The sequence below is a fragment of the Cryptomeria japonica genome, chromosome 4, assembly GCF_030272615.1.
Source record: "Cryptomeria japonica chromosome 4, Sugi_1.0, whole genome shotgun sequence".
Taxonomy (NCBI): Eukaryota; Viridiplantae; Streptophyta; class Pinopsida; order Cupressales; family Cupressaceae; genus Cryptomeria; species Cryptomeria japonica.
Window position 1 is genome coordinate 29094354 of NC_081408.1, and position 144179 is coordinate 29238532.

General features: G+C 36.8%; 1 protein-coding gene and 1 long non-coding RNA gene across 2 annotated transcripts; one reads left to right on the forward strand and one right to left on the reverse strand.

The window, feature by feature from the left end:
• The first annotated feature begins 36471 nt into the window (after window positions 1-36471).
• Window positions 36472-54903, forward strand: LOC131079260 (uncharacterized). Its single transcript, XR_009113949.2, has 2 exons — window positions 36472-36871; window positions 54716-54903. It is a non-coding gene; the product is annotated as an uncharacterized LOC131079260 (long non-coding RNA).
• LOC131079258 (protein ROS1A) lies at window positions 37187-104189 on the reverse strand. The gene is made up of 20 exons (XM_058017160.2): window positions 103841-104189; window positions 102496-102576; window positions 101396-102365; window positions 99297-101225; window positions 96589-96679; window positions 95268-96402; window positions 58327-58406; window positions 58064-58148; window positions 55062-55153; window positions 54740-54808; window positions 43042-43078; window positions 42277-42359; window positions 41334-41828; window positions 41115-41151; window positions 40966-41023; window positions 40666-40808; window positions 40469-40534; window positions 39333-39447; window positions 39200-39238; window positions 37187-37655 (listed from the first exon to the last, which is right to left on the reverse strand). The coding sequence occupies exons 2-20, from the start codon at window positions 102508-102510 to the stop codon at window positions 37525-37527; spliced, it is 5670 nt and encodes a 1889-aa protein (XP_057873143.2). The 5' UTR covers window positions 102511-102576; window positions 103841-104189; the 3' UTR covers window positions 37187-37524.
• Between the last annotated feature and the right edge of the window lie 39990 nt (window positions 104190-144179).

The window sequence follows — 144179 nt, forward strand, 5'->3', positions numbered from 1 at the left end:
GTGTATCTCTATCTATTGATTTTCCCAAGAGGTCTGTTGTTCACCAAAAGTGATAAACCCAAGTACACCTGCAATCCTTCTATGAAATGGCCAATTTCAGTCTACGAGACACATCAGGGCTTGGACAACATAAGATAGGACCCTAATTGATCCTCTTGCACTTCAGGTTCTGCTAGACCTAAGGGGGGACACCCTTTTGATGCATTAAATACAATGATTACAGATACATAATTGCATCAATAATAAGTAGATAGACTATTCCACAAGCTCACCAAATTAGGTAACACGTACAGATGGGTTGGATCTTATACAAATAATAAGTGAAATAGAGATTTGGAAGGATAGAACATTAACCCCTAAACATAAAGGGAAATAGATTTATCTTTTAATATGTTTGATCTGAAAACATCCCCAAACTTGCAAGACCAGTGCCTTATCCAAGGGCAACAAACTCATATATCAAACTGTAAATGAAAGCATATACTGCAAATCCACCTTCATCATTAAATATCCCTGCATTAATGCCTTAAAAAATGGCATTACTCAGCTCACTCACAAAATCATCAGATCTGAAAATATATATCCCATTATCTATGATCTATTACAAACTTTAAATTCTTCCTTGAAAAATGCCTGTAAACAACCACAACAATCTCCTTGAAATTGACAAACTTTAGCCTCCTTGAGGCTTCAATTTATAACAAAGAGATATACATTCAGAGACAAATTCTGTTTGAATTTGTGCATGCCTTATGTACACAAGAACCTGCAGCAAAACATCTACAACAAGAAAGTACTCTATTACTGAAAAGAAAAACCCTACCCTATACAATATTGAAGAGAACTCAGAAATGGAAACCATGAAAAAATGGAGCCACCCCCCAAATTTCTAGAACCCCTACAAAGTGAGAGCAAATGAGAATATGAAGGAAGGGGGAAAAAGATTAGGTCTACAATCGAAATTGCCAAGTGCATTCCTTCCCCAACTGAAAAATAACTATCTTCTTTCCCATTAAAACTGCTCTTGAAATATCCCATATTTGTCAAAATTAACAACATAACTACATTCCTCTTCTCAGAAGCTTTCCGGTGATATATAATACTTGCCATTTCAGGCAAAAATGGAGCTCTGGGCAAATTAATTTTGAATATGGCTCTGTCATTTAAATTTTTCGAAATTCTTGTATAGTTTCAACTATACATTTAATTTTGATTTTTTGTCCATTTTTTGCCTCTGATTTCGGCCTGATGCCCTACCACGTGGTAGCCTCTAATTCATCGATAGGATCCACTGGGTGCCACCTAGGATGACACTTCATCACTCTGCCACTGGGTTGCTTGTTCATCGCCACGTCATCGCCATGTGTTTGCCACCCGTGTGCCACCTCAGCGCCATGTCACCGGGATTGCCTTCTGTCTTTCACCATTTCGCAATGACTAACCAACGATCATCTTCGGCTTGCAAAATCACACGCATCGTCGATCTTTATCAAACTTGCATGTTATTTAACACTTCGTTTTCGCTGCGTTTTCGGCCTGACCTTTTCGCCATTTCACAGAGGGTAACCGGCGAGCATCTTTCCTTCCCGAAATCACGTGAGCCGTCCTATCTTCGGAACCTACAGGGTCTTTAACACTTGGTGGTCTGCAGATGCTTTTCGCTATTTCGCCTTTCACCAATTCGTGAAGCTTAACTCTCGATCATCTCCACCCAATGAAATCGCACGCACCATTGATTTTCTCTGAACTTGCTCACTGGTTAAGCTGCCCTTTGTTTGTAAAACTCGCCTGCCTCAAGATCCATGCCTGTGTGGGGTCCACTTGTCGCCACTTAGTCAGCCTCCTCGGTTGCCTTGGAATCCACGCCCATGCATGTGGGGTCTGCCTTGGGTGCCCTTAGCACCTTGCATCAAAAGCCTTGAGGCTTTGACATATTACTAGTGTGGGGACTTATATTTAAACATCAAAAAGTTCCCCTCCACAGTGAATGTGGGATAATGTCATTTTGCCTGGTAATGTATTTTCTTTCTAGTTTTAATGGCGCCTTGCCATTTTTCTTATAACTTTCGATACCTTTCCACCATGCAAGGAGAGACTGCTGCTAGGGGTCGTGGACTTGGCACTATGCATGCCATGTGAATTTGTCTGAAATTTTATACTGCCTTTCCTTCACAAACTTCATGTGGGAAGAGAAATACTCCTACTGATACACTTGCTTGAAGTTTAAAATCCCCACAACCACTTGCTGAAGATTTTACTGCAGCCCCTTTGCATATCACATCCACCTTGGAGGTCTTCTGCAGCTCCTTCTCCAAACACCACGTCCAGCACCTTCTAAAGCCTCTTCTACAGTCTACGTCGGGGAGGCACGTGGAGGAGTTTTGAATGGCATCTTTTGCACTTGGTTTGAAAACCACCTTCCAAATACCACTCCAATTGAATGATTTCCTCCTCCTGTTTGCATTTGTTGAAGGCCATTTTAATATGTTGATGCCCCTTTGCCACCACGTGAGGGATTATGTGTTGCATTTGCTTTGCATTTAACATGTTGTTGCCCCTTTGCATACCACGTCCAGCATTTGGAGGTCCTCTACAGCATTGCATTCTTTCTACAGCTCCTTCTCCATCACCACGTGAGCATGGGAGGATGTTGGCTATTGCATTTGCATGAGTTTATTGCCTTTTCAACATGCTCTGCACCACTTCAAAATTCATGCACAGCAAAGGGGGAAATTGGCATTCTGATTTTGTATAATCTGCCAGATTGCATTTGAAGTGGAAGTTTGTTGCTGCCAACACCACGTGAAGGGGAGAAAAGCTTGATAATTGCATTAATCTGAAAGTTTTTTGAATGCTGAATGTTATATGACTTATGATATCATCCCCTTCCATCATGTTACCTGACATCATTGCAATTGTATGAAAAAATTCATACTGTTGCTCCTCCACCATTCTCACAAAGGAGAGGATTAGCTCCACGCGTTACATACCATGCACAGGGAAGATGCCAGGAAAGGTCACGGCATTGGCAACACACCTGCCAAATGCATTGCTAAAGAATTGTATTTGCTAATTGCATTTGCAAACTGTTTCTAAATCCTTTTTATTTGCTACAACAGGGGAAGACATTGGCAAAGTTGTGGAATTTGGCTCTTGCCAGCCATTGCATAAGTTTTTTGTTTTTTTTAAAGTTTGGAACCTCTAATATGCCACTGTAGAACATTCAACCTTGAGTAAGCCAATAGCATTAATCACTTCCTCGATTATGTCTAGGGGTTGAAATGCCATGAAATGAAAACATTCCGTCACAAAATTAATGAGCAAGCATGAGCCAAGTCGGGCCCCAAAGTGGGTCCGACTAAAAAAAAAATCATTTTCATGCAACTGACCTCTGGAATATCTCAGGAACCTTAAACTTACCTCTGTAAATGATCGGCACCATTTTCGGATCATCAAACTGAGTTTTACAACTTTCAAGCACTTACGCCACATTTTCACATTTAATCGCGAAGACGTAATTTTCAAAGTGGCCAAAACACCTTTCTGGACCTCTCCATCTGATAGGCATGTACTCTGATATACAAGCATAAATTCTACCAAATGGTTTCTCAAGACGAGTCCTGAGCGAAGAGATATTAATTGTCGAAAATGACCAACTAGCTTTGTCGACACTGCAGACCTGATGAAGTCAATGTTCTGGCAACACATGATGCCTTTCTCAAAAATATCAAACAACCTTTGTATGCCCTCAAATTTGAAACATAGGTACCTTGAAGTGCATATTAAAACTTAGAATTCTTATTTCGATCAAAATACTGACTGGGTGCAAATGGCGCGCTCATGAAAATGGTTGCTTTAACTGATATAGCACTGAAAGTATGGATCACTGAAAATGATGACTCAAAGAACCCTTTTGAAAATCCAGTCAAATGGATTGGCAGAGGCTTGAAACTTGAAACATTGCTTGCCATTTATACCAACAATAGCTCGGAACAAACATTCTAGCATGACACTTACTGAGGCAACTTTTACACTTATGCGAAACAATCCTCCGACTAGGCGCTGAAACAGGGACTTGCCAAAACATACAAACTGCAAACAGTTCGAGCTTTGAAAACTGATCTAATGGATTCGTAAGGACTTGAAATTTTGCAAGATAACTCACATTTATGCTTACAATTTAATCCATTTTTAAATTCTTCATGAAAATCAATAGGGCAAAAGATATAAGCACTCAAAGTAGGTTATTCAATAAAAACTGTATTTGTGCCTAAACTGCACTTTCAGCTCACCCCTCGAAATGGGTACCTGATCAATTGATCCAAACTGAATTCTGAAAGTTGCAACTCACTTCATTAACCAAATGAAAGGTGTTGGATATGTTTCTCGAGCCTTACCCTTCGAAAATCAACTGGTTTCATTTTGCCCTCTCTCTATCTAGGCCACCTGAATGAGATTAGGTGCCTTTCTGAACATGCAGAGCAAAATTTTTGAAATGGGGCTCAAAACTTGACTCAAATTTAATGAGTCTCAATAGTGGCTTTGACTAGGGATGGTTGATTGCAAGATCAACACAAGAATCTAGATATCTTTGGTTAAGCAGACCACCCAAAAGGGATCATTCTCTTCTCTTCTCTTCACTTCTCTTTAAAAAATAGGGCATCTTATTCCACCCAAACAATAGGGCACTTTATTGAAAACCACACAACTAAAGAAAAGCAACTATACAAGATGTACAAACATACTTACAACTGATTATAGGCTGCCCCACTTTCCTCAGTATTTACCTCTGTCAAAAATCTGATTCTCATCACCTGACACCATGATCCAAACAAAGGCACTTTTCAATAACAACTGAGCATAATCCTTATAATCAACCTCTTTTGTCTCATTACTGCAACAACTAGTGTGCATACCTTTTTTTCTGATTGTGAACTTTGTAACCACACACTACTTCAATAAAAGTAAAACCATGAGACCAACCATTGCAAAGGCCTTCCCACAAGCTACCATACCTTTCACTGTCCCACTCAACTCTATCATTTACAAGGATATCATCATGTTGAATATCAAAAATAAAACATTCCATCTCAACATTGTAGTACTCATCAGCACATGCCTGATTGCCATTTAAATTTGTAGAATGAGGGGCATTACTATCCAATGGAACTAAACAAGGAACATAAATGTTACAATCCTGATGTGATACTTCACTATGCTGATCACACTCCATATTATCCTTGTTCATCAAACTCAAAAACTCTGTATTCTCAATATCCCATTCTTGGAAAAGAATGCATACCTCTGCCTGAAGCAAATCCTCAGCTAAATCTTCTTCATTCAGACCTACATCCATCTGAAAAACTTCCATTTGTGGTCTGAAGTAATCATCACATAACCCATGCCTCTTATCTTCATCATGAAGTAATTTTTTACAACACATGTTACTGCTCTACGAAATTACATCAACATTAAATACTTGTTTAACACAAGGGGAAACTTCAGCATTTTCATCAATGAAATCAACACCATGGAGATTTGTATCAAAGGTAAAGAACTCTATATTCAGTTCAAGCATACTATCAACATTTTCATTCTCTTCATGGTACTGCAAATTCTGAAAACATTCAAATATAGCTTCATTTAAATATGAGGATAGAACATTATCCTCACATACATTCTTATCTTCAAAAACACTGTCGTTTTTAGGCTCATGACTGAAGTATAAAACTTGGTTTTCTCCTATATCATCTTCACAAGATGAATAATAAGAATTCTCATAACCATCATCAGCTACATGACTGACATTCAATTGCTGATCATAAGAAAGTGAAAAACTTGTGCCAGGATCACTCTTATTCTGAAATTGATCTTCATTGTTCATTTGTATACCTTCAAGGTGTTGGGAATAGAACTCATTGTCCTCATAATCAGCAGCACCACTCCATTCCGAAACACATTCATCACTTGGTATACTTGCACTGAACACATCATCAACATCATTCACAATTTCATTTTCAGATTTATCAGACTTAACCAAAATCTGATTTTCATCATATTGCACATCTTCACTTACATAATCAACAACATTTGGTGATCCTTCAGTATTTGGTATTTGAACATCAAATACATCAGCAACATTTAAAGATCAATGGTCATCACCATCATTATTTTGATCATCATTAACCTTGGGAGATACATGATTCACTTGGTAATTGGTAGCCACATAATCAACATAATCGGCATACAAATCAAATGGTACATATCCCTTATATATATATATATATATATATATATATATATATATATATATATCAATCTATGTATCAGCATGATCACAACATTGCACACTAATCATTCCATCATTATTGTGAGAGACAACCGGCATTAACAGCAGAGATTCTTGACTCTCATTTAAATCTGAAACACATGCATCAACAAAACCATTTGGAAATGCAAAGCTTGATGCATCTAGACAAGGAATGATTTGTTCAGCTTCACATGGTATTTCACCATTGAAGGTACTTTGGCATGAAACAAGAGCAGACTCAAATCTCTTAGAGATCCCATATTTCAAATTGTTTTCAATATCCCTAGTTGTGTTAAAGGCTTCATGAAAAGTTTTGAGTTCTTTATTTCTCAATAAGAAGCCTATCTTCTTATCAAAAGAACTCATATAAATATCCAGATATACTTTATCATCAAACTTATACCTACTGGAAATTTTAGACAATGCTTGTGAAAATCTGATATAAAATGTTGGTACCAATTCATCTTCCCTAATTTGTATATACGTGAATTCTTTCAGTAAATCACAATCATTCACCTTTTCAGCAAATTGATCCATGAAATCTGAACAGGTAATAGAATTCACTGGCAAGAAAGAGAACCAATCCCTTGTATCCTCTTTCAATGACTAAACAAATAACTTCATGCATACATCTTCCTGACTAATTTCAAACTCTCCCATCAAATCTGAAAACCTTTTCAAATGTTGACATGTTGATTCTGATTTCTTCCCACTGAATATGGGCAAATACTTTCTGATTTTTGCGGGTATGAGATTTGGGTAACCCAAAATACCTTCAAAGTTTAGAGCAGCATAATACTTCATACTAAAACTCTTCCTATTACATGGTTGTGACATTTCAATAGGCATGGTCATATGTGGATAAGATTGGGGGTGAAAAAGTTAACTGCACATTTCTTCCTACTCCCCACAAATGATTATGCAACCTTGTGTAGAATAATGAAACTCTCAAGCATATATCATCATACTGATCTACTCATATCATTGCTTGACACAAAGCTTTCCCAAATTTGCATACTATAATAGAAGAACATATACTCTGGATATTTCAGCAGAATAGATATGAAAACTAATTTGAAATCCTCTCTTTCCCTCTTTACTAGTGTTGTTCACTAAATGGACTAAATGGGAAAACTACATTACACATTCAAAATTTTAGAACAAACATCTTGCATTGAAATTTCTGAAAATACCTGGGTGTTTGCAACTGTAAGACTTGTAGATCTGAAGATTAACTTCACATTTCAACACTGTCTTTTATCACAAAGTCGCCACCTCTTGCATAGAGGACATTTTGAACAGCAGGATACCATTCAACACTTATTTAATTCTCTGTTCACTCCTTCAATCTTGCTGCAATAAACACTCTTCCAGGCTATTTAACACTAGTATGAACCACAAAGTCGCCACCCAATAAGGAATTGGGGAAAAGTTTGCATACAGCTGCTAGGACTTCTTACAACTCCCAACAATGAATTTACTGTTACTCCTTTATAAAATATGACATGAAATGACATATCATTCTACAAATCCAAAATAAGGAACATTTATTTCGTCATAAAATCACTTTCAAACTCTGTGCATACACAATGGATAGACTGGCTGGATATGAAATTGACGGGACAAAGGATACATTCAACTTCTAACCTCATCAATCAAACATTCAGCTCCATTAGTTCCCCAGCAAAGTCGCCATTTTTGTTGTTCACCAAAAGTGATAAACCCAAGTACACCTGCAATCTTTCTATGAAATGGCCAATTTCAGTCTACGAGACACATCAGGGCTTGGACAACATAAGATAGGACCCTAATTGATCCTCCTGCACTTCAGGTTCTGCTAGACCTAAGGGGGGACACCCTTTTGATGCATTAAATACAATGATTACAGATACATAACTACATCAACAATAAGCAGATAGACTATTCCACAAGCTCACCAAATTAGGTAAAACGTACAGATGGGTTGGATCTTATACAAATAATAAGTAAAATAGAGCTTTGGAAGGATAGAACATTAACCCCTAAACAGAAAGGGAAATAGATTTATCTTTTAATATGTTTGATCTGAAAACATCCCCAAACTTGCAAGACCAGTGCCTTATCCAAGGGCAACAAAGTCATATATCAAACTGTAAATGAAAGCATGTACTACAAATCCACCTTCATCATTAAATATCCTTGCATTAATGCCTTACAAAAATGAATTACTCAGCTCACTCACAAAATCATCAGATCTGAAAATATATATCCCATTATCTATGATCTATTACAAACTTTAAATTCTTCCTTGAAAAATGCCTATAAACAACCACAACAATCTCCTCGAAATTGACAAACTTCAGCCTCCTTGAGGCTTCAATTTATAACAAAGAGATATACATTCAGAGACAAATTTTGTGTGAATTTGTGCATGCCTTACGTACACAAGAACCTGCAGCAAAACATCTACAGCAAGAAAGTACTCTATTACTGAAAAGAAAAACCCTGCCCTATACAATATTGAAGAGAACTCAGAAATGGAAACCATGAAAAAATGGAGCCACCCCCCAAATTTTTTGGACCCCTACAAAATGAGAGCAAATGAGAATATGAAGGAAGGGGGAAAACGATTAGGTTTGCAATCGAAATTGCCAAGTGCATTCCTTCCCCAACTGAAAAATAACTCTCTTCTTTCTCATTGAAACTACTCTTGAAATATCCCATATCTATCAAATTTAACTACATAACTGCATTCCTCATCTCGAGAGCTTTCCGGTGATATATAATACATGCCATTTCGGGCAAAAATGGAGCTCTGGGCAAATTAATTATGAATATGGCTCTGTCATTTAAATTTTTCGAAATTCTTGTATAGTTTCAACTATACATTTAATTTTGATTTTTCTTCCATTTTTTGCCTCTGATTTCGACCTGACGCCCTGCCATGTGGTAGCCTTTGATTCATCGATAGGATCCACTGGGCCCCACCTGGGATGACACTTCATCACTCCGCCACTGGGTTGCTTGTTCATCGCCACATCATTGCCATGTGTTTGCCACCCGTGCACCACCTCAGCGCCACGTCACTGGGATCCAGACTGCCTTCTATCTTTCACCATTTCGCGATGACTAACCAACGATCATCTTCGACTTGCAAAATCACACACACGGTCGATCTTTATCAAACTTGCATGCTATTTAACACTTCATTTTCGCTGCGTTTTCAGCCTGACCTTTTCGCCATTTCGCAGAGGGTAACCAGCGAGCATCTTTCCTTCCATAAATCATGTGAGCCGTCCTATCTTTGAAACCTATAGGGTCTTTAACACTTCACAGTCTGCGGATTCTTTTCGCTATTTCGCCTTTCGCCATTCGCCATTTCGCGAAGCTTAACTCTCGATCATCTCCACTCAGTGAAATCGCATGCACCGTCAATTTTCTTTGAACTTGCTCACCGGTTAAGCCGCCCTTTGTCTGCAAAACTCACCTACCTCAAGATTCATGCCTACGTGGGGTCCACTTGTCGCTGCTAGGTAAGCCTCCTCAGTCGCCTTGGAATCCATGCCCATGCACATGGGGTCCGCCTTGGGTGCCCTTAGCACCTTGTGTCAAAAGCCTTGAGGCTTTGACATATTACTAGTGTGGGGACTTATATTTAAACATCAAAACGTTCCCCTCCACAGTGAATGTGGGATAATGTCATTTGCCTAGTAATGTATTTTCATTCTAGTTTTAATGGCGCCTTGCCATTTTTCTTAAAACTTTCAATGCCTTTCTACCATGCAAGGAGAGATTGCTGCCAGGGGTCGTGGACTTGGCACTATGCGTGCCATGTGCATTTGTCTGAAATTTTATACTGCCTTTCCTTCACAAACTTCACGTGGGAAGAGAAATACTCCTACCGATACACTTGCTTGAAGTTTAAAATCCACACAACCACTTGCTGAAGATTTGACTGCAGCCCCTTTGCATATCACGTCCACCTTGGAGGTCTTCTGCAGCTCCTTCTCCAAACACCATGTCCAGCACCTTCTACAGCCTCTTCTACAGTCTACGTCCAGCAGGGAAGGGAGATGGGGAGGAAAGTGGAAGAGTTTTGAATGGCATCTTTTGAACTTGGTTTGAAAACCACCTTCCAAACACCACTCCAATTGAACGATTTCCTCCTCCTATTTGCATTTGTTGAAGGCCATTTTAATATGCTGCTACCCCTTTGCCACCAAGTGAGGGATTATGTGTTGCATTTGCTTTGCATTTAACATGCTGCTGCCCCTTTGCATACCACATCCAGCATTTGGAGGTCCTCTGCAGCCCCTTCTCCATCACCACGTGAGCATGGGAGGATGTTGGCTATTGCATTTGCATGAGTTTATTGCCTTTTCAACATGCTCTGCACCACTTCAAAATCCATGCACAGCAAAGGGGGAAATTGGCATTCTGATTTTGTATAATCTGCCAGATTGCATTTGAAGTGGAAGTTTGTTGCTGCCAACACCACGTGAAGGGGAGAAAAGCTTGATAATTGCATTAATCTGAAGGTTTTTTGAATGTTGAATGTTATATGACTTCTGATATCATCCCCTTCCATCATGTTACCTGCCATCATTGCAATTGTATGAAAAAATTCATATTGCTACTCCTCCACCATTCTCGCAAAGGAGAGGATTAACTCCACACATTACATACCATGCACAGGGAAGATGCCAGGAAAGGTCATGGCATTGGCAACACACCTGCCAAATGCATTGCTGAAGAATTGTATTTGCTAATTGCATTTGCAAACCGTTTCTAAATCCTTTTTATTTGCTACAACAGGGGAAGACATTGGCAAAGTTGTGGAATTTTGCTCTTGCCAGCCATTGCATAAGTTTTTTTTTAAAAAAGATTGGAACCTCTAATATGCCACTGTAGAACATTCAACCTTGAGTAAGCCAATAGAATTAATCACTTCCGTGATTATGTCTAGGGGTTGAAATGCCATGAAATGAAAACATTCCGTCACAAAATTAATGAGTAGGCATGAGCCAAGTCGGGCCCCAAAGTGGGTCCGACTAAAAAAATTTTTGTTTTCATGCAATTGACCTCTAGAATATCTCAGGAACCTTAAACTTACCTCTGGAAATGATCGGCACCATTTTCGAATCATCAAACTGAGTTTTACAACTTTCAAGCACTTACGCCACATTTTCGCATATAATCGCGAAGACTTAATTTTCAAAGTGGTCAAAACACCTTTCTGGACCTCGCCATCTGACAGGCGTGTACTCTGATATACAAGCATGAATTCTACAAAATGGTTTCTCAAGATGAGTCCTGAGTGAAGAGATATTAATTATTGAAAATGACCAACTGGCTTTGTCGACACTACGGACCTGATGAAGTCAATGTTCTGGCAATACATGATGCCTTTCTCAAAAATATCAAACGACCTCCGTAGGCCCTCAAATTTGAAACATAGGTACCTTGAAGTGCATATTAAAACTTATAATTCTCAGTTCGATCAAAAGACTGATTGGGTACAAATGGCGCGCTCATGAAAATGTCTACTTTAACTGATATAGCACTGAAAGTACGGATCACTGAAAACAATGACTCAAAGAACCCTTTTGAAAATCTGGTCAAATGGATTGGCAGAGGCTTGAAACTTGAAACATTGCTTGTCATTTATACTAACAATAGCCTGAAACAAACATTTCAGCATGACACTTACTGTGGCAACTTTTACACTTATGTGAAACAGTCCTCCGACTAGGCGCTGAAATAGGGACTTGCCAGAACATACAAACTGCAAACAGTTCAAGCTTTGAAAACTGAGCTAATGGATTCGTAAGGACTTGAAATTTTGCAAGCTAACTCACATTTATGCATACAATTGAATCCATTTTGAAATTCTTCATGAAAATCAACAAGGCAAAAGATATAAGCACTCAAAGTAGGCTATTCAATAAAATTTGCATTTGTGCCTAAACTGCACTTTCAACTCACCCCTCAAAATGGGTACCTGATCAACTGATCCAAACTGAATTTTGAATGTTGCAACTCGCTTCATTAACCAAATGAAAGGTGTTGGACATGTTTCCCAAGCCTTACCCTTCGAAAATCAACTGGCTCCATTTTGCCCTCTCTCTATCTAGGCCACCTGAATGAGATTAGGTGCCTTTCTAAACATGCAGAGCAAATTTTTTGAAATGGGGCTCAAAAATTGACTCGAATTTAATGAGTCCCAACAAGGTCATCAACATAATCTTCTACAATTACATGCATAAGATCATGAAAGATAGTAGTCATGGCTCGTTGGTATGTAGCGTCTGTATTCTTTACCCTGAAGGGCATGACATTCCAATAGAAAGTTCTCCAAGGACAAGTAAATGTTGTTTTGTGTTGATCCTCAGATGCGATTTTGATTTGATTGTAGCTAGACAATCCGTCCATCAAAGATAACATTGCATGACCTGCTGTGAGATCTACAATCAGGTCTATGTTTGGTAATGGGAAGTCATCCTTAGGACAAGCTTTGTTAATGTCTCTGAGATCTGTACATATTCTGATGCTATGATCTGACTTACTGATTGGTACTAGGTTGGAGATCCATTCAGGATAATCAATTGGTCGTATGAATCCAACATCCAATAATTTTTTAAGTTCTGCCTTGACTAATAATGCCACTTGTGGATGCATCTTTCTTAATTTCTATTTTACTGGTTTTGCCCCCGGTTTAACTATCAAATGATGCATTACTAAATCAGGATCCAGTCCCGACATATCAGCATATGACCATGCAAAATTGATTTGTTGTTCTGTGAAGAAACTTATGAACTTCAATCTTTCTGTCTCTGTCAGAGATTGCGCCAGGAATATGTTATGTGGAATTTCTTCTGTACCAATGTTTGTTTTGATAGTCTCCTCTACTAACATAGATGATTTTTCTTCATACGATGCCAAGAGAATGTCGAGCCTTCCATCTTCGGGCGCCTCAGAGAGGTTTTCACCCTTAGATACATCCTTTCTTTTACTTTTTTGGGGTCAGACAGTGCCACAATGTTGTTTTCACCATAAAACCCTTGATTTGTTTTTATTTTTATATTTTTACGACTGGAAGGCCCAACACCCTCACCAAAATATGCCACGCTATTGAGTTCTATAGTGTATCTTGCATTATGGTCCCCAAGCAAAAGATCATCTCGTATGCCTAGATAGTCAATAAAGGCTTCATCATTTTGGAATGTGTCAAACTATACAGGTCCTTCATGGTACCAGTCAATAAGCTGGTGGTGAACAAGGGGAAGGCCTTCAATGTTTTCAAAGTTAGCGGGTGTTAGGGTGCAGATACAGTTATATTTAGGTATGTCAAGGTAGTTGTCGAGATCATCATTGGCACTCTCCTCATCTATCTCGATCATGAATGAGTCCAAATTGTCGTTACTAAAAGCGCATTTCGAAACTGGTGTTCTCATTCTTCATGATTTCGACCTAGAACCTAGAGACAAAGACTGTGTGGGATCCTCAGGGGTTGTTTCTTGACCAACTTTGAATTTTCTATAAAATTCCTCTTCTTCTGTGGGTTCACTTGGTTCTCTGAATGTCTCAGTGAGTTCATAGTCACTGGAGGATTTTTCTAAACCCCACTCCCATTCATTAGATTTGGTGGAATAGCGGCTCTCTTGTTGATCTTTAGAAGCCTTGATTTGTAATTCTTCTTCTAATTTGTGAGTGTTTACCCTAGAAGAGATGAAACCAAGCCCTTTCAAGCGCTGATTTTTAAATGTTAATTCTAGTTGCAAAGGTTGAGTGATACCTTCTTTTCTTAAACCAAGAGGACTTTTACCATCATATCCAAACTTTTACAAGATCTTGAATCCTTTGCCATATTTTTCACATGGTATCTTGATGTGGTCTTGTGTACCATCTTCAGGGTCTTTGTAAAGCATTTTGTACAAATCTTCTTCTTCCATTTCACCCCACCTTTGGAATATAGTAGGATCCCATTTTAGTGTAATGATAGATACCCGTTTCGAAGGATGTGGTCATCCTAATTCTTTCGGTGAACTCATAACTTGCCGTAAGCACATGGTTTTATTCAAAGTGTATTTACCCATGCCTTTGTCCTAATATTTTCCTTTAACCTCACCTTTCTTTGATGTTGAAGGTTTTAATGATTCAGGGTCAATGTATGTAGAAGATGGGATAGCTTCTCTATTAATTGGAATTATTGTCTCGGCTTTTGGTCTCAAGTTATTGCAGTATATAAATGGATTAGGATCACCATTAACTGTTACTTCAACTCCATTGTGAGGAAACTTGATGCATTGGTGGTATGTAGATGGGACTGCTCTCATCTCAGGAATCCATGGACGTCCTAGTAATATGTTGTATGTGAAATCCAAGTCTAGGACTTGACAAACCACATCCTTCGTAACTGGCCCAACTCTGAGAGGCAAGGTGACTGTGACTTTGGATGATAGCTCTTCGTCATCATATGCCTTGATGGTAATTTTGTTTGTAGCATTCACAGCTTTATCTGAATATCCCAATTGTATTATTGTGTTCAAAGTACATATATTGAGACCAACTCCTTCGTCTATCAGAACTTGTTTTATTCGATGTTTGTGTAGGAAGGCTTCAATGTGTAAAGGTGCATTATGTGGTTGGCTAATGGAGGCATCATTAGCTTCTGTGAATGTAAGAAAATGTGGAATGGAAAGGTATCCCACCATGGCTTGAAATTGGTCCACATTTAGATTAGTGGGGACAAAAGTTTCTCTCAAAGTTTTCTCAAGTATGGCTTTATGTGTGGGGGATATGCGTAAGAGCTCAAGGATGGAGATGAGTGTGGGTGTCCTCCCTAATTGTTCTACCAAGTCATATTCAGGTTTGGTTGTTGAGGAAGCGGTGTTTTTAGCTAGAGCACCTTGAAAAGTGACCTTACCTCAACGAGTTGTGACATTACATTCAGAGGTAGGTTCGGAAGAAGATCCAATTCCTTTTAGGACAACTTTAGGTCTTTGGGTAGAATTTTTAGGCATTTTGTCCTTAATGATTATGGTAGAGACATGATTATCCATCGAAATGTGATTGACAGTTGAATCATAGTTATAGGATGCTCTGGTATAGTTGGATTTCTCATATGTGGCTTTGGCTTTTCCCTTGTCATGTTTTGGGAATGGTTCCTTAAACATTTCATGTTCTTGGTTGGATGAGTGTCCCTCGATCTCAATTTCACCTCTATCAATAAGATCTTGTATGATGTTCTTCAGTTGATGACAATTTCCTATTTTATGGCCCTTTCTCTTGTGATATTCACAATATTCATCATCATTCCAACAATTTGGTTTGACCTTTGGCTCATATGGAGGCATATCTGGAATTGTTATTATCTTATTTGCCAGTAGCTTCTTGAAAGCTGACTCAAGTGGTTCTCCCAACGGGGTGTACTTCCTTCATGGTTTCGAAGTTGTTTAAGTGTTCACTTGGTTGTTTGTAGAGCTTGATCTAGAAAAAATGATTTTGGGTCGTACTATATTGGCATCAACAACGCCATCATTTACTGTGTTTTTCTTTTTGTTCCAAAATCTTGGCTTGTCTTTTCCTTTAAAGTCCTCTTTGTTTTCTTTGAATATTTTGATGACACCTTGCTCAATTAGGACCTTCTCGGTTGCTAATCCTTTCTCTATGACGTCCTTAAAGGTGGACAAACAAGTTTTTCTCAAGTCATGACCAATGTCCTTGTTGGCATTCTGGGTGAACATCTCTACCATTTATTTTTGTGGAATTTCACAAGAGCATCCACTGGCTAAATTCCTCCATCGTTGCAAGAATGATGAAAAAGACTCCCCATCCTTTTGTTTGGTGTTGCACAGAGTGGTAAGTGATATATTTGTCTCTATGTTGTATGAGAAATGTTGGATAAAAGCCTCTGCTAAATCACCCCATGACTTAATTCCAGGTGGAAGTTGAGAGAACCATTCCATAGCTTGATCACCTAAGCTTTGTGGGAATAATCTCATCAAATATGTCTCTTTTGATGCTACCTTAATGAAAGCTATGAAAAATTGTCTGATTTGTGTCTTAGGGTCTCCTTTGTTAGGGTTTCAAGCAGATCCGAAGCAAATATGAACTAACAATTATATGCAGATTTAAATACAAAAGATAAAGAAATAAAAACAGGACACAGATAACACAGATATTTAACGTGGTTCACCCAGAATGGGTTACGTCCACCATACACAGCCGTCCAATCTTTCTTATTATCTAGCAAAAACAGTACATCAACCTTACAATGCCTTAAGCATCCCAGCCGCTTATAACATGCGTTTTTAGGGCAACAAACAAAGTCGGCCTTTTTTAGGGTTTTATTACAATGTCGGTTTTCATCAACAAAAAAAATGGCAAAAAAAATTTTCTCGGGGGTTGCCGCCCCCGAACCCCTGCCCAGGGCCCGGCCCGGCCCCGGACCCCGGCGAGGATACGTGCTGAGTGTACAGTACTTTGCTGATCAGTCGCCACATTTCAACAATCTCCCCCTTGGAGACTGATACTATACGACACCACTGTACATGCAACATCCGTTGGATAAAACACTAGGACTTGACTGGTATAAATTCCATAATTATTAATCAAGAAGACCAACAGAAACTGATGAAGAAATCAGTTTCTCCTGTGGAACTGCCTTTGTGAACATATCGGTAGGATTCTCACTTGTGTGAATCTTCTCAAGCCGTAACTGACCCTCCTCCAAAATAGTCCAGATGAAGTGGTACCTGAGCTGAATGTGCTTTGTCCTTGAATGAAAAGTAGAGTTCTTCGCAAGATGAATGGCACTCTGGCTATCAGTATACAATGGGCTATCCTCTTGTGTCTAACCCAATTCCTTCAGAAAACATTGCAACCAAATCATCTCTTTGCTGGCTTCTGTAGCAGCAACATACCCAGCTTCAGTGGTTGAAAGTGCAACAACCTTTTGCAGCCTAGAAATCCAACTGACTGCAGTTCCCCCTATAGTAAAAACATACCCTGTAGTACTCCTCTGTGAATCAATATCACCCGCTAGATTAGAGTCAACAAATCCACTTAGAGCAGCATTAGATCCTTTGAAACATAATGCCTTCGTAGTAGTTCCTTTCAAATACCGAAGAATCCATTTCACAGCATTCCAATGTTCCATACCCGGATTACTCATAAACCTGCTCACAACTCCCACTGCATGTGCAATATCTGGCCTTGTGCATACCATTGCATACATCAGACTGCCAACAGCTGATGAATACGGGATGTTAGACATTTTATTAACCTCTTCTTGTGCCTTTGGACACATTTCCTTAGTCAATTTGAAATGACTAGCCAAAGGTGTACTAACTGCTTTTGCATCCTGCATGTTAAATCTTTTCAACACCTTCTTTATATACTCACTTTGGGACAAATTTAAGGTTCTATTTTTCCTGTCCCATGTAATCCTCATACCGAGAATTTGCTTAGCTGCACCCAAATCCTTCATAGCAAATGACCTGGCTAATTTCTGTTTAAGATCATTTATATGTTGCATGTTAGACCCAACAACAAGCATGTCATCAACATAAAGCAACAGGATAATATAACTACCATTATCAAATCTCTTAAAGTATACACAATGATTAGAATGACATCTATGATAATCGTGTTCAGCCATGAAACTATCAAATTTTAAATACCATTGTCTGGGTGCTTGCTTTAGACCATACAGACTTTTCTTCAACCTGCACACCAAGTTCTCCTTACCTTTGACCTCATATCCCTGTGGTTGCAACATGTAGATTTCCTCCTCCAAATCTCCATGGAGAAAAGCTGTTTTGACATCTAATTGTTCAAGATGTAAATCATCTGCAGCCACAAGACTAAGTACAGTTCTAATTGAAGTCATTTTTACAACTGGAGAAAATATTTCATCATAATCTATACCCTTTTTCTGTGCAAAATCTTTTACCACAAGTCTGGCCTTATATCTTTTCTGACCTCCTTCGTCCTCCTTCAATCGATAAACCCATTTGTTAGGCAAGGCTCTTTTTTCTGCAGGTAAAGGAACTAAGTCCCAAGTCTTATTTTTCATTAGGGAGTCCATCTCCTCTTTCATGCCTAGCTGCCACTGTTATTTGGCATCCACCTGCATTGCTTCTTCATATTCTTCTGGTTCACCAGAATCTGTTAATAAAATAGAATACAAAGAAGGAGAAAATATTTCAGGGGGTCTACTTGTCCTCGTAGAACGTCTAACACTTGCAGGAATTTGTGGGACAATTTGTTGTTGTTGAGCATCAGGTACCTGTGGCATTTCATTTTCAGGAATCTCATCCAACACCACATATTCTTGTTTGTCCTGTTCATGCTTCTTTTCCTGCATCTATTCTTTATACATAACCTTCTCATTGAATATAACATCTCTACTTCTAATTATTTTCTTATTTTCAAAATCCCATAACCGATAGCCATATTCATCTATCCCATATCCAATGAAGGTACATTTCTGAGATTTAGCATCAAGCTTGGTTCTGTTTTCTTTATCAACATGGACAAAAGCTTCGCAACCAAAAGTTTTTAGAAAAGAATAATTTACCTTTTTACCAGTCCATGCCTCCTCTGGAATACCACCATCCAAAGGGGTTGAAGGTCCTCTATTTATCAAATAGACAGCAGTATGTACAACATCTGCCTAAAAATGTAAGGGCAATCCAGCATGCAATCTCATGCTCCTCGCACGTTCCATGATGGTCCTATTCATTCTCTCTGACACACCATTTTCCTGTGGAGTTCCTGGAACTATCTTCTGCTTTCGAATCCCATTTAAGGAACAGCAATCTTCAAATGCTTTGCTGCAATACTCACCTCCATTATCCGATCTGAGACACTTCAACTTTTTTCCTATCTCATTCTCAACCAAAGCTTTCCATTTCTTAAAAGTTTCAAAAACATCTGATTTTTGTTTTAGGAAATATACCCATGTTTTTCTGGTTGAGTCATCAATAAAAATAACATAATAACAAGAGCCAACAAGAGATGATACCTGAGTCGGTCCCCATACATCTGAATGTACAAGCTCTAACTTCTCACTCTTCTTCTCTTTCCCAACCTTGAGAAATCTGACTCTTTTCTGTTTACCATAAACACAGTTTTCACAGAACTCTAAATCAATCTTCTTTAGTCCTGGCAATAGATTTTTGGAGTGAAGGATTTTCATCCCTTTCTCACTCATGTGCCCAAGCCTATGGTGCCACATTATCGAATCTGTTCTTGCAACATTTATTGTTGTTGTCCCTGCAGTAACTTTATCTATAGCAGCTAAGGTAGAGTAAGTGTTACCAGTACTCGAATATAATGTGCCTACCTTTGCACCTTTAGCTACTACTAATGATCCTTTAGTGACCTTCCACATACTGTCTGAGAAGGTAACTATGCAACCTTCACTACCTAGTTGCCCTGCAGAAATTAAATTTCTTCTTAAATTAGGAACATGTCTTACCTCCTGCAGAAACCAGTCATTACCATTCTGCAACTTGATCTTTATCTTTCCTTTTCCAACAATTTGACAGGGCTCATCATCACCCCAATATACCTGTCCAAAATCACCTTGAACATAATCTAGAAAATATTTTCTATGGGGTGTAGCATGAAATGAAACCCCAGAATCTATTACCCAGGAATCATTAACATTATCCAAACATAAGATTAAAGCATCTTGTGAAGTATTACTTGCAATATTAGCTTCCTTACTGTCATTTTCATTTTTTTCTCCTTCTTTGTTTTTCCGAGACCAACAGTCTTTCTTTAGATGACCAGGCTTTCCACAGTACCAGCAATCTTTCTTTCCTCTAGATTGAGAGCGTCCTTTCTTTGACTTCCCTCGTGACTTCTCATTCCCAGGGCCTTTTCCTCTTTCCTTTGATCTTCCTCTGTTCTCCACATTCAAAACACTACCCGATGATGTTGGAGTCTCACCTGTGCTTTTCCTTCGCATTTCCTCGCTTAGGATAACACCAACAATATCATCAAATACCAAAGTATTTTTACCAGAGACAGAGTTACTTACAACCATAACCAAGCTATTCTAGCTTTCTGGCAAAGAACATAAAATCAAGAGAGCCCTAACCTCTTCTGCAAAGGTAATTTTTACCGAAGACAATTGACTGGTAATTGTATTAAATTCATTTAAGTGCTCTACTACAGATCCTCCCTCACTCATTTTCAAATTAAACAAATGCTGCATAAGAAATACCTTATTCGAAGCCGAGGGTTTCTCATACAGCTTAGCCAATGTTGCCATCAAATCTACAGTCATTTTTGCTTCTTTTATATTGAATGCTACAGATGACGCAAGGCACAATCGAATGGATCCTAGTGCCTTTCTATCTAAAATGTCCCACTCTTCATCTGATATTGTGGTCGGTTTCTTTGCCTTTCCTTCCAATAGCCGCCACAAATCCTTTTGATATAGGTAATCCTCCATCTGCATTTTCCATAACTGATAATTCTGGCCGTTAAACTTTTCGACCTTGAATTTGGAATCCTCCATTGCTCCCACTCAAATCTGAAAGTCCTGCCAATTTACAGAAAACCTCGCTCTGATACCAATTGTTAGGGTTTCAAGCAGATCCAAAGCAAATATGAACTAACAATTATATGCAGATTTAAATACAAAAGATAAAGAAATAAAAACAGGACACAGATAACACAGATATTTAACGTGGTTCACCCAGAATGGGTTACGTCCACCATACATAGCCGTCTAATCTTTCTTATTATCCAGCAAAAATAGTACATCAACCTTACAATGCCTTAAGCATCCCAGCCGCTTATAACATGCGTTTTTAGGGCAACAAACAAAGTCGGCCTTTTTTAGGGTTTTATTACAATGTTAGTTTTCATCAACAAAAAAAACGGCAAAATTTTTTTTCTTGGGGGCTGCCGCCCACGAACCCCTGCCCAGGGCCCGGCCCGGCCCCGGACCCCGGCGAGGATACGTGTTGAGTGTACAGTACTTTGTTGATCAGTCACCACATTTCAACATCCTTTGCCTCTGTACTTATCAAACTTAGGTGTCACAGAATGTGTAGGAAAAGGAGGCATTGGAATACTTTTGTCAAATGGATAGGGACATATGTCTCTCATTGTGTAAGCTAGCTTTGGTGTATTTATGTCCTCCATTTTCTTTTGTAAATCCTTGATTTGCTGTTCCAAATTGTTCTTAGGTGGAGATCGACTTCTTGGACCATATCCCATGCCTGAGCCACCGGGTGGAGGAGGAGCATGTTGCATATATGGATGGTATTGATCATACACATGTTCATATGGAGAAGGTCTATAATGATGTTGCGTATAGGGACCACTTGGTATAGAGTCATGATGAGGAATGGAATATCTATTTTGTCCATGTATACCATACTCTACAGGCATGTCATGAGTTTGTTCTAGTGTGTTGCCCCCAAATTTGACGCGGGGTTTCCTTGTGTCCAAATTTTGATCATGCCTTTGGATATCCAATTGCTTTGGTGGTTGATCCTTAGCAGTGGTATGTGATTGAGTATATTTTCTGCATAAGACTTCCATAATGGTTTGCGAAGGTGAGTATCATATGCTTGACCATGTGTATGTGGGACCTTTAGTTTTTGAAACAAAGATGATGGTGATTGAGCCACAAAATGTGGTCCTCTATTGCCTCCACTATTAGGCCTCCTTTGATCCATGTTGAGTTGAGGTTCTTGCAAAGGTCGATGTTCCATTATTTGAGACATGTCAAAATCATGAGGAATCTTGGCTCCACTTTGCACCATTACTTGTAAGAAATATTGTCTATCTCTTCTCATTATTTCCTCAACCAATGGATTAAAATGGGGATCCATGATGGAGTCTTCCACTTCTGCTGAATGTACGAAAAAGTTGTCCATATTGTCATTGTGTGTATCATTGTTGTTTGTATTATCTAGGTTTTCAACATTCTGGGTGTTTCTATAAGGGTCTAGTTCAGGTAATGTGGTATGATCAGATATTGAAGAAGATATTATTGTCATACTCATAGGCACTCATGTTTGCGGACTCTTGAGCTTCTTTAGCTTCTCTCCTAGATTTTTGGGAATGGGTTTCAACCATGAACTAGGTCTTGACCAAGATATGTGAGGCTAGATGAAAATGGAAAGAGTATGGAAGACCATGAGTTTGGATGGAATGTAAATGAATCTGAGGTGTATTTGCAATGTCAAAAGTGTAAGACCAAATATGTATGTGGTAGAGTGGGTGTGACTTCCAAAGAGATGATAGTTTCTCTTGATGAGGTAAGTTGACCTTGACTCTAAGTAAGACCAAATGAGACCCAAAGGTGATAGACCTTGATGAGGGACCACTTAGCAAAATGTTGTTGTATGTAGTGTGTTGACAAAGCAAGATGAGGACAAGCAAGTGACCTTTTGACTCAAGTTTAGACAAATGTGAATGTAATGCAAGATGTAAATCAATGATGGACTTTGTGAGACTCAGAAATAGGCTGAATGCTAGATGAAACCCTGAAGAGATAACCTAGGAAGCTCAATAAGTCTGAAACTGATTGTTCTTGTTTTTGCCAGACTGCAAGTTTTCCAATTTTGAACACAGACGTGCCTATATACTTTACAGGCATGGTTAAATGACACAGACGTGGATATATCTGACATAGACGCGTTTCCAAGATTTTGTGAATGTAATATTGCTTAAGACAATACATGTATTTTTTCCCTTCACAGATGTGGATAAATGATACAGACATGGTTCTATCAAACACAAACGCGTTTCCAGAAACTAAGTGCAATTTTTTCTAGTTTTGAGAAGTTGCTTGTTGTGACAAAACCTGATTTTTTTGACTTTTTCATGACAAGAGGACAAAATGTTGATGAGGACTCAATGTTTGCAAGTGTGTAGACTCAAAATGACTCAAAAGAAAGTGTGTTGTTTGAAGTAAAAAAAATGTTTTGCATACACATGAAGACACAAAAGACACAATGTTTTGATGTTTGATCTTGAATGTTAGAATGTTCAAAAGAAGACAAGCACAATTCTTATGGTTGGCCAGGACAATAGTTGTTGATCCCACATGGGGTTTCACCCAAGGCTACGCTATTCAGAGCAGATACTTAGATGCTTGACCCCACTGGCTCCACCCTCGACACTCACTTCTTTGGGGCAGCCAAGCATCAGTCCCCACAAAAACTCCTTGTGGCGAACTTTGTATCTCCACTAAGAATCGTATGTGTGTGGGCCGCTCCAGAGGTCCGACCTCCTGGCCCAGCAACTAGAAGGATTTTGGCTTTCTAAAACAAAAAGGTGCTAGTAAGGGCGTCCGCTCGTGTGGCCATACATGCGGCACTTTTAGCTCTGTAAATACAGAAGGCTTCTAGCCAGTAGGGTTTATGCCCTACAAATGATCAAATAAATTTGATCAAACAGGTTTATGGGGAGACATAGTATCAGTATGAACTAATCAACACACGTTACCCATGGCTTTCACCATGGATACAGTTATTTATAGTGATTCAGAAGAGGTGGGTATTATTCTAATGACCACATGGGGAAATAGGCCCTTTAGATATTAAACAAAAAGAGATTATTGCTCAAGACACAAAAGACATTGGTTCAATTTTAGTGCACCAATTGAAGTGTTTGATAATCTATGAAAACAAGGCACACAATAAAGATCAAAAACCCTTGCCAAAATTATGCAACAAAGATTTATTAGTAGTTTTGCATTAATACCCATCCTGCAAGCACACAAATTAGATAAATTTTAGATCCAAAAGACTTTGTGAGAAAGGGGCCTTCAATAATGTGATTCGCTTCAAGGACAAGCTACACCAATTTGTTAGCTAGATCACAAGATATTAGCCCGAAATAAACCAGATCTGAAATCCAAATGATGAAATAAAGTCTCAAAACTGAATAAAAAAACTGAAAAATGAAATTGAAACATAGGCGTGATTCCACCTAACGCAGACATAACAGAAAATCACAAATGTGCCTAAATTCTTCGTAGATGCGTCTAGATAACACAGACGCAACTTCTGAACACAGACGCATCTGAAAGGTGCACAAACACGATTTGGAAACAGAGACGCACCCTAAGATCTGCATAATAAAATAAAATAGTGTTGAACGCAGATGCGATTACGGAGGACACAGGCGCAACAGAAAATCAAAAACGTGATTCCAGGATGCGTAGACGTGGAAATGTCGAAATGTTGTCAAAAATGTCAGATCTGCAACTTCAAAGACACAAAATCTAAAACAAAAAATGTTAAATGCAAAAAGGACAAGAGTCCCATTGGGCGTAACAAAATGTTTATGGTAAAAATGGAAACAATAATATTGAAAGACTAAATAGATTCAACCACAAAACCCTAGCCTAACAACAACAAAGATCCACCATAACATATGAAGATTACCTAAGACAATGCAAACCAAATGAAATCACAAAGATTATACCATCACATGTCCACTAGGGTTTGGATCTCCATTCTTCCTATCTCCATTGATCTTGCTTGATATATTTGCTCTCAGATTTTATATATGCACAAGAGCTCAATAAAGAATGGAAATGTGGTTGCAAGTAGGCTTGATCGCATATGAAAGTTCAAAAGCGTAGTCGGGGTTGATAATGAAGGAAGCATCTCCTTATATAGAGCACACTATAAGAAATGGAGGGATAAGATTGAGAGGTGTAAAAGATAGATGGTCGACTAAGATTAGAGGGTAGGTAAAAGAAATAAGAAAATAATGAGAGGGTAGGTAGTGTAGGAATTAAGGGATGAATGACATGTGCCATGGGTAGAAAAGGTTAATGAATTAATTAAATAAATAAGGATTTATTTAATTAATAGAGGAAGTGGGATCAATTAAATAAATAAAAGTATTTATTTAATTTAGGAAAATGGATAATTTACATAAATAAAAGTATTTATTTAAATAAGAAAAGGCTTAGAAGAGGATTAATGAATTAATTAAATAAATAAAAATTTATTTAATTAATAGAAGAATTAGGCTAAATAATTAAAGAAATAAAATATTTATTTAATTAGATAGGACAATTTTAGGTGTCTACATTACCAATGATATTATTCTTATGACTACAACTCCCACTAACATTATTATCGCCATCAACCAATAGAGTGACACCATCTGTAATTCAATAAAAATATTTTAGTCAGTTTAGAGAAATAATAGTGATCATTACAAGATACCAAGAACCTACTTAAATGTCAAAAGTCACTTACCAACAACTTGACCTTGTTCATTTGTTTGGTTTCTCTTTACAAGATCTAAAATCTTCAACACATATTTGTAACATGTGTTACCTCTTTTACCCATTGACAATCAGACACATGCAAATCTATGTTGGCAACAACAAGAAGGAAAACTGAGAGTTGGGGTGCGAGGGGGGGAGGGAAGGGGTGAATCAATTTTCACCAGATTAAAACAATTAAGCACAATCTCAGATCTGATCAACTACAACAAAAAGAAAGATAATAGTAATAACAACAACACACATAACACCAATATTTTTGGCAGGGAAAACCCGGTCAAGACAAAAAACCACGATGGGAACCTACCCAAAATAAGATGATACTTTGTAGTAGTATGTGTAAATATTACAATGGGAAATGCACATGCATTCAGGCACACTACCTAGAGCTCACTGTTCAAATTACAATGACCTAGAAAGATGCAACCCTTAGTGAAGGTTCACTACCTTTAAAAAAGATTCAGACTACAATCCAAAAAGAATGAACTGCAAAAATTGCATCTGCTAATGCCTGATGACAGTTCTAGTTAAGCTCAAATGCTTGCCCTTCACCAATCTCATCTCTACACACCATATTGAAAGATGAATTCACTTGATTGCACATATACCACTCTCTGATAATGTAGTCTCAACACCAAATTACATGAATAATAAACCCATTTATACAAATTATCAACCTTGACTACAAGGTCGGCCAAACTCATACCACCTAATTACAAAATTACATCACACGATACATAAGTCAACCACCAAACCAATACAATACCACAGATAACATATCATGGATCTAAATCAACTCCTCAAATACGCATCACCACCGAAAATCTCACCAATATCAACCGCAACACATTACACCACCAAAATACCATATAACACAAATAATATCACCGAACCAAGAAGATCATCAAGATCTCACACAATAATCAATGTGGATCATAAAAAAAATATGACATGATTAGAAAACATCAAAAAGAACGTTATAACCATCCGCAATAGCTACACCAACACCACTTATGCAAATCTTCATTGATCATCACTCTAACGTTCAAGAACAATCAACAACAACAACTCGGATAAGAAAGATGGCTTCTGGAGCACCAAATCATAAATCATTTGAAATGAAGATACACACGAACATCAAAAACATTCTCCCAAATCCGTAACAGAAGATATCATCATACTAGAGCTCACTAGATCAAAAACTAGACTCTACCAGCCACAGAACAGAAAGACCAAACTCCAAACCGGATCAAATAATATGATAAAGTAAACTTCCAGATCACTGAAACCAACTCTCTCAATACCAAAACACAGAAATATGTTGACATCAATGAAAACAACATATCCTAGCAGCAACAATATCCAACAATCTGGGACCCAAATTTTTTGACAAGGTAGGTCATTTGTTGGATCTATTTGGCTTTTTATTTTATGTGTTGGGGAGGAGATCATATGGACAACAATCGCTATCTTATATTGCTTTCGATCTCTTTAAAGGAGTTTTGTAATATCTTTCCTTCTTGAAATTAATTAAGAACCCGGATTCCTGAGCAAATTATACAACTGAGAGTCATACCCTATCTTATATATCTTTTTTAATAACTCATAAAATGGAGGCTTGAAATCTTAAGATATCTCTTGATAAACTTTGAACATCCTCATGAAGAAATCTACTGCAGATTCATCTTCTTGTCTTTTTATATTTAAAAATTCATCCAAGGGAGACACATAGGATGTTGCTTCCATAGTGTATTTGTGATCTTCCTCTAGCTCATAGCACATGCTTCCTTCTTCACCTGCATCATGAAATACATCAAGGAACCATTGCTCCTACTCCCTCCATGATGAGATGCTCTGTGTAGGGAGTGATTCATAAGCTTCTCTTGCATTATCCTTCAATGTCCTAACAAATCGTTTCATCACATAATCTTCTGCATAAATCTCATAATCCTTTATGAATGTATAAAATACATTCAAATGATCAATTGTTGATTCATCATATTCCCCATGGAATTTTGGTACAAGCTGTGAAAGTTTAGGGAATAACATGTTTGGAATACATTGAAAGCTACTGAGATCCAACGGCCTGATGCCATCTCGAATAAAAGGCTTTCTTTGAAACATTTTCAAAAAGGAAAATTTTCATCTCCCTCTAGGTCTCTTCCCCTAGTAGAGTCACCAATTGAAATAAAACTTCTCATTAGGTAGAGTCGCCACCTCCTATGGAGGAAAAATTATTTATTAAGCTCCTGGGTTCTTCCTTCCAGTAGAACACCTTAAATGAGATTCTGGAATTGATGTTTTATAGACAACTCCCCAGCAGAGTCACCAATCTGTTGTGTGACTCAGATGGAGAAAACAAAACTTATAAAATCTTCAATGAAAAAACACCAGAGCTTCTAGATGAATGTCAAACTATGTATGACAACTCCCCATCAAAGTCGCCAATCTGTTGGTTCCCAAAACTGTAGATTGGGAAACTTAAGGATTTGCCAAGCCCTTAATTGATCCAACTAGCCTTGGCCAACGAACAGGGATGGTCAAAGACCAAATCCCTCTGCACTTAAGGCTCCATTGAACCTAGGTGGGTATACCTCTCCCTCTCAAGCACAAAAAGAGTTATTTAAAGTGGATTTAAGCTTTAAGCTTAGCAAATGTAAAACTGGCAAATGATTGTTTTGCAATTATGCTTTTTAATGTGCTTTAAGTGAATGCTTTTGAAAAGAAATGAAAATTATTATGATTGTATCTTGAGAATAAGATGTTTTCAGGACTTAAAAGAAATATGCAAAGATCAGTTCATATAGGGTTTGGGAAGAATGTTTCTTTATCAAGGATCTTAAATGCATAACAAACCAGGACCTTAAAAGATAAATAACAAACCAGTGCCTCTATCCAGGGATATTTATGACACTATGTGGACAAGAGATCTTATCAACTCCAGAGACAATATTAATCATTAGGTATGAAGGTTTCAGTATGTGTTACACAAACAATGAAAACCCAATCTCACATTTAATGTAACAACATGTGATGGCACATCATAGAAAATCAAATGACAGATTTATCAAGAGGACAAAGATAACTCATCAACACAAAAGTATACACAATATTTAGAAAAGAAACAATGAACCTTGTATATTAATCTTTACGAAATGATTGCATACATAAGCTGCACTTGAAGATACTCCATTACAGTCTGTTTGCACAAAAAGATACTTCTTCTTCCTATAGACTTCCCTAATACATATAACTTGCAGTCCTTCCCAACAGTCTTCCCCCCCCCCTCCATTACATACAAAAATGACTCCCTATAAGTATGTGAATCAAAAGACATATATGAAAGGACACACCCTTTCATACACAAAAGGGAGTTACAAACAGTTGCATTCCAAAGGACACACCCTCTGGTTTAATAAATAATTACAAATGAGAACCCTAAAAAATACTAAATGATGCTTTAATAATGTATCCTTTATCCTCCGCTTTGATAACATTTCTCGGCAAATATTCATCATCTCCTCAATATCTCCTGCACATAAAACAAACCAATCAAATCCCTTGATTTTAAACATTAACTACATACCACCTTTGATTAAGTAATAATCCTTCTCCCTTATGTAAAATACTTATTTAAGATAATTCACTTAAGTCAAAGTATTAAACACTTGCAAATATTTATTCATATAAAATAATTTACCGTAATGATAGTTTTTTCACAACCTAAGGTAAAAGATTTTATATGGCAAATAGAAGCATATACTTCCCTATGCAAAAATGATATCCATGGAAAAACTTCTAATACCTCTTCACCTTTTAGGCCACTTGAATTAGGTTGGAAATATTTTATCACATGAACATACCCTTGCAAATACCAATCAAATCATTAAGTACATGATATAAATAATATACCCTAATAAATATATTCAATTTATAAACCTAGGACAAATAAAATGCATATGGAAGGATCACTTTAATAAATAAATGCTTTTCATCACTTTACTTATGGTAAAAATACATTTTCTTCAAAATAATAATAATCATGCTTTGATCTTTAAAACATTAAAACTATTTACCCTAATGTAAAATATCCAATTTATTGGATTAGGGCAAATATATACATATGAAAGGATTTCCTTATTGCAATGGATTTTCAATAAATACTATTCATCTCTTTCATTTGTGTAAAAAAAATGCATCTTCCCCTTTTACGAAATATTCTTTATAATATTCATATTTTGATTTTGAAAAATAAATAATATATACCCTAATGTATAATGATTCAATGAACTTTAAAGGGTAAAAATCATATAATGAAAATATTCTAGTGATTTTCAAGTTTTAAAATGACAAAGTATATTCACTTGTATTTATTCAAAGGAAATTAAAAATATAACCAAGGTCTAAGAATACTTCCTTTGTGTCTGACAGTGCATCTTGTTTCTTCCTTTTATCCATTGGTGAGTCAGTGATCAAGCCAATAGTGTTGGGAAAACGCAGAGCTCTGAGCATAGATGAGCATTGGCTTCCTACAAGATATCAATTGTGCACAATTCCACAGCCATCAGCTGAAACTATAAATGCAATCATATTTGCAAGCTTTGCCATTTCTAGGCATGTCTGAAGATTGCCATGCGGTATTTCCAAAAAAGAAAATTGTTGCTCATATACCATTAGAAGAACAAAGAACATCTATTATAGCTTCTGATATATCAATCTTTGTTTCATGGGATGCTGAGTATTATAAACAAACACCCATTCAGCTGCCCGTAATTGACTTATAGTATCGTTGTCAAATTCATTAACATTATCTCTATTTTTATCGGCTAAAACATGCCTCTTTTAGTCTCCTTCACTGAATTAGAATATGCAGGTCGTCACTTGCAAATCTGAGATTTTAAACAACTCACCGGCACTTTAAAAACAATAAAAATATTATAAAAATGCCCCCCAAGGTGAGATATATGATCCGGCCAATCATTTTAAGATTAAAAACATCATTAATCATTCATTTTCAGCTTCAAAAAATGGCCCGAACGGTAAAAACGTGAATTCAGTTTTAGCCACCGTGCATTCCAGAACGGATTGATTAATCACTTGAGTGCTTTGTTATATTTTTATCGGAAATCGGGGAGACTTATTTTTTATTACAATGATCTCCCGATGAGTTTCATCCTTTGCCAGCCCGCCATGTATAAAGTGTTTTGAACTTTATAAGTCCCATATAAATATATATTTTATTCAAATCATTTATTTAAAATGATTTAAACGTATATTCCATAAGAGTATTATTTATCAAATTCAAAATTGAATCTCAATCTTGTATATTTTATCTTTCAAAATGAACTTATATTTCCTCTTGCAAAATAATAATATTATGGTTGAATAATAACCTACAAACATCATACTCAATAAACTTTACATTAGCCAAGAAGATATTAAATGAATTCCTTGTTTTGCACAGAGCATCCTTGTATCATAAATATTTGAAAGAATAAACTATATTATTATAAGATTAATTCAAGTAAGAAATATTAACATATGAAAATGACTACTTGAATTAATATTACATTTCACATGAGAATTTAAAATAAACTACAAACAAGGTTGCTTTGGGAAAAATAGCAAATCAAATCATGGAGGATTAGAAACTGTCATAATGATATGTTGTGACATGAAGAATTCAAAGGAATATTCAATTCAATATGAAAGCTCAATGGGAAAGATTCAATAATACTCAAAGATGACTTACTTTGATAAAAATTTATCTCACCATTGAAAAATCTAAGAAAATGCAAATGGAGTGGCTTTAGGAAAAATGGCAGATGATATCATAGGAACCTGCAACTTGGTACAAGGGTTGTTTAATATACATAAAATGCAGAAGAACAATTAGATTGGCATAATAATGCTTAAATGGAGAAAAATTATGATTCGAAAAGGCATACCTGGAATGATTCCATATTTGCAACTACATACATACCTGAAAATCAACCACTTGACGTATTCATCAAAATAGGCTTTCAGGAGCTTGAAATGGAAAAGTATACCTGAGCATAAGTGTCTCACATGACTTCTCCAGTGAACTCGTTGTCCTGCATGAGATTTGGAACTCTAAATTTTGAAAAAACTTAAGGTTCCATCACCATGTTTGATAGTTTTTAGCTAATTTTTAGAGAGATGAAGGTATAGCACCTCCTGGTCCAAAATCTAGAACTTATTATTGATTAATACACCCTCATATCAGGGCACCCTCAAACTATGTCCAACATTTTCATGCCTAAATCATAGCTATAGATTCTTCTCTATCTCCTCTTTCTAGATCTGAGCTATTGTGTTGGTTTTTTATATTAAATGTTATTGTTATTATTTAAAGTGCTCAATTTCATATCATTTAACCTAGTTAATTGACACATACTTCACAATCTCAATTCCATCGCAACAAAGGAATCATAAACCACAAGACTTTAGCTCTCCTATTATGATTGTAGCTAAACTATTTTATGTTATGTAATTGGTGAAAATTAGGGTTTCACCATAAGAATGTACTAAAACAACCAATTTTTCTTAATTACCATCACACTAGGGAAAGATAAGAATTCGATAGATCTAATCCTAATAGACCAAGATTCTAATCAAATTCTAGGCTTCCTCAATTGGGCTCTTCTTTCCATAATATTGAAAAAGGATTTTTGAATTGTAAATAATTGTGGTGAAATAGAAAATTATTGAAGATATTGGGCATAAATAGTGAGATACAGTCATCATACAGAGCCACAAGATTGGATCTGGTCAAACGAATATGATCTAGATCTACTCCCCGAAATTTGGCCTGGATTGTTCGGACCGTGGTGGTGATTGCCTTCGTTCTCCTAACTTTTCATCATCCAAAGAGGAACATGTCCGTCTCTATAAATCCCGTCGTTCCTCCAAAATTCAGCTCTGTACTTGTTCCTACACAGTGAAAAAAAGAGAAAATTGTTGGGAATAGGGATTTGTCTAAGTCAAACCCTAGTTTAGGAATTAACCTTGAATGAAATAATGCAAATACTGAAATAAATATTGAAAAGATATATGTCAAAATTGTAATCATTAATGATGATGTTTTTCTTCTTTGAATGTAATCACATATGTTGTATGAAATATCATGAACATGACAAAACCCTAATCACACACAAGCATGCTTGCATATGAATGATGTAATTTTTCTCCACAATAATTGAATGATGAATATGTAGCCTTGAAGATCTCTAAAAATGCTTGATGATGAATATTTTATGGATGCACAAGGATATGTCAACTTATGATGCTTGGATGAAATTAGGTTGATCAAATATCTTTATATAGGGGTATCTAGGTAAATTACCGATTAGGCCGACCTCCAATGATCATATGAAGCTACAAAGATAAATTCATGTCAGAGAGATATGACCCCTTCCCAAATTCAAACTTGGGCCCCATTGAGAGAGACCAAGGCACTAAGTGTCATGGTCCAAGACCAGGGTGTTGGGTGCCATGGTTTAGGACCAGGGTGTTGGTGCCATGGTCGAGGACCAAGATGCTCGGTGCCATGGTCTAGGACCAAGGTTCTCGGTGCCATGGTCTTTCTCCAAAAGGGACCAAAATAAGCCTCAGTGGAAAGGGGTACCTCACCAGGGAATCCATCAATGGGTGTTCATGGCATCAAAACTAGATCATGGGCACCAAATGGACCTAAATAGGTGATGAGGATAGCACATGCTAAAGTAGGGGCACAAACATGAGGTGTAGATTGGCCCAGTGACAATTTATGACACTACATGTTCCTAATGTAATGCCACAAAAATTTGAGATATTAGTTTTTATTCCTAGGCTAAGATCTCATTTTGCACCATTCCTAGGGTGAATCAATCTTGACCAAATAAAATAATGACTTTATTCTTATTCAGCAATCCACAGTCAATTTAACCTTACTCTTATCAGCAACAATGAAAGATAAAATAATGAAACACTATGCATAAGAGGACACTATATTTACGTGGAAAACCCAAACAGGGAAAAACCTTGATAAGAGAGAACTCACAAAATAAGAAATGATTATAATTATGTTTTAGGCTCACTACCAAGGACACACACTACTCCCTGTAGGACTTTCAAGACAATATGCACTATCCTAGGGCAAGATACAAAGGACTTGCAGGGTGAGACGCATTGTCTCAAGGCAAGATGCAAAGGACTTGCAATAAAGACACACTATCTTCAAGAAAGACACGTGAATAAAGAATGAATAGGCCTCTGGAAACACAACTTCCGACAAATCTCTAGATATAAAGATACCCTTGGATCCTTGTCTCAAGCAACCAACTTCACAAGCACCAAACACTTTATATATCACAACTTCACATCATTATTTTTTGCAGATGATATGATCATGTAAGCATAATACACATATTGATCCACATGCCCATCTACACCATCAATATCAATTTGATCTTCTATATATACCATCTTCTTCATTGCTAACATTAATTAGGCCGATCGAAGTAGAGGACAAACATAGGTCCTAGTTAAATGACCATCAAAACATAAATGTCGTGAATGAGGTCCAATCCAGGAGATAAAGAGGACCTAAAAAAATAATATCAGTTCTTTCTCAATAGTTCAAAACAATTCACATGCTATCACACATCCTTCAAGGTCAACAACAATGTAAGGTGTAGATACAACAAGCAACACACCAAAAAAAGACCCAAAGCATATCTTCTAGATGAATCTAGGCACAATACAAATCACCACACACCAAGGTAGGACCCAAAACTAATACAACATAATCTTCAAAGCAAGAGGAGACACCCAAATATTCACTCAAAGCAAAAGAACAATATTTGTCGGCCAAACCAAAACAATTACCTTGACACACTCATTCCAATCACAATGCAACATCAAACAAACCATCTAACATGATGTGGAGCACAATAAGACATTCCTTGAACATCTAACAACATCTCAAATCCTTCTTTCATCTTTTTATAACAACATCATACTAGAACAACACAACTGATATAGAGTATTTCATTCCAAAAAGATAGTTAAACACATAACACATTACCACAACTCGCAGACCACAATAGCATCCAAAAAATGAACTAAGACACAACATGGATGTTATAAACATGTCCTCCAAGCCACAACACTGAGATACTAATGCAAAGAAATGTGGAACACTTCGCAGACCAATTCTAACAGACAACTAGGCTATTAGCTAATTGCAATCACCTTCCATATTAACCCCAACGACAAGGACTTGAAAAGATGGGAGTGAAATGTCCACAAAGAATATCATTACATAGTTTTGCACCAACTTGCTTAATCAACCTTCCAAGGACCAAAATATCCTAGAAACATTATCTTCTCACATAGTACACTATCTTCATTCTAATGTTACGCATCTAATCCTCATCTTAATATCTCAAATCATCTAAACCTCATCATGCACTCTTTGCCATCAACATTATTAATTATATTACATGGTGTAGACATCAAACACTAAGAAGGTGGATATCTACAAACCATCTGCAACCAACATATGTCTTATATATTGACAAACATAATCATATACCTCCATTACTTAACAACTTACCATTTTTTTGTCCAACCAATCACCATGCCATCAGTGACAACACAAACAAGGACAACATATATTGTCAAGACATCAAGTTGACATCAATGACAACACATATTGCCAACACAAATATATACACCTAGCCCTTTCATCCTATCCAAATGCATGTACATCCTTATACATTCATCTTGTTTTCTTGTGTTTATTAGGCTTATTCTTACACATACTTCCATGCACACACTATCCTTCTTAGAATTAGATCACATTTGCAAAAATATTTTTGCAATCATGGACTCACATTGCCCTAATTTAAAATTTAATAATTGACTTTCAACCTTTATCCTTCTTACATAAAGCTAACCAAACCCAATTTTGCTCAATATGTTGTTTCTTTCTCATATTTAAAGACATTCAATGTATAATTAGATAACCATATTTGTATATTAGTTACATTAACATTTCAGTTGGTATATTAAAAGGAATCTAATTCTACACAAGCATCTTCAAGGGAATCACATGATTGAATATAAATATTTCGTGATCATTGTTCACTTTTAGAGAGTGAATGCGGGGGAACTTGGCTCCCCATGATTAATGAACCACCCTTAAACCTTTTTTTAAATATTGTCATACCACCAAAACAGAGATAATTCTTCATAAGAGTGATTAGGTAAACTGAAGAACACAAGTATATAGATCATATAAAACAAGTTTGTAGGTGAAACAAATTCCTAAGATCAATTCAATTCAAAACTTCATCAATCTTTGTGCATTCGTCAATTATCAAATTAAATACAATTATTTTCTATTTACATTACCACAAGTCTATTACTAACTCAATATTAAATCTTGAGACACAATTAGACTAAATTAATTGTGCTAATGTATATACAATTTATTAAGCATTTCTTAGTAAAGCCTACCTAATGCATCATCTGTCTACAATTTATTAAGCATTTTTTAGTAAAGCCTACCTAATGCATCAGCTGTAGAGACATTACAGATTTTATAAACATTAAGAAAATGATTTTTCAATGATACTTAGCTCATCTATTGAAGTAATGGCATTCTTTAATCCAAGTAGAACTTCTTAATAATCTTTTACTTAAACAAAAGATACAATATTATTAGTCGTTGTAAAGGAGAGTTGGAACTAAGAAATTATCAAAAACAAAATTATCAGAATGAGAGATGCTTATTTTTTTTTTAAACAAATTATCATATGTTGTTCCAATCTTATTATTAGCAGTATGTGAGATATGTTTATTTAATTTAAGTTTCTAACAAAATTAGAAATATGTTAACCGTGTTCTAACCAGAGTACATAAATTGCGAGGAAACCCGAATGCATAAATTCTATTCGAGCCGTACTTTGTCAATTGTTTTTTAATTATAATTTATGCTGAAAATGACACTATAAATTTATTGCGTCTTATCAGTTTTCTAACATTATGATCTGCATCAAGGGTTTTTCGTTATTCCTTTGCTTATCACAGATTTATCATGTCGACCAATAAATTCAATACTAGACACAGTGACCAAGGGAGAGTGATCGGTTGAGTGCCTGAGACAGAAGAGATGGCATTGTAACTACACATGAATAGATTTCTTAGCATTCATATAACCAGTGGCGTGGTATGTTTATACCATATGATATTGAACAAATGATGCATATGCCGGGGACGCAGATTATACGGTATTTTTAATTTTTGCTGTTGTACATACATGTAAGAAATTTCATACAATATGATACTTGTTATTAATGAAATTGCACAAATTTATTGTAATCAAAGAGAAATTTAGATTTTGAGGGTTTATTGTGCTCCAATAGTTAATTGTATTGTTGCATTTCGAGGCGGTATTTTTTTATTTGTGCCACTGTATATGGAAATTTCAAGTCATAGTCTTTATTAATTGTGCAATTATGTATGGAAATTGGAGTTTATCCTACATTATATTAGCCACATAGTTATTCTATTTGCGCAATTGTATATCAAAATTGGAATTCATATCACTGAAAAATGTGGAAATGAGCCTATGCCTAGTATAGTCATAAAATTATAACTCAGCACAATGAGGTGCTGGATAACTGAATGATAATGTGTTCTGTGGTGAACTATATTCCTTTCTTAACGAGTTAATAAATTTGGAAATTGGAAAATGGATAAAATTTTAAAGTGGCACGAGCCTCTTCATACATATAACCTCAATGATGAACTTTCTATGGATACTCTTTGAATTTTTTGTTACATTTATGCTTTAAACCTTTCCCTGTCCCGCATCAGTATGCTATAACACAAGTTCCATTCTCAATCCTTTTCGTTTTAGTATATTGAAGCTTCACTACAGTCAGCCTTCTTTCTTGTACTTTACATCATTGTCTTGATCTTTATCTTTCCTACTTGCAGGGAAGTGTAACCTTACAACAAGTGGTCGTGGAGCTCGTGTCTTACGCTCAAACCCTCTTACACAAACATACCCTGCAAACATATCATTTCTCAATCTCTCTTGCACAAACATATCATTGATTCATTGTTCAAGCCCCCCTCTTACACAAACATATCATGCAAACATATCACTGCTCAAACCTTTTTACACAAACATAGCACTGATTCATTACTCAAACCCCAATCTTACACAAACATATCCTGTAAACAAATCATTATTTTATCCAGCACTTTATGATTACCATATGCATTCAAATTGTGTGGTTGAAAACTACCAAGCTACTTTAGTAAATTAGCGGAAGCACTTAAAAATCAAAGTAAAAATAAGAGTAACAATATATTCTCTAATCCATTCAAAACAATAAGTTGAGTTCTGTGTAAACATTTCCCCATCCCTTGGTTTTATCCTTGTCCCAATAATTATTTCCCATGCAGAATTCAAGGGTAGAATTTCAGAGCTACTTTTAGGCGTTTCCTTCTTTTTGTTAAATAGTCTTTTGTTGCTTTTGTGCATATGAAATACGGCTGAAATTTATTGTTGATTGTATCTCAACATTTTAGTAGTTCATACATCTGGAAGGTCCTACCCACTCTTTCTTTCTAGAAATGTCAGTTTATTGTCTAATAGTGTTTTCATAATCCTTCAGGAAGACCTCACCTCAAAATTCCCCAAATGCAACTATGGATGGATTAACGTTGGAGCATGGAGGGTAAGTGCTATGTGGGGATCAAAAGAGCGGGCATTTGCTTCAGAAATAGACCAGCTCTACTCATAAAGCATTATTTTCTAAGAAAGACAATGCCCTAGTCTATTATGGAGGAGAATATGATTGTCAAGAAACCCCTTGACACAAGCGTGGTCTCCATTGGAGATGGTAGTTTCTGATAAATACCCAATCCTTGAACATTTTTGGGGGATACAGAGCCATAAATCAACAGAACATACCTATGAACATGGACATTAATACTGAACATGACAGACTCGCTACTTGAATCAAGAAAATGTATAGGATTCCATGTGTATTGAATTGACTTGCTGAAAAGTCTCTCACAACACCAATATATTCCCCTGCTCATTAGAATAATAAGCTATTGTATTTGGTGATGGCTACCCATCCCTTCATCCCACGTCGCTGCCCCAGTGCTATTTTCCTATTCAACAATTATCATAACAAAGCAGGTCTTATTTCTCTCTGTGTCCATGGCTGTTATTTTGTTACTCGTAATTAAATTTTGTAGGTTCTCAGAGTTTGGAAAAAACAAAGGGCTTACCTGATCACAAAATCAGGATTGCTGAGTTAAGTCCTAAGATGCTACGACCTTGAGAAACTTGCGGAACATAACAAGATGTCACCACCTCTTGCCCAACTTATTGGTTTAAAGTTTTAAAATATTGCAAGCACTTTCCAGCTTCTTTTACGAGATTGGAAGCAAAAAGGGAAATCTATATTTACAGATAGAAACCATCCTTGACATTGATCTACTCAGGATTTCTACGTAGAAATTAGTATATTTTCTGTGATGTAAGGAGCGCAGACTGAATTATAATATATTAGAAGCTATGAAAATATTTGTACCTTTCCAGAAACACTCTTGGATTGCTTCTGCGTCAAGACCTAATAGCATGTAGTAAAAAAAAATATTAGAAATTAGATAAGAAAAGTAAAACTTTAAAAGCGTTTTCCAGGTTTTAAATGGAAGTAACTTTACCTCTAAATATACTGGGAATTGATGTACTAAAGTATACTGTGCATCGTCGCAAATTCCAAATCCAATGTCTAGGTACTTCTATTGGATGCAAGCTTGTTCTGTGATCAGCAAACACCTGTAAGGAATAAATCCATTTGTTAGAATATATATTAAATAAGATGCACAGCATCTGATGGTCATCGGTGACAGATAGTTTGGTTTCCCAATTGTTGATGAGCATACATCATTGGGATTTCTTCACTTTTATTTGCAAATTCTCCTTTAGCTTAGAGAACCTGAATTTTTAAGTTATCTGGTGTAAATATTTTCATTGTAGAAACCAAGAAATTTTTTGTGAGATCCCAGGTGTAAGGCCACTTTTTCTTTAATACATACATGTGTGAATAAAGGTTAATTTGCAAATGAGGTAAAGTTGTACATCAATCATAAAATTAAAATTGTGAGGCAAGACCAATGAACCCTATAATTCATTAGTTACGTTGAAATCCTTGTGATGTAAAGCAGTCTTACAATCCATGAAGTGAATAACCGAAAAACAGATGGATACAAAAATTTGTCCTAGTTTAATGTATGAGAAGATATTTCAGATTTTGCAAAACAATGTTGTCTAATGCCATATTTGAGTACGAGAAGGCTTTCTCATAATGTGTTCTCTTCACTCCTCTAATATCATCAGAGAGTATTAGGTAATAATTGCAATCCAAAAATAAAGGTTATGATCAGGTAGTTGTTTTCTTTTAGTCATTCAATAGCTCATATTAAAGGATGGGAGGAGGTCCTCACAAGCCTTTCTACAAATTTATTGATTTCTAGAAGGAAGTTGATGCACCATGTTGAAATTTGACTATAAAGCATCTTACATGGAAAAATATCCATATAATTTTGAATAGCAATTACTAATCTAAATCACATTAAAATTAATTGATAATTTTACTGAATTGGTTGGCAAATGGCAAAAATACAAATAATTTTAAATTGTAATTACTAATCTAGATTACATTATAATTAATCTCTAATTTATTGAATTGGTTGGCTTCAACGATTGATGCTATAGTCATATGTTCTAATGTGATCGTGGTCTACAATTTGGAATTTGCAATAGAGGACGTGCCTTGATTAATAAATGTCTAAAATACCTCATTAACTTGAAAATAAGTTCCATTTAATGGAAAATGCCCCCTCATTGCTGTTTTGCAAGGTATCTGCACATGATCAACTTGTATGAGTTTACAAAAAAAATATAGACGTCTTCACCATACATAATTACCTCAATTCAATGCAGAGATCCACATGAGATAATTGCATTTTAGAAGTGCTTATTTTTGGAACATACCAATACTGTGCCCTTGACAATGTCGTCGTTAATGCCTCTTGTAGTTGTACAGGAGCTGCAACTTTCTTGTTCACATTGATGTTCATGTGATCCATTCAAAGTACAACATGAATCTGGTGTTATCACTCTTTCTACTTTTTCATCTGAATTAACAATATAAGCCATTACAGTTATCAGTGAAAAAGACAATGCTTTTTTAATTCTGACTTTTCATCCATCTTTTTCATTCTGTTTTCTTGTTATTTACAGATTTTAGCATAACTGAATTTATGTATGAATGTGACCCTATTGAAAATGTACCTTGACTCCATATAGCTAGAAGATAAGAGCAAGGATCATCTGGTTCTCTTGGGTCAAACTGTACGAGAAATTGTCAGTCGGAGAACTTTTTGGAAATTTGTTTTCCAGTTATGCATTTCTAATAGTAAATGAAACTTTCAAATGCTTACCTCACTCAGAAGCTGATGATTATCTGGAATCTCATATCTGCAAACAAAAACCACCTTTTTGATAGTAATTCCAAGTGAAAGTCCATAGACTACAAGCGCATCCTTGCTATCTATGAACTTATTAAGTTGAAAATGTGCATGGAAAGTTGAAAATGTGCATGGAAATATTTATTTGCTTTGATAAGAATAGAGTCCTGAGTCGACAAAGCTGGTGCTTACACTTGATGCTCAGTCCGAAGTCGACTAATATTTTTTAGCTTAGGTAAAGGTATTGAAGCATACTCAGGCAGTGCAACTACTAAAGCTGTCGATGTGTCTGTTGCATCTAAGTGTTGGGTGCCACTCTCTGAAGATTTGTATATCTGTAATGCATTGTCATTACAGTTCAAATTGATACTGAGAATTTCTTCAGAATCCATATCAAATGAATCATGCGGTGCACTTTCTGCTGAACTGTCTATGCTCTCACGCTCTGGAGATGAAGGCTCTTCAATAATAGGTTCACAGGTTGGCATTGATGTTGATAGGTGCCTCACAGAAATATTGGCCAAATCTAGGGTATATGGATTTTGCTGAGAAAGAATATCAAATGAAGATATTGGAGGCAGAGCAAGTGGAATAAGGGGATAAGAATCTTGCTGAGATTGTGGATCGAAAGAAGAAATTGGCATTGATAATGATTTGTCAACTGGAGCTGGAAGGGCTTTTCGTGCACTGAGACAGACAAAATGAAAGAAATGTAAGTATATCAAGTCTTTGAGAGCTGTTAAAGTCAGATTTGAATCCTATATTCACTAATGTAGTTGTGTTAGCTTTGCTAATACATTATAATATCAATAAAAGGAAAATCACAATAATGGATATGCAGGACTATGTTGACCTAGAAAAGCTACGGCCCATGACACTACATGAAATAAATTCATTGCTGTATACTTGAGTAAAATACTGATGCACATGCTCATTGAATTCCAACTATTGTGATTGAAAAATAAATGGCAAACAAATGTGTTAGAAAACCTCTAGAATATGAATGTGACCTATTAATATGCGTACTCTAGTTCAGACTTCTACATCAAGCTTCAGAATGATATTTAAGTCCTAGAGTTAGGCACTGCATTATATCAGAGTACAATGAGGATCTAAAATAAGAGTGTCTACCAACCTCGCAAAAGCACTTGCAAAGTGCTTGCAGTTAAGCTTCATTGGACATGCATTACAATTTGGCCTGCTTTTTTGACAGAAAACCTGAATAGGAAAAGGATACATTAATTAAAATGGTGAAAAACTTAAAGCCATAAATTGAAAAACGATAGAATTCATGTATTAAAAACTTAAGACCCTGATTTAGATAAATAAATCCTGCTACTTGAATCTTTAGAGCCCTAAGTTGAGCTCTTAAAGTTAGGTTTCAATCCTAAGCTCACTAAACAGAAGGCTTAAACAGTTTATGAATTTTAGGGTTCATATAAAAAGTTTCACTTATATTTTATTTTATTTAAACAGTTGACTTGGATACAGCATATGCAGCATAATTACCATATCCGGCTGTATCCTGCATGGCCAAATTTAGCTGCTGGTTTGATTTGTAATTTTGTAACATATTTTTCTCAAAAATCTTATTACACCTTAAACATAAACATAACTTTATTGTCATTAGTACAAAGGCTCCCTAGAAGAGAACAATAGTAGGCTCTAGTTATGTGCTTAATATTCTTGGTTAGCTCACATTTTACCTTTGTGTGGTGCTAATACTAGCCAATTCAATTACTTTTACATCTACAAGGTGTTGGCTTACAAAGTTGACAATTAATTGAAAAAAAATGTTCCACTTAAAATGGTATTGCCTTATTAAGTAAGAGTCATAAACGAGTTAGTTAACTACCGAGCAATCAAAAATATTAAAGTTATTCAAGTGCATGGGGCACACCTTTCCAAATGTAATCAACTGATAGTGAAGTTCGTAACTGTGGACAAAAAAGGAGAAAAGAAATTAAGGTTCATGGAATATAACAATATTGAAAATTTCCATCTTATACAATAGCATAAATAATGGTTAAAATATATGCTTCCCTTTTATTTAACAAAGTGTGGAATAAAATATTAATACACAAGGACAAAATAAAACACCCAAAATACCATGACATTTTTGTTTAAACATTTAACACACTTGATTTTTCTTTAAAAAAATAAAAACATCTATAGATTTTTGTTTAAATAATACTTATATTTTGCTATGTTATGTTTGTGTAATAAGACAACCGTTGGTTCCCGTAGGCAGTTGTGACGGTTGGCATTGGCATCTCCGCCAACCGCTGGGTGTCTTATAAGTACCAATGTAAGGGAACCATGGTAGTTGTTGTTGATTACTGAATATTTTGGAATGCAATAAAGGATATATTTTTCTGCTATATTATTGTGACTGTTATTTAATCACTGCTCTGGATATAGTTGTAATTGTTGGTTAGATGTTCTGTATGCATTTACTGTTTATTCTGTGAAACTTGAACAATTCACCGTAGGGAGTAAACATTTTGCCACCGTTGCCTATTCGAATTCCGGAGATCAATATGGTGGCAAGCGGTAACCACTAATGGGCTAACCATTTCAACAACAGTTAATAGTCACTAAAGGTGATACACACAAAGAGCCCACGCAGGCGGAAGCTAGGGAGGATCAACTGACGGAGGATTTGGTGGAACTGTGGGACGTTTCCATCACCCAGTACGTGCAGAGGGTGTTGAAATAGTAGCTAGCTCAGATACCTATTTTATACACTTGTATTATCCTCTATGTAAATATGTCATTGGGCTGGACCCAAAATGTAACGTGGAAGTCAGATTAATAAGTTATTGGGCTAGACCCAAATGTAGCGTGATAAAGCAATACAATGTGTCATTGGGTTGGGCCCAAAATGTAACGTGCAAGGGAAATTGAACTATTGGGCTGGACCCAAATGTCCAACGTGGGAATATACAATAATAATATATTATTATTCATGCAAGTCGACCTGAGGGAAATTAGTGCCTAAGGTTGATATATAATACTCCAAGATGAAGTCATTTGAAGACTCAATACATTCAGATTTTCCTATCTGCTCTCCTAGCAGTGATTCTCTCTAATGCGAACTTGTGCAAGGCGATTATGCAAGGTTGAACATAGCGAAGTTGTCAAAGTTCATCTCAAGGTATCTTGTGCAAATCAGATCCAGACTTCTGCTGCTTCGCCTTATCATCTGCTGTTAATGAAGGGCTGCATCCATCACTGATTTCTTGAACTGCAATCTGAGAAAGTCTTGTAAACTATCCATATTTGAGATAATACGTATCACATTTAAAGGCTGGGTTTTTCCCCTCCAGGAGGGAGGTTTTCCCAGGGTATCGGTGTCTTGTGTTTTATTGCTGTTACTGTTCTTGTGTCTTGTGTTTTATTATTGTTACTGCTTATACACAGTCTGATTATAATCAAATTGGTTAAATTAACATCTGATTGCTTTAAAAACAACAGAGGGAAGCTCGAGAGAGAGCGATCCCTGAGGGCACGGTATGTGAAGAACTCACAGTAAATACTATCGTGTTTGATCTTCTGGGGAGCCTTCCTAGACTGCTGGCACGGAACCTCATTGAACGGCAAGAGCAGAGGGAAGAAATCAGTCGGGAACGTCGTCGGCAACAAATCTTGCAGTAGCACGAAGAAAGGAGCTGTAGGGAAGAGGAAGAGAGGGATACGAGCAGACGTCGTACCCCTCGCAATTAATGCCCCTACGTCCCAACAAAGACCGACGGCGTGAGACCAACGGAGGAATAGGCGAGGGGTCAATACGAAGATCCCTACATATTAGACAACAAAATGAGTGGAGACGTCAGCTAAGGGAGATTGTTGAAGGCTTGGAGAGTTCGACAAGGCAGAGCAAGAGTCCAAGCGTGAGTCGGAGTTGTAGTCGGGAGAGGCAGACGCCGCATACGTGGAACCAGTTGGTAGAGGTTGCGAGCAACCTACCACTGTCGGACATAGCGGAGGACGATCTCATCGACTAGGCCACTCACTTGACATCAAGTGAAGAGTCTGAAACTCAGTCCGAGAGCAATCCGTCAGAGCACTTCGATCGCGACGAAGGGGTTGTATGGGACCCGCAAGGTCGTCGAACTCTTTGAGAATAACCTGTATCAAATTGGAAATCTGTCCCTCGGGGAATACTCAAAAATAGGAGAGTCAGACCCTGAAACCCCGAGGAGGGAGTATAGGAGTGAGGGTGACCAAAGCACGGAGGATGCGGGTAGACACATAGAAGGCTCATGGACGGAGCAATACGATCCGATCCGGTCGAACGCATACAATACCTTCTAGGTGGCACATAAAACCTTCCAGACGAAGACAATGGCACACACCCCAGAGAAACAAAAGCTTCCTAGATTCATGGGAGACGGGTCGGAGGACCCCGTACGACACTGCAAGACATGCATAACCATCTGGGAGGCAAACGACCAAGACGACCAGGATTACTGGATGAAGGCATTTCCGGCCACCCTTCGAGCGATAGCAATTGACTGGTACACGGACCTTGATGCCCAGCTTAAAACATCATGGAACAAATTGAAGAAGGCCTTCTAGGAGAAATTCAAACTCCTACGTGACGACAATGAAATTGTGGCGGAGATTTACAATACCAAACAGGGAAAAAGTGAAAGTGTTCGGGCTTATAATCGAAGGTTGAAGGAACTATTGAACAAAATGGGGAACCAACCGACAGATGGACTGAAGAAGAGATGGTTTGTCGAAGGGCTGGTACCATTCCTCAGGCGCAAGATGAAGGTGGTCCCTCCGCCATCATATGATGAATTTTACAACTAAGAGATGGATATTGAAAGCGAGAGTAAAACATTGAAGGGGAAATGGAGAGCAAGTGATGATGACAGTACGGACGGAAGTAGCGATGGCGAGTCCACAACCACGGAAGTAGCAATGGCAAGTCCACAACCGTACAAGCCCTTCAAAAGAACATGCTGCGAATGATAAGGGAGTTGAAGGCTGATAAAGAAAGTGGCAGAGACAACAAAGAACTCTGGTGCACCGACTGCAAGGTGAGAGGGCATATGAAGGGAACATGTTCAAACAAAGCTTTTTGTGACATCTGTCAAGTACTGGGCCATTCCACCAAGGAATGCCCGTACAATTTAAAAACACGGAGCACACAAGTGCTCTATGCTCAAGGCGAGCAAGCTACTCCACCGGCCACACCACCTAAACAATCAGCAAACTCCAAGGCTTCACCAGGAGGATACCGCAGTAATTGGCACGGGAACATCCGTTCCAATAATAACACGCCAAGGAGCAAAATTCAGTACGGTGCAAAAGGGCGGCCCATGATTCAATGTCTGAAATGTAATGAGTGGGGCAACTTTGCTCGGGAATGTCAGAATGGGAACAATGGTGGAGGTTTGCTGTGAAAATGGTGTGGTCCTGGAAACCATGAGGACATTGGCTGCCCGAAACAAAAGGGAGTAAATATGTTGGACGTGAAGGAGCCAAATGAGGAGGTACTGGCAATCACAAGATTGCATGGTAAGAAGATGATGTACCCCAATCCCCGCATGGAGGAGAGGCTTTGGGAAGCAAAGGCCGATGTGGAATGCGCGATGGCGGAAGAACGTAGGGCCTCACACAATACTGCCAATACACCACTCTGGTCAGAGTCCGAGAAAACTATCATCTAACAGATGTTGCAAACCACCGTACCCGTGCACATGTTTGACCTTCTGCAAACAATGCCACAATTGAAGATGGCTCTTACAAACATTGTCGGTGACAACATTTGCAACCAGGAACATCATCATATGGCAGCAAAACTATCTAGCACAAACCCCATGGCGGAAACAAAATTGCCTTGTACGTCTGCTACAGACCCCATGCTGCTCACCGTAAGCATTGGTCGGAAGCCAGCCATGGTCGAGATGGAGATAATGGGATAGAAATTGATGAATACCATTGCTGACGGTGGCTCCAGAGTGAACATGTTACCAGAGGAGACATGGAGGGGTTTGGGCAAGGCAACTCTCTGGCCACCAACATTCCACTTGGTCTGTGCCGAGAATCAAGCCCTTGGGGACACTCATGGCACAAAAGGTTGTTGTCGGTACCCAACACTTTTTCCTTGACTTCGTGGTCATACTGCTGGAGAAGAAGGCCTACGACGCCCTTCTAGGAAGGGGTTGGCTGATTATGGTGAAGGCGAACCACAACTAGAAGAAAAACACACTCTCCATCAAGAGTGAAGGCTAGAAGTACGTGATCGACTTGAGGAATTGGCGTCGTCCGATTCGGACTCAGATGACTCGCACAATTGGGAATGGGGCTCATAGAACGACCGGAAAAGGATGGAACCTAATGACGAGGGGGTTTTGGATCTGGAGGGATGCTAAGAGGATGAAACAAGTTCCCCTATCAGGCTCTTCCATTGGTAGATGGAAGACTATGAAGTATTTCACCCCGATTGCCACATGTTGCAGATTTGCGAGATCGGGGAAACAAGTGCAAGTACAGAAGATGCAACTTTTCCTCCAGAGTATGGGGAGTACTGTGAGGGGGTAGCACAGGTGGATGATACACCCGCACACCGGTTCGAACGGGACAAAGTCATCAAGTACGAGGAGTCCAATGTGAAGAAAGTGAATTTGGGGAATGAGGCCGATCCGAAGGTAATCCTGGTCGGGGATGATTGGAACCCCGTGCTAGAAGCGGCGACATTTAAAATTTTCCTGGAGTACAAGGATGTGTTCGCGTGGACGTACAAGGACCTGAAAGAAATATTCCCGGAACTGTGTACATAGAATACCTCTCGTACCGGGTGCCCAATCCATACGAAGGAGACCGTACAAAATGAATAAGAACTATGTAGCAAAGGTAAATGAAGAAATTGAAAAGATGTTGGAGGCCGGAATCATCTTTAAGGTAGAAACCAGCGACTAGGTATCGCCAATTGTGATCTCCCTAAAGGAGGCAAATCAGATCAGGATATGTGTGGACTTCTGATGCTTGAATGTCGTGACTATCAAGGATCCGTTCATTGACAGCATATTGGAGGAGGTATCAAGCCACAAGATTTACTCATTCCTGGACGGATTTTCTAGATACAACTAGATCAGCATTGCCGAAGAAGATAAACTGAAAAACAACATTTATAGTGGAGGATGGAGTATATGCATACAATCGCATGTTGTTCGGACTGTGTAATGCTCCGACCACCTTCCAACGGATTATATTGCACATCTTTGATGAGATGTCGGTTGGAAGCTTCAAGGTATTTTTGGATGATTGGTCTATTTACAGCAAGCAAGAAGCTCATTTGAACGCACTTGGAGAGTGCATGGAGAGGTGTAGGCAGGCTCGGCTGGCCCTGAATCCCAAGAAGTGTCGATTCATGGTACCACATGGTAAGCTGTTGGGGCACATTGTGTGCAAGGAAGGGCTAAAGACGGACCCTGACAAGGTAGGGGTAATTGTAAACATGGAGTCCCACAGACATCACCGGGGTAAAATCCTTCCTAGGACATGTCGGCAATTATAGGAGATTTATCAAAAGTTTTGCACAGGTGTCATGCCCTCTGGATAAGTTGACGAGAAAAGGTGAACCATTCACATGGGGAGCAGAACAGGAGGAAGCATTCCAGAAATTAAAATCCCGATTGGTGAGTGCACTAATCTTGGCGTACCGTGATTGGGACAAGGAGTTCCATGTCCACGTGGACGCCTCCAACTTCGCCATTGGTGCCACTCTGGCACAAGTAGGCATACAAGGGCTGGACCACCCTATTATTTTCGCTAGCCGGCTGCTCTCCAAGGCCGAATGGAACTACAAGACGACGAAGAGGGAGGCCCTTGGGATGGTGTACTCAGTGTAGAAGTTTCGCCACTACCTCTTGGCGGCACCATTCACCTTTTACGTAGACCATCAAGCCCTGATGTACCTGGTGAACAAACCAATAATCCAAGGACGGGTAAGTCGATGGTTGCTACTGCTCCAAGAATTCACCTTTACAATCATCGTACGCCTTGGGAAGAGTCATGTCATAGCAGACCAACTATTAGGAATCAAATCTGGAGAGCTTGGGGAAGCAGTAAATGAGGATTTTCCTGATGCCCACTTGTTCCAAATAGCCGTACTACCTCCTTGGTACGAGAGCATGGGCAAGTATCTATCTACCTCTATGTTTCCACGGGACATGCCACTAGGGGAACGGCCTAAGTTGGCACTGAAAAGTAAAACCTTTCAACTGATCAATGGCCTACTGTATAAGATGGGACCAGACCAAATCCTGCGAAGATGCGTGATGTAGGAAGAAATTCCAAGTGTACTGAAGGAAGCTCATGACGGATTGGTCGAGGGCCACATGGGGCTTGATGCTACCTCACGTAAGGTATTGTTGGCGAGACTGTGGTGGCCAATCTTGCACACTGATGCACGCGAATGGGCAGTCGGATGTGACACATGCCAGCGTACGGGGAAGCCTCTTAAACGGGACTTCATGCCCCTGCTCCCCTCCCAGCCGCAGGAACTGTTTGAAAGATGGGGATTGGATTTCGTAGGACCTCTCAAGGTGAGCAATATGCATAGATGCCAATACATTGTGGTAGCCACAGAGTACTTGACAAAGTGGGCTGAGGCTCGAGCTCTACCGGACAACACTGCCATAAGTTTTGTGAGGTTTCTGTACGAATAGATTGTGACCAAGTTCGGGATCCCAATTCAGATCACAATTGATAGAGGGGTTCACTTTGTTAACCAGGTCATCCGGACAATGACGACCGACTTTAAAATCTTTCGCAACCTTTCAAGCCCGTACTACCCCTGAGCTAATGGCTAGGCGGAAGCCACAAATAAAGTACTGGTGTCTATCATTTATAAATCCTGTGGAGTGGAATGGGAGGATTGGGAGGAACATTTGCCAGCGGTACTATGGGCGTACTGTACCACGTACAAGGTGACTGTTATCACAAAAGTTGAAGAAAAAAGGGGGCCTAGGAACTTCTGACAAGGCAACACTTCAAACCATGATTGCTTTTCTCCTTGATCAACTGGGGCAGCGCTGGTCCATGGAACATATCTTTGATCAGTTCTCACTGATGGACCAAGGGTGTCATAAAATGACAATAGTGACCATGGGCCATACACCGTTCCATCTCATGTACGGCCAAGAGGCGGTGGTACCGACGGAGTACACCATACCAAGCCTACGGATTGTTGTTGATAACCGGTTGAGAGATGAGGAGAGTTTGCATGCTCGGCTTATGAACCTCACCAAGCTAGATGAACGTCGGATGATGGCACAATGGGCAACGGAAGTGGGCCCAACGTCGGTGAAAAAACTAGCACGACAAACATCTTCGGCGGACAAACTTCTGTCTCGGATAGTTGGTCCTCAAGTATAACGGTTGCAACGAACTTTGTCCTGGGAAGTTCAAAGTTTGTTGGTTGGGGCCCTATAAGATCAGGGAAGTGGGGAAGAATGGAGCAGTGAAACTGTCTACCTTGGATGATAATTGAATTCGCAACCCTATCAACAACTCCAAATTGAAACTGTATCGGGAACGTGATAAACCAGTCCTATCAATCAACATGTTGGGATATGCCACAAAGGGAGACTGGACCATTGGAAGAAGCAAAGAAGTAGAGGAGGACCCCGTGGTCGCTGCAGAACCTTATAGAAACGACAAAGATTGGGCTAAGCCGCTTACGTTCATAGAAAAGCGATTGGTACCGAAGCAAGTTGAAGGCATCGTGGTGCCCAGATTTCACAAGCACTTGACAAATGCCTATTTTGGTGATTCGGCAACATGGATAAGGATCACGGGATACTGGAGAAAGAGGGCTCCTTACGAAGGTCTCCGCGAAGGCTATATTGCGTACGAGATTGACGAGGAGGTAGAGGCAAAATGGGAGGCAGAACTAGCCGGGAAGATAGAGGAGCCAATTGACCTGGAGGAGGTAGACTTGAAAGAGTACGGTGCAACCTTGGGACCGTGTTTGAAAATGGTACTAAAAGCCGAAGATTTGTTTGTGATAGCACTACAACCTGGTGAGTAGGAAGCCGGGCACGATGCACTTTACCGAATGATCCCTAACCCCATGGGCCCACCACAGGTGGATGGTGAGAAGGTGACATGGTACCAATAGTATGGAGGTCGGTACGCAGATGGAAGCTACAAAGGGGTAGGGCCAGCACCATTGGTAGACAAAATATGGGACTTGGAATATGTGGGCACGTGTGTTCTCGAAGAGTGTTATAGGAGACTACCGCATGTATGTGCGTGGCTGCATGACTTGGAGATCAAAGGGCCCAGGGAGATCCCACCAGGGTGAAAAGGAAAAGGCAAGACTTGGACAATGAGGAAGATGCCGACGGGGGACCGAGCAAGAAGATAAGGAAGGAAATTTCAATAAAATAACACAAAGGAAAAGGATGAAATGTCGGGTGAGGAAAGCCAAGTTGCATAAACCAAAAAAGACAGTACAAGCCACGAAGGAAAAGGAGATACATTCAGGGGAACAAAAAAGAAATAAAATAAGTAGTAGGTCGAAACAAATTGCTCGGTACCGTGGCCAATTAAAGGTATGGAGGTTAAAATTCAAATATTCTTGCCAAGTTAGGAAATTAAAAGAATATTTTAGAAGGAAAATATTAAAAAAAGAAAACATAAGGCAAGTATTAAAAATTAAAAAGAATGAGTTAGCAAAAATTAAAAAATTAAAACAAAGGGCAATTATTGTAAAGTTAGCAAGAGCAAAATTGAATATGGTGAAAAAAGATTATTTTATAAAAAAATATTGGAATTTGTCGTAACCCTAAAAGTAAAGAAGTATAAATTCTTCCATCCGGCCAATTCAAAAACATCAGACAGGCGAAAAGAAGTGGAGGGGCGCAACGAGGTGAAGAGCTTGGCAGGAACCACAAAACCGTATGATTTCGTATAGCCAAAATCATCATTGTACGGGTCTGTACAAATTGTGCCACGGATTTTGGTTTCGCTGAAGGAGAGTTTACCGTACGCTTCCGTACGAACTGCAGATTGGAGAAATCGAGGGGTGCACGGGTCTGTACACATTGGAGAAATCCGTACAGGAGTGGTCAAGGAATCTGTACAAGTCATAATTTTGCACCACGTCAACAAATTCCCGTACACAGCAGACAACAGATTTCGTACGAGTCCATACAGATATTGTAGGAGGAAGAACAAGGGTTGCATAAAAATCCGTACATCGCCATACACACAAGCGACGCAGGGAGTTTGTACGGCTTCAACCCGTACACCACCGTACACATAGAGATCGTAAATAGGGGAATTTTGTACAGCTTCGTACAAGCCAACGATGATGAGAGTTCGTACGACCACGTACGAGCATTAGCAAGGCAAAAGGAATATTCGTACGGGTTCGTACGATCAATAGAGAGGTGGAACACTTTGGCGTACGGCCCCATACGAACATCATCTGGCAGGGAAAGATTGATCGGGAGGCAGGATGTGGATGCATCACTGGACAGTTGGTTGGGGAAGTTTGCTCTTGCACCCCAGGTACCCCCGCCCCCTTTACCGCGCACTATGGCAGTTAGCGAGGAGCACATTCAGGAAGAGGGGATTGGGAACATAGAGCAGACCCTGAGGACGGGAGAGATTGAAGAAGAGCATACGTGAAGTATTATCAATGTAGAGGATGAGAGCTTCCAATCTGAGAATAGCAGGATGAGGGAACCAGAGTCACCACCAGGGAAGGATTCATCCGGGAGCCTTCGCATCTCATAGCCAGACGTACAGGACCCTGTCGGCTTTATTCGGCAATTCATGACGGAGCTGCAGGGCTTTACAGAGGTGGCACGCAGCATCGCCAACCTGGCCTTACGCGTAGACATAGGAGCCCTATCAGAAGCACTGAAGCTTCTGGCATTCATGACCACCAGATGCCAAGAGGAGTTGACGCAGCAGTTTGTCCACCATGGCTGGCCAATAGTCGAGACTCCTGAGATGGTGACAGCCTGGCGAGGTACACACATCATGCACGACCAGGGAGCCCTTGGGCCTACCTTGCAGGGCATGGAGAGCTCCTACAGGGAGCTATATTTTCAGATGTAGCGGGCCCAGGTTGAACAATGAGCTGCTAAGGAAGAGAGCACCATACTTCAGCAGGAGTTGGATAAACGTATAGAACTTGCTACCGCATAGAAGCAGATTCGAATTGGGTTGGAGGAGGTGGCTGCACTTTAGAAGACCCGTATGGCCGAACAAGGTGTCCAGCTGAAGGCATTGGAGGAGAGGGTATCGATCCTGACACGTGAGGTGGAGCAGAAGGATAAGGATTTGATTGAGGCAGCTCTCATGGTAAAGAAAGCTTGTGAATGCCAGCTGGTTGCCGAGAGGAACTTACGGCTCCGCACGGAGCAACTGCAGCAGTCCCGGCAGCAGACTTCAACTTCCACCACTCCAGGGACGTCTTCTCATCCCTCTTAGTCTTAGTTTTCAGTTGTCCAGCTCCCATTTTGTCTTTGTCGTCTGGAAGACGACTACTTTTTGGAGGCGCTGATGTTAGGCGGTAATTAGGCTAATACTTATATTTTGCTAAGTTATGTTTGTGTAATAAGACAACCGTTGGTTCTTGTAGGGGTGAGTCGGCAGTTGTGAGGGTTGGCATCTCCGCCAACTGCTGGGTGTCTTATAAGTACAATGTAAGGGAACCATGGTAGTTGTTGTTGATGTACAAAACATTTTGGAATGCAATAAAGGATATATTTTTCTGCCATATTATTGTGACTGTTATTTAATCACTGCACTTGAACAATTTACCTTTTGGAATGCAATAAAGGATATATTGTTCTGCCATATTATTGTGACTGTTATTTAATCACTGCACTTGAACAATTCACCGTAGGGAGTAAACACTTCCCTTTTAATTAACAAACTGTGGAATAGAATATTAATACACAAGCACAAAATAAAACACCCAAAATACCATGACATTTTTGTTTAAACATTTAACATACTTGATTTTTGTTTAAAAAAATAAAAACATCTATAGAATTTGTTGAGAAAGTTTTGTAAACAATTATACGCTGTTTGTACTTTTGGCTATAAGTCTATAACTATAGAGAATGGATGTATCAGATATACAAGGTTAACTACAAACATCTATGAATTGTAAAGCATTATATCCACAATAAGAGGCTAGATAGGCATGGCTGAATGCAGAGGTATTATTGTTTTAAATTTATTGTGATTTTTTTTTTTCAATTATAGTCAACACTAAAAGTACAATTACTTATTAAATGGTTGATTCTCAAGTTCTTAGGTTTCATCTGAACGAGCTGAATATATCTAAGAACCTACAATTTGTTTCTTATCTAAATGTTAATATAAGAACATTCTGTTTGGTCAATGAGAGAACAGGGCCCCTACCTATTAAAGATTGGATTCATCATCTTGTTTTTCTCACTTTGGGTTATAAATATTTTTTAGTCATTTTTGTTTAATTGCTTGTATATGTACATCAGATTTTGTTTTGTAGATAACTTGTGATGCAACATGCAATTTTCACACTTCTAACAACATTTCAATTGCAGGTTGTAAAAAGCATAAAGAATTACAGAGTCCGCTGATCAAGAGTACACAGTCGTGGCCATAAATACTGATGGATACTGTTCAAATAAGGGTACCTGCAAGACACATAAGCAATGTAAAATTGACCTTACTGTAAAATTGATGTAGATCTTCTGACTTATTAACAAAGCAATAATATTTAATTTCCAGATGTGATATGTCTAATTAACTGTTTGTATTAGGTATCAACTGCTCAGCCAAAGTGAATTAACATAATCATGAATAATGTAGGTAAGTCTTTTGAGGACCTACAGTTTAGAACTGCCATACATTGAAATCAGTAAAATGCTGTTTATTCATCTTACTTACTCCTCTAACTTATGTATCAAAAGACTTTCTGGGAGTGGAGCAAGAGGAACCCATCCAAGACGTACAACTATCCGTGCAACATTTGTATCCACCTGGCAACAAAATACTTTGTATCAATGACAATATATCCAAATCCAACCTAGTTCCAAGGGGGCCTCAATCTGTGTTGCTGATCTAGTTATGATATTTTTTAATCTTTATATAAGTAACAAACAAAACTATTTAATGTAAAAGAATAATAGTCATGCATAACAATTAAGGTATCCATATACAAGTCAAGAATATTGTAAATGTCAGCATTTTCTCGCAAGTTCACAAATATAGACGAAATCAAGATGTATTGTACAATTAGTGAAAGAAGAAATGTGACGACCCCAATAATTTGGTTTTTAGAATACTGTGATATTAATGGGAACATATTGTGATAGATATGATGCATGCTACATAAGTTTGATTTATTGCTTTGTATTTTACCTTTTGTACATAAACAGTACTTTAATTTATTAACATGAGATAAGATTACGGCTTACCTTTATTATTGATTAAATTCAGTTCCAACTAGCGTCTCATCAATAATAAAACAAAAAATTGTTCACTATATTTCATGCTTAACTCCAACTGATTTATTTTAGTTCTCTAGACATAAATGGCTTATAATCTCCTTCCTTGAGTGTGTTTAATTTTCTTTAAGTGTCAACATCATTATGTCTGCCATGAGAGGTGAAGTCAACATATATTGGTTTGCCAAAGGCGTTGATTGCCATGAGTGGCCAGGTCAACATATTTGGACAAAGTTTGGTTTTTCAAAGGTAAACATATAAATTGCTGGCTCCTCGATGGGAGATCTCTATGCAGTGAAGGTGAGAAGACATGGTTCAATAGCTCATCTATATGTTCGTCTATAAGAAGCTTGAGAATTCAGCACATGTATGCCTTCAATGTATGGTCACGGCTCTTGGACTACACCAGAAAAAGCAAAGCTTTATATCAATCCCAACCATGCCTAACAAAAGAAATTCAGAAGACAACCTCAATAGTTGTGATCTGGAAACTCTAGCTGCAAAGGATTAGCAAATTATTCAAGAATAAGGAGCACTCTAGTAGGAGTGGGTGGGAGCGGACCATGCAACAAAGATTATTAAATAGCCTATATTAAGAGTGATTCTCAACATTCAAAGGGATTCATCTAAAGCTACCAAAACATGACAGTTTTTATCTCCAAAAGACCAAAACCATTTTTCCAGGAAATAAAAAGACTAGATAAATTGTTATTGCTGCTCCCCATGTCTACAAAATCAACTTTCATAGTGCTTTAAAAGCTAACTTGGCTATGACCAAGGCAAGATATACCATGAAATAATGACAGATATATAATTGAGACCACTTCCATGCTTCCCTCATGATTGTGGAGGGAAATTCACATCGATTATAAATAATATGAGAAAGGATCTACTCCAGCCAGGAAGTTAGAAAGGTCCTAAAAAAATGGGTCAGTAGTTATGACTTCATTGATAGTTGACAGTTCCAAAGTCGACTAATGAAGACAACCTAAATAAAGTGTATAGTGGACCTTCAATGCATGATACATTATTCTCCCTTCTATCTATGTTCTGGTTTGTTCTATATCAATATTTCCTTACTGTGTTAGAGCCAGAAGAGACGGGTCTCTTGGAAGCAACTTTTTGCTGAAATTGAGATGATTCTGAGAGGTATATTTAAAAAATCTGTTTATACATGTTCTCTATTTTTAGTTAACTTCTTAACCAATGGATTTATTACAAATTAAATATAAGTAAGTCAATTTTTTTAATTTACAATATATTATAAAAGTTCAGTCAAAAAATAGTTTTTTAAAGAATTAAATAATAAAGGTGCTTCAAAACTTAAAAAACAACAAAATTGAAATAAAGACCTTTAATAAACCCCTCTATATTTTCTCGAAGAGAAATTGACTTTATTGAAAGTATATTCATCCATACTATTGGCCACTTACCTATTTATCGTTTCTTAGGGGAATGGAGGTGGTGACATTTGGTGGAGAATCTGGAGAGTATTTATACTAAAAGCAACTGGAAAAGTTTTTAATTTAAAAGATTAGGCCCAAGAATGATGGTATAGCATCAATTTCAAAATTATAAAAAATTTGACACGGAATCAACTAGGGAATATTTTTGGAACAATGGCAAAGTAAGGGAAACTTAGACATTAAGTAAACTGAAAGACTAAGATGATGAAATATTGAGATTAAAAGCACAAAATAGGAACTTATGTATATATGATTGACTTTATCAAAAATTTACATAATCATAGGTTTGTTAAAGTTATATTTTTTTAGTATTTATCGTACAAATTTTCATGCTATCTTTTTCAATATGTATATATATTTATATACATTCTCTTAAGATCATAATTTGTTCTCTTTTAGATTCATCTAGTTATATTAATACTTCTACACATTCCTATAGATTTGTATAGGCTTCTTTAAACTTGCTTGATCTTTTGTTTATTCTTTATTTTTCATATTTATGGCTTGTTTTAATTTGGTTTTCCAAAAGTAAATTTTTTCTCTCTTGTAGCATCCTTGAGCCTTGAAAAATTTGCCATCTCTCCTGCCCTTCCACCCTCTCTTTCTAGTCTGTCTTGATTTGCAACTAAACATCTTTTGTCTCCTTTCTCTAGTATCTTGATGATGGATCACAGAGTGTGATCTTAAATATTGATGCAAAAATTCTGACACAATCTAATCCAAAAACAACAGCGATCAGCATGATGGATTGTAGAAATCTTAAATTATTAAAAAGAGATTATGTTACATATGGAAAAAACTTTAGCAAACGAGTTGAAGCAATATATTTAAGGATAACCAAACATTCCAATATGTTAAAGCAACATACGCAAGGATAACCTAACATTCCAATAGAATAGCACAGATGGCTTAAAAGGTTCAGATGTCAGGTACATTCATAAAATCATAGTAAGTTGGCAAAGATAAAATTACTCACAGGGAAGGCCAGTTGCTGAAGTGTCAAGAGACGAATGCATTCAACACTTTTGATCCCTATTCCTCGGACATTTAGAAGAAAATTTCTTCCATTGGCAATTTGTAAAGCATAATATTACATTCCATAACAAAAACATAATCAGTAAAATTCCTATTTTAATCACATATTCAAATGAAGTTCAAAGTTTCTTTCATATGTATGTTTCAAAAGATTATAATACTTGAGCAGTAACATATCTGGAAAGCATATGTAAGATATCTTACTTAGCATCATTAGGTGAGAGATCTTTCAACCACTCAAGGTCAATGCTTCCGTGCTCTGTATGAAGCATCTCAAGAAAACTCTGCAATTGATGGTATATTTAGGAAAAAAGAATTACAATTAGTTTTCCTCTTGTATTAAAGAACCAAACAACACCAATTTACCAGCCTAGTTTTTGATAATAAGAACATCCAACTTAATTAACTTACTCAGTATTGTGAGATTTATAAGATTAAATTTTATTGTACAGTTCCATACATAGGGGAAATGGGTCACTCTATTAGCAAAAGGGAACATGAAAGCATGAGTAACTCTACGTAGGTAGAACATTCTTTTAATTCTAAGCAACATATCTATATTCAAAAGTCAAAAGCTCTAGCAATGGAGGAAAACTATTTTACAAGACAAGTGAGGGAAATGGTTTAAATTGGGAAAAACTTATAAAATCTAAATAAAGTACTAACGTTATGAATCTATGACAGCATTCCCTTAATGCTAAATTTAGTGATACATTATCAAGATTTAACAAAAAATTACATAATTTACAAAACATTTATTTGATTGCCTATTGTTTGGTCTAAAGGTTCAGAAAACTTGGTGTAGAATTTTAAAGATTTGGAGGAATGCCATACAATTGAGATGAAACATCTAGAAACACGGACTCCATGGGACATTACAGAAATGAATGACATCAACCACATATGGACATGTTGATTAATTGTGCTCTTAGGGGATGGTTCAACATGCCTTAGCAACATTATGACAACCATTGACTAGCAAGCATTAGTCATCATTGAATTGAATTTAGAATTCTTAATGTGCTAAACTTTCTTCAGTGTTTGTTCTTGTTACAATTTTATTTTGTTTCTTTCCAGACAACTAAAACCAAAATAATATGAGCCAAAGTCTTTCTTCAAATTATAAGAGGAAGCTCCCTAAGATATAAACTACCCTAGGCAAATTATATAATTATTCACACTATGAAATGTTTTTGGGGAGTTTTTTCATAAATGAAACAACCATATGCCTCTCTTTTTGTCTCCAATATGAGGACAAGACTAGTAATGGTTCCTGCCTCACAAGCAAGATTTTATAGATTTTAAGTGAAATAACTAAGCTAAATGCACAAACAACACCTCTTCCTACATGCTTAAGCAAAGACCAATAATCATGTGCAAAGAATATTTCAAAATAATAACAACTTGGGTCATTAACTTGTAATCTCAAGAATTAAAAAGCTATGTTGTATGCAAAGCTACAACTTGGGTAGACAAATATCACCAATACAAATTGACAGTATAATCTACATTCGATTCAATTCACAAAATTACAAACATAGAAAAACAGACACAAAGATGACACATGGAATGATATTTCAATTTGGGATAACTAAGTATAATCATATTTTATCCCAAAAATTCAATGTTTTACAGCACAAGCACTTAAAGCTTCCAGAAAGAAAGAAATATATAACTTCAAAGAAAAAACTAGTCTAAACAAATAATAAATAAAACTACCTAAAGTGACTTAAAAATAAGCCTTCACACTATCCAAAAATCGAACCTCCAAAACAACCTCTGGTATAACTTGTTCTGGCCAAAATTAGCAATCTGATACATGAGCACCTTCTGAGATTTTGATGCAACTTATAGCTCTAAAGCATGTCAAAAATTCTTAAGAAAATTAAAATCCTAAGCACCAATCTATTGTCAACTTCATCAATTCAACCTGGGGATTCAAATCTGATGTCTTCCATGCAAAACACAATGTAGTCTGGAACCTAGAATTAATCAACAATTTAAAATCTTCATGAGACAAATCATTCTCATGATCATATTCTGGAAATTCCCTAAAAAATATGATCACAAACCTATTGAACACTATTCGGGAGCTTGTCACAAATTTGTGATGCATGTATATGGTTGAAAGCTGTTGGCGATGCTTGAACATCTGTTGGAAACATATTACCTGCACTAGCAAGTCCACAAACAAGTGAAACCCTCAAGTGATCACTATAACCCTAAGCAGATGAAAATGACTGAAAATGAAATTTAAAGCAGCAAAACCCTGACCTTAAAAATCTACAAAAAACACCAAAATCCATACTAGAAATGCCCTTCATAGATGCTGTTCTAACTGTTTGATCTGCTGATATATAAAACCCTAGATGACTTCACAAGACTGCTGTCATAGGTGATTGAAAAGTAAAGCACTGTCTTCACTACCTGAAAAAAATAGAACCTTACTGAACCTACCCTTCCTGAGTTACTGCCACTGAAAACCACATATTGGGTGCACCTTGTCATATTTTCCATTTTGAAGTTGGTTGAGACACTCAAGGACTCAATCATCTCAACCCTTTCATTTTAAAAGTTAAGATGCCTCTTTATCAGTCCGAGCACCTCTTGTAGGCATTTTCATCACAAAATCCATGCTCCGAACATACTAGGCATGCCATCATGACATGCTTGCCACTTGAATGATGTGATACAAGTCTGGGTGCACATCTTCTGCACAAATGCCACTTAAAATTAGTTATTAATGCTCTGGGCACCCTTTTAACTGCTCTTATGTCACTTGAAATATTTAAGCATGCATTTTTTCCATTTATGTCTCTTAAATGCCATCATAAAACCTCTCAAGTATGCCCTACATTCTAATCTGCCATTTGATGACTCTTTTTATCATGCTAGGAATTCCATTTTGGTCTCTACCACTAAATAGTCATGCTTCTACAGATAAAAATGTGCCCTATATATGACCTTGTCATGTAAACTACCCATAATCTTTCCTAGGAACTTATTTCCTTGACTCTTGCCACTTGAATGATGATATCTCTTGCTAGGCGTGCCTGTATTCTGCATTTATAACTTTACTATTTTACCTGTCTCCTAAGTGCACTCATAGCATATTCTTGCCACTGAAAACCCTATTCTAACTACTGAAGCATGCATATCTGTCATTGTTGTCACTTGAAACCCTGTTCTAACCACTGAAGCATGCATATCTGTCATTGTTGTCACTTGAAACCCTGTTCTAACTACTGAAGCATGCATATCTGTCATTGCTATCACTTAAACACCTCAATAAAAGTAACCAGGTGCCTATTCTTGCCATGTGTCCCATAAAGTTTCAAAATTGCCTTCCACGTGCACTTTTATGGCACTCGTGTCACTTAAACATATCTAGATGCACATAGGCACTCATTTCACTTTGCCCTCCCCTCCAAGGATGACAATTCATTCATGACTGTCACTTGATACACCCTTTCCACTACTCATGCACACGTACTGGTTGGTTCTGCCACTTAAACTCGGCTTCAGTTCCCTGAAAGTGTTCTTCTCTCATGCTTACCTTGGAGGAACAATGCTTCATCATTTTACATGCACTCAAACAGATTTTTGAGTTGGATGAAGACATCTATCACATCCCAACTTCCCATGGACTGACTGAGGATTCGGCAAGCATTTAAAACCTGAACATTTCTCTCCTAGTTGTCTTCTTCACACAAGATCATTGGAAAACTAAACATTCAACATTCACAAAAGACAAATCTAGCTTGACACGTGACAAACCAAAATGGCAGAGTCATGACAGTGAGCTTTATTTTGCAATTGATGATCAAACACAACTAAACGTGTAAGAACTTTGACCCTGAAAGTTTCATAGGGGTGCACAATAGTTCCAACAAAATTTTGATTTCATATAATGACCACAATTTGTAAGAAGCCACTCCATCCTTGTGCTCCATTTCAACAAATTCTTTACATAGTCTATCTTTGCAATGCAGTTAGTGCAAGTGAGCATGGCTAGGCAAATAAAAGGGAAAATTGTTATCCACTTGTGGCAAGAATGTGTTGTGATATGAATTTAACTATTGGGTGTCTAAAACTACAAAACATAGGGTTTGTTTGACAATTGTCATTGTGAATTGCATTCGTTTATGTTTTATTGCATGGCAAGCTAAAGTATTGCAGGTTGATGGTATCTGTTTAGCTTGGGATAATTTTACATGAACATCATTAAATTAAATTTCATTGAACTATTATTGTAGATAAACATAGAACAATGTGTCAAATATTTGCAAACCCATGTGTTGATGTGTGTTTTATAACACTTCAAACACAAAATAAAGTATTGAATATTCTATCCTCTCTTGAACAAAATCTTCTCTAGTGTTGAGTGTTAGGATCGCTTGAGAGGACTCCAAAGTTAATATATGTCAAGTCTTGATGTGTGGATGTGATTTCTGTTCTTCCATGGTTGATGTGATTTCTGTTCTTCCAAGGGGACTTACGTAGTTCTTTTAGGAGACAAAATCTTTTGGTCACAAGGAATGATAGTCTTATAAATGATATGCAATTAAGTTCTTTCCTACTACTACTAATAATGATCGCTTAACAAAAAAATGCAAAAAAGATTGAAGGTTTAGGAACACTAGACTAACACTAAGAATTCAAGGACGATGGAGGATTTCAAGTGAAACTCAACTAAGCTTTGCTTTGACATACGAAGAACAACTCCACAAAGCTAGTTTGATCTTCTAAGGTAAGCATATGATGTTCAAATCACTGCATGTTAGGCATTTTGTCATTTGATGTCAAGTGGTTTTTGTCAAGCTCGTGACTATTCAAGCTAGAGAATTACTCAACGTAATATTAGATTGAGTTTGAAGTTCTTTTCAAGCTACTGTTCGTTCATTAGATTTTCTCAATTTTGGTGGAGTTGCTTTGACGTGGTTGAGCTGCTTGACGTGGTTGAGCTGGTTTTCTGTGAGCTTGAGTAGCCTTCTTGTCTACTTGTTTGCCAAGTCAGATTTAATGCCTTGTCAGCATTTGAATGCCATGTCAGCGTTTGAATATTCTAGTTTGATTTCTTATGTTTTCATTTGTGGCAGCTAATATGCATCGTATATCTTCTTCTTTTTGGCGTTTTTTTCTGGGGAATAAATTTATTTATTCTTACCCCATATTTGGACTGACGGCTTCAGCTTTTATTGTGTATGTGGCAGCTCATGTTTGTTTTTGAAAAAGTGGTTCAAGTGCTGGTAATGCCTTGCTGTTATGTCAGAAATGTTTGACTGTGTTGGCAGGCAGGTCGTGTTCTCTTTTTCTGAAAAAAGTTTTCTTTTGTTAGAGGTCATGAGCTGTGAAGTCGGGTATCTTTTTGGATACATTGTGGAAAGGATTTCTTATTATACGTTTAAAAGTAAATATGCCTGGGCAGTGTCAGCAATGATGTGGACATTGTTTTTCTTTTTCCATGGAGATCGTGTTTTTAAAGTATTTGGGGTTGAAGCTACAAAAATGTAAGCGGTGGTTATTTCAGTGATGACTGGAAGGATCTTTTTATGACAACCCGATTTTGAAAATATTATTAATACTGCAGAGTCGTTTTTTTTTTTAAAAGTTATGGTTGTATCTGCAGGCAATGAGCTGTGAATCGATTAAAAATATAGAGAGCTTCAAGTACTAAATTAGAGGGTTGAACAGGTATGGGAAGACGTGATTGAGCTGCATTAGAGGGATAGACTATCATGGGCAGTATACAGCCCAGAAAATGCATGTGATTTTAAATATCAGAAGAATTCTATCCTACAGTGGGTTGATGTGAAATGTGTGATGGATGAATGTTTTTGGGAAGTGTGTTAGGTACTTCAATTCCTCCTAGTGTATTACTTGTTATTGGAATGAGATATGGATGTTTGTTTGGCAACGAATCCTAATGTATTTAATCTTGCTTGGTGATTTGTATGAAAGGATGGTCAACAAGCTACAATAGTGAATGTGTTGATATATATACCATGTATGCGTTTTGGAGAAGGTGGATGGAGATGTGTGTAATTGGTTTCCAAGCTGCTATCTCATCTTTAGACTGATAAAGATCTTTCTTGAGCATTTAATACATTGCTTCTGAATATCTTTATGTTGGGGGATGTTGTATATTTCGTGTTGGTGATAGAAGTGTTGTATGTATTTAGAAAAGTTTTATTGTATCTAACATTTGAGTTTGTACACAGTTTGAAGTTGGTGCTTCAGCAGAACTGAGAGTCAATGCTCTCTGTGAGTTGGTGCCCACTTGTGTAGTCAAGGTTGTTGCCCACTTATGTTAATGAAAGCTATTTGTTGTCGTGGTTTTTTACCCGAAAGGGTTTTCCACGAGAAATCCTTGTGTTTGTGTTTTAATGATTGCTTTCTATATGCTTTATGGGTTTCATGCATTGACTTTCAATTGGTATCAAAGCATGTACCTTCTGTTAAGGCTTAAAAGCTTGAGGGTTGATACTGTTGGATTTCGAAGATGAATGCTTTGGATGGTCTTGCAACGAATAGAGCCCTTCTATTTGATGGTTCTAATTCTGGTGTGTCAGAATGAGAGCATATCTGATGTCTCTTGGATTTGATGTGTGGAACAGCGTTGTGTCAAGCTACACACCTCCTCAGAATCCTCTATCTATTGCTGATGAAAAGAGAGCCTTTGAATGCAATGCAAAGGCTATGGACGCAATCTTGTGTGGATTGTCAAAATTTGAGTTTGTAAAAGTTATGCAATGTGATAGTGCTCAAGCTATGTGGGATAAGCTTAAAAATGCCTATGAAGGAGATGAAAAAGTGAAAAAGCCAAGCTTCAAACTCATAGAATGCAGTTCGAAAATCTGAAAATGAAAGAAGATGAGAATGTTGCAGCATACTTTCTTAAGGTCGATGAAGTGGTTAATTCTCTCAAAGGTTTAGGATAAACAGTTGATGATAAAGTTGATATACAATAAAATTTAACGTCTCTACCTTTAAGGTTTGATGCAAAAATTTCTGTAGTTGGACAGATGGTTGATCTTGATCAAATGACCATTGACAAGGTCCATGGTATACTCACCGCATATGAGATGAGAACAAATCTTGAACCTTCGAAAAGAGAGTCTGCCTTCAAAGCTTTGAAGAAAGGCAAACAAGTGTGTTGTGCGTATTGCACCACATCCCCGTCCTGTTGACAGGGACCCCTCGATTTTTGATCTACCCGCATGAGAGGGAGGTATTCTTAGTAAAAATTGCGCAAAACCTTCAGTTAAACCGAGAGTACTTTTGCGCATTCTGCTTAAGCATCTTGAATTTGGCAATGAAGGGGGCATTTGAGATAAAATCGCGCATTCTCATTGTAAAGCCCGAAAATTGCGAAACCCTAAGTCGCATGTTTTGATTCAAATAGCCGACTTTTATAACAAATAAGAATAAAGGGCACACAAACACCAGGAAAGGCCGAATTTGGACGTAGGGTAAAGTTGCGCTTTTTTCCAAATGGCCGAGCTAGAAGCTGAGTCTCCTTTTTTTCTCCAAATCGCGCGAATATAGCTTATTAGCCGAATAGTTTAAAGCGCGCAGAGGGGTCTTCAGTAAGCCGAAAAGTTCAAAGGCTTTAAAATCTCACAAAATCAGCTTTTAGGCCGAAAACGACTCCAGGAATCAAATCATGCAAAATGGCTCTATGAGCCGAAAACCATAACAAAGCCCAAATTTGCAAATTCGACCTCTAAGGCCAAAAAACACTTAAACCACTCAAAATCGTCTTAAAATGCCGAAAAAAGAACAAAGTTCAAAAACTCACAAAAAGCTTAAAAGGTGAATCACATCATGCAAAACGGCTCTCTAGGCCGAAAATTGCAAAAGAGTTCAAAGTCGCGCAAAAGAGCATTTGAGCCAAAAATGAAATCGATAAGGTAAGTTTGCATTTTAACTTCATTTGGCAGAAATTAGAAGACAACTTGCAAAAAGGGTCATTAAGTCGAAAATGATAAGCAAGTTCTAAGTCGTGCATTTTCGCCTCATGGACCGAAAATGATAAAAAGATCAAGTCATGCCAAGTCGAGCTCATACATATAATAAAGAAAGAGTCTAAATTGCTCAAGTAACCCAAAGAGCCCGAATTTCATTTAGGAGTTGGGGGTGTTTTAAAAAATAGACGATTTAACACATATTGCAAGACTCCAATCACCCAAACAAGGAATCACGCATTTCCACTTGAAAGGCCGAACTTTATAAAACACTTGAAGTGGCCGAATCTACGACTTAGGAGAAGGGCACTTTAAAGTTTGAAAATTGCCAACCAAAAGGTCATACATTTCACTAAACTGGCCGAGTTTGCTAGCAAGAGAAGTTCACTTAAAACCCTAAATTCACAAAAGAGGGGACTTATATTGTTTTAAAAGCAAACACCTTTTGTCTTCGTTCTTTATCAAGACAAAGCTCGACATCGCGTAAAATTTGATATTTGTTAAATTAATTAATTTAATTTTTCAAACTGATTATTAAAAGTGGAATTCATTGTTTGCAGATCGACGACGTCAAGAGAAGCTAGAGCGTCAACCTAGATCTCAAATTGGAGATGCGATCGCGATCAACGCCAGCTAGCAAAGATGCAAAAGCGCATTGAAGAGGATCAAAACCAAGCATGGGGAAGCGCGCCATCACAAGACCACAAGACAAAATCCACCCTCAAGACCGAAGACAAAGAACACACAGGAACACTCAAAATGTGCATTCTCAGAAAGACGCATGGCTGGAAGAAATTCCAGAAAATCAGTTTAAAAAACTGAGTTGTTTAAATGTAAAAGCTGCCTGTGGGCCCTACCTAATGTATTCAAAACAAAGGGACACAGACCGGTTATGTCCAACTACCTAATTGACCAGATTAAAGCCAAACAATTGTAGGTAGTTGAGAAAGTGGTTGGGAGGATAACTGAGGATTGAATGGGTATGGGCTAAAGCTGCCAGAGTTCTAGAAGACAGATTGCAGCTATTGGATGCAGTCAATTCTGACCCTCTATTCAAATTGTAAATTCTATGAAAGGCAGAGGCCTTTCTCTTATAAAGGGTTAGATTGTTAGATTCTAGTTAGATAGTTAGAGTTTTTGTAGAAGGTTAGATTTTAGTAGTTAGGAGTAGCATAGAAATGCTGGAGAAATTGTTGTAATACCAGTTGAAATCAATATATGGACATTGATTTCGTGTTTATCATCTTGGTTTTATTTTGTTTTCATGGTTTCCTTCAGCAGGTTAGATAAATCCTTTTTGGTTTGCAGGTATTTGATGGATTTGGGTTCATACCATTGGGGATATGTTGATTGCGTATTCCTGTGTATGGTTAGCCCGAGCCTTTAAAATTGTGTTTAGTTCAATTGCAGGTGTCCATCTGAGCTGCACCAAAATTGGGTGCTTAGGCATGCACCTGCAATCTGAAAATCTTCTAAGTCCCCTTGAAGATTGCACCGTTCTTGTGAGGTTGAGAGTTATTCTGGCCAAGCAAGGATTGGTTATGTTGGATCCATCTACTTGCACACTAGTCTTGTTAATTTTAGGTCTCTTAACCCTTCTCCTTTGCTTTTATTTCCTAGCTTGAGAATCACAGCAGACCAACTTATTGTAAATGTAAGGCCCCTTGTGCTCCTAGCAAAACGCATCAACCGTTGAGCTATCCCGCAGTCGTGAACTGACATTTGGAACCTTGAGGTTGTCCCCATTGATCAATTAAAAATAGCATTAGGGATTCCTTATACAAGAGAGGATAGGATACTCAATGAGTACATTCTATTCTACGTTGTCCCGATAGAGTTGTAGCGATATGATTTTAGCCACGTCAACAAAGTGGAGCAAGCCTCAAGTGATAGTTTGGAGGTTGATGCGATTCAGAAGAAGCTATGTTCACTAGAAGATTAAATGAGGACTTTAGCAAAAACAAGAAGAAGACCTCTCTCAGATGTTTTAATTGTGGCAAATCTGGACATTTTGCAGCCAAATGTCCATAAGAGGATAATGATGACAACAACAATAAAAAGAAGCCAAAGTTTAACAAAAAAAAGTTTAGAGGAAAAGACAAGAAGACTTGGAAATCTAAGAAGAGTCTATATTCAAAGAAAGAAAGCGATTCTTCTAAAGGAAGTGATGAGATTTTGTTTATGGCTCTAGAAGAATCTCAAGTTAAAAATCAAGAAGATGAATATGTCTTTGATGAAGAAGATGGAGAAGTGGACCTTGAACAAGAATTGTTAAGTGCTCTTAGTGAAATCAAAAGTCTTAAGAAAAAAAACCTAAATCTGAAGTTGCTGCTCAAAGAAGAGACTGAAGAAAAAGTCAAGAAATCACAAGCTCTTGAAGATGTAGAGACACAAATAAATAATCTGAAATTTCAAATTGATGAGGCCAAGAAACTTGAAGAATTAAAAAATCGGATTAAAGTCAAGGCTGAAAGTTGTGAAAAACTTGAAGCTGAGATAGCTTCTCTTAGAAAGATAGAGAAATCGTCTACTTTGTTGAACCAAGAAGAGATAAATCAGAAAGGTTCACTTTTGTTGGACAATCTCTTAGCTTCTCAAAAACAGTCCTTAGACAAGGGTGGAGTTGGCCTTGAAGAAGGTCAAAGCTCGTAGGTAGAACAACAAACTACTAATGCTGAAAGCTCAAGGTTTTCATCTTCAAAAACTAGAAATAATGCTTTTAGGCAACCTTTCAGTGCTAGACAAGCACACACACACACTTAACCAGGTTTAATTATTAATTCTTTCATGGTTATTGTTTTGCTTGTAACTATTTTGGACACAAGGCAGCAAATTGGAAGATGTCTTTTATAAATAATTTCAGTTTTGCAAACAAGAACTCTTTTGCGCCTTTGAGAGATTATTATGTTTTCTATAAATGTAATAATATTGGGCACAGTGCAAGATTTTGTAAGAATGACAGGGCAGATTTTCCAAAGAATGTTGTTGAGAACAACACAGAGGAAATCAAAGTTTGGAGGAAGAAAGAGAAAGAAGCTAAAACTAAGTCTTTGATTGTGCAAAAAGCTCTTCTTGCACATAATGAGAGAGACATTTGGTATGTGGATAGTAGCTGCTCCAGACACATGACCGAAGATGAGAGTAATTTCTTAACTCTCAAGAAATCCAATGGTGGTAAGGTAAGATTTGGTGGAAACTCATCTGCTAGAGTTGTTGGTAAAGGTAGACTCAACTTGAGTGATGATAAGACTAAAGTTGAGAATGTACTATTTGTAGAAGGCTTGAAACATAATCTACTCAGTGTCAGTCAGTTGCGTGATCAAGGTCATAGTTTAACTTTCAGTTCTAACAACTGCAAGATTATTAAAGATGGTACTCTTATTGCAAATGCAAGTAGGGCTGCTAACAATTTATACACTCTTGATGATATCAAAAAGGAGAAGCTTGGAGTGTTTCCACTCCATCATTGAGCTGCCTTCTTAGACTCAAGGAGAGTTCTTCAATTGTCACATCCTTTAAGCCCCGTTTCAATTTTTGCAGGTTGGTTTTGCCATTGATGTCAAAGGGGGAGAAGTGAGTTAGGGAGAGCGGTATCTCAGGGGGAGCAATATTGTTTTGTTGGTTTCAGGTGGTGGCAGTTGCAGATGGAATTGCCATCAATGACAAAGGGAGAGATTGTTAGGCATTTTGTCAATGATGTCAAGTGGTTTTTGTTAAGCTTGTGACTATTCAAGCTAGAGGATTACTCAAAGTAATATTGGATTGATTTTGAAGTGTTTTTCGAGCTACTGCTCATTCATTAGATTTTCTCAATTTTGGAGGAGCTGCTTTGATGTGCTTGAGCTTCTTGAGGTGCTTGACCTTCTTCAAGTGGTTGGCCGTTAGCTTGAGAAGCCTTCTTGTCTACTTGTTTGCCGAGTCAGATTGAATGCCTTGTCAGTATTTGAATGCCATGTTAGTGTTTGAATATTCTAAAGTTTTCTTTTTTATGTTTTCATATGTGGCGGCTAATATGCATCACATCTTCTTTTTGGCATTTTTGTTTGGGGAATAAATTTATTTATTCTTATCCCATTTTTTGGCCGACAACTTTAGCTTTTATTGTGTGTATGTGGTGGCTCATGTTTGTTTTTGAAAAAGTGGTTCAGGGGCTGGTAACACCTTGCTCTTATTGTCAGAAATGTTTGATCGTGTTGGCAAGCAGGTCGTGTTCTCTTTTTCTAAAAAATGTTTTATTTTTTTAGAGGTCGTGGGCTATGAAGTCGGGTGTCTTTTTGGACATGTTGTTTGCCAAAATACGTTAAAAGTAAATATGCCTGGGCAGTGTCAGCGATGATGTGGACTTTGTTTTTCTTTTTTCATGGAGATAGTGTTTTTAAAGTATTTGGGGTTGAAGCTACAAAAATGTAAGCAGTGGTTATTTCGGTGATGATTGGAAGGATCTTTTTATGACAACTCAGATTTATTTACTGTTGAAAATATTATTAATACTGCAGAGTCCTTTTTTTTTTTAAAGTTATGGGTGTATCTGCAGGCAATGAGTTGTGAACCGAGCTTCGAGGAAGAGGTGATTGAGCTGCATTAAAGGGATAGTCTATCATGGGTAGTATACAGCCCAAAAAATGCATGTGATTTTAAATATTAGAAGAATTCTATCCTATAGTGGGTTGATGTGAAATGTGTGATTGAGGAATGTTTTTGGGAAGTGTGTTAGTTGCTTCAATTCCTCCTAGTGTATTACTTGTTATTGGCATGAGATATGGGTGTTTGTTTGGCAACGAATCCTAATGTATTTAGTCTTGCTTGGTGATTTGTATGAAAGGATGGTCAATAAGCTACAACAGTGTATGTGTTGATATATATCTATACCATGTATGCGTTTTGGAGAAGGTGGAAGGAGATATGTGTAATTGGTTTCCAAGCTGTTATCTCATCTTTAGACTGATAAAGATGTTTCCTGAGCATTTAATACATTGCTTCTGAATATCTTTATGTTGGGGGATGTTGTATATTTCATGTTGGTGATAGAAGTGTTGTATATATTTAGAAAAGTTTTATTGTGTCTAACATTTGAGTTTGTACACAATCTAAAGTTGGTGCTTCAACAAAACTGAGAGTCAGTGCTCTCTATGAGTTGGTGCTCACTTGTGCAGTCAGGGTTGTTGCCCACTTATGTTAATGAAAGCTGTTTGATGCCATGGTCCCGAAAGGGTTTTCCACAAGAAATCCTTGTGCTTGTGTTTTAATGATTGCTCTCTTTATGCTTTATGGGTTCCATGCATTTATAATTTTGAAAAGTTTTGAAATACTGATTCATTGCCCACCCTCCTCCCCCCTCCCATCCCGTCACAGTATTTCTTGTGTGACTTTCACTACCAAGGACATAGACACCATCAAGAGGATGAATATCAATGAGTGGGTAGTAATTGAAGTTAAGCTTGGCTACATGAGTTGATTTGACTACACAAGATACTTCAAAATCAATGAAATACTAGTAGTGTGAACATAAGTATTTCACCATCAATCATGCACATAAACCTTACATTCATCTAAATACTCAAGCAAATTTACTCTATCTTTTTTGTTTTAAAGTTTTCAATTCTCTCATAAAAGGATGAAGAAACAAGCAAATGCTCCAAACACAATAAATCACCAACACTTCAATGATTTTATTATTTCTAGTAGCATCAAAGCAACAATTCTTCTAAATTCTTCTAATTGATCCTTTACAAACAAAATGAGTGGAGCTTATATAGTTCTCTCAATACAAATGAATAGCAAAGATTGATTAAAATCAAGGGCCAAGATCATGCCACCTAAACCCTAGTTAGGGTTTGTCACAACAAAATACCTAATTATTGCAAATTATTAAATATCAGCCAATGGGAATATGACATCCATTTGGCACAAACTTTGAGGAAAAATCCTCCAATGAGAAAAATAGATGCCACATGGGATCATAACAAACTTTCATCTTGACGCGGCCATAACCTGGAGGGTCCTCAAGGAGAACAAGCCAGATCATGCAGCAAGAGTAACACAACGGAAGCAACAACACAAGGTACAAAATGCACAATTAGACATCCGCAGTTTCATAGATTCATTAAAAATCAAGTCGGCAACATGTGGGGAAATATACAGGTTTACAGGCTTTATTATAGCTTACATTTCAAAAAAACGATCCATCCAGACCTCCAGTGGAGTTTAAATTACAAATCATAAATCTAAATCATCTATCTTCATTTGTCTACCAAAGGATCAAATACAACAATATATATAGCATCTGGAACACATCCGGGTCGGCCACAAAAGGATTACATTCTCCAAGATAGAAAAAATGAAACGTGTAAAATAGGTCGGACCCAAAGTGTGAAGATCTCCTCCGCCAAAGACAATAACGAAGTGCAGACCACCAAGGAAGGTCGGCCAAGGGCCTAAGAACATCATACGTGGTGCCAATTAGATCCGCAAGTCGAGAAATCGCTCCGCAAGAGGACTCTCCAACTAGCCGTTAAGCTCAAAACTGCTCCGGGAACCAAGAAACAGACAATCCAGAAGCGATAACTTGTTGGAAAAGAATCCAAATGAACTGAAAAATCTGGAATAAGGAATAAGAACACGTCTGAAAGCCAAGAATCTAATCCACAACAGAAAATAAACAACTACCGGAGAATGTCGGAAGAAACACAGAAACTGCAACACAAAACTGAACAAAAACAAAAACAAATATCTTTTTTTTTTGGGTTCATGCAAGATTGCTCATCGACTGTGGATGCTCCTGCATCACATCTAGAAGTTTGTTCTCCTTATCTCTTTCCTTTGATGCAAATTCAATGAATTTGGACACGATGCAGTTAATCTCGTCTATTGGAGCATTAGGCATGACTTTCAACTAATCCTCCATGAAGCTCAACTCGGCCAAGGCAATAACAAAAGTCTTCTCCCATTCTGGCCCGAAGCCTTGAGTCTTACCAACAAGTGTCATGAATGATTGTATGTCTTCTAGTTTTCTCTTTGAAGGAGTTGTCCTTAAGAAGATGTACATTACTCTCTCTATCAGTTGATCAACAACTATGTAATCTTCTTCCTCCATTTCCTTTCCAAGTATGATTTCAGCCGCTGCTACAATCTTATCATGTGTCACACTAGTCGCAATCTCCACTTGAGTGCAATCACTGCTGATATCCTTGAACATAATCTACCTAATAGAAGCAAGTTATACCATCTATGGAAGACATATGATTTCCCTTCCCTCAACACTCTAGCATTCGCCAAGGTTTGCTTGGGTATGCCTCATCAATGCTTGTAGTCTCGGGATGGTGAAATCTTTGGTGTGAGTGAAAACATCATAAGCAACCATGAGGACTTGAGTCCTGTCAAGAACACCTAAAACTCTATCAAATATGTTCACTAGCTCTTCTGTGAATGCATTTTCTTTGTTGAAGGAAATATCTATCCAATTCTTCAACACATGAAATGAGGTCCTCATTTCTTCTAAATTATCAACTAAGTCCAAAGGGAGCAATGGTGGAGGCATGCTTGAAGGATCAGTTTTCCTTATTGGGTTTTTGAACTATTGTACATAGTTCTTCAAGGCATTCATTTCCCTCTCCAGCTTCTTATTTTTCTCCACCTCAATCTTCAACAATCTTGAACTCTTTATTGTATCATTCAAATATTCCATTGCCTATTCAGTGGTAGAAGGACCTAAGTCAATTGTTTCCAAGTCATACTCATATGTTGTGATCTCATCTTTTGGCTTGTCTACTCTTGGAGTGGCAATTTGTATAACTTGAGATCTCGTATTATCCCTTGTAATCTTGAATAGCTTGGTGGCTATCTTCTTTTCAACTATCTCTCCGTCTCTATTCAAGAAGCTATCCAAATCATCTATAGGTTCCTCTTTTGCTACTATGACTTCCTTTGCTATTCTCTCCCTAAGCCATGCCAGGATAGTTGATCATTCCTTCTCCACCTACACCTCCTTGAGTTGTTGATCTACTTGGGGTGAAGTTGTCTCATCACCGTTATTCTCTATTTCCACATATTCATTTTTAGCTGCCTTGTTGCTTTCTTGCTCCTATATTGCTGGAGCATTCTATACTTGAAGTTGCTTTCCTTTGTATGTCTTCTGACCTCAATTATCATGAATTGTTGACTCCATGGACTCATTCATATCTTGGTCAATACTTCCCTTGGGTGGCTGACTTTCTTTGGCAGCTATCTAGTTCATTTCAACTTCGTGTATAAGGTGCTAGTGGAAGGATGGCTTGAACTTGGTTTATGATTTTTCTACTTGATCCTTCCTTATGACTTCCTTCATCTTAGAACCTTTGGAGTGAGTTGACTAGGTGGCACTTTCACTCACACTCGTGCTTTGTGTTTCTTCTTTGGATGAGTCTGGATCTCCCATCAACTCAAATGTCAATTGTTTATTCTGGCTCTTCAACTTATGAGTTTGAATGTTTACCCATCGTCGTGTGTAGGCCATGACAGGCTTCATTAAGTCTCCCAAATCAATGATCTCAATATCAATCCATTTGACGATATCCTATGTTTGATTTGGAATGTTGAATACTCTACATACCTTGATGATATCAATCGACAGCCTAGAAAACATTTTCTTCCTAATCTCTGGGAATTCATCCAATAATCCTCCCATGTGAGGCCTATGCTTGTGCCTTTTGTCATTAAGCCTCCTCATGTTTTCATAAGGATCAAAGTCGTCTTTAGAAGAATACACAATGAGGGGATAGAATCTCAACTCCTCTTCCGACTTCTCAACTTCTTGTAGAGATGGACACACTTCAATTGATTGTCCAAGTGAGATGGGAAAAGCGATCCCTATCTTAAGTTTGTTCTTCTGAACCTTGTCATAGGTGACATACTGTCTCACTAATTCTAGTAGTATCATCTTGTCGGTAGAGCAGCTTGGTGTTGTGACCTTTTCACACATCGCCCCATTGCAAATGGGGACCCGCTCTTTCCTGCTTTCCGGTTTTGTTAGTTTAGGTTTTGGCAGTTAGGTGACAAATTTGAGCTTTTGATGCCCAAGTCTCGCTCTTTGATGTGGTCATGTTTCTAGTTCTTCGAGAAGCTAACAATGTTAAATCTTTGAGTTTGAGGTTAAAAGGATCAAAGTGTTTAAAAATGTTAAAATATTAAAATGATCCTAAGCGTCAATTTATATTTTCTAAGTGTTGAAGTTGCAACTTGCCTTAGAATGTGAGAAAATGTTTAAAATATAGCAAGTTGGGGTAAATTTTGTGCTAAGGTGCTAAAAGTCCCTATAGGAGTTGTTTTCCCACTCTTAGGAGGTAAAATAAGTAAAAAATGCACAAAGTCCCAATGGACTTCTATTTTTCACCCCTCAAATCTTGACAAATGTTGAAAGTCCCGATGGAAATAGAATTTCCACTGCATAAATTGATCAAACTGGTTAAGTTTGGAATTTTAAAGTGTGAAAATCAACTTAGTCCCAATGGAAAACGTTTTTCCACCAAGCAATTAAGGCATAAAACCAAAAGTCCCGATGGGAGGCATTTTTCCACCGAGCAATAAAAATGAAAATGAACAAAGTCCCAATGGAGCATGATTTTCCACTCCATTTTGAGCATGAAAGTGTTAATTTAATGTTAAGGATTATGAAAGTCTTGATGGAGGTCGCTTTTCCACTCCAAGACTGAGTTTGCAAGTGATTTTGTGTAAAGTCCACAGAATGACTCGGGAACTTTAACTCAAGACCAAAGGACAAAGGTGAGTCCCGATGGAGGTCGTTTTTCCACCAGGCCCACAAGAATGAAAATGCATAAGGAAAGTGAGTCCCAATGACCCAAGTTTTTCCACTTGAAGGTAAAATAACCAAGGTAAAGTGCAATTTGAGTGTCCTAATGAGATTTTATTTTCCACTTGAGGAGAAAATAGTTAAGTGATGAGTGAAATGAGCATGAGCATTGTCTTGATGGAGGTTGATTCTCCACCTTGGATGAAATTTTTGGATCTTGACTAAGTTTGTGAGTCCCGATGGACATTTATTTTCAACCAAGGGGCCTATGATTGAGTTTTTTCAAAATTTTTAAAGGAAAGTAAGTCCCGATGCAATGTGAATTTCCACCTGAGGCTGATTTGTAAAAGATTGAATCAAATTTATTAGTCCAGATGGGCATCGAATTTCCACTTAGGACATAATTACCAAGATGGAGTGAATTCAATTGAAAATTTTAATGTCCCAATGGCCCACAATTTTCCACCAAGGGCTGGAAATCAAGATTAAATGAGAAATTGGGGGGACAAATCAGTCCCAATGGGAATTGATTTTCCACCATTGCATTTGGTGGATAAACAAAGTGGAAAATAAGGTTAAGTTTTAATATCCCAATGCAAATTGATTTTTCCAGTGTGGCTGGCAAACACATTTTTTTATCCCACACTCGCTGTGTGGTGAAGGTTGAGAGTAAAAGGTTGAATAAAAATGCATGCCCCAGCATTATAATAATATTATTAAATGACTGATCCAATGCTTGGAGAGCTGGGAGAAGGCATACTAAAGTTCGCCATTGCTGGAGAAGGGTGTGATTTTGTTGAAGGCATTGAATGCCTCTTCATTGGGGATCACTAGGGCTGAGAGGTGCAACTTTAGAGGGCGCCATTTCTGGTTGAAGGAGCCACTATCAAAGCTGCAACAGTTTTACCAGCCATCATTCTCAAACACCAAAACGTTATACACAGCCATTGATTAGGCAAAGGCGTGTTATTTCCAGCCAAGAGAGGGCAGATCACTCCAAGTGCATGGGGTGCACCATGGATAAGATCACTTCCAGCCATTGAAGTAAAAGTTCCAGAGGTGTTCTCAGACATTTACACTCAGAAATCAGAACTGAGACAATGCATTTGATTGCAATTTCCTTCATTTCCTGAGTTTGGGAAGGTGTATTCAGACTAGATATCAAAATCAGACCCATTCTAAGTCTGAGATTCAGGTTTCTTGAGGGCAATGTGTCCATCTTTTGATCAAAGATCTCCATTATTTTCAGAATTTATGTTATACAATGTTGAATTTCTGATTTTAATGATCTTACAAGTTTGAAAATTATTCAAAATCAGAAGTTAGGACAATTCTGAAAATTAATTTGTGAAGTTATTTTATAAGGTTATTGACTTTAGCTTCGTATAGGTACCATGTCAAAAGCGGGGATAGCTGCAAGAAAGACTCATTTAAAGAATGTGCTTGAAGGCTACTATCCTAAGTCGCAGATTTCTTCCAAGTGGAAGAAAGTTGGAGATACTAACATGGAGTACTTGGATAGGAAGAGGATGAAGTGGAGAATGTATGGCACGAAGAACCAACTACCCTCTCCCTTGGCCATCATGAAGAGTAGAATCTACCACACAGCTGGCTTTCCACCATCTATACAATGCAATGAGCTTTGGTTGTGATGGACTTGAAAAGCACTGAGAGGGGGGGGTGAATCAATGCCACCAAATAAAACACTACTTCAAACACTAACCGGTAGATGAACTTAACCAAGCATTTAAACAAAATACATGCTATCCAAAATGATAAAACAACATTCACAAAAAGTAAAGCATCCACCATAACACAAGTGTTTTATACGTGGAACCCAAATAGGTAAAAACCACGGTGAGATGGAACTCACAAGTTAACTATCTGCAGTAATAGATAACTGACCGGTTAAGGCCTTAAAAAGTGCTCTGCTAGGAGCAAATCTTGTTAGACATCCCAAGCTTGATTAGAAGCTTATACCCTGTTGAGAGTACTACCCTGTTAGGAGTAACCTTGCTGGAGGATTTGAGATTCCAAACTAATGGATCACCTTGTTAGAGGATTTGTACAATGAAGCTTGCTAGAGCTTACCCGGTTAGGGGATTTGATTCTGTTGTAATGATTAGAAAACAACAAAAAATAGATTGATCTGTTCTGAGTAGCACAATATTTGCTTGATCAGATCCTTCTAAGTACATTCAACACTGCTCTTCATCTTAACACTTATCACTCCAACAAAAGCTTTCACTCTTGATGCATATCAGTATTCACATACCATCATTCTCTATCAGTTTCAAATGATTCACTAAGATGTCTTTAAATAGACATTCAAATCTTATGTCGGCCTAAGGAAATCAAAACACAATTTCCTAGGTGCAGTGTATCTAGACAAGTGATCATAACTCATCACAAAAATAACTGTCAAGAAGTCGGTGCTAGTAACTCATCACAAAATCAGATACCGGTTAGAACAATCAATACCGGTTGGAACAAAACATGTGATCAGTTGTCCTGGAATCTTCCGCGTGATCTCCATCTTCATCTTTATCTTCATTTTGATGCCGACTTAGTGTAGCCACAGGTTATCTCTTAAGCACATACCAGTTGACACAAAGTACCGGTTAGAGATAAGCCTTAAACATACTGGTTGACAGTGTAAACCAATTGAAGTTACACCGGTAGTCAATGTAATCATATGTGTGTGTGAGAGTGTTTCATCAATGACAACAAGTGATGAATACATTACAATCATCATCAAGCCAACAATCTCCCCCTTTGGCATTGATGGCAACACTTAGAAAATTTTAGAGTAATACAATACCGCTAAGTGTGCATACACAACATATTTACACATCTGCTCATACTCTCCTTTAATGCAATACTCCCCCTTAATGCATGCATAAATACAAAATTTTCAAAAACACACATACATATTATTACTCCCCCTTTGACAGCAATGCCAAAATGATAAAGTAAAATATATACATATATATAGAAAATATGTATCAAAGTGTTCAGCATATATTACAACTTAAGAAAAGTTCATGCATTGGCTAATCTCATAAAAATATCATTGAAGTTCTGCTTCATCTGTGATAAAGCATTTTCCCATGATTCCAGTATGTTAGCAATATACTCAAATGTAGACATCAATTGGGAATGAAATTCTTCCATTGAGTCTAGCGTGCAGGTTTCAGGAGTAGCAAGCTAAGTCACCAGGTTCGGCCGAATTTCATCCTTGAAGTTCGAAATTCGCCAAACTTTAAAACATGCAATAAAAATCGTTGAAATTCGAATTTTTTTTTTTTTTAATATAAATTTTTGGCCTTCTTCTTCTGTTAATATTTTTTAAACACATCTTCAGTTCGTCGTGAGTCGCGGTCTGCAAGAGAAGTCGCTGGAGAAGTAGTCGCGGATCGCCATTTTTGCCGCCATTTGTGCCCTAGCATATGTTCCTATGGTTTATATTTTATAAATATGTCATCTTTTTGTAACGATTTCAAATCTATTTATCAATGTTAAACTATTTAGGCAATTTTATAGATATATTACTTATATTTATTAAAACAATTTAAAAATTACATATGGCGAATTTAATTCGAATTTTATACATTTCAAATTTTTCCCTCATCGAACTCCATTCGAATTTCAAAGTTGTCGAACTTTGAATTTGAATTCGAACCTGGTGACTTAGGTAGCAAGTATAGCTTTTGCATTGGAGTAGGCTCTCTGAAGAATGTTGACCTGTGAGGTGAGCAGACTCTTGAGCTCTTTTAGAGATCGGAGTCTCTTAGCCTTCTCAATATCATTCCTGTTCAGTCTATCATGCAAATCATCTACAAACCGGTTAAAGGCATGAATGGAGTCCTGGAGTGGGACATATGCCTTGCATATTCTTTCCATTTCTTGCTCGGTTTCAATTTGACTCTTAGAAATGTCAGAGTAAAAGAAAGAAACATTGGAGGTAGAGGCAAGATACTTTCCTCCAGATTCAATAGCTTTCTTCAACGGACTTCCATTTTTAGATAAAGCCATTTTGCAACTTTCAATGTTCTTTGCCAGTTTATCTCCATATTTCTTCTTGTGTCTCTTCTCAGCAGACATTTGAGCATCATCTTCAAGCGACTTGATTTGATCAGATGCATCTACAACTAACTGACCAAGTTTGCTAATGGGTGTAGGAAGATGTGCAACAGTTGTTTCCGATAGCAAACCAGACAAAATTTCTACTGCATTCTGGATTGTCTCTGCTTCAATCCTTTGCTCTTTCAGTCTTTTCTTGTGTGCTCGAGATTGCATAACATTAGAAATCTTCATCATTTCAGATGCACTCAAAGTGTTCATATCAATGGGTCCTGAAATACTTAAAGAGTCATCATCATCATCTTCAAGTAGTTTCTGCTTCGCCGGTTCAGGGGGTACACTTTTAATGATAGCTTTCTCCATGTTCAGCTCTGTTGTCTCTATAGGTAATTGAGTGACAACTTTCTCAGTAGACTCCTTTTGAGTGTCTTCAATGACCGATGGAGATTGGGGTTTCTTTGGTTGTTCTGTTGCCGGTTCATTGTCCACTTTCAGTTGAGTAGCCGGTTGATCATCTAATGTAACCTATACTTCAGTATTTGTAGGAGGCTCCATATCTAGTGCAGTGGTGTCTCCAGATAGGTCTACTGTGTTTAGAACATCTTCATCAACAAGAATAATGAAATCATCCTTCTTCTTGATTGGATAGACTATGTCAGGTTGAAAAATCTCCTCTTCATCCATTTCCGGTCGAGGAGCATCATCTGTAGTATCATCCTTATTGTCAAAGTGGATGCGTTCTTCCCTCTATTTGATTACACAAGCTAGCTGATGTGTCTCAGACTCAATAACTGCCCTTTTTGCATTAAGAAGCTTCAATCTTCTCATTTTAAAATAAAAATATGCTTTGTATCGCTCAACCAAAGCACTAATTCCATCCAATGATAAGTTGGGAAAATATTGTACAAATATTTCATCAAAAATCTGCTTTTCCAATTGAATAGCTTCTTCCCATTTATCTAAAAGAGTATTATACAAAGAGATTGAAATATCTTTTTCCAAGTCATGCGGAAATCTATTGTAATGACCCAAATAAATTTTACCTGTTGGATTACTTGCTTCTGCTCATCTTCAGTGAAAGAATCAAAATATTCTTTGACATTGTCAAATCTATTTCTTCCCAATGACTTCATTGTTCTCTCAAAAACTGTGTCAGGTTTGTAGGTAGCAATATCTATAGGTGTAGTTGCCTTCGGCACTACCTTTACCTTCTTGGGTGTTCTGCTGGTTGCTTTCTCCTTCTTTTGTCCTTCTTCAGAATATGTACCCTCAGACTCTGGTTGCAAAATCAATTTCCAATTTCTCTTCTTTGGTGCACTCTCCTTCTTTACATGTACTTTAGGTGCTGGTTCCTTCTTTGTTAGGACACTCTGAGTCACCCTTGTGGTCTTTTTCACAGGAGACTTCTCATCAGACTTCTTTTTCTTTCCTTTCTCCTTAGCTGCAGGTACAGTACCAGTTTCTGTTGGTACACCTTGGACTGCCACAATGTCCAATTTTGCCTTTTGTTTATCTTTAGGCAATGCTAATAGGGTATTAGCATAGCCAAGCAGTAAATCATGATTAACCTCATAGCTCATATCTTCCATCTCTTCCTCTCTAGGCTCAATTGCTTGCATCAAGCAAAAGTTAGTGGTAACAGTGAAGACTATGTCTTTTGCAAAGTGTTTTACCACATCTTCAGGTAACCTTATTCTCATGCTCATCTTTTTCTGAAATTCATTAAAATACTTATTCAAGGCAGCTGAAAAAGTATTCTTCGCAACCTTAATGTTGTTCTTTATCTGTGCATTGACCGGTAGGTCTTTGGACCATTCAATATCCCCAATTCCCGATAGGAAGTTCTGAAAATAGAAAAATAATCCTGCTAATAGCTGACCATATTTAAACTTTTGAGTGCTGTCCTTCTTAATGGATTCCAAATTTTGAAATAATTGACTTCTAATGGCTTCACAGATATCATAATTTGCATTATCAACAATCATTCTATGTGCTGTATGAATTGCTGCAGATGGAACACTGTTAAGTCTACTGGAGTAAAATAACAGGTAGCCTATCACCATTGCTGCTAGCTTCACCGCAAGGTCTCTAATATTGTTGATAGAAAAAGCACGCTTATTAGATGTAGAACTAGTTAATTTGAAGATAGTATCTTTTGAAATTCTTCTTAGCACAAAAATTTCACCGGTTGAAAAATAACCCGTTACGGCCCTAATAGCTTCCTTGGTTATTGTATGAGTCCTTTCTAAATGCATGTTCTCTCTGTGGACTTGACTCAAAATGATTCTTATGTGTTCATCCTCAAAATCTTCAAGAAAGTAGGTGGCATTATGAAAACCTTTTTCAAAAACCCTAGCATATTTTGTTTCAATTTTTCCGTTCTTATCGCAGAGTGATTTCAACTGTGTATAGATGTGTAGAGTTCCTAAATCTTCTATCTTGCAATCTATATAGCTGGACAAGTCACCTTTGACCACAACACCGCTCGGGACTTACGACAATGCATTATAAGACGTAATTTCATCTGCCTTTAGAGCTTCCTCGGGCTCAACAGTGATCATCAACCTCTCTACAGTCTTAGAAGTAGATGCCACTCTAGATAAGCAAATTTCGAAGCGGTATACTCAAAGAAATACCTTGTTTCTTGCGCGTTGCTCCGTTTCCCGGTTGAAATGCCCAAATGCACACCCGTTCACCACTCTGCAACTTAATAATCACAAAGCAATTCACCAATCGATAACAAGACAATCTTGTTCGGCTCTGCAATCTCTTCAAATTTCTTTTCTCGAAAGAGTTAGGGTAAAAATGATAAAGTAAAACTTGTTTTTATCCCTTTTTACCAACTGTAATAAATGTTCGCACTTTAGGTTACAAACCCTAATTTCACCGCTTAAGTGAAATACCAGTTGATAACACGTCAACAAAAAGTCACCAAAATTCAAAATTCAAAAATTCTTTCCCGCTCATTTTACAAGGGGTCCGGAGATGTTTTACCGTTAAGCTCCCCTTAGCCATGTTAAACAGGCTTAAGTCACCGGTGCTGGGTTCTCTTCACTTGGTGAAGGAACAATTTCTTCTCCAGGCGAATCATCACTTTTCTTGTTCCAAATCCGGTTCATATCCTCTCTAGTTTCCTCAACATCAACTTTCTGCTTGCCTTTCTGATCCTTAAAAGAGTTGACCGGTCTACTATTTCTTGATCTACAGAACTTTGCTAGGTGCCCCGGTTTGTTGCAGTGATAATAGACCATACCAGATGATCTCCAAGGTCCTGCATTTCCTCTTCCTGTTCTTCTTCTGCGGTTCATAGCCACATGACCAAAGTTATTACAGAAGGTGTAAACAACATTTGTTACCTTTTCCATTTCGCATGGACTAAACCGATTGCAGTAGGATCTCTGCCAGTTCTGTTTACCCGGTTATCAAAGTTCCTTATCCGGTCACCATTTGGTCTGGGATGCATGTGTGGTACGGGATTGTTTGCTCCATATCTGCACTCAATATGTCTATGCCCATACATTCCACATGTGTAGCAATGACCTTCAAGCTTTCTAGACACATACCTAGCATTAGTATTTTAATTTGTATTTCTGTTAGGTTTGTCTCTACAGACATTTGCAGTATGACCAGGCTTATGACAAACAAAGCAGATAGGTTTAAAAACCTTCTTACCGGTAGTCTTATTGACTTTAGGAGCAGTTTTGTTCTTTGTACCGAAGGATTCACCTTTTTCAGTTGTATGAAAACCAAGTCCAGAGATAGCACCCTTCATTCTCTGTGATTGAATTTGTTCTTCCAGCATGGTAGAACTTCTGGCGAGCTTTTCCAATTTCTCATTGACTTCAGTAAGCTTTTTGACAAGATCTCCATTATGCTTAGACAGGTTCTCTTTCAGAGATGATGCCAGCTCAAGAACTAGCTTTAGGTTCTCCCTTTCTTCTGTTTCAACAATCAAGTTCTCATTCATAGTGTCTCTTTCCCCTTTGATCTTTATAATCTCTTGATCTCTTACCTTGACAAGATCTTCAACAGCTCTTCTGGCTTCCAGTTCCTGACTCATGCGGATAGTGAGACCTTCTAGCTCTCTTCTTAGATTCAGTTTCTCACCGTTCACCTTTTCAACTTCTTCTGCTAAGCTTCAATGTTGGCTTCATCAGAAGAACTATTATCAGATATTTCTAATAGTTTTTCAAATAACTCTCCTTTTGACTTGAGAAGCTTTCAATTTGCCCCTAAGGGCCCTAAGGGATTCAACTTCATTTCTGCTAGCTTCTAGCTCTCTAGCCATCTCGAAGTAGCTCCTGTCCCCCATGGTAGTTTCAAGACTCCCTTCTAAGCGGTTAGGCTTCAAAGAAGTTTGGCTCTGATACCAATTAATGGACTAGAAAAGCACTGAGAGGGGGGGGTGAATCAGTGCCACCAAATAAAACACTACTTCAAACACTAACCGGTAGATGAACTTAACCAAGCATTTAAACAAAATACATGCTATCCAAAATGATAAAACAACATCCACAAAAAGTAAAGCATCCACCATAACACAAGTGTTTTATACGTGGAAAATGCAAATAGGTAAAAACCACGGTGAGATGGAACTCACAAGTTAACTATCTATAGTAATAGATAACTGACCGGTTAAGGCCTTACAAAGTGCTCTGCTAGGAGCGAATCTTGTTAGAGATCCCAAGTTTGATTAGAAGCTTATACCCTGTTGAGAGTACTGCCCTGTTAGGAGTAACCTTGCTGGAGGATTTGAGAATCCAAACTAATGGATCACCTTGTTAGAGGATTTGTACAATGAATCTTGCTAGAGCTTACCGGGTTAGGGGATTTGATTCTGTTGTAATGATTAGAAAACAACAAGAATAGTGAGGCAACTGAATGTAATGTAATGGAAGCTTGTATGGTTGGGAAGTGAATCTTTGAATCCTTAGGTATGTGAAGGTAGGAAACTAAATATATCATGATCCGTACTTCTCAACTAGTGACATTGCCTCCTTAGACATTCTCCTATTCAATCCACCCTGTAGCAACTGCGTGATGTACATGGTGAAGGCATCGTTCACCCTTCTATATTGTTCCTTCTCATGTAGGTGGTGTTGATGTGGCTAAAGTGGTGTTGCTACGACTCCATCCGGCCAACACAGAATAGGATGTACTCACTGAGTATCCTATCCTCTCCATCAAAGATATATTCAGTTTCCTACCTTCATGTTGATTCTGTTGTAATGATTACAATACCTTGCCTATGATATATTCAGTTTCCTACTTTCACGTACCTAAGGATTCAAAGATTCACTTCCCAACCATACAAGGATTTGTACAATGATACTTAAGGTAGTGAGGCAACTCTCGGAGTTCCATTACATTCAGAAGGGGAAGCATAGGCAAGGTATTATTTTTCCTATCATAATTGAGAAGATGATGGAGATATGCCCCACCACAACAACAACAAAGACAGTTAACGAAGAGCTAGAATTCTTTCATCTGTTAATGAAGAGCTAGAGTTCTTTCATCTTGGAATTTATAAAGCTAGGAACCAATTTGATCCATTTTAGATCAATGACTAAAGGAGAAAAGTTACACACAAGATCGGCATCAAGGACTATTGGGCTAATCTTACAGATGAGTGCAGAGTTAGGAGAAAGATGTGGTCTTGGATGTCAGTGGACTTCATGAGGAAGTGTAACTTCTTCTCGATTCCTGATCAAGCGAAGGATGATGGGAATCATATTCATCTGCAATATGCGAAGGAGAAGGACAAGCCAATTCCATCACCTAATTGGTCGCAACCTAAGTTAGTAGATTTGAGTATTTTAATGAGAGAAGTAAATGAATGCTCCAAGGAATGGGTAGACAAGCAAATAAACAAGCTAAGGAGAGAGAAGACCACCTTGACCTATTAGAGAATGAGGAGTGAGGAATCCTCTCTCAATAATAATGAAAGAACGATAAGCAATGTGAGAACACACAATGATGAGGAGAGTCTAGCTCCTAAATGAAGAAAAGGTATGCCTAGCACAACTAAAGGGTAAGGAGATTGTTAGTCAAGAATCCAGACACAAGAAGCATAAGTCTAACACTCCTCAATCCACCATGAGCTCCTCATCCATTAAGGAGAATGATATGCCAAGAGATGACAATGAGTCCGACCAAGGTTTTCACATAGAGATCCTACCGGAGAATGATCAAGACAAACATGTGTTAGCAGTTCACAATTGGCACCACATGAAGATGAAGAACAACAACCAAGATCTCCCACCATTCAGCTTGAAGTCCATTTGGGGGATAATGTGATGGATTTGAGTAAGAAGATAGCAAAGGATTAGGTAATTTCAGCCTTGAGAGGACTTGATGATGATCATCAACTCGAAGATCGGATGGAATTTTCTACAATTCCTGATTGGTTGATACGTAGAAGAAGAAAGTTATAGAGACGCAACCTATTGAGAATATTGATAAATTCTTAGCACGGATTGGTAAAGCTAAAGAGAAGAATATGGTGAAGAAGTTTTCCAAGCTAGAGATGATTCAAGAGCACACATTGTGCAAATGACTCTCCCAATTGTTGATAAGTCTAGAGATGTGATCACTCCTCTGAATTATTAGGTTACTACAATTGACCTTTGACCTACTACAAAGCAACAAGAGTTTCAAGAGCTAAATGATATCGCCAAGGCAATTGAGGCACGATTGAGAAAAGTTGAAGGGAAGAAAAAAATGTTGGAGATGGTAAATAGGAGACTCAATGAGTACATTGAAGGATTGAATCCCCTCAGGCATGAGGATCCTACATTCGTTTTGCTTATTGCTATTGCTCATGAATCACCTAATGATTAAGAGGCGGTGAGGAGCACATACCAAGAGGTTGGAAGATGAATTGAAGATATTTTGAAGCAAGCGGATCCAAGCCTATGATAAAACAATGCTGCTCATAAGCAGGATACAATACTTGAAGGAGTATGGGAAGAGTTCCAACCGGTGCAAGAAAAGACTATTCCTCACCTCAAGGTGTGGAAGCGGATTCCTACATCTACATTGATCCAGAAGGGAGTTATTCAGGAGGGTAATGTGTATGATTTCCATGGATGGTATTGTTCTTTGGCCATGAAGAACCCAGTATTTGATCATGCAAAAGATGAGTGTGTGGCGATGGAAGGATCAATTAAGAGATACAACAGAAGATCCTAACTTCAATTGAAGAGTTATTGGGACAAGATGTCCCTACTTCTAGCACTTTGAATGTGGAAGGATTAAAGGAAAAGATGAAGTTTGTTTATTTCAAAGAGTTGGAATCCATTAGGAAGAATCAGTTGAACGATTTGGTTTCCATCATGATCCACATGAACAACTTTCAAAACCTTACATCGGATTGGGAAAACATTTTCGATACTTGCTTAGATGCCTTGGATGCGATCGAATTGCAGCATGATGGTTTGTCAAGTGTCACGATGAAGGACCTCAATTCAGTTATGTCTGAATTCGTTGAATAAGCAGCTAGAGAGACGGATGGAGGAAGGAATCTTCTAGAAGACAACTTGCTTGATGACTAGGCATCATCCCATTGGACCTCATTTCTCGAGTTTCGTGACTCCACTTTTTTGATGTAGCCCTAATTAGGGCAATGTTGGAAATTGGAATGATCTTGGTCCTTCATTTCATTTTGGGACTCTATATAAACCACTTCTCTCATTTGTAAGGGAGAGATTTTTGAGAATTGTTTCTTATATGCTACCAAATTGAATTTAATCACTGAACTTGATAATTTTCATGAGATTTTGAAGCATTGTGTGGTTCTCTTACCTCCAAATTTAGTTTAGAAGTTTGTTTTAAGTATTGTATTTGAATGAAAGAAATTGTTGAGTGAATCTATATGAAATTCGTTTTTATCCATACCACTAGCTATTTTTTGATTGTGAATTTGCCTTGTGTTGGTCAGCTGGAATCCAATTTGAGCTTAACTTCAATTTTTACTTGCACATTGATATCGATCGAATGGATGGTATTAGTGTTGTGAGTTTGAATTTGAATATCAATTGAATACCTTAGAAGATTGCACTAAGCTTGTGTTGAGTTGTTCATCATATGACAAGACTAAGCCTAGTTGAATTTCATTGAGTCATTCACTATCTCTTGCATTCTAGTTTTAAGATAGGATTAGAATAGAACTCTCTAAACCCTTTCTTTTGCATTTTATTTCAAAATCTTTGTTAGAAATAGATCGAGTGCTCATCTTGCAAAAGCTTAAGTCATTTGAAAAGTTATGGCAAACCTACTTCCATTCATAAAAACCTAAACTTGAGTCTTCAGAACAATTACATAAGTCCCTTTGTGCATACAACAAATCACATTCGCCATTGAGTTACCCACATGTCAAGAATTGATATTTGGAACCTTGGAGTCTTCCAATTGATCACATAGTTTAGCATTTGGAAAGATTTTGTTCAAGAGAGCATAAATTACTTTGGTATTTTATTATGTGTTAGAGTTGTCTAAAAAACACATCAACACATGGTAGCATGTATGGCGGACAAGAGCATCCTTGGACTCTTATATAGGCGAACTTGGGGAATTGAATATACCAAGCACTGTACTACTTCACTAACTCCTTTGCCTATGGGGATAATCTTTGATGGATGCAGCCTTGCAGTGTTCTTGTCAAGTGCATGGTGAAAGCATTGTTTACCCTCCTGAAATGTGCCTTTCTATGGAAATGCAGCTGTGTGTAGGATTCACATGCCCTCATCTCTCCGACTCCACTTCCAACTGGGCCTTTATACATCAATCCCATATATTCATAAGCTCTAGCAAGTGAATATATGATGTATGAACTCATGTAGAATGTTTTAGTAGGCTCAAGTCTCTTCAATTGTATATAAAGGTTATTACTTATGAGTCTAGCCCAATTGATCTTTTCCCAATCAGTTGACACTGCTTCCATGAAGTAGAACATCCAATTCTCAAACTGAGAGGCTTGAGAACTTCCCACAAATCGGTTGAGCAAGGTGATCAAATCGCTAAACTCTTCCTTGAAATCAATTCTGTGAAGCTTGCTAGGTATCTTGGATATGCCATCCCTAGCTTTCAACATCCAATACTTGTTGATTATGCCCAAACATTTGTTGGGATCATCATCAAAGATCACTTGTGCTCCTTTGTTCTTGTAGACCATGCCTTTATGATCAGGCATGTGGAAGGCCTCGGTGATGGCTGCCTTAGATAGGTAGGCAAGTACCTTGCCATTAGGTGCCACTATTGTTCTTGCACTGCATCATAGCGTTTGGCAAACTCAACTATCAGCTCATTCACTGGATAGCCAAGAGGAAGCCTATTGCTTGCACAATCCCGCTCTCAATCATCTTCTTCGAAACTCCAGAAGGCTTGCTTGTATAGAGGGGACCATGAACTTCATGTCGATCTGGCCTAAGTTGGTGTCTTCGACATTACTCCACAATGATGTAATCTTTGACTCAAGAAGCACTCCCTTTGAGTCCTTGATGAGGGTTTGCATTGGAATCGCTCTTGTTTTCGGGGCTGCCATGTTCTACCTGCATGAATTACCTAAGTTAGGGCTCTTCTATGACATTGATTCTTACAAGGCTGAAATTTATCAACTAGGTTAGCAATTCCTCTTTAAAGCTGATAATTCATTAAAATCTTCACATTTTGCTAAACTCTATGTTTTGATCTTAAAACCCTAGCTTTTCAAAATCAGACTTCACTTGAAAATAATCATCGAATTGTCATAAATTTTCCATCAAAACACATAAATGATCAAATCAAAGGTTTGGAAACATGATGTGGAAAAAGTTTTATGACTGAAAATCTTCTAAAACCCTAGTCTGTAGCTGCATCAGCATCAAAATTCGGGTCTGATTCCTGATAAAAATGATCACAAAACAATCATTTCAGACCTGTTAATGAGTATTTGTACTGTCTGAGATCTGCCTTTAATTTGGCGAAATTCTCCTTATATTCTGCAAATATATGGTCTGCTGGTCTGAATTTTGCTTATCTTGCTTGATTAAAATCACTGTGATTTAAAGGTGTATTGCTGCTTGATTAAAATCACTGTGATTTAAAGGTGTATTGCTGCTTGATAATGGCAAACTTCACTGTTCTTGATGCTGATGGAGATTGCTGTATTTTGATGGCAAATTTGCTGTCTTGAATGAAAATCGCCAACTTGTGACAATGAAAGAATCGCTGATCCTTTGTGACTAATATCGCTGCTTCTTTGAGGGATACCTGCTGATTGACAAATCCGCTGTTTGAAGGGGTGAATTGGTTTGTAAGTGATGGTTGATCAAATGCAATGATCAACCATCATTTATATTTGATGTAAGGGGTGTATCCCTTGGACAAACAAGGTCCACTTGTTTCATTTATTTAAGTTTTTGTAATTTCATTTTCCAATGTAAGAAGGTCGATCTGCCTCATGCTTTTAAAATTTTGAATAGAAACATCTATTCATCAAGTGGGCCCCTCTTCATGTTTAGCGCTCAAATACATGTGCTTTTCCCATGTCATGGATCTTAGGGATCAATAGCACTATCCATAAGGTGGGCAGGCTTTTTGACCCCCACTAGGAATGACTTCAAGAGGGTCATGGATTTAGACCCCGACTGGAAGTGCTTATAAGCTGATCAGGCTTTTGGGGTGTCAATGACAGTGACCAAAGGAGGTCGTGGATTTGAGGGGGCACTGAAACTAACCTTGAGTGGTCGTGGATTTTGACTCCTACTACAAATCATAGCTTCTTCCCTTAATCATTTGCATTCCTTCATCGCCTTGATCAATTGCTTTCTTAAAATCACTGTTATCATTCATCTGTAGTAGCGCAAAGCCGCAAACATTATATATTTGTATCCTTAGGCGGGGTTTTGGGTGCTAATTGGAAGTGGCAAAGGCTGGTCGTGGTTTTGACTAGCAATTGGAAGTCACTATCAAGCAAGTTGTGCTTTTTGAGGGCGAGTGGAAGTCTTCTCAAGTAGGTCATGGATTTGGAAGGTCACTGGTAGTGACTCCAAAGCATCAATATCACTTGCTCAACAAGCATTTCAAGGCATCTCCACTTACTCTTGGAAAACTTAAGCAATCTCAAACAACATTATCCTTCAAAACTTCAAGTATCCACATCAATCAATGTTGATTTCACCAAGTATAAGGACATATACTTCCCAATCGGGCTTTTGACAGCCAACTAGAAATGCTCCCAAGGTGCTCAGACTTTTGGAGGGTCACTGGAAGTGGCTCCAAGAAGCTGGTTGGGGATTTAGGATGTCACTGGAAGTGGTGATGAAGCAAGGCATAGATTTGGGGGGTAACTGGAAGTGACTTGAGTTGTCACTTTTTGCTACTTCTATCACTTCATCCATTTCAAGGGTTTCCTTCATCATATAGAAGTAACCTCATCATCAACAAGGTTTATTCATCATTGCTTATGCCCTGACTACCCTCTCATCAAGCATTTCACTTTCTTTGATAGTTCTCCAATCTTAGACTCAACATTTCATTTGATCATGATGATAATGATGATCAAATGAAATGACCATCACAAATCGCTCATTGCAAAGGACTTGAGAGCTGACTAACTCCACTCCATTCAAACTAAAGGATCAAACTGCTACCAAACCATCTAAGACCTAGGACTGCAAGCGAAAGAGGGGGTCCCAATTTACAATGGGGTGATGTGTGAAATGGTCACAACACCATGAAGCACAAATCTTGTAGAGGGCTAACATTGTCTTGGAAGTCATAGAGCCAAGCAACACTTTCTTGCGTCAAAATGAAATGGATTACAAGATTATTTTGGTGATACCGATGCAATATTGTTGGGCCTTGTGAGGAAATATCAAGGTTGCTATTGGGACAAATCTTTCGTGAAGACGTGGGTCTTCAAAGATGGAAAACAATTTGAAAAGTCAAAAATTGAAAGGGATTGAAACAAGAGTGCAAGGGGGATATGCAAGAACGTGGTTGGGTCAATAGGGGGTTGAAGCAATTGGGAAGAAGTAGGACTAGAACAAACATTGTGTGAAGGAGCAAAGAAAACATAGGTGTAAGGGCCAACATTGTTGAGGAGTATATAGATACCATTCTCACCATTAGTATCAAAATTTGGAACTTGTTGAAAATTTCTAACAATAGCACAACAACTAATGGCTGCATTGTGAGTGGTAAAAGGTTGGAATTTGATGGATGTCAAACTGAAAAGTGCATATGGGTTATTCTAATGAGGAGAACTGGTGTCAAAGAGGTGTTAGCGAGAGATACTATGGAGTGATAGGGCAAAAGGCATAGAAAGTGATATTACGAAAATGGATAGCACAATAAGGGCAAGAGTGGTGGTAACTGAATGTTGGGGTGAAACAATAAGCAAGGCTACTAACAAAGTGCTATGCACAAGAAGTAATGATGGCAGAAACAGAGATAAAAGGATCCAAACCTATGAAACTGCTTATGTTCATCTATTGAATCAGAACTGGCAATGCCATGGTAGCACATACAAAGTTTGTGATTATTGCTACAACAAATGAGGTCCTTGGGTTGTGGCCTAAACATTGGGATAATGAAAGAAAATAATTGCTGTAAAAGGTAATATAGATTTTTGTCTCCATTATGATTTTGCTGCAGGCAATGGGCATATAAATCTTCCATGATCAACACCTCAATTTTTTCTGGGATGTCTCTCCAAGTCTTCACACCTATCGGATCCAAAAAGTTTGAGGATTGTAGGTATGCGACCTCATCATTAGAGTAAGGTTGAGAATATCATGATATCAATGATTGAATGCCCAGATAAGGCATAGTTGTACTTAGTACTATGTCTTTTTATATCTATGGTCTTACTACTATGCCTATTGTTGGGCATTCTATCTTTTATGATTTTGTAACCTTAAGCTCGCTTGTCATAATGAAAACAATGAAATTTCTAACTTTTTATTGCTGCTTTACTTGAAACAATGAACATTGAACATTGACTATCAGATTTAATACATATTAAGTATGAGTATGTATGTATACATTTGCACACACACACACACACACACACACATCCTCAGCCATCCCCAAAAAATGGCCCCCTAGATTGCTATCCCTTGTCACTCCCATCCCAAAACCACAATGGAACATAGCATTTTGTGTATCATTGGGGCAATGATCCATCTGAGTGACTTCAAGATTATGGTAATTTTAGCCATGGATAAAGAGGCTATGTATCTCTTGGGCATGGGCGTGAATATTTTGATACTCCAACAGGGGCTTGTGTCTTTTTGGTAGACGTGGGGTAAGTAGAAAAAGTAATTTTGTGTGTAGGGTGGCTAAGCATGAGTTACGTCTAGGAAAAGGTTGCAATGCAGATTTTGGGACTGGATTGCCTCTAGGGCTGGTGGAGATATCAACTTGTTCCTAGTTCTCAAAAGTTGCCTTTTCTTTTGATCTAGAGAAGGAGGGGAAATCCATTGCTCATCTTCATCCAAATATATAGTGGATTGCCTCTCTATCATCCCTAGGAGTGCTGTAAGTCGGTATAGCATTCTCTATTCTTGATTTCTTCTTTTTTCTCCTCCTGAGTAAATGCATAGAGTTGTAATGGAAACTAATAGACACTTGCATTTGTAGTACCTTAGTCTCCTTTTCATATGGTTTGAAAGAAGTTTACTATCCTATGGCTTGGTAGAATAGACTATTAAAATTGATTGTAATAATTTTGAGATAGTCCTAGTATATATGCTTTGGTGAAGAGATGACTAAGGGATTTCCTAACTTTTGATAATATGGATTTTCACCTTGGACTTGTGCAACAAACAAATTATTAGTATAATAATAAACCTTCTTCCAAGATACTCTATAACTATCTTGTTCCATGTCCATGTCAACCTTGGAATTGTGCAATGAACAAATCATCAATACAAGGATGGTCTACATCCAAGATACATGTCCATGTTAGATTTGTGGGCTAAATATTCTAGCACTAAATACTCAATTTGGCCTCTTTAATGAAAAATCTTGAAATATGTATTCTTTGATTTTGATAATGTACAAGGCAATTGATTTGAATGTTATGTGACAAAATAGTACATCATCTTGATTCATGATATCCATTATTTGATCTTCATGAGATACCATCATTGGTGACATTTACTGTTGTGTCAATTCATATAGTTGTAGTTTCTTAGCATTGTCATTCCCTTTATGGGGTTTAATTTGGTTACAAAGGCAAACCCCACAATAACTATGAGCACATCTTTCCTTTTAAAGAAACTTTGTGTTGATACTTGATCTAGAAGTATCACAAAATTATTTTGCATATACAATTTTTAGAATGCTTTTGTCTTTGTTTTCTTGGAATTTATTCTCCAAATTAGCTAGAATTTTCAGTTCAGAAAATTGCTTTAAGTTCAAAATTTCTTATATTTCTTTTGTGGTTTTCTCTTTTGAGCAATACTTGACTATTGTCTCATTATGCATCCAAATTTTTCTCAGACATGATTTCTAACTAAGTTAAAATCACCTATACATATATAGTTAGCCGTGTGATTGAAACTGGAGACCAAGTGTTTATACGAAATATGAATCCTCACCAAAAGAGCAAGTTAGAAACAAAGTAACAACCCTTTGAAGGATAGAAGACACTTTTGTAAAGTTTGCATGAGCATACCACCATAAGTATGATGGTATTTTCATTACTTCCCTTGAAATCAATTTATATTTTAAAATCAACAACAATGTATTTGTTACTTTTGGATCTAAGGTTTCTATAGTTACATGTTTTTTACTTGATAGAATCGTAGAAACAAAAAGGATTTGAGATCGAATTAATTCACACATGCAAGAGATGGAAATTAGGACAATTTGTTGTCAATGGAGAGGGAGATGTTAGAACCTATTGTATTCAGCAAAGGAAACCTCTCATCAATAATATGATATTAATATGAATCTTTAAAATAATTGATAAATCACTTGCAATCATTATTGACTCAAACAAAGGCCTTGACGCATCATGCTTGAAAAGAGAATACTAGATTAACCAAGAAGGCAATTTTGATAAATTTTAGCTACTATCCATTTTCACATAAATGCTAATTAGTGATAGGTTTTGACTTGAGTGTTGAAAAAATTTTATATCCTTTATCAATATAAAGTTTGTATACTTACTGATTAATTTTTTATACAAACTAGTACATTTAAACACAAATATCATGCATTTTAAATCGTATTCGTATTTCTGTTAAAATATAATTAGAGATGAGCATCACGCCAGAGAGCATTGTGTTTTATACATTCAAAAAGATTGGAAAATAACTCACTTTAATTCTTCCAGCAAGAACATTGTTCATTCCACGGTCCTTGATGGCATCTGCAATATCTTCAAGATCAGCACATCTAACTGCATCCCAATTTACAGAATCATTGCTATTTGGACACCTTTCTTTTTTAACTGCACAATCATTTAACTCCTTGGCATTTTTTTTTATAGATTCCCAATCTAATTTCTTCTTGCCATTTCGTTGGCTCATTTCCATAGCTGCTCTAGTAATGCCACTAGTTTTACTGATAGAATCTCTAATATAAAAAGTTCTGCTGATAAGATTTTTAATATGATTAGCTCTACTGATAGGATCATTGGTAGAACCAGGTCTCCTATTACTTCGAGGATGTTTTGGAACTTTTGAATCAAAAACATCATGCACGGGAGCATCACTTGCAATTGAACTACACTGACAATCAGAAACAACATGGGCTTGTTTTCTTGCTTGACAAGATCTTTGATGGAAAGTGTATGGAAGGGCTAGATCAAGGGAATGGTAGCTGATTTTCTTTTTATGAGAAGGCTCCTCTCTTGCTAGGGAATGGTCATGATCGTGCTCAGAGTGTGTATGCATCAATCTTTCATTAGTCATTTCAACTGGAACACTTCTCCAACCATCATCTAATTTTGAAGTTTCATCACTTTGCCATATATCAGGTAGCACTTGGGGTTTTCCATCAAGTCCAAGGTCCTCTTGAGCTATCTCCCCTTGAAATATAGTATTACCCATACCATTGTCTATCGTATCATCTTGGACATATTTTTCACATAATTCTGGTGTGGTGTCATGCCTCTGTAACAAATTTGTTTCACAGACCTTGTCAGGGAGCCTACATGTTGGAGTCTGAGGGAGCTCAATATTGAAACCTACCTCATCTGAAGTCATCTCCCTATGAAATTTAACATTTCTTGTCTCATTTTCTGCTTGCAAATTTTCAATTGATGCTACAGATACATCTGGTACTGCTGTATGCGTTCGTAAGATGGTTGATTCACAACCCTTGTCAAGGAGAGTTGATCTTGAATTTTGTGGGAGCTCAATACTAAGACCCAAATCACTGGGAGTTCTTTCCTCATGAAATTTAGTATTTTCAACACGAGGAAATCGTGAAGCGAGGGATATGAATGCCGAGCTATACAATACATTTTAAACTTATTAAAATATCATAAAATTAATGGTTACTCTAGAAGAAAAATTAATCTAAGATTGATATACTTTGCACTATGAAGTTGCTTAAATGAGCATCTATATTCAAACTTTACAATATATAAACAACTAACTATTTGGGTTCTCAAATTTTAAATGTGTCTTAAAATACCTTGAAAGATGATCAGAAACATTCTGAGTTAGGAATGCTCCAACAACGGAATCAACAACTGATCCTTTCCAAGGTGAGAATTGGCGATTTCCTACAGCAAAAATATATTCTAGCTTCCAATCAATTTTATCTAGACCAAGAGAAATATATACAATGTTCTAAAATTATTTTTCACATAAAAAGGTTTCAATTTTGATACAGAAAACATTCAGGTCCATATGACCCTAGAAGTTCACTCATTTTGAAAATAAATGAATTTAGGAATCTATTTTACTGATATCTAATCTATTTGCAGAAACATCATTCCACATATTTGCAAACACCACGTGCTAGAAAATTTTACTGGTGAACTGCATATAGCTTGTAGGCATTACAAAACATATTAATACGCATCAATGAATCTTGAATAATATTTCTTCCGCAAAGTTGCATGGATACAAATACGGATATGGATAAGTCCATTTTTTAAGAGCCCCAATATGGATACGGTTGGATACGTCATTCATAAAAAACACATACACATATATTTAACACAATTTTCTAAGTTATTCGAGGACATTTTCATTACTTCAAAAGCAATGTAGACACATAACTGCTACATAAATAATGATAAGTTGATTTAACATTTTACAATATGCAAAAATAGTAGAGTTGGATTGGAAGATAACCCAAAAAATAGGTCATTGAAATAGAAAAACATTTCATTTGTCTTTCTCATTTGGTGTAGGTTTTGTTTATACCATTTTTTTTTAAAAATGCATGAATGAAGTTTTTCAAAATTAAATTTAGGAAGATTCACATCAAATTTTTTGAAAACCAAATCACATAGTATCTAGCATAGTTGGGAATCAAGATTTTAAAAAGATTTATTTTATGAGCACCAAAGGGGACGCCAAGAAGAGGGAATTATAATACTGATTAAAAAGGTGAAATGTGAAGGAAATGAAATTCAAATTTGAAAATTGTTGCTCTAATTCTTCCTTCCACAGTATAAAACTGAGTTTTGAGCTCTCATTTCCACATTCAGAGTTTGCACACTTAAGGAGATGCTGCTGGAATAAACATAAAAGTTCTTCTAAGATTGATTGAGGACAGAAACCCTCCTCAAATAAACTAGTTTCAGTGGTGAAAGATCCTCCGTAGCTTGTTTGGTGTTTTCACAAAGGAAACACATTGGTTTTCACAGATTTCCTGAAATTAGGGTTTGATGAAAAAATGAAAAATATATACAAGGTATTTTGATTGCAGATTTGTGGGTTTGCTCTTTAGTGATTAGCAAAGAATTTGGTTTTTCTTGGTGGTGTTTTCAGGTGCTGTTATGGTGGCTGTGCAACTGAGGGTTGCAGATGACATTCTAGTTGGAGAACCTCCTTTTGGCATTAAAAAATGAAGTTGGAAAATGTTTAAATTTGTGGGTGATCGTTGTTAAGTGTTCCCTAGCTGATTGAAGCTACATAAGTTCATTATGAGCCCAGACATCACTTAGATCTGGTTTCAAGAAGATCTGAAACTGAAATCAGTCCCTTTCTTTGCTGGGTATGTTAAAAAGGTGAATCAGTTTCAATCAAAATGCTATTCCCTGTTAGTGTGGATGTAGAACAACAGTTTTAAGCCATGTTTACAACCATTGAAGTGTCTTGCGCAAGTCTGGAGGGGCATTTGGAAGGTGTCTCCTTGCTGCTATGCTCTGCAACAGTGGTGTTTTCAGTCATATTAACACCCATATTTATATATTAGAATCAATCACAAACATTTATGAGCTGTTGGAAGTCACTGGAGTGATTCCTAAGTGGTTGGGACTCTTTCCTGTCAAGTAGAAGGGTGTTGAAGTGAAGGTTGTAGGCTTGCTGGGTTGCAAACAATCACTGTTATGCTTGTAGCAGCGCTTTACAAGTTATATTAGACCTGCCATAACACCTACAGCAGTCCATACATTGGGTTTCAGACCTGTTAATAGAAAACATCCCTTTGGGCAAGGTATTTGCCATTGCATCCATGTATATGTTTCCCGTTTGATGACTCATTCACCAAGAAATTGTAAACAGCAGATAAAAGGATGCATGAATTTTTTAAACAGACTTGATAACAGTAGCATGTGAATGGTTGTAACTTGTAAGTTTATGTTATGATCTTAGTTGACAAAAAATTCCAAATGAGTCCTTCAGTTCTGTTGATGTAATTCGGTATTTATAAATGATCCATAACAGCCCTTTAACAATAGTTTATCTATTCATGAAATGAGGCTTCAACAATAAGTGTGAATCTTTCAAAACAAACTAGTAACAGCCGCGAATAATACATCTGAAAATCATATCAGAACTGTATGGCAGCTAAGTGTCCCATTTGAATTTCATGTTATTGCTTTCACTGAGCCAAATTTTCAAAAGAACAAAAAACAAAATTTGAGGGAGTGTTATTACAGAAAGTTGTGAATACCAAAAATGCATTAAATAATAATTCACTACAAAATAAAACACCAATTATTCTAACATAAAGAAAATTATTTTCCCAAAGTGCAAGTTGTCAGAATGTCAATAAAAAAAATGATCACTGTCAACTACAAAATAAACACCACACATACTTAAACACAGAGAAAAATTTGGTTCATCTATTGAGAAAAATCTAGTTCACCCATTGACAAAAAAGTAACTAAAAAATCCATCAAACATGTAAGATTCTCAAGAAATTTAATGAAACTAATTTATTACCTTGCAAGACACGCATGCATGCTATGAAACTTTCTGCCCTGTTTTTGAATATATTTCTCTCTTGATTCAACTTTTCTTTCTCATCATCATATATTTCATTCTCAACCCCTTCCTTCCCTGTTAAAAGATTAAAATCTATCTTTGTCTCTGAATTTAGTAAAACTTTTGGTCGAAATTTTTTTGTCTTCAATGTTTCCAAAGAGTCCTCATATGGGATTAAGGCCAAGCATTCTGCACTAGGAATCAAATCATCTTTTCTTTCAAGAGGTATCATTTCTTTCCTGTTGTGTAACTGTGTAGTGTAGACCTGATCCTCATCAAATTTCAAGTTTTTCAATCTCTCTTGAATTGCATCCAATGTATCTAGAAACTTGTCGCTGCTCTGGCAATCACGAATAATATGTTCAGAAACCATCTTGCGTCCCTGTTCATGACTATTCTTTTTAGATAAACATATAATATCGGCACAAAGTGCATGCTCATTGTTTTTCGAATCAGCTATAATTTGTGATTGAAAACCAACTCTGATACCCTGCCAATGATTATGAACAGTGTCTACTGTCATTGCTGATCTATTTTTGCATAGCACAGTTGGATTTATTGGACATGAATTATTTTCAGCATTTTGAGAACTAACAACTAATTTCTTCCGAGGAGACCTTTTCCCTTTGAATTTAACAAGGGGGTTCATAGACACTATTTGCATTGTGAGAGCACTTGCATTCTCCTCATTTTCTATGTGTTTTTCTGAGATAGTGAACTTTTTTCGTGCAAGATCCTTTATTTTTGATTTCTTCTTTTTTCGTGCGAGGACTTTTAAGTTGGTTTTCCTTTTTTTTTGTGAAATAGCTGAACTAAAATTTTTAGAAAACCCTTCATCTATACTTTTCACATGGTTTCCAAATGTCCCTAGCATCAATTTTGCTTGTTCATAAGCAACGCGCGAAATCAACTCTTTATCATTATTTTTGTTTTGTACAAATACTCTACTCTGACAACGATCACTTTGAAATCTTAAAACCTCTGAAGAACCCAACATTTCTCCATTTGTAGTAGAGTTTACATTAGTCATAGAGTCAAATGAAACTAATTCGTTTGAATTCTTAAGGGCTTCTTTATTAAATGTTGGAATTTTTTCCTGGCACTGATTACCTCTGAAGTTCATCCCCTTTGGAAGTTTGCTACTGGTACTACTAACTTGGATCTTTGACCTTGACTTTTTGAAAAAACTAACATCCTTAAGAATTTTAGGACGATGCTTTCTCTTCTTTGGTTTTTGGGTAGGAACTTTATTTAAGTCAATCTCATGACCATGTTCTTGCTCATCTGCTAATAGACCAGATCTGGATTGTAAATGGAGTGTTTGGTCTTTAAAGGCATCATTATCTCCCAAAGTTGGTGAAGATGCCGTGGACGAAAGCTCAGGAGTGAGTAAATTGGTCTGCTTCTCTTTTGAGTTCTTCCCCTTTGGAAGTTTGCTAATAGTACTATTCGCTTTGATCTTTGACCTTGACTTTTTAACAAAACTAGCATTCTTAAGAATTTCAGGACGATGCTTTTTCTTCTTTGGCTTTTGGGTAGGAACTCTGTTTGAGTCAATCTCATGACCATGTTCTTGCTCAGCTGCTATTAGACCAGATCTAAATTGTAAGTGGAGTGTTTGGTCTTGAACGGCATTATTATCTCCCAAAGTTGGTGAGGCTGACGTGGAAGAAAGGTCAGAAGTGAGTAAATTGGCCTGCTTCTCCTTTGAGTGCCCAGCACTTTCATGCATGCAGAAATTAGGTACAAAATTTCCTGCAAGTAGTTGATTTTGTATATTGTTTTGCCAAGCTGATGTGGTCAACGAGTCAGTGATAGTTGCTAAATTCTTTGATCCAGCTTTCCTGTGGCTGGTAATACTTGAAGAATTACTAATATGTAACACGTCTGTAAATAACAGAGAGACAAATATAAGATCAGAACACTCATAATCGAAGATAGCTTTCTTCATTAGAAACAATCAAACTATCACAATATACATTTCGGTGCATAATCTATATGCATTATGCTGTTCACAAAACCTGAAAACAATTAGGTCTTCAAATTAAGAGCAGTACCCTCATTTATGGAAGCAGGACCTTCATTTGTGGAAGCATGCTCAACATTCTCATTAGTCAAATTACCTGATGTTTTGTGACAATCGTCATTTGACTCAAATAACTGTGCCTCGGGCAAAACATTAACAACAGGATGCCGATCTCCAGTTATTTTTTCATAACAACAGATCATTTCAGTTTTTTCGACTGGCAATGCACTTGCTTGACTAATTCCTACACAACTGAGTGATTGTGACATTTTTCTATGACAGATATCAACATCTGATGCCCGAGTTGAAATATCAAGAATGGCATCATTTTTTGTAAGAGCAGAATCAACACTCTCACCTATCAAATTAGTCAATGCTTTGCGCCACTCACCATTTGGCTCAAATAACTCAGTATTAGAAGAAACATTAACAAGCAAATGTTGGTTCCCATTTACATTTTCAGAATCACATACAATCTCAGACCCTTGGATTTTAAATTCACTTGAATCACAATTTCCTACAAAAGAGGGTTGTGGAAATATTACTTTAGAATAGCTTTCAGCTATCGGGATAATGTAAACTGGTGCGACTAAAAAATCAACTTTTCTCTTTTTCATAATAGGCTGTGGTGGTGTATTGGGACCTTCTATCTCATCTGTATATAGTATTGCGCTGTCCTTGTCACTATTCTGAACTCCAGTCTGGCAGGGGAAAGAATATGGTTCTACATATGTTAAAAGCTGAGGGTATGCAACAGCAATAGTGGAAGGCGATGGGTAGACACTTTTAACAAATTGTGCTGAACATGATGGACATGATGTAGCTCTTTTTTTCTTAACGGCCCAAGTACAAAGGCTTGGGAGCTTAGTAACTTCAACCTGCTCTGTCTGCACATTTGTTTCCTTTGTAGTGTATTTTCGTTCACGTTTTCTCCTCTCAGGTGACCAGCCACCTTTTGACCTTCCCCGACCCCTTCTGGACATGCTTCTGGTGCATACATTCTGTAATAGTGCAATAGTAACTTTTAGTGATATACAAATAATGTAACTCACAAACTGCAACCAGTGGTGGACATTTCTGCAAAAGTAAAATTAGTTAATGATTGGTTTTACAGCTCTTAGGATTGCTTACCAGAGACTCAAACATGCTCGCATTGACACTTTTCACTTGAGAGGCTACTCCATTGTGTTGAAACCTTGTAGTGCATCCATCCTACCACATTGCATCAATAACTGTTTAGAGTTTTGCACATGTAAGCTTACTCAAGAATGCAAAATAAAATCAGATGTTTTCACTTCTATCTACTGAAATTTCAGGCTCTTATCAGAAAAGTCAAGATAAATACATACTTTAAAAAGTAAGATATTCAGCTTTTATCTTGGGGTTGCATCTTTATGACGAGGTTCTCCTAATAAGTATTGTGCTATTATCTTTTAATAAATCTTATAGATGAGATGAGAAACTTCTTGGGGTTCAACTGACTCATAATGGAAAGAATATATCCATGAAGAACAATGCCTTTTCTGCTTAGGGTATCCCCAATTATTCATATTGAATTGAAATTCAAAGGGTAAGTCAGATATTTGGGGCTACGGTAAGTTTCTCCTAAAAATTGTAGGTGATGTCAGGAATTGTTGTCAGCTGAAGCCATCAAAGGGCAATAAGTCTCTAAAGCTGTATATGCCTACGTCATTGTCAAAGGAGGCTGATTGAAGATAACATTGAGATTTGTTGTTAGCCGAGCCATCATAATGGAATAAATTAGGCTCTGAAGGTGCCCATATTAACCACCTCGTCATTGGAGGCTTTAATTTAATAGTTGAAACTTTTAAGATGAGCCACCCCAGGGAAATAAATAAGTTCCTAAAGCTGTCTAAATTAACCACATAAGGCTATAACTTATTATTGCTACACAGAGGAAGGAAATGTCCCTAAAGCTGCCTACACCAACCTCATTGTCAAAGGAAACTCAAACTTATTGCTGATACAAATTCTTTAATATCGGAAAAAAGAATTGAGTCAATTGGATAATAGAATCTAAAATCAGAGATTGGACACATGACCATTTTGTTGGAATTGATCGTTTCTTTCAAAACTAGAATACCAAACCACACTTGCTGGGTCCTCTAGAAAATAGGAGTACTAGTACAAAATTATAAAGCATCTTGGTAATCTTAAAGCTGTGTTTTCATAATTATGCCAGAAACTGTCTCACAGAGCTCTCTACAGTACAAAGTAATAGGAGTTAGAACACACAGGTTAGCAAGAACAGCAGAAAAGCAGACATAATGGGATTAAACTTAAAACTCACAAACAACAGAATTTAGTTCAATCATAAAGAACACTGTTTTATCAAAAATATTCCAATGGATGGCGTAAATTGTCAACAAAAAAGCATCTTGGGTAGTTTATGGTAGAAACAATCAGCAAATTTTTAGTGCTTAAATCTGAAATGAGAAAGGATATAACAATGCACCTTGTGATTTCAGCTGACCTGACTCTGTTCTCCTGGACACCTCTTGAGGCGGACAGAAACCAAAATTAGTAAAAATTGTTGAACTCATGCAAATTACAAGAAACCATAAGAAATTATTAGAAACCGTGAGGCTAGGTCTAATTGCTTAGGGTTTAGTGATCATAATTTGAGTCTCCTTCTGTTGGAAAGAAAGCAATATTCATTATAAGCCGGGACTTATGCATATAAATTTTTTTTTACAGATTGACTCAAACTATAGTAACGGATGCATGTATTTTATATTTTTAACAGATTCCTTGTGGATTCTGCATGCATGCAAAGTATAGAAAACTGATAAATATTTAAATTTCTATTTTTAAAAAATTAATAAAAAATAAAGTGAAAATAGATATCCTCATTTCGAATCCATTTGTCCTCATGCATATCAACACTATTCAACACTCGTGCATTTGTCTTCGATGTAAGCACGTGTCATTTCACTATACCGAATAGTGTAAAAGTTTGGAATTATCCCAAGCTCTTGGAACTATCTGCACCGTACAAGTTTGGAAATTGGAGCAACTTTGGTAAACGTTTAGTTAGTTAGATATATTTATATATAAAGTGCGTGCTACTAGTTTCGTCATTAGTATATGTAGGGAAATCTTATTATTACAATCACAACCAGCAATTATAAAAAATATAAAAAAATTGAAGAATTAGTCATCTATTATTAAGCAGAAGGTATATTATATTCAAAAGTGTTTAGTTTGAAGAATTTTATATTCAAAAGTGTTTAGTTTGAAGTATTTGTGACATTTAAATGTATGAAAAATTAAAAAAATAATTTATTGATTGTAATAATCTATTAGATTTGTAAGAATTTTTGCATCAACAGGGCACACTCGTCATAATAATCAGAATGAAAGAGAACAGAGGATTTTTTTGCTCCTTTAGCTATTCTCTTTCATCCTCACAAAGCGCAACCGAAAACATAGATTCAAAAGAGAACAGATGTTTTTTTTCTCCTCTCCTTTAGTTGTTCTCTTTCATCCTCGCAAAGCGTGGTGATGGAATACCTTGATGCAAAAATTCTTATAGAGTTGAATCCAGAAATATATTACAATCAATAGACAAATATGACAAATTTGAAATCAATTTATTATTATTATTTAATTTTATATTATTTTATTTTTACTTCCACCTCTCAACTCTATTCACTTTGAGTTTAAATGATTAATCAATTTTATTCATCTCCATCATGAGTTAGCTTTGTAATTATCTTTAGCAATTCATCTCATCAAACATTTTCATCACATCTCCATCATGAGTTAGCTTTGTAATTATCTTTAGCAATTCATCTCATCAAACATTTTCATCACATCTCCATCATTGATTGATATCAATATAAGATAATCTATAAAATAGTAGTATAATAATAAATTAGAAATAATATTATTAATAATGAGGGATTGAAAGTGTCCTATGTAAAATTCATGTTTTATTAAATAAAAATATAATGATATGATAATATAATAATAATGCAGTCTTAATAAATAGAAATGTAATAATATAATTTTTTTAACTAAAATAATGAGTGGATACGATACCTTCATGTACTTTACCTATTATCCACTAACAATAGGTAAACTTAACACGTCTTTGTAGCATATTAGAATAAGGTTACAGTTATTGTAGAGAAAGATATCTCTTTGTCTATTTTATATAGATCATTAAAGATGTATGTATGTGTTAATAGCATTCACAATTGCAACATGTAAAAAAATAATTGAATTGTCATTAATGTTGTTTATAATATTACAAATGTAACCTTAATTTTTTAGTATTAAATTATATATAATAATAATAACAAAAAGAAAAAATTCAAATTAAAAAATATATATAATATTACCCAATTCCAATATTAATAGCAATTAAACCCTAACTATAATTGTAAGCATAACCCTAATTAAACCCTAATCTTAACCTTGATCCTAACTGTATCGTAAACCCTAACCATAATTTAGCACTAACCTTGATTAAACTATAATTGTAATCCTGATTAAACCCTAAGATTAACTTTAAATACAACCCTAATCCTAATTGAAGTCTAACCTTATCTTAACCCTAGTTAATAACTAACCCTAACTACATATGTAAATATAACTCTAATTAAACGTTAACGCTAACCCTAACCTAATTTTAAACTTAATTAAAGCCTAACCCAAATTGATCTCCAATTGTAACCTTAAATGTAACTGTAAACCTAATTGAACTCTAACCTTAGTTGAACCTTTATTGACCCTAGTTGAACCCTCATAGAATCCTAACCCTCATTGAATCTTAACCCTAAGCTAACCTTGAGCTTACCTAACCCTTATTTAACTAACCTTAATTGATTCCTTATTGAACCATAACCCTTTAAGCTAACTTTAACCTCAAGAACTATCTTAAAAGGGTAGTGAACAAAGACGAGGGACAAAAAAGTCACCACTCCACTTTTTGGCCCCATAGAGACAGTAACACAAGTGCATTATAATGTCCTCAGCATTATAATGTCCTCACATTATGGTTTGTTGATCATAAAACCAATAAAACCCTAAACTCTATAGAGAGGGAAGAGAGGGAGAGGGAGTGAGGGAGGGAGAGAGAGAGAGGGAGGAAGGAAGAAAATGAGTGAGAGGGAAGGATAGGGGAAGAAAGGGGATAAGGAAGGAGGGAGGGATACGTAGACCTCAACCTCCATCATCAATTGTAAACCCTAAACCATGAACCTTTAAACACTAAACAAAATACATTGAACCTTAAACATTGAACCTTGGGTCCTAAACCATAAACTCTAAACCCTAAACACTGAATCCTAAACCCTAAATTATAAGCCCTAAATAGTATATTCAAAAACTTGAGCCCTAAACACTATATGTTAAACCCTAAACCTTGAACCCTAAGCATTATATACTAACCTTAAACCTTGGGCTCTAAATATTAGATATAAATTACATCCATGGACAAAGCCCCAAATTGTAGAGAAAGGGAGAGGTGGGGAGGGAATAGAGGATTGCTAGACAGAGAAGGAAGGAGAGGTAAACCCTCAACCCTCCATCGTCAATCATATTCTATATATAACCCTAAACACTATGCAGGTTGTCCAGTTATTTGTTCAACCCCACAAGCCTATGAATCACCTGCAAGAAAAACACCTATCACATTTAAAGTGAAAAATATATAATTAATATTATGAAACCTTGAGAGATTTGATCCAAAGAGGAATTTGATATGTAGATTAATATGAAAATGAATTGGATGATTACAAATGAATAAAGTCTTGTCGTATAGAAAGCAAGAGAAACCGATCTAAAATTAGGAAATTGAAATTATCTCAAAGAACTAAAGATTGACTCAACTAAATGAAGCTATTATTAACCTAATCTAATAAAAGATAAATGCACCTAAGTTTAGCTTAAGTGAATAAAGTAATTAAATGACTTAATTAGATAATATCCTAATTACTCAAACAACCCCCTTAAGAATAACTTAGGGTTAAGATAAAGAGCTAATGATGAATACAAGAATACAAATATGAATGGATGCATGGATGGGTTTTGGCTATAAGGCCTAATGAGGTACCCATGTACAAAATAATGCAACCTCTTACAATTGGATGAAAGAAGAAAATTCTTGTGGGAAAAAACCCCTCCTTGAAAGAGAGAATGTTAAATAAATGCACTAGTGAAAGAAGGAAAGAAGGGGGACTCAAAGTCACCCCTAAAGGACTACTTCTATCATAATAGTACAATGAATGCCCCTACATAAGAGAGAGAAAATAAGGATAGGAATCCCCCCAATGAAGGAGTAGATGTTGTGCCAATGACAAAATCCTAATACAATGAATGCCCCTACATAAGAGAGAAAATAAGGATAGGAATCCCCCCAATGAAGGAGTAGATGTTGTGCCAATGACAAAATCCTAAAGATGGATCAAGATCCACTACCTCCAAACAACATTTCTCCCCTTAGGATGAATCAAATTCACTAGAGTTAGGAGAAGACACTCCTATAAATAGGAATTGTAGCATCCTAAATTGTACTCCCTTACAATTTGGTCCACATTTTGGCCCTTCTCTTAGCGTTCATGTCCTGAAGCTAGAATAGGACCTAATTATGCTAATACCATTCAAATCTAGCCTTATTTTCACTTTGCACATCACATGGCTCCTTTATTTTGGTCCTAAAATGGGGTAGAACCAGGGTGTGGCGCCATGATCCCCATTGGGAATAGGGCGTGGTGCCTTGGTCCTCTCAAATAGGACCTTAATTTGGCCCCTCTCAATGATCACAATGAGCTATCGAGATTGTGATCTCCATGTCGGCCTATGTCAGAAAATTAAGGTATTTTTCGAGAGGCAAGTATATAAGGATGTCCACACCTCTCATTTGATCATACAAGAGGATCACACAAAATATATGATGGAGGGTAACAAAAGAATCATAAGGTTCCCATTCAAGCAATCTATCATTCAAGCATTGAAGCATTCATCATCAAGCATTTCTAGAGATCTTCAAGGTTGCATATTCTTCATTTATCCATTGTGGAGCAACATTACATCATTCATATGTAAGCATGTGTGTGATTAAGGTTTTGTCATGTTCGTGCCATTTCATACAACATATGTGGTTACATTCAAAAAGCAAAGCATCATTACCAATCATTGCGGATCTGAGGTTTATCTTTCCATCATTTATTTCAGTATTTGCAACATTTCATTCAAGGTTAATTCCTAAACCAGGGTTTGACTTAGGAAAACCCCTATTCCCAACCTATTTCCCCTTCTTTCTATGTGTAAGAAATAGGTATGGAGCTACGATCTTTAGAATAAGGATTATTTACAGTGACAAATCAATCCCCCATTGGAGTGTGAAAAGTTCAAAGGACCACGACATGGGGGAAATGGTCCTGACATTTTAGGAGCTCTATCTAGGAAGAGGTCCTAATTTTCTTATATTGCTCAAATCTAGGTTCGTGGCTCAATCCGACAATTGTAGCTTACTATTTTCACATTTTACCTTCATTTTTAGCGCTTTTACCCTAATTTCAGCAATTCAACTCACAAAAGAGGCCTAATTGATCCAATCAAAATCCTCAATCCTAATCCTTGTTGGTTTGTGACTAGATCTATTGGAATGTAATCATCTTTTTAATGTAACGGTCTTTAAATCATAAAATAAGTGGTTTTCATCCTTCTTGTGGTGGAAACCCTAATTTGTTCACCGTTACATTTTGGTGAACCATTACATTTTGTTGAACCATTACATTTTGGCGAACCCAAATCCTTACACCTTTATTTTTTATTTATGTTCTCAGATCTTAGTGTTTATGCAATTTAAAATTCAAATTTACACTTACAAGTTTGATTTCCAATTGAATTTCAAACATTTAGAGGTTAATTTCAGAAAAACCCTAATTTTTAATTCTAAAATCGAACTTGTGTGTTGGCTAATTTGGATTAATTGCTTTAGATCTGATTTAGAAACATTTCAAAATTCAAATTCAAATTCATAGATCTCATTTTAAACAAATTATATAAATTTAGAGGTTTAATTCACAAAAACCCTAATTTATTTTGGTTAATTTGATTTGTGGGTTGCTTGATTCATCACCTTAATTTTTAGATTGAATTTAAAAGTTAATAATGTCACTTAATAAATCTGATTTATTTTCTATTTCACATATGATTACCTTTCTTTTCACTTATATTTATCAAAATCATGTGTTGGATAATGGCTTCTTTCATTTCACATTGCTTCTTTTCATTCATAGCACTTTGACATATTGTGTTTTTAGGGTTTCAAAATTCCTTCCTTTCAATCAATTTGATCCCAAAGCTTTCATTTATAGTGCATGTTGTTTTATGACCATGTTTTTGGGAAAATGCATTTCATATTTAGATCACCACAAAACTTTTGTAGAACCCAATTCTAGAGACACTAATGAAAAACATAATACTTGTACCTCTCCTATGGTATCTAATGTGAAAGAAGAAAGAGATAATACTCTTATCAATGATCTCTCTAATAGAGAGAAAGCATTAAAGAGAAACATGACACCATCTTCATCTCATACACATACCCTAGCGCAAGGAGGGCAAGATCAAACTATGGTTGTTTCAATCTCTCTAGATCCTCCTTATTCTCCTAGAGCCTATCTTAATCATCAAAACATTTGTAGACAAGATGATGTTATGCATTTTATTCATGATTTATCTCCCAACATAACATTAAGAAAATGTGAGGCCTTAGATGATAATGATCTTCCTTCCCAATCTACCAAAGAGAATATGCATGATGAAAGAAAGGAAAATCTTTCTCCACAAGATATTCCTTCTTCATCTACTAATCCCTTTGTTCCTTATAAACACACTTACACTACTAATTTCAAATAAATTTATTATAATGTTCCTCCACCTTTTCAATTAAAAGATTCTTATAGGAGTGGCTTTAACATAATATCAAACACAAGGTTTTAGAGGATGAGGACTTGGAAATTTTGAACAAGGAATTCAATTCCCTATAAACCCTCCTACACAAACTAGCACATAAGGCCTAGGGAATGATAATAAATCTCCTATGGATGACCTCCTTAGGATTCAAAACTTCAAAGATCATATTGCAAGACAACAAGCCATTCATACAACTAAAAGTTCTTCTTCTTCAAAACCTTCTTTTTGTTCATATCACCAAACTAATGATCACACTACCAATGATTGTCCTAATTTTTAGAATGGAATGAAATGACTTATTGATAGTGGAAAAGTTAAAATCTTAGATGACAATCCTTCTAGTTCTAAAAATCCCAATCCTACATCACAAGAGACAAAGCCTATTCCTGTTGATGATAAAGAAAGGTTAGTGCAACTATAATATTTTGGAAATTAAAATACGACAAGAAAGTTGTTTTTCCTTTAATATAAAATTTAGCAAAAAGCATAAAGAAGGTGATGAGCATTGTCTTTTCCATTGTAACTATTGTCATTCTCTTGGAAAATGTAAAGCATTTAAAGAATTTGTTCAAGAACAATTCGATAAGGCTCAAATAAATCTTTCAACTGATATTGCTCTCTTTCTTAGTGAAAAAGTAGTGCCTTAACACTCTTCTCATCTACCATGTTGCTCCTCACCCTATGACACAAGTAGTTAACTTAATTAGGGGACTCTTTTTCATTAAAGGTGGTTCTTTTTCAATTTCAAACATCTTAGGGCAGCAACATGGTCCATTCTTGTCTCTATACTTGGGGGGAAAGAACCTTTTCCCCCTCTCTCTCTACCTAAAGAATCACTATTCTCTATAGGGGTTGCATTTTTAATACTTTGATATCCTTTCTTGCATTAAATGGTATGTCTCTTATGACTAATCCCTCCTTGGGGGAATCTATGATGTTTCCTTCTTTTTCTTTCTCTCTCTTAGAAGATTACCTCTTCTTTAGAGTTGAATGCTACATATATTAATGTCTTTTCTTGCATTAGATATTTATTCATGTGAGTACATTGTGCATTTACAGATGTCTAATCTCTCCTTAGAGGTTGGGTAATTCTTCTTATTGTTTTTACACTTGGGGGGCAATGATTTCTTTCTCTCTCTCTTGTCCTTTCCAAGGATCTACTTTTCCTTTGTTGAGTGGCATGTGCTTATTATTTGATGTCATTCCATGTGCGACATTGTTCTTTGCTCAAGGATTATCTCTTATGCAAGAGGTGTAGGTCCTTGGCTACAACCTCTTCTTCACTTGGCAATGTATATCTATTATAAACTTATCTCTCACATTGGGTCAAAAGTGTGTCATCCTTCACCAAGCATCTCTTTCACCTAGAAATAGGGAGAAGGTATGCATTCTTGTTATCCTTCCCCTCTTTTGGTAGAAGATGTTATGTTTGTTCAAGAACTCCTCTTGGAGGTAGATGTCTTTTGAGCAAAGATCTCTTCTCCAAGGATCCTCTTTACACTTGTTGCAAGATATCTCTTTTTCAACTATCTTATCCTAGTTTGAAGAGTATTCCCTATTTAGCTTGGATTTATGACATTGTTGCCTAAAGGATATCTCCTCGGTGTTGAAGGTAGGTATCGTTGTTTCTAGCTTCCTTAAGACATCAACATAGAGCTATGTTGACATCTTTGTACCATATTGTAACAATTTTTTGTATATCATTTTTGGATGTCTTAAATGGGGTGTTCATTCCCGAAACTAGAGAAAACAAACTCTTATACGAGTTTCTTCATGCTCGAAACCAAAAACAACATTTGATATATGTCTTAGATGAGGGTACACATTATCAAAACTAGAGATAACAAACTCTTACAAAAGATGTTCTCGAAACCAGGCATGTATCTATCTTCAATGGGGTTACACATTCTCGAAACTAGAGAAAACAAACTCATAAATGAGATTTTATCGAAACCAGACATTCACCCCTTGGCATTTGCATTTGCATTATACATCTTAAACTGGTTGAAGCACAGTCGAAACGAGAGGAAACAAACTCTTATACAAGGTGCTAAACACTTGAAACCAGACATCACTAGCGCACACGTACGAGGATGAGTGGAACTAGCGGAACTCAGTTAGACTATTCGTACTCTCCTCTCCAACATGGATCACCTAGAGAAAAACATATCTAGGGGCAAGTATCCATGTCCTTTCTCATCATTCTCTGCATGGATCACCTAGAAAAATGCATCTAGCATGTATTCATGCTCTCTCTTTCCTTCTCATGAACTCATAGCTTTTCTATTGATGGTTCATGGATGATGCATGCTTTTCTCTTTTATATGGCACTTGTGTTCTTGAGATGGCATTTTTCAAGAATTATATTAGTTGTTGAGACATTTTTGTTGGAATAATACTGCAAATATGTGCTTGAAAGATATTTGAGAGATGTGTTGTCATTGATGTCAACATATTTCTCTATCTGAGACAATGATGCAGTGAAATTCAGTAAGTCAATTTGCTCAGTATGATGAAGATTAGAGTTTGCAGATTAAAGGGTTTGTAGAGATTTGTTTGTAGTTGATTCAGTGCAAGGTTCAAAGGTTCGCATGAAGATTTGATTGAGTTATGAGTATCTATGTTGTGGCTGGTTTTTCAATTGTTCAATGGTGATAGAGTGTCGGTATTTTGATCTTCATTGCTCTGCATTGTAATAACTTGATTTGCAGGTCAGGAGGTATGTTTGGGATGTTGGTATGTGCCCTCAATTCAAGTGGTTTGTGGTTTGGAGGTCCACAAGAGATTTTTCAAGGTTGACAGTCATTGCATTTAGTGTTCCTGAGGTCCAATATAAAGATGCTTATGATTCTAGGGTATGTTTGCACATGATCATGGTGGACCAAACAGGCCCTTAAGTGGCAATAAATAAAAAAAGAGTTAGGCAACTTGATGTAAAAATTTGAATAAGTTACCAACATTATTTCAAAAATATGTAAGAGCAGAATCTCTAGAAAATTGAATGTAGTTTCTAAGCTACTAGTTGTTTTCTGGAAAAAAAAAATCTATTTGATGAAAATTTAAAATTTCAATGCAGTAGTACTAAAATTTCAGAAAAAAGATATTATATATAAGTAGAAGACTCATGTCTGGATGTGACACATATCTTTTTATTTTATTTTTTGAAATAAATAATTAATCATGATTTTTTTACTACAACTTTTTAAAAATATAAAAAACTTGTATGTCTGAACACCATAACTTGGTCAAAGCTTTATGAAATTCAATTTTTTTTAAAACCTATTGTATACAAAGCATGGAATGTGATACATGTTTTGGATTCAAAAAATGTGATACTGTTTGAAATTTATAGATATTTTTCAATCAGCCTATCAATTAGGACTTTAGTCGGGATATCGCCGCTTTTTGGCTCCTCATGATCTTGCACATACCCTCTAGTAATTTGTGTTGGTGTGGATGTTGCTATAATAATTCATGATGCTTGTGGGTGTTTTTGGATCATGTGTCTTTTGTGTTAGTGGTCAACATTGATCGTTGAGCTCGTAATTGATGTTTTTCTTCAGTTTGGTGGTGTTCGTCATGTTCTTGGCCGACGAGATGATTGTAACGTGTTGTGTATGTTTGTAGTTCTTGGAGGTGTTTCATGTTCGAGGCATATGATTTAGATCTGTGCTATTTCTTGACCAACATTTCTTGGTCCACATGTAATATTGTATTGTGTATGGTTATATTTATGTAATTAGGTTGTGAGTGTTAAGCCGACCTTGATTATTTATCCAAGGTTGATGTCATGTATAAATAAATGTAATAATCCTATATTCGAGTGTGGCAATTGGCAAGTGGATGAATGTGTATGTGCATTGAATGTATACATCTTTTGAAGGTATTAAGGAGATGCTATTTCTCAGTTCATGACTTCTAGATGTGATCTGCATTTGTTTGTAAGGCAATGAGTCTTCCCGGGTAGTGAGCCTTCTCTGTTTTGAGTGGTGAGATCTAGGCAGTGTGCCTGAATGCATGTGCATTCCCTATTGTAATACTAATAGAGTATACATATTTTGTGGGTTTCCCCACCATGGTTTTTCCCCTAATAGGGTTTTCCATGTCAAAAATCTTGGTGTTATGTGTGTTCATGTTGTGTTGCTAATTTATGCTTTCATGTTTAATTATTAGATCTAAGAATATGTTTAAGTTGTGTAAGTTTTTATGACAATTGATTCACCCCCCTCTCAATTGTCTTCCCTATTTTCATCAATTGATATTAGAGAAGGTTCCTTCGAAGAAGTTGAATCGCTTGAGGTGATCCAGGATGACAACTTACAAGAAGAATAGTCTGAGATTTGATGGTATCAACGACTCTCTTTGTAAGAGTCGAATGGAGTGTCATCTGAGATGCATTGGTGAACCTTACTGGGATATTACTAAAAGCAAGTATATTGTTCCCAAAAAATGGTCTTTCAACTTCGGAGGAGATCAAAAGTGTTGAACATGATATTAGGGCTAATGAAGCATTGTTGAGTACTCTGACTGACTCTGAGATGCCAAATGTTATGGAATTGCAGATTGCTCATGAGATCTGGAAGAAGTTGGAAACCTTGTATGAAGGAGACAATTATATGAAGATTGCCAAGTTGCAGAGCCTAAAGGGAAAATATGAGATGTTGAGGATGAGAAAAGATGAGAACATCACTTCTTATATGCAGAAGGTGAATGAACTTGTGTGCAATATTAGATGTGCTGGTGGAAAGTTGGAATAATCAAAGATTGTTGCTAAAGTGCTCTTAACTTTACCTACATCCTACAAGCTTAAAGTTGCTGCTATTGAGGAAATAAGAAGTGTGACAAAGGTAACCAGAGATATGTTGATTGGTAAGCTTTCAACCTTTGAGTTAAGTGAGTTTGGTGATTCTCTTCCTAAGGTAGAATCTGCATTCAAAGCTATTATTTTCGGAAAAGATAAGAAAAGCTATGATCTGGGAGAAAGTTATTTAAGGGTGTCCAGATATGAGAAGGAGAGGAAGGAAATTGAAGAAGAAGAGAGAGATCTTGAAGAGCTTGAAGCCCTTATTGCCAAAAGATTACCCAAAGGAGCCGATAAGTATGAAGGAAAATTGCCTCTTAAATATTTTTCTTGCAATAGATAGGACATTTTGCCTCAAGGTGTCCAGAAAGAGGTCCTAAGACAAGACCTAATAGACCTAGATTTCAGAAGAGATGTTATTATGATGCCGATGAAGGTGTGACAAATGATGAATATGATAAAGGAAGTACAAATGATAATGAATGGGTGTGTATTGTTATCAAGGAAGATGATCCAATGCCTACTGATTCTGCTAGCTACATGAATATGAAAAGAGCTTTGGTTGCACAAGTTGAATAGAAAGATGAATGGGTGATTGACAATGGATGCTCTCACCATATGACAGGTGATAAGAGTAAGTTTGTGAGTTTGGAAAGTTTGAAGGTGACGTTGTGAAGTCTGGAGATGATAAAGCTGGTATAATCCATGGTAGAGGATCCATTTCTCTTTATGGTAAGCACAATACTAATGATATCTTGTATGTGGAAGGTTTAAAGCATAATATTTTGAGTGTTGGTCAGATGGTTGACAAGGGATATGATCTTCAATTCAAGAATTGAAAATGTAGAACCTTGGGCAACTCTTAAATTGAGATTTCATCATGTACAAAGACTAAAGGCGATATATTTCATTTAAATAGTGCTAGTAAAAGATGTTTGATTGCTTAGGTTGATGAAAGGTAGTTGTGGCATAAAAGGATGTGTCGTGTGAATTTTGATAACATTGTTAAGATAAGTTTTACTTAGGCTATGAGAGATCTTCCTAGATTGATGAAAACTGCTAACACTATGTACAAGGAATGTCAGTTAGGAGAACAAACCATAATTACTTTCCAGAGTAAGAAGAAATGTTCAAGTGGATTATTGGATCTTGTGCATACTAATTTGTGTGGTCCTTCTAGAGTCAGAAGCTTGCAAGGAGATAGATATTTCATGTTGCTAATTGATGATTATTCTAGGATGATATGGGTTACTTTCTTAAGGGAGAATTTTGAAGATCTAGACAAGTTCAAGATTTTCAAGGCTATGGTTGAGATAGAGACAAGTTTGAAGTTGAAGTGTCTGAAATCTGACAGAGGTGGTGAATTCACTTCCGGTGAGTTCAATACATTTTGTGAAGAACATGGGATAAGAAGATAGTTGTCTTCTCTAAGAACCCCTCAGCAAAATGGAGTTGTGGAAAGAAAGAATATAACTATTCAAGAAGCTGCTAGGACAATTATGATTGAAGGAAATGTTCCGCATGTCTATTGGATAGAAGCTGTGAGTACTGATGTTTACACTCTTTATCGGGTGCATATCAAAGGTGATACCAGTAAGACTCCTTATGAATTATGGTTTGGTCATGCTCCTACTGCTAAATATTTTAGAATTTTTGGAAGTAAATGTTATATCAAGAAGGATGAAGATCTAGGAAAGTTTGATGCTAGATGTGATGAAAGAATATTTCTTGGTTAATCTAACAAAAGAAAGGCCTACCGATGTTATAATAAGAGATTGAGGAAGATATTTGAGAGTGCAAATGTCAGGGTTGATGAAAGAAATGAGAGACAAGATAGATCTTGCATATATGATTTAGATGATCAGAGTGACAATACAAGAAATGGGAAGCAACCCTAGAATCAAGTTCAGAAAGTTTCGGTGAATCTAGTACCTCAAGGAGAAGGAAATAGTGCAAGTGTTGAAGATAGAACACAAGAGTCTAAAATTCAAGAAAATCCTAAGACTCCTAGGTATGTAAGGTTGAATCATTCTGAGAATCAGATCATAGGAGATAGAAATAAAGGTGTTCAAATAAGGAGAAGAATTGCTAAAGATCAAGTTGAGTATTGTCTGATTTCAAAGATTGAACCTAAGGATGTAAATGAAGCATGTAAAGATGAACATTGGGTAAAAGCAATGGAAGAAGAATTGATGCAAATTGAAAAGAATAATACATGGGATCTTGGATCTTGTTCCTAGACCTAAAGACAAAAATGTAATTGGAACCAAATGGGTCTTCCAGAACAAATTGAATGAGCAAGGTAAAGTTGTTAAGAACAAAGAAAGACTTGTTTGTAAATGATATTCTCAAATGGAAGGAATTGATTTTGAAGAAACTTTTGCTCCAATGACAAGAATTGAAGCTATCAGATTGTTTCTTGCTTTTGTTGCTTACAAGGATTTTAAACTCTATTAGATGAATGTAAAATTCGCATTCCTAAATGGTGAATTAGAAGAAGAGGTATACATTGAGCAACCAGATGGATTTCAATTGTTTGATCAAGGAGATATGGTTTTCTGGTTGAGGAAAGCTTTAAATGGGCTGAAGCAAGCCCCAAGATAACATTCAAGATTGATCATGATAACATTCTGATTGTTGTAGTTTTTGTTGATGATATTATCTTTAAAGGGAATGATAGTTTGTGCAAAAAGTTTGCTGATAAAATGCAAAATGAATTTGAAATGTCTATGATTGGAGAGATGAAATTATTTTTGGGATTGGAAATCACACAATCAATTATTGAAAAAGTTTGGATTGGAAGATTCAAAGCCGATTGATATTCCTATGGTGACCAGATATAGGTTGACCAAAGATGATGATTCCCTTAAAGAAAATCAAACTAGATACAAATCTATGATTGGTGGATTACTTTATTTGACTCAGATTAGTGTTGATATCATGAATGTAGTTTGTCTTGTTGCTAGATTTCAAGCCGATCCTAAGGAATCTCATGTTGTAGCTATCAAAAGAATTTTCAGGTATTTGAAAGGAATTGTTGATTTTGGTTTATGGTATCCTAAAGATGATGATTTTAATTTGAGTGCTTTTACTGATGTTGATTGGGTAGGAGATGTATATGATTGAAAGAGTACTAGTGGTGGTGCATTTTTCTTGGGAAAAAGATTGGTTTCATGGTTGAGAAAAAAACAAAATTCTATTTCTTTATCTATTGTAGAGGCAAAATATATTGTTGCTACAAACAATTGTACTCAGGTGGTATGGATGAAGCAGATGTTGAAAGATATTAGAGTAGTGTATGATGAGCCTATTTCTATCTACTATGACAATTTAAGTGCAATTAAAATTTCTAAGAATTCGATGTTGCATTTGTTGGAAACAATGCAACAAACTGAGAGGGGACGTGAATCAGTTTGCTCATAAACTTATTACAACTTAAACCACAAATCAGATCTAATAATAAATAATTAAAGCATGAAATAGTGCCACATCAATAACATACATAACACCAAGATCTTTGACGTGGAAAACTCGGTTAAGGGAAAAACCACGGTGGGAACCTACCCATAATGAGATAATACCTTGTTAGGAGTAAGTGAAATTATTACAATGGGGAATGCACATGCATTTAGGCACACTGCCTAGACCTCACTGCTCAGATCAAAAAATAAGAAGGGCTACAATCCTTAGGGAAGGCTCACTGTCTTACAAAATCATTTAGATTACATCCAGAGAATCATGAGTTGATGAAATATTATCTCCACATGCCTGAGTACAGTTCCAGTTAAGCTCAATGTTTGATTTTCTTTGCCACACACTTCTTCACACAACTTTGCACAACTTCACTACTATTGAATGATCAATACATTATATGCCCAGAACATACCTTACACAATGATTATTACATATATTTATACAATTATTCAACTTTTATTTCAAGGTTGGCTCACCACACATTACACATTACAAAAATATAACCACACATGCTACAATAATTACACGTAGACCAAAACAATCTCGACTAAGAAATAGTCTAGACCTAAACAACCACCACAAATATGTAACACCTCCAAGAATTATGCTTCGATCATCCACAACACGCTACAACATCATGAATGTTGCATAACACGAAGAACGCCACCAGACTAAGAATAATCTTCAATAACACAAAAAATAATCAATTTGGATCATCAACACATATAGAACACAATCTAGAAACATCCACAAGCAACGTGAATCACACCACAACAACCATAATAACTCGCATTACTAGAATCATTATACCAACCTCAAGAACGCTCACAAAACTAATTATCAAACTGAAGGATTCACTTGCAGACTTCCAAATCATGAACCACTCGAATTGAGGACACACATCAATATCCATAACACATCCCACACATCCACAACTAAATATATCACAATTCCAGAACAATACACATGGATTTACCCACTATCACCACTGAATGACTGAAAAACTAACCACAACACTGGATCTCATAACGTGATGAATTCTACATGTGTACCTCTAAAACTTTTGTTGAATCAACTAGAGATAAGCATCACAAAACCCATTAATCCGAATAATCTCATATGCAATAAACTAGCCAAACCAACTAATTTAATCTAACTGCAACATTGAAACACGCAGAGGAATATGTTGACATCAATGACAACACATCACTATACCCAACAATCTCCCCCTTTGGCATTGATGGAAACATATGAATGTGAAAAACAATCAATGAAAAGAAAGAGGTCAACTCTCAACATTATTTCCCTTTGACCAATAACACATACTCAAATCTCTGCTCTTCTCCCCAAATTGCTTAGGGTTTTTCACATGCTTCTCTTTCCCATTGACATTAATGACAATGTCACAAAAATTAGGATTCTCTCCCCCTTTAAATTATCTCACAAATTTGAATATCTGAACTAGAACACTAACACTGTTGGCAATTGGCACTCATTCGGTGACTTCCAGTAGTTGCTTATTGGTCTAGGGTTGTCATTGATGTCAACTCCTCTTGGAGATTCAATTTGGCGATTGTAATTTCTCTTATTTGGAAGTGGGAGTTAACTAGTAGGCAGTTAATTGGTAATTTAGGGCTATCTCAGTAATGTTTTTGTCCGGAAAGATTTTCGATGATTGCGGTGATTCTAGTGGTTTATTTCGTAATCTCGGTGAATGAGAAGATCCTTAGGAAGTATGTAATCATACTCTTTTGGTCCGGTGCTATGTTTTGTTAAAGATTGAAGCCGATTTGAAGCCACACATTACACTTCTTGAATTCGACTTGAAGGAGATTATTTTTGTTAAGATCGGATATATAAGATCGAATTAGCGATTAGTTTTTGGTGTAATACAATTTTGGCGATCTGTTTTGAGCATAATTTCACATGTGCATTTGGTTCATAGATAATCCGATAGATGACTGAGATAGAAATAGAGTATTTGTAGAGCAAGGACTGTTAGACATCTAGTTCTTAACCAAAACTCATTCATGCATTGTCAGATGCTACTTTAGAGTTCATTTTATTGCATTTCCTCATTGTAATCAAATTGTAAGTTAGTGAGACTTCCCTGAAGGTTGTAGCCTTCCAGGTCATTGTAATTGAGCAGTGAGCTCTAGGCAATGATCTTGAATGCAAGTGCAATCCCATCTATGTAATATTTATGTACTCCTGGCCATAGTATATGAATATTGTGGGTTCTAGCCCCACCGTGGTTTTTCCCTTTCTGGGTTTCCATGTAAAAATTATGTTGTTGTGGATCTATGGTTTATTTATTGCTTGTTTATGTTCTTTTCTGTTATGCATTGCTAATCGGTGGATAAAGAATAAGTTTGTGGATTTGATTTTCAATAGATCATTGATTCACCCCCCCTCTCAGTGATCCCTGATTCTAACAATTTGTATCAAATTAGTTCCTCTGAGGAAGCTTATCTGCTTGAGGAAGATCCGAGAAATTGATTCAATGGATTCTAGTTTTCAGAGACAGCTCAATGTGGCACTTTAGGATCTTGATGCAACTAGAAATGAGATCTATACCTTGAAGAAGAACCTGAATGTTGCTAATGATTTCATTAGTGAGCTGAAGTATCAAGCAAGTGTCTGTAGAGAGAAGAGGAATGAATTAATGGACAAGTTGAAGGAGAAAGAAGATCAGAAATACCAAGATAAAGCCGATGAAGTTAACAAAATTGAGAGAGAGAATGCTGCTTTGAAGAATGAGATGAAATACATTGTGATGAGGCTAACTAAGGAGATTGAGGACAAGAAGAAGATTGAAGAAAATCTGGCACAATCATTAAAGGATTTAGTTGATGAATGCTTCAAGCTTACCTATGAGAATGATCAGTTGAAGCTTGAGTTGACACAATCAAGGAATAATGGTAATGGTCAAGGACTTGAAAGACAGATTGCTACGTTGAGAGATGAACTTGCTACTGCCAATAAATACAAAGAAATATTCGAATCTAGTTCGAAAAGGATTGATGAGATGCTAGAAAGTCAGAGGCATGGAAAGGATATGCTAGGTCTAGGATTTGAGAAAGGTCAATCCTCTGGATCTGGATAAGGAAATGCAAAACCTGATCAGAAAAAGAACAAGAATCCTTTGGTAAGACAACCTTATGTTCATAAATTCAATGGTAGATGCTTTACTTGCAATAAGTTTGGTCATATAGAAAATCAATGTAGAAGTAGGATGAATAATGAAATGATGAACAGTAACAATATGATGAACAACATGAATAATGTTTCTACCTTTATCGGTCAGTGTTTCATATGCAATAATTTTGGACAAAAGTAAAATATGTGTAGAGAAGTAATGAATAAATTTCAAAACAAGAGATGTTATTCTTGTGGAATGTTTGGACATATTTCTAATCAGTGCAGAACAAGACCAAATCAAGTGAACTTCAGACCTATGCACAATTATGTTGTTTGCAGAGCATGTAACAAAACTGATCACATTGCAAAGTACTGCAAAAGCAAGAACAGTTCTTCGGTCGACAAGAAAAAAACATATGAAAAAGGAAAGACAAAGGTAGATGAGATTAGAGATCAGCATAAGAAGATGTGGGTAAAGAAGGATGAATCTAAGGAAGATGGTGGATCTGTACCTGAATATGGTGCAGAACCCTCATTCAATAACTAGGGCCTTTGGTCTTAGGGGGAGGCAAACTCATCCAAATATTGTAGTACCCCTTGATGAGATCTGTAGTCAATGGATTATAGATGGCAGGAATTGAATTTCAATTCTAGGATTCAGATGGCTGATTTTGACATATGGTAGTTGCACAAGGCATTCGATTGGATATCTGAAGTGCATTTATTTCAAAGTAAAATTAGGGTTTTCAAAGTCAAAATGGAAAATACGAGAGTTATTCTTCACTTTGCGAATAGTGTTTTCGAGTTGCAGAACAAGGTGATCAAGATTTCCAGGCGATCAAAGAGCTAAAAGCGATCCAACAAGTGATCTAGGGAACTCATTAGTCAGTTGAGGTATTTCTCAAAGAGCATTTCTAAGCTTGAATTTCTGAAAATTTGAAATGGCATGCTCTTTTTCCATTGCTACACCATTGGTTGTTGAGGTCAAGGATAGAACCCATCTTCTGTTTAAGAAGCACCCTTAGAAATCCATGGAGGACAACCTGACTAGAGCTTTCTCTTCCTTTCCACACAAAATTTTGCATGTAGATGATGTACGGGCCTATATTTACTGTGAGATCGAGGAAACTGGCACTGAAGACATTTTGGATCTTTATACCGATAGTATCATGGACGAAATTGGTAACCCCAAGCCAGAATTTGTGTAGTTGCAAAGAAAGGGTTTCACCCAGCTCGTGAACTTTTTGTCATTCGATGAAAATGAATGGATGAGGTATGTGCTGAGTAGAATTCATGCCGAGTTTATATGGATTGACCAACCCTATAAGATCACTCAGAGGCAATTAGGGCGGTAACTTGTTTGAATCAAATCGGTGACAAGACAGGGCTTCAGAAGGTCACAAACCCTACGGTCAACAAGTTAACCAATACAAAATTTGATGGGCGTTCGATGAAGATCAACACAATCAAGGATGATGATGTCAAGTTTTCTGCGATGGTCATTTGTTATAAGGTATATGTTGGCCAGTTGGAGGAATTGATTATGTGTTGCATTGATGTTTTGTCATTGATGTCAACACTAGCTGTTTTGGATGCTTTACCGACACCCTTCTGGTCCCGGTAGGTTGAGTAGTTTCTGGTTGGATTGGATCCGACACAATACGATATGCTTTGGTATGATTTGGTTATGGAATTGGCTTACTCATGTTCATATTCAGTCAGTTGGTTTTGGTCTGGTGGTTGGATGCTATCCTGATTGCTTGAAAGCTTGGTTTGTGGTTACGGTGAGGGTTTCACAGGTAGAGCTTTTGTTGAAGATCTTTGATGATATGCATAAGTGGTGTCAGTGCAGCTTCTGGCATGGTTTCAGGATGTTGATGGTGATCATGTTTGAGACTTGGCAGATGGAGATCATTTCTTTAGCGTATGGACCTATATTGGGTCCTGGTTGATCTAGGTTATGGACCAACTTAATGTAACATGTGGATTGGACCTCTCGATGTGTTTCCAAGATGTCTTAGGTGTTGGATATTATTTGTTTGGTCTAAGGCCAATAGGTTTTGTAATTATGTAATTGGTTTATTGTTTGGTGGCCGACTTGATTGTTTATGGTCGAGGGTTTGTATATATATGATGTAAGATCTCATTGTAGATGATCATGGGATAGGATAAAGATATAGGGAATGGGATATGGATATGTAATGTGCGAATAATGTAATATCATTCAAGCAGAGGATTTGGTCAATCATTGGAGATCGAATTGGGATTATGTAATAGGATTTAGTCCTTCAGTATTGAGCCTAACCGAAAGTGTACTCAGGCATAGGAGATGCTATCTTTGCAGTTCATTCGTTGTTCCAGATTGTAGTCTGGATTTCTATGTAGTCAGTGAGATTCCTTTTGTAATGAGCAGTGCGCTCTAGGCTATTGGCCTTCCTGCAAGTGCAGGCCCCTCAATTGTAATTCACATACTTACTGCAGAAGTAGACTATGGGTAGGCTTCTCACAGTGGTTTTTCCCTTTACCGGGTTTTCCACATATAAATCTTGGTGTCATGTGGATGGTATTTATTCTCTGATTATTGTTTATGCTTAATTCAGTTTAACTGCTATTTTGGTATTAATGTTTAGGGTTTCGGTATTAAAGTTTTAATTTCCAAATGTTCTGAAAATCTGTGACAACTGATTCACACCCCCCCCCTCTCAGTTGTCTTCTGGTTATTTGTACTGTCTAACAATTGGTATCAGAGCTCTGGTCCTCTTTGTAGAAAGCTTAACCGCTTGAGGAAGATCCTATGGAAACTAACAGTTAAATTTCATCCACTTCATCTGGAGCTATCCTTCGAAGAGATATTCCTAGGCTTGATGGAATAAATTACACAATATGGAAGATTCAGATGGAGACTCATCTGAGATGTCTTGGCAAGGAGATTTGGGAGATCACACAGAATGGTGTTACACCTCATAATCTAGCATCTAGCAATCCTCCTCTGACAAACCTAGATAAGGAGCTTGAGAATGATTGTAGAGCAAGAGAAGCCCTCTTGTGTGCCTTTCCGATCAACAAATAATGGGATTAACTGACAAATCATCTGGAAATGCTATATGGGATAAGTTGGAGACTCTTAATGAAGGTGACCCTATAGTGAAGATTGCTAAACTTGATGGTTACCGGGTGAGATATGAAATCTTGGAGATGGAAGAAAATGAAATGATTACTTTATTCATGGAAAGGGTAAATGAGATTGTTATGGGAATTCAGTGTCGTGGTGGAACTCTAAGTGAAGATGAAATTGTTTCTAAAGTTCTGAGAGCCCTACCACCAGCTTACAAGATGAAGGCTACTGCTATTAACGAGTTGAGAACAATGACTAATAAATTTGTCAACAAAGATACCTTGGTTGGGAAATTATCTTCTTTTGAGCTTGAAGAATTTGGACCTTCTGGAGCTGTGAAGTCTGAACCTGCTTTTCATGCATCTACATCAACAACTGGTAAGCAAGATTGGAAAGTTTTATATGCAAAGGAATTGGATGATATGAAGAGAGAAGATGATGAGTTTGAGCAACATGAAGCACTATTTGATAGAAGAGTACCTAAAGAACCGGTAGGAAGTAAGTATGAAGGAAAAGCACCTTTTAAATGTTTTGCATGTAATAAGATTGGTCATTTTACATCTAGATGTCCTAAAAGGAATTCAAGATTTGAAGAAAGAGTTGAAGATCTTTTATGCCTAACCCTAGATATCAGAACAAGTATAAGTATAGGAAAAACATAGACAAATCATGCTACATAGCAGATGAGGAAGGCATTACTGATTTTGATGATGAATCGGCAGAAGATTCTGCTAGTGGTTCCGACAATGGGAAGGAATGGGTGTTCCTAGCTATCAAGGAAGATGTTCTGACACTGGAAGAGAATGTACCTAAGGAGAAGGCACTTGCTTCTAAAATTGAAGACAAGGATGAATGGGTAATTGACAGTGGTTGTTCACATCATATGATTGGAGATAAAGGGAAAATTCTATCTTTGCAAGAATTTGATGGCGGTCTGGTTAGATTTGGAGATAACAAAGCATGTATGATCAAAGGAAAAGGAACTATATCATTGGATGGTAAGAACAATATTGATAATGTTTATTATGTTGAAGGATTGAAGCATAATCTTTTGAGTGTAGAACAATTGGTGGACAAGAGATTTCAATTATAGTTCAAGGATGGAAAATGCAAAATTTTTAATAGATCTGGTTTGGAGATTGCAACCGGTACACAAACAAAAGGTAATATATTTCATTTGAATTCCGGTGAGAAGACATGTTTAATTGTACAAATTGATGAGAGTTGGCTATGGCATAAAAGGTGTGATGTGAATTTTGAATGCATTGTGAAGATCAATTCAACTAAGGCTGTTAGAGATATACCTAAGATTGTGAAGCCCTATAATCCGGTATGTAAAGAATGTCAAATGGGTAAATAGGTTAGAACCTCTTTTAGGAATATACAAGATAAATCTAATGATGTTCTTGATCTTATTCATACTAATTTGTGTGGCCTTGGTAGAGTTAAAAGTTTTCAAGGTGATAGATATTTCATGCTAATCATTGATGATTATTCTAGAATGATGTGGATTACTTTTCTAAGGGAGAAATCTGAGGCTTTTGAAAATTTTAAAATCTTTAAAGCTAAAGTGGAAACTGAGACATGATTGAAGATTAAATGTTTAAGGTCAGATCATGGTGGTGAATTCACATCCGGTGAGTTTAATAACTTTTATGAGAAGCAATATGGTATATGGAAACAATTTTCTGCTCCCTGGACACCTCAGTAGACTGGAGTTGTGGAAAGGAAGAACATAACTATGTTGGATGCTGCTAGAATAATGATTATGGAAGCTAGTCTACCTCATATCTACTGGAGAGAAGAAGTGAACATAACTGTTTATACATTCAACATAGTACATATCAAAGGAGAAACCGATAAGACACCTTATGAATTATGGTTTGGCAATACACCTACAATTAAGTATTTCAGAATCTTTGGTAGTAAATGTTATATCAGGAGAAATGATATTATTGGAAAATTTGATCCTAGATGTGATGAAGGCATATTTCTCCTTTATTCCAATGGAAGAAAGGCATATAGATGTTTTTGATTAATGTAAAAGTAGGTTTTGAAGGGGCCTCGAAACCCTTTACAAAATGTCCTTACAAGATAAAAGCATTAAGAAACCAGAAGGAACATACCTAAGAAAAACCAACAAAACAACTAGAAAAAACCAGCGATAACCAGCTAGACCAGACAAAGCACAAAAAAGGTACTAATTTATGTGTTTTAGGGCATTAGCCAAGTTACTGCTAATCCCATACAAATATTTGATATTATCCCTAAGATTAGGGATTTCCTTAGCAGACACAACAACAACTTTCTTAACACTCGCCCTAGTTCTCTTTGCTGCTCCACCAAGTGTAGCTTCCCCGCTTCCAATCTCGATTGCATCTTCATCAATGTCGATGTCCATCACCAGTTTGGGAGAGCTAGAGTTTTTGAGGACCTTAGAAATATCCTCTAGGTTCTTTGTAACAGCAGACAAGATATTCGGGATCATACCCAATAGGTTTTTCATCGCCACTTTCCCTTCTTCCAGATAGTCAATCTGAGTTGCCATCTTTTTAACTTTTTCCTCCATGTCCTGCTTCCATTGCTTCTGATTCCTGTCATCTTCCTTCCTTTTCTCATCCATCTGTTTCCCATTTTTTTCCAAGTTCTTCAAAAGTTCATATGTCCATCTGTCATAACCCAATCTAGCCTCAGTAAGTTTTTTGAGGGTATCCAAGAATAACCCTTCTCTGACACTCTCCTTATCCTTACTCAAACTATCCTTAGCCATTTCCTTCTCAGGTTCCTTGTTCTTCTCCCTCTCAAAATCCATATCTTTTTCCTCATTATCCTTATTATCCTTATCCACCATAGGCTGGTTGTTATCGTTGCCTAAGCTAGCACTGTGAATTGGACTATCATTGTCGGACTCGTTCTCACCTTCTTCTTCCTCTGTACCCACATCCTCATCTTTTCAGCTTTCCTCACCCCCTGACTCGTCCATTTCCATTTCACTGCCCTCTTTTCCAGTTTCCTCTATGTCATTCTTGTCATCATGGGCTTTCATCCCAGTGGCACTCTTGCTTTTTTTGCTCGGAATAGACTCATCCTTGCTAGGTTCGCCTTCCTCCAGCTTTCTCTTGCCTTTCCCTGGAGAAGCGGACAACCTCTTGTTTTCCTAAATGGCAAGGATTTTACAGTGCTCATAAATGAGAAAAATGAGCCCACAATGGAGCACCAGGTTCGAGGGATTCTTGTTGTGTTTATTGAGGGACCTAGACAGGGACCTGAAGAGATAGTAGGGCAGGGAGACCCTTTTCTCATGCCTCAAGTGGTTTAATAACACAAAGTGATAAGTATGGGCCCTGGTAAAGCGATCCTCAACAGTTATGTATTCCATGATGGCATTCAAAACCTAGCCCTAGATTTTCTTGATGTTGGAGGCTTCATAATAACCCCCTATGGCTTTTCCAATTTTAGCCCTCTCCTTTTCCTTACATGGAAAAAGTTTTACCGCATTATTGGAAACTTTAAGATCTCTAAAAAAATTGAGCCCTGAGTGGGGCATACCTGTCATAGTCATAATGAGGCCTGCGTCCAATTTGAACCTCACACCATGGATTTTAAAAGACCCGTTACTCCAATTTTCAGTTATTTTGGAGACTGCAAGATTAACCCTACCTTTGTCATAATCAACCAGATTCTCCATGAAACTCGTTAAGGACCCTTTTTCCAGCTTTGTCCATACTTTCAGAATTTCCTTCCATCTAGAAGTGTTGTCTGGTTCCTCCCTCCTTAAATCCCCTCCCATATTCAATTTCAAACTTTCACCTCTGTTCTTTTGCAAAATCAAAGCTTTCTTCCTGTTGTCTCTCGAAATTTTGAAAAAGATGACCCACAAAGTGTGCGGAGTGTTATTATATTTGATTGCATTTCTGCCACTTTGCCAAGTAATCATAACCTTTCAATAAAAGCATAAATTACTCATTTCAACTATCCTAATTATGCGGTCCTTCTTTCCCCGTGAATCTATCCTTTATGAGGAGCTCTTTAATACTAAAGTTAATATCTTCCCCATGCCATATTGTTTGAGATTCAGAATTAATGCCTAGGTTCTCTAGGCCATCAACCACCATATTTTTCTCTCTAAAGGCATGTTCAATTATTATAACTTTAAAACTAGCAATAATTCCCCTAGCTTTCAAAATTATGTTTTCTATTGACCACGATGGCTCGGTTTCCCCCTTCAAGCACTTAATAATATTAAGTGAGTCTTCCTCCAACCATAATTTGTCATGATTTAGGTTCTTAGCAATAATTAGAGTATTTAGAGCAGCTGAGGTTTCAGCATAATGACTGGTTTGACTACCCATAGGGCCAACAACCGCCACTAGGCAACTTCCAGCAAAATTCCTGACAATGCCCCCATAACCAGCTTTACCCAGATTCCCCTTAGATTCCCCATCAAAGTTGGCCTTTATCCATCCCTAAGGTGGAAAACACCAAGCAATACCTTCCCTACCCTTCTCCTTACTAGATTTGGTTGTAGAAAGGTTCCACCTGTCATTACAGTCTTCTTTAGCAACTAGATCATAATCAATTCCATTGAGGCATTCAAAGATACTCCTGTATATTTTATCCACCACCACTTCAGGGTTAGCACTTTTATCCCTAAAAATCATGTTGTTGTGCTCTTTCCAAATGTTCTAGATAACATTAGGGAAGGTAAGTTTCTAAAGCTCCACAATCTTTGGGTTGGAATTAGGGCAGTACCATTGTTGCCAGGATTCCCCTAGAGAGTTCGGAAAAACCTAGCTCAACTTCCACCTACTTAAAATAATTTTCCAAATTTCCTGGCTGAAAGTGCATTGATGGAGAATATGGCAAGCAGACTCTTCTTCCCTGCAACAAAGAGAACACCTATTAGGAAAGGCATATATATGTTATAACAAGAGATTGCAAAGAATTATGGAAAGTACTAATGCCAAGGTGGATGAGTTGAATAGAGGTCAAATTAGAGGTTATGAGCATAAACCGGTGGTGGAAATGATTATATTCGAACTAGTAGCATCTTTAACAAAACAGAGTGTTGATCCAGTTACTTCAATAATATCAGAAAATTCAATAGTAACTGAAGAACCGGGAAGAGGAACAAAGAGTCAGAATACTCCTAGGTATGTGAGATTGAATCATTTAGAAGATCAGATCTTTGGGGATAAGAACAATGGAGTGATGACAAGAAGAAGATTGGCAACTAATGAGGTATGTTTAATTTCTCAAGCTGAACCGATATCAGTAATTGAAGCATGTAAAGATGAATATCAGTTGAAAGCTATGGAAGAAGAATTAGATCAGACTAAGAAGAATAACACATGGAGTTTGGTTCCCTGACCTAAAAATAAGAATGTTATTGGAACTAAATGGGGTTTTAGGAATAAATTGAATGAAGATTGAGAAGTTGTAAGTAATAAGGATAGATTGGTTTGTAAAGGATATTCTCAGAAGGAAGGAATTGATTATGGAGAGACTTTTGCACCTGTAGCTAGGATTGAAGCTGTAAGATTATTTCTTGCCTATGTTGCCCATAAAAACTACAAGGTTTATCAGATGGATGTTAAGTGTGCATTTTTGAATGGGGATCTTGATGAGGAATTTTATATTGAGCAACTTGATGGTTTTTTACTATCAGATGATACAAATATGGTTTGCAGGTTAAGGAAATCTTTATATGGATTGAAACAGGCACCTAGAGATTGGTATGCAAGGTTGGATAAATATCTTTTGATGCTTGGTTTTACTAAGGGTAATGCTGACATCAATTTATATTATAAGATCACTGATGATGATATACTAATTATTGAAGTATTTGTTGATGACGTTATTTTTGGAGGTGAAGATAAGTTATGCATGAAATTTTGTAAAAATATGGAGAAAGAATTTGAAATGTCTATAATTGGGGAAATGAAATTTTTCTTAGGTTTACAGATTACTCAAACTGATAAAGGTATTTTCATCTATCAAACTAAGTATGCTAGAGAATTGTTGAAGAAATTTGGTATGGGAGATTTTAAACCGGTAAGTACTCCTATGGTTACAAGTGAGAAATTGACAAGGAAAGATGTTTCTGCACTAGTAAATCCTTCAAGATACAAATCTATAATTGGAGGTCTACTTTATTTGACTCAGACTAGGCCTAGCATGATGAATGTTGTTTGTATTGCATCTAGATTTCAAAGTGATCCTAGAGAAAATCATGAGAGTGCGGTGAAAAGGATTTTAGATACTTGCAAGGTACATCAGAGTATGGTTTATGGTACCCTAAGGATGATGACTTTACTTTATGTGCATATGCTGATGCTGATTGGGCTAGACATGTTGATGACTGGAAAAGAACTTCCGGTGGAGCTTTCTTTCTTGGAAAGAAGTTGGTTTCATGGATCAACAAGAAACAATCATGTACTTCTTTATCTATTACTGAAGCTGAGTATGTTGCTGCTGCTACTAACTGTACACAGGTTCTATGGATGAAGCAAATGTTGAAGGATATCAAAGTGCATTACACTGGACCGGTAGTTATTCACTATGATAACTCTGCTGCTATTGACATATCAAATAATCCGTTATTTCATTCTAAGACAAAGCACACATCTATCAAGTATAAAGTTTTGAAGGAGAAGGTGGAAGAAAATGAAGTTAGACTACTTTATGTGAACATTAAAGAGAAAATTACAAATATTTTCACTAAACCTTTGCCTAAAGAACAATTTGAGTATCTGAGAGATAGATTAGGGGTTTCTACCCCTCCGACAAAGAATTGATTGATGCTTTTTGGCATTAGTCCGGTATGAATTATTAGAGATATTATTCATTCCAACACTGATGTGGGGATGCTACTGCTCAGGGGGAGTAGTCAACTTTTTGTCTTAGTGGTTTATGTTTTTGCTTTGGTATTTTTGTCAGATTTCTGGCATTGATGTCAAAGGGGGAGAGATATTGATGTGAAAAAGAAAAACTTAAGGATCTATATTAATTAATGGGAGAGATACATGTGTAATTCAGAGCTTTACAAAGATTATTCATAGGGATAGTTTGGTCTTTGTTTCAGAACTTCATTGATATATCTTTATGTGGGAGATTGTTGGCTGTCTTCCATTGGGGGAAACTTATTTGGCATTTCATGGTACTTAGATGTTTTCCACATCTAGTGTTGCCATCAATACCAAAGGGGGAGATTATTGGCCATTTGGAGGGATTTATTATGTGTTCCACTGATGTTTTGTCATCGATGTCAACACTAGCTATTTTGGATTCTTTATTGGCACCCTTCTGGTCTTGGTAGGTTGAGCAGTTTTTGGTTGGATGGGATCCGACATGATCTAGTATGTTCTGATATGATTTGGTTATGGAATTGGCTTACTCATGTTCATATTCAGTCAGTTGGTTTTGGTCTGGTGATCAGATGCTATCCTCATTGCTTGGAAGCTTGGTTTGTGGTTTTGGTGAGGGTTTCACTAACAAGTCTTTTATTGAAGATCTTTGATGATATGCATAAGTTGTGTTGGTGCAGCTTCTAGTATGGTTTTGGGATGCTGATGGTGATCATATTTGAGACTTGGCAGATGGAGATCATTGCTTTAGCGTATGGACTGACTTAATGTAATGTGTGGATTGGACCTCTTGATGTGTTTCCAAGATGTCTTAAGTGTTGGATATTATTTGTTTGGTCCAAGACCGACATGTTTTGTAATTATGTAATCGATTTATTGTCTGGTGGCCGACCTAATTGTTTATGGTCAAGGGTTTGTATATATATGATGTAAGACCTCATTGTAGATCATCATGGGATAGGATATAGATATAGGGAATGGTATATGGATATGTAATGAGCAAATAATGTAATATCATTCAGGCAAAGGATTTGGTCGCTCATTAGAGATCGAATTGGGTTTATGTAAGAGGATTTAGTCCTTCGGTATTGAGCCTAACCAAAACTGTACTCAGGTATAGGAGATGCTATCTTTGCAGTTCATTCATTCTTCCAGATTGTAGTCTAGATTTCTATGTAGTTAGTGAGACTCCTTTTGTGATGAGCAGTGTGCTCTAAGCTGTTGGCCTTCCTACAAGTGCAAGCCCCTCAATTGTAATTCAAATCCTTACTACAAAAGTATTATCTGACTATGGGTAGGCTTCCCACCATGGTTTTTCCCTTTACCGGGTTTTCCACGTATAAATCTTGTTGTCACGTGGATGACATTTATTCTCTGATTATTGTTAATGCTTAATTGGTTTAACTGCTATTCCGGTATTCGGTTTAAGCATTTTGCTATTAATGTTTTGGGTTCTGATATTAAAGTTTTAATTGTCAAATGTTCTTATAATATTTGAAAATGATTCACCCCCCCTCTTAGTTGTCTTCCGATTATTTGAACTATCTAATAGTATATCAGTCTAACTGGCTGAATTCAATATCCAATATAGCCATCCATGTAGCCTATCAGATGGTTAAAGAAGATGCTCATTATGATTTGTGTAGTGTTCTGCTAGAGGAATTGATGATAAATTTGAAGAAAATTAAGCAAGACAAAAAGCATGTCTTCAAATTTGGTTCCTTGGTTATTTGTCCGACACTTTACTTCTTGAATTAGATTCTCGAAACCGATAGAGTGCAGTGGACTTTTGACAGACCGGCAACCCAATAGATAAAGCAAGGTCTTGATAATTTTGGGAATAGGGACAATAAAAATGCTACATTGTGGGCATTCTTCAAGATGATTCAGGACAAGATGAAGCAGAGGGTCAGAATCCCCAAGGAAATTGTTAAGAAATATGAGGGGACAATCTATTTTATGGTGAATATAGATGAATATCTCATGGAGGCAGTTGAGCCCTGAACAGTGTGGATCATGCCTATGGGATATGAGGTTGATGCAAGAACTTTAGATGCCTACGCACAACACCAGTTGAATGCTCCGGTAGACTCTAAAGAAGAAAGGTTCAAAACTTAAAAAGAAAAATCAATGGAACTACACACCAAGTTCACCAAACCGACAAGGAAAAGGAAGGTGACTAAGATAGTGGAGGAAATCCTCATTGAGAAGGTCACCCTTGGGAGAAATTCAAAGCCACAAGAGCTACAAGGGATGCAGTTGAAAAGGTGAAGAAACAAAAGGCTGCACTAGCTCTAGTCAAAGAAAAGGTGATAGGGTCTTCTCTCACTCTGGTGAAGACACCTCTAGCTAAATCAGGACCCTTTGGTTCATCTACTAAGGGCAAAGGTGTTCTGAGGAAGAAGTAGAAACCATAGAGAGAGTATGTTGTAGTTTCTTGGATGGCATCTGAAACTGAGTCAGATGCAAACATTCCAAAGGCCACAAAGAAAGGAGAATTTTCAAGGGTGATTCAGAAAACTCAATCTAGTGCTAAGAAGAAAGGGCTGAAGGAGAAGAAGGAAAAATCTAATCATATTCCGATAAGCAAGCCTAAATGAGGAAGAAAGATAAAATTTGACTTGGATGAGGTAATTGAATTCAGTAAGATGGAGACAACCCAAACCAAGTATCATATTATTCCTCCTTTGTCTACTCAAGAGTTAATAGATGAAATTATTAAAGATGGAAATTTGAAGAATATTTCTATATATTATGAAAATATGGATGATAAGGATAAAAAGAAAATTGAGGAAGTTGTAGTCTTGTATATGGATGTATTTAGTAAAGCTTTAATTAAATCAGAAAAATATCTTTCAAAATATTTGTATATAATTGATGCTAGAAGAAAGTCTGCAAGTCGGATGGATAGAGAAATAAAGGAAAGTGACCTGGTCAATCAGTGCACTAGTATCACCATTGAAGAAATTGATAGATTAATTTTGCCAATAAATAAAAAGGAATTTAGGAGCAAACATAGAGTCAACAACCTGATGGTTGGCATAGTAGAGGAAATAAGGAGAGAAACCATTGAAATTTGGAAAAGTTTGTCACTGAGAACTGGCTAGTAGAATCTGATTCACATGATGCAGCCACTCAGTCAGAGAATCCTCTAGTGCATGATGTAAATAAGGAGGAAGACACTCAGGATGTTGTAGAGCAACAAATTTTGGATTATGTAGAGGTTGAGGCAAATAAAGGAAATGAGAAATCAACTGAGGCAAAGGTTGGTGCACCAAGTGGTGACACCGATGCACATGAGGCACCCATAGAGAATAAAGGTAAAGCAGGGAAGGAGGCTGAGAAAAAGGAAGAGCAAAAACAAGAGGAACATATCAAAGGGAAAGAAAAAATAACGGAAAAATCCAATCCTTATGGCAATTGACACTTCAAAAATTCAAAGGCAAGGGAGTTTTCCTCAATTTAACATCAGTTTTGACAAGCCCTTCAATCAAATGTCTCTGGTAGAAAGGATGATTGTTGCTACTTCTCTCCAAGCTCAAGCTAGCTAGGAGTTAGCACAATCTAAATAAAAAAAGAAGAGACTCATTGAGAAAATAGTTTCAGTTTTGGAACAAGTGGTACCAGAACTACAACTCAGTGCCGATACTAGTTCATCCGCTAAGCTTCATCACCTAATAGATCACATATCATCTCAGTTTGATTCTTTGATCAAGGCATCAGCTAGGCAAGCTATGGAGAAATTCAAAGATGCCAAAGTACAAACATTTTTGCAAATGATTAGCAATGATAAGGCTTAGCCTGATAAAGAATTAAAAGTAATTGGTGAGGCCTTAATGGAAGGCGGTCAGATTTATAAGTCTTGTCTAGTTTTGGTAAAATTTTCCACTGAAATAGACAAGAAAATAGATAATTATAGAGGTCAGTTAGCTCAAATTTCTCAGGCTTCTGACCCTGCGGCTAACTTAACTGATAGTATTGAAGGCCAATTTTTGACTATTATGGAGCAGATTAGGAATTTTGAGAAGGAGAAGGAGAAAATGGTTAGGCAAACAAGTGAACTCTGAAACCTAATTGGTCCCCGGTTAGACACCTTAATGTACCATGAGATGGACTGTATTCAAAATATGTCTCAGGAGACTCCAACTGAGATTGCGGTAATAGAATTCCATGATTATGTTTTGACTAGTTTTGTTCAATTTTGGAGAAATTATGGGTAGGTTGGAACACCTATTTTGGGTTCCTTAAGGTTGCATATGCAGATGTACTTAAATATGTATAGATCTAATCATCCGCTATGTATATATGTACACAATATTTTGTTGCACATCCTATCTTTAGCATTGTTGTCAAAGGGGGAGAGATAAGGTGAAAAATTTACAAGCTGGTTGTGTATGGAGTGTACAGTTTAGTGATGCATATTTTTGGATTGTTGATCTAAGGGGGAGCCTTAAAATTTTTTCATTCTTGATCCAGTGTACAGGTTTCAAAACTTAGCCATTTTTCACAAGTGTTTCCATCAATGCCAAAGGGGGAGATCATTGGCAATTACACTCATCCAGTGACTTCCGATAGTTGCTTATTGGCCTAGGGTTGTCATTGATGACACCTTTTCTTGGAGATTCGATTCTGGAAAGATTTCTGATGTTTGCCTATGATTCTGGTGGTTGATTTCAAGATCTCAGTGAATGGGAAGATCCTTAGGAAGCACATGATCATACTCTTTTGATCCGGTGCTATGTTTTGTTAAAGATTGAATCTGACTTGAAGCTACACGTTACACTTATTGAAGCCGAGTTGAAGGAGATTATTTTTGTTAAGACCGGATATATAAGATCAAATTGGCGATTAGTTTTTGGTGTAATACAATTGTGGCGATCCATTTTGGTGCGATTGAGCATATTTTCATGTGCGCATTTGGTTCACATATAATCTGGTAGTTGACTAAGATAGAAACAAAGTATTTACAGAGCAAGGACAGTTAGAGATCTAGTGCTTAATCAAAACTCATTCATACATTGTCAAATGCTACTTCAGAGTTCATTTTATTGCATTTTCTCATTGTAATTAAATTGTAAGTCAGTGGGACTTCCCTGAAGGTTGTAGCCTTCTAGGTCATTGTAATTGAGTAGTGAGCTCTAGGCAGTGAGCCTGAATGCAAGTGCATTCTCATCTATGTAATATTTATGTGTTACTACTTACCAAGATTTCCATTAGTCTTATGTTCAAAGCTATTCTAGTCGGTTACTACTACCGAATCATTCAGTCGGTAAGCACAGAGTAGTTGGTTATAGAAGAAACTAGTCTTAGAGCCTAGTGTACACTGAGCTATCTACCGAGTAACACTCTATGTCTACCAAGCAACAAGAATGATATACCGAGTTGATATACACCGAGTGAAACATGTTACCAGATTCACTAAACCTGGACATATATGGGAAATGTGTTACAAAGATCGAGGAATCGGTAATCATTATCACATTGGAAATTGCACTTATAGATTTTGTATGATTTTGAGGTCATCTAACCAATGAAATATTTTGCATGGTTATTCATTTGAGAAATCATGTTTGTAAGATCAAAGCATGAACCAGATCACTGACATAAGAGATCTATTTATACAGCATGAATTTAGGATTAGACATGTGTGTGCATGTGTGTATGAAGCAAGACTTGTACGAAAAGGAAAATCATGGGAAATCACAAAGTGTTATGACTGTTACAATTGATAGAGAAACACAGAGGTCACCGAGAAGGTTTTTTGAGAACAGTCAAGGAGCAGAGTAAACAAAAGGGTTTACCGAGTTAATATATGGATTACTGAGGTATGCTATAAGCAAGGTAATATCATTTTGAGCACATAGAATCTGCTACAACATTTCAGATGTAAAGTTACAGATATTTTGTAAGATTTGATTGTAATATTTTGAGTTGTAAGAGAAACCTCTAACAGGGTAAAAGACTCTAACTAAGTCTATAAATTGTAAAGCCTCTAACCAGGTGCAACATTTAGAATAAGTGTTGTAAAATCCTTTAGCAAGGTAGATCTAACAGATCTTGATACTCCTAACAGGGTAAGCTATCAGAAATAGCTAAACATGTAGCTCTAACCAAACAACCTTTATTATTGCAGTAGTGAAGTTGTGGGTGTCATCCCCACCACAATTTTTCTCTCTAACCAAGAGTTTCTGTGTAACCAAAATATATGTGTTATGGAGTGAATCATGTATGATTGTTATTTATTTGTTTTAGCATTATATTATGTTACAACAATATTCAGTTTATGCTTAACAATAAAGTTATTGTTGAAGAAAAGTTTTGAAGTACTGATTCACCCCTCCCCTCTCAGTACATTAGCTTTCCATTAGTGAGCTCTAGGCAGTGAGCCTGAATGCAAGTGCATTCCCATCTATGTAATATTTATGCACTCCTGGCCATAGTATATGAATATTGTGGGTTCCAGCTCCACCATGGTTTTTCTCTTTTCAGGTTTCCACGTAAAATTTTTGGTGTTGTGGATCTGTGGTTTATTTATTGCTTGTTTATGTTATTTTATATTATGCATTTCTAACCGGTGGATAAAGAATAAGTTTGTGGATTTAATTTCTGACAGAACACTAATTCACCCCCCCTCTTAGTGATCCTTGATTCTAACTACTACTCCCCTGAGTGGTAGCCTCGCTCATCAATCTGTATCACAATATATTTTTGTGAAGTTCACCGAACTGATGCAAATCCATGCATCTTAGTTCTTCTCGGGAGGGGCAATCACCCATAACTTCTCTCCGAGATACTCAAAAGTATCTTTGGGAAAAGGCTTCGTAAAGATGTCTTCAATTTGTTCTTTTGTAGATACAAACTCCAATTTGACTTCTTTCTCATTCACCTTCTCTCTCAAGAAATGAAACTTGATAGATATATGCTTAGTCTTAGAATGCAATACTAGATTCTTTAAAATATTGATAGCACTTGAATTATCATAGTATATAGCAATAGGCTCATCATATATAACTCCTATATCCTTCAACATCTACTTCATCCAAATTACCTGAGTACAATTGCTAGCAGCAACAATGTATTTAGCCTCAACAGTAGATAAAGAGATAGCTTTATGTTTCTTACCTATCCATGAAACCAACTTCTTACCCAAAAAGAATGCACCACCAGTAGTACTCTTCTGGTCATCAACATCACCTGTCCAATCAACATATGTAAAAGAACTCAAAGTAAAATCATCATTCTTAGAATACCACAAACCAAAATCAATTGTCCCTTTCAAATATCTAAACATCCTTTTCACAACAGTAACATGAGATTACTTAGGATCAACTTGAAATCTAGCAACAAGACATACACCATGTATTATATCAGTTATAGTCTGAGTCAAATATAATAGTCCACCAATCATAGATCTATATCTGGTCTGATTAGCTTTTAGAGAGTCATCATCCTTAGTTAATTTACATCTGGTTACCATAGGTGTACCTGTAGACACCTAAAATTGTCTTGTCTAATTAAATAAATATCTTTATTTATTTAATTATTTTAGCCTAATTCTTCTATTAATTAAATAAATCTTTATTTATTTAATTAATTCATTTATCCTCTTCTAGCCTTATTTCTCATTTAAATAAATACATTTATTTATTTAAATAACCCTTTTCCTAAATTAAATAAATATCTTATTTATTTAATTGGTCCCACTTCCTCTATTAATTAAATGAATCTTTATTTATTTAATTAATTCATTAGCTTTTTCTACCCATGACACATATCATTCATCTCTTAATTCATACACTACCTACCCTTTCATTATTTTATTATTTTCTCTACCTACCCTCTAATCATAGCCGACCATTTATCTTTTACACCTCTCAATCTTATCCCTCCATTTCTTATAGTGTCTTCTATATAAGGAGATGCTTCCTTCATTATCAAACCCTTGACTATGCTTTCAAACTTGCATATGCCATCAAGCCTACTTGCAACCACATTTCCGTTCTTTGTTGAGCTCTTGTGCACACATAAAATCTGAGAGCAAAGATATCAAGAAAGATCAATGGAGATAGGAAGAATGGAGACCCAAACCCTATTGGAAATGTGATGGTATAATCTTTGTGATTTCATTTGATTTGCATTGTCTTAGGCAATCTTCATATGTTATGGTGGATCTTTGTTGATTGTTATGCTAGAGTTTTGTGGTTGAATTCATTTAGTCTTTCAATATTAATGCTATTGTATCCATTTTCATCATAAACATTTTGGCATGCCTGGTGGGACTCTTGTCCCTTTTGCATTTAACATCTTTTGTTGTAGATTTTGTGCTTTTGAAGTTGCAAATCTGACATTTTTGACAACAATCTCGACATTTTCGCGTCTGTGCACTTTCGGATCATGTTTTTGATTATCTACCACATCTGTGACATTTGGAATCGCGTCTGCGCCTTGACATTTTTTTTTTTTTAGATTCCAAGAAACGCGTTTGTGTTCCCTGAATGCGTCTATGAGTCTTCAAATCGTGTCTGTGTCTATGGACCACGTCTGTGTTCGGGAATTGCTTTTGTGTTAGATATAGGCGCGTTTGCGTATTCTTATCACGTTTGTGTCTCTGATAACTGTATTTGTGTTTATCTTTGTTGCATTTTGGTTTCGTTGATTTGGTTTTTTGTTATTTAGATTTCAGATCTGGTTTATATTGAGTTAACATTTTCAGATCTAGTTTATATTGAGCTAACATTTTCAGATCTGGTTTATATTGAGCTAACATTTTCAAATCTAACTAACGAAATTGGTGCAACTTATCTTGAAAGCAAAATCATTTTGTTGAAGGCCCCTGTTTCACAAAGTCTTTTGGATCTAAAATTTACCTAACTTGTGTGCTTGCGGGAGGGGTATTATTGCAAAACTACTAACAAATCTTTGTTGCAGAATTTTGGCAAGGGTTTTTCTGATCTTTATTGTGTGCCTTGTTTTCATAGATTATCAAACACTTCAATTGGTGTACTAAAATTGAACTAGTGTCTTTTGTGTCTTGAGAAATAGGATCTTTTTGTTTAATCTTTAGAGGGCCTGTCTCCCCGTGTGGTCATTAGGACTACTAGTGAGGAGAGAACGATCCAAGTAGTAGCAAGGAAAACCCACCTCTTCTGAACCACTATAAACAACTATATTCATGATGAAAACTATGGATAACATGTGCTGATTAGTTCATACCAACACTATGTCTCCCCATAAACCCGTTTGATCAAATTTATTTGATCATTTGTAGGGCATAACCCCTATCGGCTGGGAGCCTTCTGTATTTATAGAGCTGAAAGTACCGCATGTATGGCCACACAAGTGGATGCCCTTACTAGTACTTTTTTGTTTTAGAAGCCAAAATCCTTCTAGTTGTTGGGGTAGGAGGTCGGACCTCTGGTAGCGACCCACACACATACGGTTCTTAGTAGAGATACAAAGTTTGCCATGGGGAGTTTTCGTGGGGACTGATGCTTGGTTGCCCCAAGAAGTGAGTGTTGAGGGTGGAGCTAGTGGGGTCAAGCATCTAAGTATCTACTCTAAATAGCGTAGCCTCAGGGGAAACTCCATGTGGGATCAACAACTATTGTCATGGCCAACCATAAGAATTGTGCTTGTCTTATTTTGAACAATCAAACATTCAAGAGCAAACATCAAAACATTGTGTCTTCAAGTGTATGCAAAATAATTTTACATCAAACAACACACTTTTCTTTGAGTCATTTTGAGTCTAAACACTTGCAAACATTGAGTCTACATCAACACTATATCCTCTTGTCATGGAAAATAGTCAAACATTCAGATTTGGTCACAACAAGCAACTTCACAAATTGGAAAAATTGCACAAAGTTTTTAGAAACGCGTTTGTGTCTGACAGAATAGCGTCTATGTCATATAACCACGTCTGTGAAGGTCAGAAACACATCTATGTTCTCTTGAGAAACATTGCATTTACAAAATCTCAGAATCGCGTCTGTGTTTAACAGAACCACATCTGTGTCAGGAAATCGCGTCTGTGAAGTATACAAGCACGTCTATGTTCAGAATTGAAAAACTCTACAGTCTAGCAAACAAGAATAATCAGTTTCAGAATTCTTGAGCTTCCTAGGTTATTTCTCCAGGGTTTCATCTAGCATTCAACCTATTTCTGGGTCTCACAAAGTCCATCATTGCTTTACACCTTACAATGCATTCACATTTCTCTAAACTTGAGTTAAAAGGTCACTTGCTTGTCCTCATCATACTTTTTCATAACACTACATACACCAAAATTTTGCTAAGTGGTCCCTCATCAAGGTCTATCACCTTTGGGTCTCATTTGGTCTTACTTAGAGTCAAGGTCAACTTACCTCATCAAGAGAAACTATCATCTCTTTGGAAGCCACACCTACTCTACTACATACAAACTTGGTCTTACACTTTGGACATTGCAAGTAAACTTCAGATTCATTTACATTCCATCCAACTCTTGGTCTTTCATACTCTTTCCATCTTCATCTAGTCTCACACATCTTGGTCAAGACCTAGTTCATGGTTGAAACTCGTTCCAAAAAATCTATGTAATGCCCTACTAGGAAACCCCAAAGGGTTTAAGTTAAAAACACTCAAATAGAGTGTAAATATATATATATATTTTTATAATAATACTAATTACGAGCATTAATAATAAGTTACAACATTAAGATAATTTGGAGTTATCTAAAACTTAGATAACAGAGCGGAAGGATAAACGAACCTAAGGAGTTTCCCAACGCGATTACGTAACCTTACACCTAACTCATCTCGCGACAATCGATCCAATTAAGCTGGATATCTTAATTACATGTTAATACTTAAGACATGGATATATATTATGATCGATAAATTGACATCATAGAATTTTAGGACGCGTTCTCTTATTTTGAATGGATAGGAGGCTAACATGAGGTTATTTACTCAATTCTCTTTAAAACATAATTATCTTAAGAGTCCACCCATTAAGGTACAATGCGACTAATATAATGAAGTTCATTCATTTGGGTTTAAGGTAACCACCCACAATTGATATCATCCTTTATAATTAAAAGTATGGCTAATAAGATGAGATTCATTCGTTAAGGATTAAACTACCATTAATACAGTGAGGTTCCTTCATTTGAATTCAAGCATAACCAACTAATGAGTCATAGTTCTTTTATGGAGGATAGAATGTAAGTAGCCATAGAGTTCTTTCATTGAAGTTTGTATAATTCTAATAGATGGAGCTCAATTCATTAAGGTGAAAATGTATTAGGGCCACATGAGTTCATCCTTTAATTTAAAATATAGTTAGCAAGATGACATTCATTTCTTCAGGATTAAAACATAAGTACATAGTGACGTCCTTCCATTAGGATTAGAATTTAACTAACTTAATGTGTGTCACTCTTTTTAGTTAAAATAAAGTTAATATGAAGAGATACATTTTCTAAGATTAAGATATAAACAACTAAATGAATCCTTCCATTTCAGATCAATTTTAGCAATCATAAAGGAATTCATTTATTAGTGTTATAATATGGATAGCTAGTTGAGCTCACCCAATTATAAAATTAATCTGGAAAGGATTATTTGTTAAGATTAAAACATAAATATCTAAATAAATTCATCCAATATAGTGACCTATAACTAACATGATGATATTAATTTACTAAGATAAAAGGTAAATACCTAAATGAGGTTCATCCTTTAGATTTCAATCTAGAAATTATGACTTTAATTCTAACTTTGTTTCCCATTCGCATTCGTTCAATTTATAAGCTTTATAACAAGTTAATCCAATAATGGTGACCTAGCGAGATTCTTTCCACTATTACTTCTTTTAATTAACATAAACAAAATACTTTTCCATAATCATAATTACAATGTTTTATGAACCTGACTACTACATTTATCAAGATAACTAATTTTATGCACTTTGATTTAGCTTCATTAAATTTCCATTATACACTTATGAAAAGAAACCATACATGATAACTTAAAGTATGAAATAAAAGAGACAAGGCATCGCATAACACAGATATGATCTCGGAGTTCACCCCTAGAGGGCTACATCTCTGGGTCTACTCAACTGCAAGACCCCTCTGGCATTTAATATCGTTAGGAATACATAATTTACATGTCTTTTACATCTTTGCCACTTAGGCGAACACATCCAATATACAACAACCACCTCGGTAGATAATTACATAATGATCCCTTTTGAAGTGGATCCTACTAAATACATCAAAGCAAAAACAAGGATTTCTTAACTGTCGGTACCCTAAATGGAGACTTGACCGACTATGACCAGACAAAAGCAACCAGACAACAGGGACCCAACATACCTATCAAGGACGTGCTATTATTATAGACATAATGATTACCAAAATATTAAGCCATGCTCAAGCGTTAATGGGCAAATACAACATTTTATCAAGTTGGCTTAAGC

Excerpts from the sequence above, each read along its gene's own strand:
- LOC131079258 (XM_058017160.2), bottom strand. Across the intron at positions 96,403-96,588 it reads GTTTCTGATCATCTTTCAAG|CTCGGCATTCATATCCCTCG; the intron begins GTATTTTAAGAC and ends TGTATTGTATAG. Across the intron at positions 40,535-40,665 it reads TTGTCAAGGGCACAGTATTG|ATACCTTGCAAAACAGCAAT; the intron begins GTATGTTCCAAA and ends GATCATGTGCAG.